We start from the raw sequence: 144,179 nt of genomic DNA on the forward strand, positions 1-144,179 counted from the left end.
CAAATGGCATAAAAGACATCGGGCAATGGCCACTTCGTCTACTCCCTAACGTGCTCCGGACTGGTGGCCGTGCCCTGCTGCACACTTGCAGTGCGCCCGTCTTTTGTGATGCCCAACATGATCTCTTCTCTTCTAATCAAATGAGCTTTTTAGATTTTTAAACCAAAATTCTGAATTCTGTGCTGATTGGCGGCGGATTCACATAGTGTGTGGCTAAACTTTCACGACTTCGTTCTGCCGTATAAACGCTCCATGACGTTCCAATGGCTCAGTCCCTGAACGGCCAAACAAGATGTGAGCCCGGTCCTAATTCTTCACAGCATTTTAGCCTTCTGTGTTAATCCTACCGCTCTGCAAATAGCATGACCTGTAATTTGACTGTCTGCAGCCTCCACCCTTTGGCCTGTTTCACACATCAGTTTTTTGAAATCCGTCAAAATCCGCCGTTGTGCAAAAAAACCGGATCCGCTATTTTGAGTTGCATTACCGGCGGATCTTGAGGGATGGCCATCCGTTCGATCGGTTTTTTTGCGGATCCGTCAAAATTTTGGCGTCCGCCGACATACCTGAACGGACGCCTCTCTCTCTCTCTCACAGCTCACCTCCTCCTCCTTTACAATAACTGATAACTCCTCCCTATATACAGTAGCTAACACTGTATACACCCGCAGGAGCATCAGTTACGAGCAGGGACAGAACATGTTTCATGGCCCATTGGATCAATGTTTTGAATCACAAGAGAAAACAATGCAACAAAGTCATTTGTTGGTGGCCCCTCCATGGTTCTGCAGGTTCCAACAGCTGGCTGTGGTTGTCCACCTCTTCCTCAATGGACAACTTCCCATTACTAACCGCAACGCGTCAGAATGTTTCTTTCACACTCTTTTCACATGTGTAGTTTCACACTAGCGTTTATTCGACGCAGCGCACGGCGCCGCTAAGCCCCGCCCCCTGCCGGTTCCCTGCCCGCCCCATCCGGTCATCGCCGCCTACTATGGCACATGGACACTTGCGATCTGCGCACCCTATCTTTAGCATAGGGTGCGTTGGCCGTGTGCTAGTAGGATTTTGGCGTGCGCTGCGCACTTTTGAAGGTGCGCCTGTGCGCGCCGAATGCAGCATGTTGCATTTCGGCGCGCACGGCGCACCTTCAAAAGTGCGCATCGCACGCAAAAATCCTACTAGCGCACGATCTGCGCACCCTATGCTAAAGATAGGGTGCGCAGATCGCAAGTGTCCATGTGCCATAGTAGGCGGCGATGACCGGATGGGGCGGGCAGGGAGCCGGCAGGGGGCGGGGCTTAGCGGCGCCGTGTCGAATAAACGCTAGTGTGAAACTAGCCTGAGATGAAACTCTGCCATGCTGTTAAGTTACTTTGCATGGTTTAAAAAAAAAAAAAAAAGTGTAATAAGTTCAATCGTGATATCGGAGAAGATAAACGGGCAAAAGGTAAAACCGTAATTCATGAATCAATCTGTCCTAAAAGAGCATATTCCAAATAAGACTGCACTGATGCTTTGTAAAGTGGTCGCATTATACCGCCAGATTACTACACCCAGATCCTTCTCTACAAGTGACTCTCCTAGTTTTACTCGCCATAGAACATATGGTGCCGACAGAGCATTAGCGCCCAGATGCATAGCTTACATTTATCTACAGCGAGCCTCATCTGCCATGTGGATGCCCAAACGCTGTCGTCAGCTGGTAACTAATGAACATCGTCCATAGACTGCGCTGCACTACACGGCTAGGTGTTCTCTGCAAAAATAGGAACAAAACTATTACCGTAGTCGGAGTCCTGTCTTCTATATCAACATTAAATAAGTGCAATTACAGTGGACACCACACTGAACATCGGTCTCTGACTGTACAGAGGGTGCGGAAAGTATTCAGACTTCTTTAAATTTTTCACTCTGTTTCATTGCAGCCATTTGGTAAATTCAAAAAAGTTCATTTTTTTCTCATTAATGTCCACTCTGCACCCCATCTTGTCTGAAAAAAAAACAGAAATGTAGAAATGTTTGCAAATTTATTAAAAAAGAAAAACTGAAATATCACATGGTCCTACAGTTGTGGCCAAAATACTCAGTTTCTTCCTGAAAATGATTGCAAACACAAATTCTTTGGTATTATTATCTTCATTTAATTTTTCTTAAATGAAAAAAACACAAAAGAGAATGAAGCAAAAAGCAAAACATTGATCATTTCACACAAAACTCCAAAAATGGGCCAGACAAAAGTATTGGCACCCTCAGCCTAATACTTGGTTGCACAACCTTTAGCCAAAATAACTGCGACCAACCACTTCCGGTAACCATCAATGAGTTTCTTACAATGCTCTGCTGGAATTTTAGACCATTCTTCTTTGGCAAACTGCTCCAGGTCCCTGATATTTGAAGGGTGCCTTCTCCAAACTGCCATTTTTAGATCTCTCCACAGGTGTTCTATGGGATTCAGGTCTGGACTCATTGCTGGCCACCTTAGAAGTCTCCAGTGCTTTCTCTCAAACCATTTTCTAGTGCTTTTTGAAGTGTGTTTTGGGTCATTGTCCTGCTGGAAGACCCATGACCTCTGAGGGAGACCCAGCTTTCTCACACTGGGCCCTACATTATGCTGCAAAATTTGTTGGTAGTCTTCACACTTCATAATGCCATGCACACGGTCAAGCAGTCCAGTGCCAGAGGCAGCAAAGCAACCCGAAAACATCAGGGAACCTCTGCCATGTTTGACTGTAGGGACCGTGTTTTTTTCTTTGAATGCCTCTTTTTTTCTCCCGTAAACACTATGTTGATGCCTTTGCCCAACAAGCTCTACTTTTGTCTCATCTGATCAGAGAACATTCTTCCAAAACATTTTAGGCTTTTTCAGGTAAGTTTTGGCAAACTCCAGCCTGGCTTTTTTATCTCTCGGGGTAAGAACTGGGGTCTTCCTGGGTCTCCTACCATACTGTCCCTTTTCATTCAGACGCCGACGGATAGTACGGGTTGACACTGTTGTACCCTCAGACTGCAGGGCAGCTTGAACTTGTTTGGATGTTAGTCGAGGTTCTTTATCCAACATCCGCCCAATCTTGCATTGAAATCTCTTGTCAATTTTTCTTTTCCGTCCACATCTAGGGAGGTTAGCCACAGTGCCATGGGCTTTAAACTTCTTGATGACACTGCGCACGGTAGACACAGGAACATTCAGGTCTTTAGAGATGGACTTGTAGCCTTGAGATTGCTCATGCTTCCTCACAATTTGGTTTCTCAAGTCCTCAGACAGTTCTTTGGTCTTCTTTCTTTTCTCCATGCTCAATGTGGTACACACAAGGACACAGGACAGAGGTTGAGTCAACTTTAATCCATGTCAACTGGCTGCAAGTGTGATTCAGTTATTGCCAACACCTGTTAGGTGCCACAGGTAAGTTACAGGTGCTGCTAATTACACAAATTAGAGAAGCATCACATGATTTTTCGAACAGTGCCAATACTTTTGTCCACCCTCTTTTTTATGTTTGGTGTGGAATTATGTCCAATTTGGCTTTAGGACAATTCTTTTTGTGTTTTTTCATTTAAGACAAATTAATTGAAGATAATAATACCAAAGAATTTGTGTTTGCAATCATTTTCAGGAAGAAACTGAGTATTATCTGACAGAATTGCAGGGGTGTCAATACTTTTGGCCACAACTGTAAGTATTCAGACCCTTTGCTCAGACACTCATATTTCAGTCATATGCTGTCCATTTCCTTGTGATCCTCCTTGAGATGGTTCTACTCCTTCATTGGAGTCCAGCTGTGTTTAAGTAAACCGATAGGACTTGATTTGTAAAGGCACACACCTGTCTATATAAGACCTCACAGTGCATGTCACACCAAATGAGAATCATGAGGCCAAAGGAACTGGCCAAGGAGCTCAGAGACAGAATTGTGGCAAGGCACAGATCTGGCCAAGGTTACAAAAGAATTTCTGCAGTACTCAAGATTCCTAAGAGCACAGTGGCCTCCATAATCCTTAAACGGAAGAAGTTTGGGACCACCAGAAGTCTTCCTAGACCTGGCCGTCCAGCCAAACTGACCAATTGTGGGAGAAGAGCCTTGGTGAGAGAGGTAAAGAAGAATCCCAAGATCACTGTGGCTGAGCTCCACAGATGCAGTAGGGAGATGGGAGAAAGTTCCACAAAGTCATCTATCACTGCAGCCCTCCACCAGTCGGGCCTTTATGGCAGAGTGGCCCAACAGAAGCCTCTCCTCAGTGCCAGACATATGAAAGCCTGCATAGAGTTTGCTAGAAAACACATGAAGGACTCCCAGACTATGAGAAATAAGATTCTCTGGTCTGATGAGACGAAGATAGAACGTTTTGGTGATAATTCTAAGCGGTATGTGTGGAGAAAACCAGGCACTGCTCTTCACCTGCCCAATACAATCCCAACAGTGAAACATGGTGGTGGCGTCATCATGCTATGGGGGTGTTTTTCAGCTGCAGTGACAGGATGACTGGTTGTAATTGAAGGAAACATAAATGCGGCCAAGTACAGAGATATCCTGGATGAAAACCTCTTCCAGAGTGCTCTGGACCTCAGACTTGGCCGAAGGTTCACCTTCCAACAAGACAATGACCCTAAGCACACAGCTGAAATAACAAAGGAGTGGCTTCAGGACAACTCTGTGACCATTCCTGACTGGTCCAGCCACAGCCCTGACCTAAACCCAATGGAGCATCTCTGGAGAGACCTGAAAATGGCTGTCCACCAACGTTCACCATCCAACCTGACGGAACCGGAGAGGATCTGCAAGGAAGAATGGCAGAGGATCCCCAAATCCAGGGGTGAAAAACTTGTGGCATCATTCCCAAGAAGACTCATGGCTGTACTAGCTCAAAAGGTGCGTCTACTCAATACTGAGCAAAGGGTCTGAATACTTATGACCATGTGATTTATCAGTTTTTCTTTTTTAATAAATTTGCAAACATTTCTACATCTCTGTTTTTTTTTCAGTCAAGATGGGGTGCAGAGTGGACATTAATGAGAAAAAAAATGAACTTTTTTGAATTTACCAAATGGCTGCAATGAAACAAAGAGTGAAAAATGTAAAGGGGTCTGAACACTTTCTGTACCCTCTGTATGTCACACACATCTGCTGTATTACTTACGGGACATCAATTTGGGGATTTATTCTGATGTCATATTTGTGTTTGGGAAATAATATTTCTAATATTTATAGACTAGATTTTACATCATCATAACATATAGAAAGGATAAATCAATGACCGTCAGGACAAGCGGTGATGAATGTAATATGAGAAATCATTGTGCAATTATTACAACGAAGTCTACATCCAGCAATCGCAGGGTTAATGATCCGAGCTGCCGACGCTTCTGTCTCTGGAGGATTCCCAGGTTCATAACAGAAAGTAAAGGAGCCGTTCTGGGACGTTCTCACCTGTAAGGTGTCATTAAGGCCACGTCGTCTCCCGCCCAAATAATTACAGAGAGAAGTAAAGGAGTAGAGAGTAAACACTGCAGTCACAAGAGAAAAGACAGAGGCGGAGGAAAAGATATCAGTGCCCACAACTACCCGAAAACCAAAAATCACAAGTATTAATAAGATAGATAGATAGCGGGTGCCCAGGTCTCCCCAGCAATTCATCCAATATTTGCCAAAAGTTCATAAAAGGCAAAAAGGAAGGCAGCACTCCAAAAACTTTAAAAAAAATAAAGTGGATTTTATATCCACTTTATTTTTTTGAAAAGTTTTTGGAATGCTGATTTTCTTTTTCCATTTTAGATAGATAGCAATAAAAAAAGCATGGAAGTTAAAATCCTGAAGTGCTAGGAACTACCTGGTCACTTGGCATTATTCCCCTTCTTCTCCCTCATCCACTTCAGTGGGGCATGGTCTGACACTAGCCTGAACGTCCTGTCTAAGAGGTAGTACCTAAGTGTGTCCAAAGCCCAATTGACGGCAAAGCATTCCTTCTCCACTATGGAGTAATTTTTCTCTCAGAATGACAACTTCTGAATCAGATTATGGAATGCTCTTCGCCTCTTGTGATAAGACAGTGCCCTGTCCGACATCTGTCTGGACCACAAACTCCTTGGAGAAATCCGGTGTCACCAGCACAGGCTGTTTACACAGGGCAAACTTCAGTTCCTAGAAGGCTGTCTCAGCTTCTGAAGACAACATAGTCATAGCCAACTTTGTCCCTTTAGGGAGGTCCGTCAGAGAGGCAGCTATCATGGCAGCCCACAATCCCCAGGAAGGGTCTGACCTTCTTTGAGGTGGGTTGTGGCCAACCCTGGATCACCTCAACTTTATTTATTTGGGGCTTTATTTCGCCCCTGCCTACGACATAGCCCATGTATTTAGCTTCCTCCATTCCCATGGCACATTTCTTTGGGTTTATGGAAAACCCCACCTTCTGTAGAGCATCAAGTATCGCCTGGACTGAGATCAGATCGCTTCGCCAATCCTGGCTGAAGATCACGATGTCATCCAGGTAGGCTACTTTAGGATCTGATCCATGGCTCTCTAGAAGGTAGCTGGAGCTCCTTGTAACCCAAACAGCATCCTTGTTTACTGGAAGCATCCATCTGGGGTTGAGAAGGCAGTATTCTCCATGGAATCTTGGGGCATGGGATTTTTCCAATACCCTTTTGTGAGGTCAAGGGTAATAATAATAATAATAATAATAATAATAATAATCTTTATTTATATAGCGCCAACATATTCCGCAGCGCTTTACAGTTTAACAGTTTCAAAACACAAGTCATAAGTAACAACGTTAACAATACAATAATTGAAGCAAAATAAGACGCCCCTGCTCGTGAGAGCTTACAATCTACAATGAGGTGGGGGAGATACAAAGTACCGGTGTGTATTTACAATTGTGTATTTACAATGAAGGTCCAGCCATCTTGAGGGAGTGAAGGATGGATGGAGATAGTGAATGGGCTACACAAGCACACCGGGCCAGCCAAAGCCTCTCAATCAATTCATCGACACAGGGCATTGGGTTCTCATCGAACTTAGAGATGTCATTCAGCTTCCTATAGTCATTGCAAAACCACCATTCTCCACCTGGTTTCGGCACTAAGACTATGGGATTTTTCAATGACTCCCAGATTCAGCATCTGCTTCACCTCATTCAAGATCACCTTTTGTCAGGCTTCGGGTATTCGATATGGCTTCAAGTTTACCTGGACATGAGGCTCTGTCAGAACCTCATGCTCTATGATCTTAGTGCAACCCGGTAGTTCTGAGAACAGTTCTCTGTTCCAATGTAGCAACTCTTGGCACTGTTGCTTTTGGGCATGTGACAGTGTCTCTGCCACTTCAACCTCTTCTATGTCAGCTTCAGACTTAGCTACCAAACGTGAAGCTTCCACGGGCTCCCTATCTCGCTTTGCTTAATGGCTCAATCAGGTTGACGTGGTACACCTTGTCCGGCTTTCTTCTTCCTGATCGGTGGACTTTATAGTTGACGTCTCCATCCATTACAACTATTTCATAGGGGTCCTGCCCCTTGGCCAGAAATTAGCTCTCCATCATAGGTACCTGTTGTGAGTTCATTCTCTGGTTCACCAGTTGTGAGTTCCCCTTCTGGACTTCCTCTGGTGGTGACGGGAGGTGGTGCTGCTGGTTTGATCGGTGGAGATCTGCCACCTGAGAATGAGGATGACGATTGGATCTCAGGATTCTCAGATTGGATTTAAGACAGCCGACGTGCTATTCAGTTGCTGGTGATTCCTTCTGGCTTGTCAGCTCTTGGTTTTCAGTTCTGTTCCAGTCATCTAAAGCTAATAATAATAATAATAATAATCTTTATTTATATAGCGCCAACATATTCCGCAGCGCTTTACAGTTGAACAGTTTCAAACACAACAGTCATAAGTAACAACGTTAACAATACAATAATTAAAGCGAAATAAGACGACCCTGCTCGTGGAGCTTACAATCTACAATGAGGTGGGGGGGATACAAAGCACAGCTTTGTATTTACAATGATGTATTTACAATGACGGTCCAGCCATCTTCAGGGGGTGGGGGTTAGATGGAGATAGTGAATGGGCTACACACACACAAACATGACTTTGATTACTGAATGTGATAGGCCGCTCTGAACAAATGTGTTTTGAGCGAGCGCCTAAAACTATGCAAATTGTGGATGGTCCTAATATTTTGGGGTAGAGCATTCCAGAGGATTGGCGCAGCACGGGAGAAGTCTTGGAGTCGGGAGTGGGAGGTACGGATTAGGGCAGAGGTTAGTCGAAAGTCATTTGCAGAGCGCAGCGGTCGGTTAGGCCGATAGACAGAAATGAGGGAGGAGATGTAAGGGGGTGCCGCACTGTGGAGAGCTTTGTGGGTGAGAACAAGTACTTTGAATTGTACCCTGTAATGAATTGGCAGCCAGTGTAACGACTGGCGAAGAGCGGACGCGTCTGAGAAACGATTAGCCAGATGGACAACCCTGGCTGCTGCATTAAGGATAGACTGGAGAGGGGAGAGTCGAGTGAGAGGGAGGCCAATTAATAGAGCATTACAGTAGTCTAGGCGGGAGTGGATCAGGGCGACAGTGAGAGTTTTTGTTGTTTCCATGGTGAGAAAAGCTAAGTTTTTCTGCTAATGTTCACACTAGATTTTGTTGGTCTATTCAGTTTTTTTGTGTGGTCTGCCAGCCCCGGCTGTGGGCTGAGCTGAATTTCCACTCTTATTTATCAGAATTTTGCCAATTAGCTTTTTGTCTCTTACTAGTTCTGTCTCTTTTTGCGCTGTCTCAGAATATTTCAGAGTGCTGATATAGTGGGAGAATAGAAGGAAATTAAGTTAGTCTGACATGACTTATTAGTTACAAACCCATGCTGACTCTGTTTAATCTCTTCATTCTTATTCAGGTACTGACATACATGTTGTTTAATAATTTGTTCAAAGATCTTTCCTGGTATAGAAGTCAGACTCACCGGCCTATAGTTGCCTGGGTCAACCTTCTTCCCCTTTTTGAAGATAGGAACAGCATTTTCTCTATTCCAATCTTCTGGGACTTCTCCTGTTCTCCAAGAATTTTCAAAGATTATGGAGAGGGGTTCAAAAATTTCTTCTGCTATCTCCTTCAGTACTCTGGGGTGTAATTCATCTGGACCTGGAGACTTGAATTCACTTAGGTTAGCTAAGTGTTTCCTCACTATCTTTCTGATTATAGATATCCTGGATTCTTCTATTCCCTTAATAGGACAGTGAAGAACAGTTGATGTTACATTTCCTTTCTGAGAGAAAACAGATGCAAAATAGGAATTTAAAAGTTCGGCCTTCTCAACATCCTGTCTTACCATTTCATCATTTTCATCCTGTAAAAATCCTATAGCATCTTTAACTTTTCTTTTACTTTTGACATATCCCCAAAATCCTTTATTATTGCTTTTGACATCTCTTGCAAGCCTCAGTTCATTGTCAGCTTTATATAATCTGATTTGTGCCCTTCAGGTTCTGCAGACAGCATTATATTCTTCTTTATAAAATGGAAAGAGGGAGGCATTCAACACTTATTTCATGCGCTGTATGTATACACATGTGGGGAGGAGGACTCCCAGACAGTGAATGGACAGGTACCCGGGGGACCGCCATCAGGGTTCCTGAGGGAACGATACTGGGAGGACAGTAAAAGGAGAGATTTGACTGACGTTGTCAGAGAAACAGGGGGCGGTGCCAACATAAAAGGAGCAAGGGGCGCGCTGACGTGGCAGTTGGCAGGGAGCCTGAGAGGAGACAGGAAGCCATGTGAGAGAAAGAGGACTGAGGCAACTGATGGGGTGTTGAGGAGAGACAGGCAGGGGACTGTGAAAGTAAAACTACGCACTCACCGACAAGTGACACGGGAGAGACTTTCATCGGCGGCCCCTCCCAGCATGCGTTCAGATAAGGCCACGCCCACTGATTCCATCCGTGGTGTGACAGGTCTGGGACCTCAAGCGACCGCTGCGCAGGGACATGAATCTGGTATAGTGGCCAGGACACTGCCCCCCTGCCCTCTGCCACAGCTGTGGCCCTGTCATCACCGGCCTCAGGGGGAGCCACCTCGCTACAGACGGCAGTAGAGGCCCCCACCCCGGTTACTGAGGGGCACTGAGCGGAGTCTGGTAACAGTTATGTTTTTGGACTGCGTCATGACTCTGCTGAGGGACGAGAGCCTCTGAAAGGATGCTTGTGAGATCCACCGTCACAGTTTCTTCAGGGCCTTTTGCGCCCCACCGTCACAGTTTCTTCAGGGCCTGTTGCGCCCCACCGTCACAGTTTCTTCAGGGCCTGTTGCGCCGCACCGTCACAGTTTCTTCAGGGCCTGTTGCGCCCCACCGTCACAGTTTCTTCAGGGCCTGTTGCGCCCAACCGGCACAGTTTCTTCAGGGCCTGTTGCGCCCCACCGGCACAGTTTCTTCAGGGCCTGTCGTGCCCCACCGGCACAGTTCCTTCAGGGCCTGTCGTGCCCCACCTGCACCAATTCTTCAGGGTCGGTCAAGCCCAAATCCTCCCGGGATATCGAGGATTGCGAGGCAGCCACATCAGCGATCCCTGAGCAGTCGCATCTGCGAACCCGAGCGACGCCTTGAAGGTTAAGTGCGCTATAGAAAATAAGGACCCTTAGTTTGGTCATACGTGGCCTTTGTCACCCGGACTAGCCGGGTTGCTCCCAGTTAATATAAAAGCATTGTTTTATTGTTATATTGTTTTGAGTCCCTGCGAGGACACATTGTTGTTATCCGTTTTCTGGTTCAGCATAGCCCAGCGGCTACAAACTATAAAAGTTGATTATACAATTCAATCCCTGTCTCGTGTCTCGTCACTGCATCCTGAGAACCAGCTCGAACCCTACACACATACACACACCTCTATAGATGATAAATCACACATAGCATTTGTAACATACTAAGTGAACAAGGTCCATTACAACACACTTTTATGAATCCCTGTAAAGGCAGCAGAGGAAAGAAAGAGGATAGTAATATAAGTCTAAATCAACAAAATAATATTGAACTTTCAAAAAGATCGTGCAAAAATCCTGCACTGTGTTCCTCTACAGCCCCAGGTTTATATCTATTACTGTCATCTTTAGGGCTCATACTCACTTGTGAGAGACTCGTACGATTCTCCTGCGAGTATCTCGCATGAAAACCTGGCACTGCCACCGGCACTCGGACTGGAGCGTGCGGCTACGTGTATTTCTGTGCCGCCGCACGCTCCAGTGCCAGTGCTGGCGGCAGTGCCAGGTTTTCATGCGAGAGACTCTCACGAGAATGGTGCGAGTCTCTCACAAGTGAGTATGAGCCTTATACTGTATTTTCTGCCGCTAGTAACTTTCTCCCCATCTAATTGTATATTTCCCGATGGACTTACAAGGTGACAAGTTCTAGGAATCCACTTCTATTCACATACTGGGGTCTCTACATTACATTAAGTATGGCCGAAACAGCCTCAATTTGCATGTAACAATGGAGGGAAATTGCTGTAAAAGGTGGGAATAATTTTTCAGGTAACATCAAACTATTAGACTGGTATATTGCATTGGTCATTGCAATACAGTGATTCCAAACTGAGAGTGAATTGCTCCAGCAGTTGTTATAGGGAGCAAGATGTGCAGCTGATCCAATTACTGAGGATGGCGGGGGGAAACCAAACAGCATTGCACTCATGTCATGGGAAGAAGTATGCTCATAAGACATACTGATAGGGAACCTAGATTGTGATTCCCATCGAGGACAGCGATGATAATGTGTGCAAACTGTAAAGCGCTGCGGTATATGTTACCGCTATATAAAAATAAAGATTATTTATTATAAGATGAAATGGTCTTTAAATAGGTCAAAAGTTAAAGATGACATTTCCTTTGTATTTTAGGCAAACAAAAGTTGTCTTTTTTTACATTTTAAAATGACAAAAAGGAAAATTGTTAAATTCAAAAGTTTGGGCACCCTTGGAGCTTTGCGTGCTCAGATAACTTTGACCAAGGTTTCGGACATTAATTAGCCTGTAAGAGTGCTGCTTGCTCACTATCATCATTAGGAAAGGCCAGGTGATGCAGATTTCACAGCTTTATAAAAACCCAGCCTCCTCTAACGTTGTCCCAAAAAAACAGCAGCCGTGGGTTTTTCTAAGCAGCTGCCTAGCACTCTGAAAATGAAAATAGTGGAGCCCCACAAAGCAGGAGGCCACAAGAAGATAACAAAGCGTTTTCAAGTCGCCCTTTCCTCAGTTTGAAATGTAATTAAGAAATGAAAGTTAATATGAGCAGTGGAGGTAAAGATAAGGCCAGGAAGACCAAGCGATATTTGAGTGAGAACTGCTCATAGGGTTGCTGAAGACACTTGCACAAATATGGCCTTCAGGGAGGCGGCTTCCTCAGTGGCTGCTGAAAGCAGGCAGTGAGGAAGCCTGTGCAGCGGCTGTCAGATCGCTGATCTGACACAGCGCTGTTCTAAACGTCAGATCAGCGATCTGACACTTCACAGTAATGTCCCCTCTGGGGAAAAGCAATAAAGTAAAAAAAAAGTGTAAAAATAATTTATAAAAAAAATCCCTAAATAAATTAAAAAAAAAATATTCCCTAATAAATTCATTTTTTGGAAATAAAAAAAAAACAAAAGTACACATAATTAGTATCGTCACGTCTGAAACAACCCGTCCTATAAAACTGTCCCACTAGTTAACCCCCCCAGTGAACCCCTTAAAAAATAAAAATAAATAACAAAGCAAAAAACAATGCTTTATCATCATATCGCCGAACAAAAAGTGCAATAACGCGCAATGAAGAAGCATATAAATAATCATGGAACCGCTGAAAACTTCATCTTGTCCCGCAAAAAATTAGCCGCCATACAGCGTCATCAGCGAAAAAATGAAAAAGTTATAGCTCGCAGAATAAAGTGATGCAAAAATAATTATTTTTTTATATAAAATACTTTTCATTGCATAAAAGCACCAAAACATAAAAAAATGACATAAATGAGGTATCGTTGTAATCGTACTGACCCGAAGAATAAAACCGCTTTATCAATTTTACCACACGCGGAACGGTGTAAATGCTCCCCCCAAAAGAAATTCTTGAAATGCTGGTTTCTGTTCATTCTGCGTCCCAAAAATCGGAATAAAAAGCGATCAAAAAATGTAATGTGCCCGAAAATGGCACCAATAAAAACGTCAACTCGTCCCGCAAAAAATAAGACCTCACATAACTCTGTGGGTCAAAATACGGAAAAATTATAGCCCTCAAAATGTGGTGATGCAAAAACTATTTTTACAATAAACAGTGTCTTTTAGCGTATGACAGCTGCCAAACATAAAAACCGCCATATACAGTAAATCAAACCCCCCGTTATCACCCCCTTAGTTAGGGAAAAATAATAAAATTAAAAAAAAGTATTTATTTCCCTTTTCCTATTAGGGTTAGGGTCTGGGCTAGGTTTGGAGTTAGAGATAGGGTTAGGGTTATGGTTAGGGCTGAGATTAGGGTTAGGGGTGTGTTGGGGTTCGGGTTGGAGTTAGAATTGGGGGGGTTTCCACTGTTTGGGCACATCAGGTGGTCTCAAAATGCAACATGGCGTCTGATCTCAATTGCAGCCAATTCTGTGCTGAAAAAGTCAGCTCTGCCATGCGCCCAAACAGTGGCTTACCCCCACATATGGGGTATCAGCCTACTCAGGACAAATTGCACAACAACTTTTGGGGTCCAATTTCTCCTGTTACCCTTGGGAAAATAAAAATATTGGGGACTAAAATATCATTTTTGTGGAAAAAATTATTTTTTTATTTTCACGCCCGGGCGTTATAAACTTCTGTGAAGCACTTGTTGGTTCAAAGTGCTCACAACACATCAAGATAAGTTCCTTTGGGGGTCTAGTTTCCAAAATGGGGTCACTTGTGGGGGTTTTTAACAGTTTAGGCTTATCAGGGGCTCTCCAAGCGCGACATGACAGCCGCAGACCATTCAATCAAAGCCTGCATTCCAAACATCACTACTTCCCTTTCCGAGCCCCGACATGTGCCCATACAGTGGATTTCTCCCACATATTGGGTATCAGCGTGCTCAGGACAAATTGAACAACAACTTTTGGGGTCTAATTTCTCCTGTTACCCTTGGGAAAATAAAAAAATTGTGGACTAAAAGATCATGTTTGTGGAAAAAATATGATTTTTTTATTTTCACGGCAAGGCGTCATAGACGTCTGTGAAGCCCTTGGGGGTTCAATGTGCTCACCACACATCTAGATAAGTTCCGTGGGGGGTCTAGTTTCCAAAATGGTGTCATTTCTGTGGGGTTTCCACTGGTTAGGCACATCAGGGGCTTTCCAAACGCGACATGGCGTCCAATCTCAATTCCAGCCAAAAAAGTCAAATGGCGCTGCTTACCCTTGGTAAAATTAAAATTGGGAGTGAAAAGATCATTTTTGTGGAAAAAATATGATTTTTTAATTTTACAGCTGTGTCATATAAACTTCTCTGAAGCCCTTGGGGGTTTAAAGTTCTCACCACACATCTAGATAAGTTCCTTGGGGGGGTCTAGTTTCCAAAATGGGTCACTTGTGGGGGTTTCCACTGTTTATGCACACCAGGGGCTCTCCAATCGTGACATGGCGTCTGACCTGAATTCCAGCCAATTTTGCATTGAAAAAGTCCTTCCCTTCTCTGAGCGCTGTCATGCGCCGAAACAGTGGTTTCCCCCCACATATCAGGTATTATCGTACTCAGAACAAATTGCACAATAACGTTTACAGTTCAATTTCCCCTGTTACCTTTGGTAAAATAAAAAAAATTGGACCTGAAGTAATTTTTTTGTGAAAAAAAGTTAAATGTTCAATTTTTTTTAAATATTCAAAAACTTCCTGTGAAGCACTTGAAGGGTTAATAAATTTCTTTAATGTGGTTTTGAGCACCTTGAGGGGTGCAGTTTTTAGAATGGTGTCACTTTTGGGTATTTCTTATCACATAGACCCCTCAAAGTGACTTCAAATGTGATGTGGTCCCTAAAAATAAAATGGTGTAAAAATGAGAAATCGCTGGTCAACTTTTAACCCTTATAACTTCCTAACAAAAAATATTTTGGTTCCAAAATGGTGCTGATGTAAAGTAAACATGTGGCAAATTTTATTTATTAGGTTTTTTGTGTGCCATATCTGTGATTTAAGGGCATACAAATTCAAATTTGGAAAATTGCAACATTTTCAAAATTTTTGCCAAATTTCTGTTTTTTCACAAAAAGACGCAAGTTATATGAATGAAATTTTACCACTAACATGAAGGACAATATGTCACGAGAAAACAGTGTCAGAGTTACCGGGATCCATGGAAGCGTTCCAGAGTTATTACCTCATAAAGAGACAGTGGTCAGAATTGTAAAAATTGGCCCGGTCATTAACGTGCAAACCACCCTTGGGGGTAAAGGGGTTAAGCATGTGAGTGGATCAATCAAGCTGTGGGGTTGTGTTGCAGCCAATGGCATGGGAAAGATTTTACAAGTAAAGGGATGAATGGATTCAATGAAATTTCAACAAATTCTTAATGGAAACATTACACCATCTGTAAAAAGGATGAAGTTAAAAGGGGATGGCTTCTACAAATGGATAATGATCCTAAACACATGTCAAAATCCAAAATAGACGATCTCAAAAGGCAGAAGCTGAAAGGTTTACAATGACCCTCACAGCACTCTGATCTGAACATTATTGAAAATCTGTGGCAAGACCTCAAAATAGCAGTGCATGCAAGACGATCCAGAAATCTCACAAAGCTGGAAGAATTTTCCGAGGAAGAATTTTGTAATTTTTAAAATGTAAATGATGAAAATATATATTTTTTTGCCTAAAATGCAAAGAAAATATGTCATGTGTAACTTTATACCTTTTAGAGATCATTTCCTCTTCAACTTACTTAACTGTTCCCTATAACAGTAATTTTGACCAGGAGTGCCCAAACTTTTATATTCCAGAGTATATGAATTGGGCTATGCTCCAGAACGCTCTCCATAGAAGTGCATTAGACATGTGACATACATGTTGATTGCATGTCAAGAAAGGGTTATATTGTTTTTAAGCACAACACTACTTATACCCTAGTTTACATGGGTGTAATGAAAAGGGATGATCAGCAGCCATGTGTAACGGTAATGACTATACAAAGTAGTCCACTGCTATGTATATTCTGCTGTATTGTAATGATCCATAAAAGAAAGCTCAAATATACATGATATACGCTGACTTCATTAATTTCTTTATTCAAGTTGGATAATGTGGAAGTTTCCATTAGAAGTCAGGACAGTAGTCTTTAATTTGCCCTGATGATGATGGGTCCTTGACTCCTGAAGAGTCGTCCTTTAACAAGAGAGGAAAAACCCCCAGTGGAGGAAACCTCTAGGGAACCAAGGTTAAAGGAATGCCCTTCCCTTGGGCTGTGGATAGGTGAGAACAGAGACCGAGCCCGGAATCTGCCTCTTCTTACAGCCGGCACCTCACCTGTGTCGTGGGTACACTTGGCTGCTGAAAGTCTGGTAAATGTCATATGACTGGATGAGAGCAGTCCAAGCCTGGAATCTGCCTCTTCATGCAGCAAGTAAGTCCCTTGCCCGTGAACACGTCTGACTGTGGAAAGTCCGGTAAGGGTCATATCCATAGGTGAGAGCAGTCCAAGCCTGGAATCTGCCTCTTCATGCAGCAAGTAAGTCCCTTGCCCGTGAACATGTCTGACTGTGGAAAGTCCGGTAAGGGTCATATCCATAGGTGAGAGCAGTCCAAGCCTGGAATCTGCCTCTTCATGCAGCAAGTAAGTCACTTGTCTGCGAACACGTCTGACTGTGGAAAGTCCGGTAAGTGTCATATCAATAGGTGAGAGCAGTCCAAGCCTGGAATCTGCCTCTTAATGTAGCAGGTAAGTCACTTATCTGTGAGCATTCCTGACTGTGGAAAGTCTGGTAAGGGTCATATCAATAGGTGAGAGCAGTCCAAGCCTGGAATCTGCCTCTTCATGCAGCAAGTGAGTCACTTGTCTGTGAACACGTCTGACTGTGGAAAGTCCGGTAAGTGTTATATCCTTAGGTGAGAGCAGTCCAAGCCTGGAATCTGCCTCTTCATGCAGCAAGTGAGTCACTTGTCTGTGAACACGTCTGACTGTGGAAAGTCCGGTAAGTGTTATATCCTTAGGTGAGAGCAGTCCAAGCCTGGAATCTGCCTCTTCATGCAGCAAGTAAGTCACTTGTCTGTGAACACATCTGACTGTGGAAAGTCCGGTAAGTGTTATATCAATAGGTGAGAGCAGTCCAAGCCTGGAATCTGCCTCTTCATGCAGCAAGTAAGTAACTTGTCTGTGAACACATCTGACTGTGGAAAGTCCGGTAAGTGTCATATCAATAGGTGAGAGCAGTCCAAGCCTGGAATCTGCCTCTTCATGCAGCAAGTAAGTCACTTGTCTGTGAACATGTCTGACTGTGGAAAGTCCGGTAAGTGTTATATCCATAGGTGAGAGCAGTCCAAGCCTGGAATCTGCCTCTTCATATAGCAGGAAAGTCACTTATCTGTGAGCATGCCTGACTGTGGAAAGTCCAGTAAATGTCATATCCATAGGTTAGAGCAGTCCAAGCCTGGAATCTGCCTCTTTATGCAGCAGGTAATTCACTTGTCCGTGAACACACCTGACTGCTTAAAGTCCAGTAAAAGTCACATCCATGGGTGAGAGTAGAGACCGATTCCGGAATCTACCCCGTTGTGAAGCAGGTAAGTCTCTTGTCCGTGAACATGTCTGGCTGCAGAAACGCTGGTAAGTGTCATATCCATGGGTGAATGCAGAGACCAATCCTTGAATCTGTGTCTGTTTTGCTTCATCACTGGTTGCCTGATCCTCACATGGTAGCCACCATGTAAAGGAGTTGTAGTGGAGTTGTCCCCTCCTGCTGAATTCCTTTTCAAAATAAAAAAAATAGAATTAAGTACTGTAGATAAAGCACTGAAGAAATTACAAACTCATTTCTTTACTGTATCAAGTGTAATCATCCAAATAATGGGACAGGGCAGCAATAGTTAGATCCTGTGGCCTGCTGGAATACAGCGATGAAGCATTGCACGTCAGCCATTTAACAAGAGACAGTATTTGCAGAACACGTACACTGCACCTTAAATACCATGAAATCTCCCCTATTAGTGGCTGTAATAATTCCTCACCCAAGACCCCAGTCTTTTAATCAATGAACCTATTCCCATCACAATGGTGGGAACATGTTTCGTGGCTTAACAAATGCCGCCGATCATCATGAATGTGACGAGCTGAGGCTGCCACGCCACCCAACCTGCCCAAGCTCTGGCACTTTATCAGAACTGGGCGAAAATGGCGTGAGAATGACAAAAGCCACAATATTTTAGCGCAGCCTGTAGTTTCACCAAAATGTTGTGACATTTCAAAGCTTTTTAATGTCAGAATACTGGGGTAAATGAGTTGATAAATCGGGACCCTAAATCCTTTTGAAATAAATCTAAGATGATCTTCTGATAAACTTTGAGCTGAGATAGTAAAACACTTACTTCTTTTTATAGAATCCTTCTTTGTTTCGGAAATATCTCATTTGACGTCCAGGTTGTGAGGACTCAGAATCATAGATATAAACATATCGATCATCCGATTCTTGAAAGGAAACATTTTTCCCTTTGCTTTTATTTTTCATGGGATTTCTTCCTTTTAGAATAGACGGAGGTGTCTGTCTGTAGCCATCTAAGTCCGGATTAATCTTGGACTCTTTCACCTCCACTATACTGGCCTTGTGCAGCATTGTAATGTCTCCAGATGTGCAGAAAATGTCAGATTCTCCTGTAACGCAAAATATTGAAATTAGATTTAATAAAATACAAAATTCTATGTGATTCAGATTATTAACACTTACAGGTTATTATAACTTCTAAATAGTATATTAGACTGAGAAAAGAGGGACCCGATCCCCAGAGAAAAGCTCCAGCAATTCAGAGAAAGCAAAGCTTAAAGAGCCACCCGGGACTAAAGTGAGACCTGACTGGCCCAACGCTGCTCCCAGTCGGCTTCCCCCTGCGCTGCTGCACTTGCTGGACAGGTCTACTCTAATGAAAGATATGGGAGAGACCTGTCAGTCAAGGAGATGCCAGCTTGGGACAGCACCAGATTTGTCAAGTCTCTCCATGTGGTCACTGGTCAGCTCTGCAAAATATGTTTTCTACAGATATCTGATATTATCACCCCTAGAATGATACATTGAATTATGACAACAGAAGGGCTGAGTCTCTATAGCTATCAATATATTAACGGCTCGTTCACTGACAAGTTCCTATAGAAGACCATTCTTTAATTTATATATTAGGTTGTTTTTCTATTAAATCTATTTCACGAATGCCCTGAGAACTTACTGTCAGAGGAGGTGACCTCATCCTCATCTGGGTTGTTATCGATTATTACATCTGGGGGTCCAGGCACTGAGATCTTGTTGCCTGTGAGGACGTCTCTCTGTTCATTCCCGGGTCCATGAAGCAAATCACTAATGGTAATTGGTTTGTAGTCCTCACGTTTTCCTGTAACACAGAACATAGAAATCAACATTTCTAAAATAAAAGCTTCCATCATGTTTCTCGTGAATGCCCTGAGAACTTACTGTAAGAGGAGGTGACCTCATCCTCATATGGGCTCATATCGATTATTACATCTGGGGGTCCAGGCACTGAGATCTTGTTGCCTGTGAGGACGTCTCTCTGTTTATTCCCGGGTCCATGAAGCAAATCACTAATGGTAATTGGTATGTAGTCCTCACGTTTTCCTGTAACACAAAACATAGAAATCAACATTTCTAAAATAAAAGCTTCCATCATGTTTCTCGTGAATGCTCGGAGAACTTACTGTCAGAGGAGGTGACCTCATCCTCATCTGGGCTGTTATCGATTATTACATCAGGGGGTCCAGGCACTGAGATGTTGTTGCCTGTGAGGACGTCTCTCTGTTCATTCCCGGGTCCATGAAGCAAATCACTAATGGTAATTGGTATGTAGTCCTCACGTTTTCCTGTAACACAAAACATAGAAATCAACATTTCTAAAATAAAAGCTTCCATCATGTTTCTCGTGAATGCCCTGAGAACTTACTGTCAGAGGAGGTGACCTCATCCTCATATGGGCTCATATCGATTATTACATCTGGGGGTCCAGGCACTGAGATCTTGTTGCCTGTGAGGACGTCTCTCTGTTCATTCCCGGGTCCATGAAGCAAATCACTAATGGTAATTGGTTTGTAGTCCTCACGTTTTCCTGTAACACAGAACATAGAAATCAACATTTCTAAAATAAAAGCTTCCATCATGCTTCTCATGAATGTCCTGAGAACTTACTGTCAGAGGAGGTGACCTCATCCTCATATGGGCTCATATCGATTATTACATCAGGGGGTCCAGGCACTGAGATCTTGTTTCCTGTGAGGACGTCTCTCTGTTCATTCCCGGGTCCATGAGGTGAATCACCAATGGTAATTGTGATGTAGTCCTCATGTTTTCCTGTAATACAGAACATAGAAATCAACATTTCTAAAATAAAAGCTTCCATCATGTTTTACTCTATGTCTAGGGCTATCACAATGTCTTTCTTATGTGTGGACTGGAAGCTGGTTTCTCATTATAAGTATATGGAACCTCACACTGAGTCTCATAGGAAACCACTACCACAACCACACATAAGACATTTTGTGAGCCGACAAAACTGAATTGCGGTCATATGGTTCAGAAGACGACTAGAATGGCGCTGGAAAACAGAGTAGTTTGCAGATAGTAAGTATTTTATCACCTGTACAGTAAACTACTGATATCTCTAGAAGGGATTAGACAATACATGTGCAGCTGGAAGCTTCTGGAATGTCCGATTTGCTAAGCTACAACTTAAACTAAAAAAGAACCTCCTAGTATATACAAAACTTTTACCTAAAATTGTTATATAAACCTGTCCTTCAGCACGGGGCCTGTCTACTGGACTATTAAGTGACACTGATTTCCGGTGGAATCCAGTGGAGGGAAAGCTATGTTCTGATCGTTTTGGTCAACTAATGTGAAACCTTTACTCCTGATGAAACCCTTGAAATAGAGGGGGAAACACGTTGGAAGCTACAGTTTATCATGTTCTGAAAAAACATCAGGTATAATGCTTATTTATATGTAGACAGATGATATTATATTATGCTATATATGCACCACTGTGTTTTGATTACTCATCTGCATAAAACCAGTGATCGTTAATCTGAGGTTTAGGGAATATTATCCCTTTGTCTCTCTTTGTGTTTGCATCTGGTGTTAAATGGCCGCCGGACGGGTCCTTGAGGGGAGATATATCTCACTGCGGCTCGTAGTCGCAGTGATGTGATCTCGGAAGCATGCTCCAGCACATATAGTGCTGCCAGAGTTATTAGGCTATTACAGGGCCGGGATTTAGGAGCAGTCATGAGAGATGGGTGGGAATGACCGCTCACATATCCTCATCCCCGGGGTGTGGTTTTGCAGATAAAATGGAGGCCGAGTGTCTCATTCAGTGTCTGGAGCCGGAGATGTGTGGATCTCCTGTTTGTTGGGCTGTGCTAAAGCCTCAATAACCGGACACTCTCCTGAGCGGGCGGACCCGCTACATGATGTGTGGACTTTTTACTTTATGCTTTCACTTTATGCCAGAAGAGGCCGTTCTTTTGCTTTGCTATCCTCAGCGGTTTATGCAGTTTAAATAAACCTGCCCGGACATTTCAGCCATACCGCTTCCTATGCCGACCTCCACCGCAGCCGAGTGAGTACAAACCTCCACACTGGAGACTTACTAATAATGGTTAGGAGTCTGAGGAGCGGATTTACTTCTATTACATCCTAAGTGATGGGGCATGTGACTCCCGGCTTAATATTTAGATTGGAGGTGGGAGTATACGACATCCACTAAATCCTGTGTTCTGCCTGTTTTGTGTCCTGGAATATCCTTTGGTTACAGTGTATTTTGCTGGCTGAATATATCGGATGTATCGGGACCATCTGACCTGATTGAGGTGGTCTATTTGATGTTTGTACCAGATTTACCACTGACATTTAAACTATCTAAAAAAGATGCAGAAAGCCAGTCTGGTGCCGGCGCTCCCGAAAGTTATATCATGTGCTAAAATGGGTTTTTGAAAGTTTTTTTATTCTACATATAACAAGTATAAAAACAACGCGTTTCGGCTTGAAAAGAGCAAAAGCCTTCATCAGGTAAATTATACTTGGTAACAAAAACTTTTTTAATAAGCCATTTTAACCCGTGATATAATTTTCGGGAGCACCGGCACCAGACTGGTTTTCTGCATCTTTTTTACTTTCACCTGCGGACGATTGAGGATCACCTCATGGGCCAGAAGCCGAGCAGCAGACCGAGTCACCAGGACTTTGGTTGGGATTCCTCCAGGGCCAACACGCTGTTCCTTCATCCTAAATCTGGGGAGTGCAGCAGCTTTGCCCTTTTCTTTGTGCTCTTTTGAATATTGCGCTTAGATCCTGCATTGCGCTGTCCCCTTTATAGTCCCAATCCTCAGGGTATTACATAAAAATGTAACTATCTAGTAATATCAGCCGCATTCATCTATATATCGCTGTAACAGTAAGGATTCTAACACCATCTTTTGGGATTATGACCCTTTAGTATTTGTATCTATTGGAGATAACTTGCTCCTCTTTTGTAACCGTGACCAAATGCAAATTTTTTGTGCTGATTCTCAAAAACCATCTTATTAATGGCCTCTTTTTTTGTGACGTGAAAATGACATTGTTGCTGTTTTCATTATTACTGTCACCTCATCACACTTTTCTGGTGCATAATAGGGTCTGGGAGGGAGAGCCGGCAAGGAGCGGGGGCGCCATATCGCAATATTAGGGTGTGAACCTCCGCAGAAAGGTAGGGGCATTTTTTTAGGCTGCTTTAGGGCCAGGCCCACTTCCCTCCTGTGACTCTATTATATCTATAAGTCCTCCCTTTTTATGATAATTTTGAATATAAATGTTATATATAGTAGGAGGGTCTTTTTTAGTGTAAGGTGTTGTAATTTTTTTGGCCCTCTATCCCTCTGATTCAGTTTTGCAGATTTATCCGGCTGTAGTTACCATTTAGATTGGTGTTGTTCTCTCTAAAGTCGGCACAATTTTGACTTTCAACATCTTTCATCGGTTTCTTCTTTTTCAGACAACTATAAAAATGAAAAAATAAAAATCACAATGTAAATTACAAAGTAAAACATGTCTGTATTCTGCAGAATGTAAGAATGAAACCTGTTATCTAGTCCTATCTGTAGAGAGATCACCAGTCAGTCATTGTGGTGTCTAGGACAATCAACAAGTTATTTTAATAAAGTATATCCAAGTTGTAGCAGAGCCAGGTAGGACAGGGTTAAGTCCGAGCTTTGCAGGATTTGATTAGATGCACACACTTAGCTTTTTTTTTTACTACAGCCAGGACCTCTGTTCACTATTTGTGTCTGCTAGATGAAGCAGAGTCGAGTGTACTGGAGCTAGTGAGTGTTCAGCCAACATTTGAGCTATAGCTGAGAGGAAGATGTGCCGGGATCTCTCTGTGAATGGAGACAGCATGGGTCAGCTAGGAAAGCTGAGCAGTCTGTGTGCAGGAGCGGCAGAGAACCGTTCGTCAGCTGCAGCCTGTATAGTATGAACCGGGCCCAGGAGTTGAACACTTCTGTTTGGCACTGGAGGCTGCTGGAACTCGTACTGAAGGGGATACCAAGACTGGTGGGATCGTGCCTCTTCTATGTATGAAGTTTCCTTTTGGAGAAAGGACTGTAATCTGTTCAGGTGAGCTCGCACTGACATAGGGGCCCTGCTACATGAATTATTTGCTGTGACACCTTTGTGCCTAGAAGAGGATGTTTTTGGTTTGGAATCCCTTGGAATTTTGTGAAAGCAATAAAACTGCACCGGTTTGACCCAAACAGCATTGACTATGTGAATGGCACCTAATGCCTATCTGAGAGCGTGAATCCCTACAAAGTCTAATATATGCCCATCAGTTACCCGCAGGGCACAGCTCCAGGGTGACGTGTGTGAGCCACAAGAGGCCTACACTAAAGTATTCCCATTACTGGAGTAACCTGAAGATGTGACATTTCCTCTACAGACTCCTGTGTAGCCCATAAATCATGACTTACTATACTTACCCATAGATGATGGCAATGGGACGCATGAATACTGCGAGGGCGAAGAGAATGGCGGCAGGTATAACCATCCTATAGACGGCATCCTCAGATGGTTCTGGAGGCACGGTGACATTCTCTAAAAAGAGAAAGAACATAAGTGATCAGGTAACCAGAGCTGGAATGTGCTCAGAAGTGGAAACCAAATCCCTGGACCGGGCGGCCTGAGGAGCCAAGTATGACTATTAACAGAGGGGGATTTAGTGTGGAAAATGGTGGATTATTATTATGTCATATCAATATATAATGGACAATACAGAGATCTGTTCCTTTATATTTCTGGAATAGGGAACAAACACATGATGGGAGACGACACCTGTAATTACAAGTAACACATGAAGAATCCTCCATTCCATGTATGATGTGACGTCATCTAACTCTCCAGTCACAGAAGAGAAGTGACAGAACCCCTAATGACCCGGAGCCGGACGCTCATACACCGGGCCCTAATCATGGGTCCTAATAGTGTCTGGGGCCGGAGGTGAAAGGTTCCATGTGAGGGACAGATCTGATTTCTGAGCTGCTGATCGCCGGTCTCTTGTGGGCGCCTTCTGCTACATGTAGTAGTCGGTGCCTCCAGCCCGGAGAGAACAGGATTAATGCTCGGCGTCTCCTCTATGTGACCCTGGAAGCCAAACGGCCTCTTTCCCCAATTTCACATTACATGGTAAAATGAAGAATGTAATTCACAACTACAACTCGTCCCGCAAAAAGATGAACAAGTCCTGATACGGCCATATGAAGGGAAGAAAGTTATGGCTCTTGGAAGAAGGAGAGGAGAAAAAAAAGCCCAAAAACGAAAATTGGCTGCAGAAGGGAAGGGGTTAACTCCGTAGACAGAGTATATCTGGTAATGCACTTACCTTCGCTAATCCTGATCTGCTCTAGTGATCGAGGGTTGCGGATAAAGATGGGAGCACCTTCCGCGGGTGCTAATAGCACGCTGAGAACTAGAAGTAGTCTAAGCAGCATTGGAGCCTGGAGGAATATCGCTTACTGTGTGCGGCACAATCAGCTTCTCCAGACAAAGGGTCTGACTGCAACATCGCTGGTTAGAACCAAGCATTCCGTGACATCACAGCTGGAACCCAATAGTGACATCATGGTGGGCGGGGCTACACATGAGTGACATCATGGGGCGGGGCTACACATGAGTGATGTCACAATTGGGCTCATCCACTAAACGTTCCCAATGTATATAATAAGAATATACAAAAGAAAGAAAAGGAAAGAAGAAAAATAAATAACTCAAAAAGGAAAGAACACTTTTTTTTTCACATACTCACATTTATTATATTTTATGGACTTTTATACAACAGAAATGTGTTCCCATTTGGGAGAATAATCATTCTCACATTCAGTCAGTGACTTTTTTCAACATTCTTTACACACTTTTTCTTGTCATTATTTTGTTTTCCACTTTAATTGCATTTTTAGTCATTTGCACTTACGGTTCATATTCACATAGAAACTTTTCTCCTTTCTACCTTGTTACTAGGTTTTTTCACTATCATTATCACTTACAGTCACATTTTTCCTTTTTTCCACAATATCTTTCTCCCAATTCCCCTTCCCATTAAATATCACTATTCCCCTTTGTTCATAGTCATCAGCAGCCATATTATCACAAAATATCTTCACCAACTCTTTTTCCAATGTTACAGATGGCGCCATGATTGTTGTGCACTGTCCTGACTGGCTAGCTGGTCCCACATCATGAGCCGTGATATTGTTGCACTTCATTGATGCGCTTCTTGCTGCCGGCCGGCAGCAGATGTCATGCCCATGCGCACGCGGCAGCGCTCAATAAGGTGACGTTTTCCCTGATGACCCATTTGCAGCAGCTGTATTCGCACTTTATTAGCCAGCCGATACCCCTCCACCACACGTCCTGTCAAAGCGGAAGCGAAACGCGTGTTGGATTTGTGGCATGCTCACTTGGTCTGTATTATCATATACTCTATCATGTCATTAATTATCAATACAGGAGAAGTGAGGGCCCTGCTCGCAAGCTTACAATCTACAAGGAATTGGGAGGGGCACATAGGTGAGAAGCACTTGTTATTTCAGGTCCAGCCATTATAATAAATAGGGGTTTTCATATAAAGCTGCAAGATCCGGTCATCAACCAGTATGTTTAAATGCAGATATCAAGTGCGGTTTTCGTGTGCATGGTGTCATGATCCATGCTGGATCATGACTGATATAAAGCACAGGTAACCTTTTTTTTCCCCTAGGCTGTGCTTAAGGTGTTTTTGCCCCCGGTGGCCATTAGGATTATTGCACTGTGTGTCGTTTGTTCTAAGTTTCCCCCCCGGTGGTGGTGAGCGTCATTGCACTCTAGTTTCTTTTGTTTAGTGCACATGATTATAATGCAGGTGTGATTGCTGGCTCTGCTATAAAAGAGTCACAGGTGTTGCAATCAGTGTTGGTGACAGTGTTCATTTCAACCATCCTTGGTGGAGGAAGGTGAGCTGTTCTTATTATTTAGGGTCCCATCTTATTTGTAATAACTAGAAAAGGCAAAGCAGACAACTGTGAGCTGAAATTAATAGGATGTGAAGCACCATAGTTATTGGGCCCTTCCCAGCATAATAAGACCAGCTCACTTGCAGTATAAGCCAGTGTAGGCCTGAACTTTTTTGCTGTAAAATGATGGTTGAAAGTGGTTGGGGGTTGCAAAAGGAAGTAAAATTGGGTTAGGAGCAGGACAGCTGCTCTGCAAACAAATGTGGATAGCAATTTCACTTAAAATTACAGAGAATAAAAAAATATAATAATTATCTTAAACCAGGAGGCAGATGCCAAAGTGAAGAGGTGTAGATGGATGTGGCAGTGTAAGTGGAAGAAGCACGGGAGGAGGTATCCAACACTGTTTTTGTGGAGTTTTTGTTTTTTAGGGAAATTGCTTTAAAGTTTTGTTACGGTAATTGCTGGGTTCTGTAGGTGTACTACACAGTGGGTACGGAAATTATTCAGACCACTTTATATTTTTCACTCTTTGTTTCTTTGCAGCCATTTGGCAAATACAAAAAAGTTCATTTTTTTTCTCATTAATGTACACTCTGCACTAGAGTTGAGCGAAACGGGTCGAAAAAATTGAAAAGTTGCCGACTTTCGCCAAAGTCGGGTTTCATGAAACGAAACCCGACCTTAGCGTGAGGTCGGCCACGAGGTCAGCGACTTTAGCGCCAAAGTCACGTTTTAAAAGATGCTTGAGCGCCCTTTTTGCAGCTAATCAGGAAGAACGGACACTGTGGGCAACGTGATGACATAGGCAGCGGTCACCACCATCTTGGAGAAGGGCATGCAAGTGATTGGCTTGCTTTGTGGGGCGTCACAGGGGGTATAAAAGGGCGGGGACGCCGACCGCTATGTTACTCATGCTGATCTCAGAATAGGGAGAGCTGCTGCTGATTCTGTAGGGAGAGCGTTAGGCAGGGAAGAAGATACCAAAAACTGATTCTGCTGCTAGCGATTTTGCCTGTACAACACACCAGTCTCTGTGCAGTGCAAGGGGAGGCTATATTTTGGTGCATCAGCTCTGTTGGTTATTAGGCTGCCTTTTAAGGCTACCTGGTAGCTGCATTGCTGTGTGCACACTGCTGAGCAACCTGCTTTTTTCAAAGCAATCCAGATTTTATTGTTTTGTCCTTGTGAGTTACTGAGCGTTCATTTTTAACACCGTACAGCGGTGTACGCTCCTCACACAGTACCGTGTAACGGCTGTTATCACGGCCACAGTGAAGCTGTGTGTGACTCTGTAAGGATAAGTCGAGGAGTTGTTCCATTCTTACAGACCTCCACCTTATAGTTTTGTCTGTTTTTCAAACAGTTTAGTATATTTGCTGTTTGATCACATTGAAAACTATAGAGAGACAGCGTGTGTCAGTCCGTATACAAAAACACGGAGCTTGACAATTTTACATACACCGGACAGCGGTGTACGTGCACTCTGTGCACTGTTTGCTGAATACCCGCTCATACTCTTGTGTCACCCTGTAAACCCCATTTTTCTGGTATGAGGGTGTAGAGTCAGTTTCCACCTGCAGTTGCTGACACCACTCCTCTGGCTGCTTCACGGAGCCATTGTCCTCCACCTGATCGGATGAGACCAAGGGCTCTGCTGCCTGCAAAGAGTTGTTATTGACAGTGAGCAGCTTAGCAACTGTGGCGTACCGAGGTATTGTGGCTTCCTCTTCCCCACAATTCAAAAGGCGTACAGGTACTCTCCCCTTTCATACGTCAGCCACCCCTCTGGCTGTCAGGACAGCGGGCCTGCTCTCGAAGTATACTGGTTCAACCAATGCCTGGTAATCTCTCCCTCTAAGGCCTATAGCTGCCCGACACCAAACCAACATTTCACATCTGGGGGGTATTGCAATGGGGAAAGCATCACTCAGTCTGACGCTGCCAATCTCTCCGCCAGAGAGTTCCACCTGTTGCCTCTGCATCAGGGCCTTGATCTCCTTCTGCAGGACTCGTTGTTTTCCGGAACCAGCAGTCTCAGCCACCTGTTGCAACAAGACAATAACCTCGGACAGACAGTTTTCAATTACATTTGTACCAAGAGTCATCATGGGATTACACTCACGTCTATCAATATCGACAACTATCAGACCCTGAGATTTCAGCTCTACCCGACCCACTTTGACAGTAATCTCTTTACACCCAAACTGCAGCAAAGACTATCCATTACTAGCAACTACTGTCAGTTCATCAGTTGGGCCACGGGTAAGCTCTGAATCAGCCCAATATCTCTTGTACATAATGTACGGCATCATGGTCACCTGGGAGCCAGTGTCCAGCAAAGCGTTCATAGTGATATCGTCAATCACCACAGGAAGGATTGGACTCCCTTCCACATACTTGGCTCTCCAGTTCCTTGGGCCTGGGGATCCTACTCCTGGGGGTTGGCCCTCTTCCCCAGGGGTTGCTCGTTTAAAGGACAATATATTGCAAGGTGTCCTGCCTTGCGGCAGCGGCGGCAGATGGGACGTCCTTCCTGGTCATAGCGATCATTGGTCCTTCCTCGAAGTGGCGGGATTCTCCTCCTCCGGAGCCACGGGACATCCTCTGGACTGGAAGCAAGCTGGATCTTGTCTTTGGAGGACACCTGCAGGGACTGCACGGTTTTGGTGAGTGCAGCCTTTCCTTTGGTTAACTCCTGGACCTGAAGACGCAGCTCCTCAGTGGGATCTTTATCCAGAGTTTGGGCATCAGCCTCCACAGGGATGGAAGGGAAAGATGGGGCTTCCTGATGGTAGGTGATCGCTAGGCGCCTAGGGGGCGCTGGACGGCTGTCAGTGGATTCCTGCAGTACCCGAATAGCCCTGTCCTTAAATTCAGCAAAGTCCAGATCAGGGTTTTGCAAGGTTATGATACGCAACTGTCCTCTGTGGGTACTGGACAGGAGTCCTTCAATGAACTGCTCCTTCAACAGTTTATCTTCTTCCTTTACGCTGTCAGGATCAACTTGCTTGACTGCTCGCAGCACCTCCTGCAGGTTGAGAGCATAATCCCTGATACTGTCCTGCACCTTCTGTTTACAGCCAAAGAACCTCATCTTGATTTCAGCTGCAGCGCGGGTGTCAAAGGTGCTCTTCAGTTTGGTCAGGACCTTTGCAACAGTCTCTTTAACAGTGTCCTGCCAGGCTTTCACTTCTCTCAGCGCTGCACCCGTTAGCTGTCCAATCAGGATATTTACTTTCTGGCTTTCAGACAGAGGGTAGACTTTGAACAAGCTGCACAGTCTCTCTTTAAATTCACTCAGGGTGTGTGACTCACCCGAGTACTGCGGTAGCCAGGCCGCTCCCGGTATGTAGGGCATGGACAGCGGCATTATGGAGACCGCTGCGGCGGGCGCTCCTCCTGGCAGTACCGCGGGAATAGCAACGGCGCCTGCCGCTGCATCGCCGTTTGGCGCGGACATCTTCTCCCCTCCTAGTTAACGTTAGCCAGGGCCGGGGGTTGTGTGAGCTCACAAGCGGCCGCTTCACAGGCCCGACGCTCCGGGCTGTAGGCCTCAACTCCTCCTCCTCTCGCGCGCTGTCCTCTCTTCCCGCGCGGCACTTCACTTCTTTGCGCTCTGCGGCAGGCTCCGCCCACGAAGGCCTGCCTCTTTCTTCCCGCCCGCCTCAAGCAGCGCGGCAACTGGCGCCAATTACACACAATTCACAATCACAGTCTATGGCACACAGGACCCGGGATACCATGCTCTGTAATCCTGTTCGTGACACCAAATTGGGTCGCCCTCCCAGGGCTGTGGGGTACTCGGTACCGGGCCGGTGTCAGGGGGATATGTCACAGCAGCGGTGACCCGGTCCGTGGCCCTCGGCGCCCAAGTAATGGGGAAATGTAGTTAATGGAATAGAATAGTTCGTGACGCCACCTGTGGTGTTCGGCAAGGGAGATGTTAAGCCGACGCTGCAGACAGCTCCGCTGGGACAGATGGTGTGGTGCAGCAGTGATGGTATAGCCCACCACAGGCAGGGCTAATGTCCCAGGCCAGTGTAGCGGTGGTTGGCACGGTGATGTAGCAGTGCCGTAAGGGTAGGAAGCAGACAAGACACAGCGGGGTGCAATTTCTGTACCTTTACTTGATAACTGCAGTCCAGGGTCCTGATTACAGATGGTACCGGAGCAGGCTAGCCTGGAAGCAACTCAGGGATTCTCTCTCACAGACGGGCTGTGCAGTCTCCTTCCTAGCGCCTTGTGGTGTGAAGCACTCCAGTACTTAGTTACTCTAGAGTTCCTCCTGTCAGATGTTCCCAAGAACCTCACTTGCACGGCAGACAGCTGTAGCCTCTCTCGGGGAATAATGCCCATAGGCATCCAAAATCAAGCTAGGACAGGGCTAAAGACATGGAGCAAGGGTGTGAGGAGCAGCCCCTCGCGTATCGCTTGCTTAATGCAGCTTCGTCAGGGGAAGTGTGCTTGCTGGCCCAAACTCAGCATTTAAATACCATGTAGATAATACCTTAAACGTCATCTCCTCATCATGACGTTTAAGGTATTATTTACATGCTATTTAAATACTGCTCCTCACACCCCTGCTCCATGTCTTTAGCCCTGTCTCAGCTTGATTTTGGATGCCTATGGGCATTATTCCCTTGGCTATCCACAGACTTCATGGGTGCCTGGCCATCCACCAGCACGTCATCTGCCAATATTGAGCTGGCTTTCAGGGTTTTTGCTCATTAGGTGGTTCAGTGAGTATGTAGCTACAACTTCTCTTACATCTTAGCAGCCTTATTTGTTTGCAGGCTCCTGAATTGTGGTCCTGGAAAGTTTGTACATTGGGCTGATATATAGGAATCAATATGGAGACTACATATGTCTCAGAAAAAACTCTGCACACATGGTGTATTGTGATGGCTTTTCATTGTCTGTGCTCTTAATGATACAAAAGGGGCTCTATACCTATTATGGCTGTATGTGATTATTACATGCGGGGGTGTTACATGGACTTCCTTTGTCCTTTCTAATTGTTTTTAACACGTGTGTTGTGTTTTCCAATAAAGCATTTTTCTACAGTTATTATGTGTTATCAGATTTAATTGGTGTGCAGGCCATTCTTTGCTTGGTCTTTTTCCTCTTACATTTTATTGTCTGTAGAAGTCCCCTCTATAATGGAAAGTGCTGCGGAATATGTTGGCACTATAGAAATAAAATTATTAATTATTATTAAAACTATGCAACAAAAAGTTATCAAAATGTTATACGTGACCCAAAATGGTATCAATAAACCTAACATTTTATGAGCAAATAACGCCCCCATACAGCCCCATCCAGGGAAAAACAACAAAATTACAGATCTTATGAAATAGACACAAAACCACATTTTTATTTTTACAAAGTTATGATTTTTTTTTATAAACTATACAAAACAAGTATATGTTTAGCATCTCCATTAATCATACTTGTTCCTATTTTTCAGTACTTTATATGAACAGTGAAAGCTGTGATTCAAAACTGCATTGTGCTGAACAAGAACAAGCCCTCCAAAAAAGTAATGATCTGTAAAAAAAGGGAGGAAAAAGAAACCGTGCAGAAATGAAGGTGTTAAAATAGCTGTGCAGCTCAGATCTCAGACCCCCCAATGTGTGGCTCACAGACTAATGTAGAGTGACAGCTCAGCATTCAGCAGCCCACAGCAGCTGGAGATCTGAGATCATTTGCTGTCTGCAGCTATGAAACCTGTGTGAGGCAGGAAGTGATGTGCAGCTGCAGGGAGGTGTCAGGCTGAGCAGGAAGTGCTGCTGCTGGAGCTGCCATCACCCAGGAGGAGGCACAGTCTGCACAGCCTGGCACTCTGACCATGGGCAGGAAGGTCACACTGGCCACCTGCTCCCTAAACCAATGGGCTCTGGACTTTCAAGGGAATCTCCATAGGATCTTACAGAGTAAGTGACAGGATCAGTGGGCAGCAGTGAAACAGTGATACAATCTTCTGTATTACTGTGCCATAGTAAATATTTGTATAATTGTGTTACAGGATAATTTATACATGACATAAGAAGCAAAAAAGCAACACTGATGCAGAAAGTTTATTAGAAAACTTTTATTACAGAAGAAAAATAATGCAAGAAAAAAAATCTGCAAAATTATTTATATAAAATATTTTAATGGTTCTGATATTTTCACCCATTTCCCAGAAATTCCCTAGTAAAATCAACTTATCGCTTTCATGGAATGTCTGAGGGGTTAATTTTCTAATTCCTACTGGAAGACCCCTCCACACTAAGGAAAACAAAAATTAAAAGGGGCATGTTTATTCGGCAAAAAACCTATCTCACCGAACAACCCCCCCCCCCCATACACGTGAGTGCGGGACCTATCAATGATGTGTTACAAAGGGGAGAGAGGAAAGCTTAGATCCCCTGGAAATAATAGTATCAGGCTCTGAAGTTCCGACTGTCCAGTCCTTTTTCTGACAAAGTCAAAAGACCCCAATACACATGAGGCTATGTGCACACGGTGCGGATTCTGCTGCAGATCCTCAGCGGTTCTGGACCTGCGGGTCCGCAGCAGATTTAGGTGCGTTGTACAGTACCATTGTTTAATGGTAAAGTGGAAAACGCTGTGCACATGCTGCGGATTTTTCCGCAGGTAACAATCCGCAGCATGTCAATTCTTTGTGCGTTTTCCGCAGCGGTTTCACACCTTCTCCATTGTGAGGTGTAAAACCGCAGGCTAATCCGCAGGTAGGATTTACTTGTGGATTTCTGCGGAAAAATCCGCAGCTCTCCAAAATCCGTGTGCACTTACCCTGAAACAGTTGGCCAGTCCTGCCGAGATCGGGGAATGTGGTTGGTTTCCATCTCATGAGCATGGGGGTTTGAATTGCTGTGAAGACGCCACATGATCCCATTATCACCGCTTCTGGACCCCCCACTCCCTCTCAAAAATGTAAAATGGCCTGCCTTAGATACTAAAAGAGCGTTCAGAGTATGGGCAGGATTCATAATTTGCAGGATTATTTTTAAGTCCCTTTTCTTTTTTTTTTTTGCCTCGTTGCATTTGTTGATTTTTTTTTTTTCATTTTTTTTCCCCACCAAATTCTTCAAAACGGCGCAAATGGGTTCATGAATTTTTCACAAGCTCAAAAATGCAATTTTTTGCTTTTAATCTTTATGCAGCTTTTTATTTTTTAAGCAAAAAGTTGTATGTTCTGCCAAAATGATGCATTATGGGCACAAAAAATCATTCCAAAGGGGAGGACTGGGGAACATTTGCACTAAAATGTTGCCACATTTTAAAGAGTCGCAGTTAATAATTAAGCTGAAAATATCCAGAAACCTCAAATCCCGTCCACAATGATGAACATAACAAAAAATCAGTCTGATGCATATGAAATTGAGCAAAAGGCTCAAAATAAAAAAAGAATAAGGTGCAAAGTAAAATCAGGCAAAGAACAGCAAAAGCTAGACAAAAAAAGAAAAAAAAGGCATAAATGCAATAATGACTCCGGCCAATAAAAAGAAAATGGAAACATTTGATTTCTGTTAATGTTTTTAATGGGTAGGAGAAGCTTGGAAATGCACCGTGTATATATATATATATATATATATATATATATATATATATATATATATGAAAAATGGATTTTATACTGTGGCACAAAATGAACACACAGACCAAGAAATGGTTAAAAATCTTTTTTCCGCGTTTTATTTTCCGGAGCTTCCAAATTCTCATTGAATATAGTTGGAAATGCGTTTATTTCCCACGAAATTAATGAACCTGCTGCGTTTTTTTTCCGCGATGCATTTTTTTTTGCAGAAAAAAACGCATCATGTGCACAAAAATTGCGGAATGCATTATAAGAGTGGGAAGCTTAATGCGTTTTTTAAGCGTTTTTACAGGGGAAAAAATGCTTAATAAAACGCGAAAAAAACGCTTACGTGGGCACACAGCCTAAATTGTGCAGAAACGCAGCAGAATTTCCTCAGTGACCCCGCCCGAGGCCTCCTTCATACAGTTTTTTCCTTTATAAGCTTTTTTTGGTGCTTCTAACCCAGCAGCCAATCACAGCGCAGTTCTCATTTTACCAGAGCAGTTTAGAAAATGAAAGCTGAGTTCTGATTGATTGTCTCTGTTGCCCATAGCAATGAGGCCTAGTGTGAGTCAAAAAGCCTCTCCCAGGGTCTGGCCATTGCTATACTGCTTCAGTCCCTTTTATATTTAAGACATTTATTTTTCTATGTTTCAGGTATTAAGATTGCAAAAGAGAAGGGAGCGCGGTATCGCCTGGGGCCGGAGCTTGAAATCTGGTGAGTTTTTTTGGTAAATTAAAGTGACGTTCCACAATGACATTAGATGTGACTATTCATTTCTCATGTGAAGTCACTTTTGCATAATGTTCTTTGTTTTGTTGCCGCAGCCTCTATCTGTCAGATCGGTGCTGTGTTTTCTTCTTTCCCAAAATGGCCGCTGCAGAGGCACGTGAAACGCTGTGGAGAGTCTGGACCCGCCTCACCTGCCTGTCATCTGTTGTGGAATGGACACAACACCGTCCTCCTCTATGGCAAACCGAGTTAGAAATGGTTCAGACTTTCCACAGCTCCCCCCAAGCCTTTGTGGTGGCCATGTTGTCCTCGCCATAGTGAAAGACAAAGGCAGCAGAATGGAGGACATTAGGTGTGGTGACCGTGCATCCGAAATGTATAGTACTGTTTAATATCGTGGGGTAAAGGGACTCTGAGGGAAGTTTGTACTTTGAGTCCCTTCAGCTAAATACACAAACCTGTGCAGTTTTTAGGCTGAAGGTTCAGTATATGGATGTATGGCATTGTGTAACCACGGATACAAAAACCCCTTCCAAACAGAGGGCTGGGCCCGTGCTCAGGAGGCCTGTGTATTATGGACCTGTTTGCCCAGGTATTGGTACACCAAATCAGCCATAACCTTAAAACTACCCTTGTTGTGTATTTTTCCCTTGTGCCGATCGAAGTTTTGACGTCAGAAGACATCTGCAGCGGATCCTTTATATCCTGTGCGTTGCTTGTTGTGGCCTCCATGGATTGGACTTGTCTCTTTAGCACACCCCACAAGATCCGCCGTATACCGAGCACGCACCACAAGACCCGAAATATACCGAGCACAGCCCAAAAGTCCAGCTGTATACTGTGCACACCCCACAAGATCCGCCATATACCGGGAACACCCCACAAGACCCGAAATATACCGGGCACAGCCCAAAAGTCCCGCTGTATACTGTGCACACCCCACATAGCCATCTGTCTACTGGGCACACGCCTCAAGGCCCACTGTATACTGGGCACGTGCCACAAGGCCTGCTGTATGCCCGGCATGTGCCACAAGGCCCGCGCTGTAAGCTGGGCACGCCCCACAAGACTTGCCATATGCCGGGCACAGCCCAAAAAGGCCCGCCGTATGCCGGGCACAGCCCAAAAAGGCCCGCCGTATACCGGGCACAGCCCACAAGGCCCGCCGTATACCGGGCACAGCCCACAAGGCTATGGCTATGTGCGCACGTTGCGTATTTCTTGGCAGCAAAAATGCTGCAGAAAAATATGCTGCTTCTTTGGTGCGTTTTTACATGCATTTTTTTCCTGTGCATTCAATGGGTAAAAAATGCAAAAAGAATTGACATGCTGCAGAAAAAAAACGCACTGCAAATACGGACGGAAATTTACTAATCATGTGCACAGCACTTCAGGATTGTCATTGCATAAGTATTTCATAGCGTTTTTGGACCATTTATGCACGGAAAAAACGCAGCAAAAATGCAGCAAATACACAATGTGCACACACAGCCTTATTCTTTTGAAGTTTACTCGTTATAAAAGTTTGGCTTTTTTCATTTTGCTCACATCCATACAGTTGCCCAATTGTTCTGCATCCAAAACAAACATCTGCTTTAAAAACGAACTTTTCACTTGCTGCTTTATATCTCACCCCTGACAGATGCAATTGTAATGAGATAATAGATGTTGTTCTCTTCACATGTTATGGCTGATCAGTGTACGTTTAAATGTCTGGCATGTATTACTAAATTTCCCCAGTAGAGGTCACTGTGGGAGAAATACAGCCATTGGCAGCTTCTATAAGGCTGGATCCGCAGCAATCACTTGATTGCTGGCCCAACTTCATTCTAAAAACTGATAATGAAAACTAGGACGGGGAAGCCTGATCATCTGGAACAGTGGCTGACCCCTTTTTATACTCCCCTGGATACCTGGGGATAATATATTTAGAATATTCGTTCTTTCCTTACAGTGGGTATGGCTGCTCGGATCATTTTTTTGAGTCTGATACGATATTGCATTCGTTTCAAGTTCTGGCCAAACTCCTGGAGTCTCCGGTGACCGCTGATATCATCTGCGATGTGGGCATGTGAGTATGAAGGATTTAATGCTGAGGTCAGAAAACCGCATGGGAAAGGGGGTCTGGAGACGAGGTCACTACTGAAAGAAGGAGCTGGGGGAAGGGGATGCGATGTGTCTTGTGCTTGGAGATCTCAGGAACAGATCCTTCCCCAGTCATCAGCGGCAGGTCAGCAGTCCCATATACTCACAAGATGGTCAGCTGATCCCAGGCATATTGGCAGACATGACTGTTCTCTCATGAGGTCTCGGCCTAAAGTCCTTCTGACCATGGTGACATTCATTGGAGTACCTTTTGGCATGTGTAACGCAACAGACGCTCCTCCGGGTATGTGTGGGCTTTGCTCCTGTGCTCAGTCCGTACACCCACCCCTGACATACAGGGATAAAGTTATAGGTACCTTTTGATGGGCTTGTCCCATAGCCAACATTTATCCCCATATACACAAGATTGGGGATAAACGTTTGATCACTGAGGGTCCAGCTGCTGAAATGTCCCACCAAACCGGAGACTGGGGTCCCAATGTCCTTGTGGTGAATAGAGCGGTAGTGAGCATGTGCGACCAACGTTGTGTTTACTTTCTATGGGAGTGGTGGCCGCACATGCTCACTACTGCTTCATTCACACTAGGGACTTTGGGACCCCCACTCTCATGATCAGTGGGGTCTCAGTGATCAAATCCCCAGCAATTTATTGTATATCCTGTGGATAAGGTAAGATGCCAGTACTAATGGCTTCCCTCACTTACTGCGTCCAAAAATTTCTAGGAGGCCCTATACTAATGATGTCATATACTATATGTGGGGGAACCCTGGCTTTATATAAAGTGCTATATGTGTGTAATCTGCTTATCAAATCATGAACGTTTCCTGTTTATTACAGGCCGGTGATGCACAAAAATGTGCGTTATAACTGCAGAGTCATATTCCTCAACAGGTAAAACTCTTTTTCCATTACATTTGCCAGTAATAATAAATGGAAATGAGAACTCCTGCATTTTTATGAAGGTCACATCATTTATCATTTTTGCCTGAATCTAAAATGGGATTAATTTAGGTATCACATGACTGCGTGGGTCTGATAAGTGTGTCACATGACTGCGTGGGTCTGATAAGTGTGTCACATGACTGCGTGGGTCTGATAAGTGTGTCACATGACTGCGTGGGTCTGATAAGTGTGTCACATGACTGCGTGGGTCTGATAAGTGTGTCACATGACTGCGTGGGTCTGATAAGTGTGTCACATGACTGCGTGGGTCTGATAAGTGTGTCACATGACTGCGTGGGTCTGATAAGTGTGTCACATGACTGCGTGGGTCTGATAAGTGTGTCACATGACTGCGTGGGTCTGACAAGTGTGTCACATGACTGCGTGGGTCTGACAAGTGTGTCACGTGACTGCGTGGGTCTGACAAGTGTGTCACGTGACTGCGTGGGTCTGACAAGTGTGTCACGTGACTGCGTGGGTCTGACAAGTGTGTCACGTGACTGCGTGGGTCTGACAAGTGTGTCACGTGACTGCGTGGGTCTGACAAGTGTGTCACGTGACTGCGTGGGTCTGACAAGTGTGTCACGTGACTGCGTGGGTCTGACAAGTGTGTCACGTGACTGCGTGGGTCTGACAAGTGTGTCACGTGACTGCGTGGGTCTGACAAGTGTGTCACGTGACTGCGTGGGTCTGACAAGTGTGTCACGTGACTGCGTGGGTCTGACAAGTGTGTCACGTGACTGCGTGGGTCTGACAAGTGTGTCACGTGACTGCGTGGGTCTGACAAGTGTGTCACGTGACTGCGTGGGTCTGACAAGTGTGTCACGTGACTGCGTGGGTCTGACAAGTGTGTCACGTGACTGCGTGGGTCTGACAAGTGTGTCACGTGACTGCGTGGGTCTGACAAGTGTGTCACGTGACTGCGTGGGTCTGACAAGTGTGTCACGTGACTGCGTGGGTCTGACAAGTGTGTCACGTGACTGCGTGGGTCTGACAAGTGTGTCACGTGACTGCGTGGGTCTGACAAGTGTGTCACGTGACTGCGTGGGTCTGACAAGTGTGTCACGTGACTGCGTGGGTCTGACAAGTGTGTCACGTGACTGCGTGGGTCTGACAAGTGTGTCACGTGACTGCGTGGGTCTGACAAGTGTGTCACGTGACTGCGTGGGTCTGACAAGTGTGTCACGTGACTGCGTGGGTCTGACAAGTGTGTCACGTGACTGCGTGGGTCTGACAAGTGTGTCACGTGACTGCGTGGGTCTGACAAGTGTGTCACGTGACTGCGTGGGTCTGACAAGTGTGTCACGTGACTGCGTGGGTCTGACAAGTGTGTCACGTGACTGCGTGGGTCTGACAAGTGTGTCACGTGACTGCGTGGGTCTGACAAGTGTGTCACGTGACTGCGTGGGTCTGACAAGTGTGTCACGTGACTGCGTGGGTCTGACAAGTGTGTCACGTGACTGCGTGGGTCTGATAGGTGCACCACAAGTTGTTTCTACAACTATCAGTCTAATATGTCCAGAAATGGTTGTGATTTTTGTATTATATAACTTGCCTTCCACTCCTTTTCAGTCGATGGTTTCTCTTTCTTAGCATTCTGCCAGCACTATAGTAGCTTGAACTTCTTTAGCCTCTGTTTACAGCATGCTTTGCTCCTGGCATTGTCTACTGAGTTGTTTGCCGTGGCCTGAAAGCCCTGTCTCTCTCTTATACTTGTATGCAGTTTGACTGCCAAGAGAGCAGAATCAGAGAGAGGAAGACCTACACCAGCTTCCCGTAGTGGGAAAAAGACCTGCCCTCTTTTTCTGTAGCAGGAAAAAGACCCACTTCCTTTAGCGGGAAAAAGACCCACCCCCTCTTCCTGTAGAATGAAAAAGACCCGCCTCTCTTGTAGCTGAAAAAAGACCCACCCCCTGTTTATGTAGCGGGCAAAAGACCCACCCCCTGTTTATGTAGCGGGCAAAAGACCCACCCTCTCTTTATGTAGCCAGCGAAAAAAAACGCCCCCTCTTTATGTAGCGGGCAAGAGACCCGCCTCCTCTTTATGTAGCGGGCAAGAGACCCGCCCCCTCTTTCTGTAGCGGGCAGGAAAAAGACCCGGCCCCAAATCTTGTAGAGAGACAAATCCCTGGACCGCTTGACTGTAACCATTTAATATCCTTTATGTATTTTTTTTCTCAGATCACTTTCTACTGAGTTGACTGTATGTTTTCCAGGAAAATACTTTTAATTCGACCAAAAATGGTGTTGGCTAATGCTGGGAATTACCGGGAGCTGCGCTGGTTCACACCATGGAATAAGTCAAGGTAAAGCCTGACAACCATGTTATCAGCATAAGGCCGGGATCACACATGCGAGGAATACGGCCGAGTCTCGCATCTTAATACTCGGCACTGCCGCCGACACTCAGGAGCAGAGCGTGCAGCTTCATGTATTTCTATGTGGCCGCACGCTCCGCTCCTGAGTGCCGGCGGCAGTGCCGAGTATTAAGATGTGAGACTCGGCCGTATTCCTCTCATGTGTGATCCCGGCCTAATCAATTACATAGGAGCTAATTTCCCATTCTGAAATTCTTCTCACTTTTTTGGTGTAGATTTGCCATAACTTTATGATTGTTGGACCTATAGAACCCCCTCCTCTTTGACAAAGAAGGGGCGGTAGATCTGGTGCAGCTCTGCCACTCTCCTGTACAGCAGCGCTCTTAGCCACCTGGCTGTAAAGGGAACTGCAGCTTCGTTCTCGGGCTCAGTGGTGGTCCCGGAGGTCGGATCCCAACAATTGTAAAGTAATGGTGGGTCGCCTTCCCAGGGCCGTGGGGTACTCGGTACCGGGCCGGTGTCGGCAGGATGTGTCAAAGCAGCGGTGTCCCGGTCCGTGGCCCTGGGCGCCCAATTAATAGGGGAAGTTTGAATGGTGGAATGTAATTAATGGAATAGTTCGTGACGCCACCTGTGGTGTTCGGCAAGTGAGATGTTGAGCAGACGCTGCGTGCAGATCCTCTGGGTCTTGTGGTGTGTTGCAGCCAAGATGGTGAAGCTCCCCACAGGTGGAGCTGTAGCCCCAGGGCAGTGTAGATGTAGGGGTAGAGGAGAGGCACAAGCGGTGTAGAAGCTGGTACCCAGATGTAGCGGTGCTGGGTGCGTTGGCGCAAGAATCAGTGGAGGACACCAGGCTTGTAGTTCCAAAGCTTTACTCACAGTCTGTAGTACACACAGGTGCCTGCCTCCGTGCTGTGTCCTCCAGGTCAGGGACTCAATCAACCTCCAGGCTAGATGGAATGCTCCCTTCCAACGCTCCGCCAACATGTGCCTTTCTGAACGTCTCCTCTTATAGCGCCTTTAGGTGTGAAGTACTCCCAGTACTGAGTTACACTGGAGTGCCTCCTGACAGATGTTCCCAAGAACTCTACTTGTACCGCAGACTGCTGTAGACTGCTTCGGGGACTCCTTACTCCTGAGTCCCGGCTCACTATCAAGGTTGCTGTTGTGCCCCCAAGTCTTAGATGGGAGTAGTGCATTTACAGCCCACTACTCCACCGGTGTCTGTAGGACCATTAGTTTCCATACAACCTCGGGGACCGGGCCCCGGCCTTGCGCTTAGAACTTCTAGGCAGGGTTCTTCCTCTAACCCACGTCCTCTGTGTTCCCTTTTACTCCTACGTTCCATACTAGTCTCTCCTTCTTATGGAAGATCAGGTTTCAGTTCAATGTCTTTATCCTTCTTTGCTTTCCCGTGCCAGCAGACCCAGGTCACTGAGATCTGCTGCAGCACCTCCTTCCTCCATCCCTCTCTCAGGAATCTTCTTTCCTCACTCCTCACTGAGTGACTCTCTCTGACTGACTGAAAGACTGACCTCAAATCCTAAACCTTCCCGCTCTTTTATGTATTCTAACTCCACCCGCCTCCCAGCACGTTTCGTGTTCCAAGCAGGGAGCCACCAAAGGTGCTCTGCTACACTCCAAGCAGGGAGCCGCAATGTGGCTTTGCTGAACTACCGTCTTGTGTGGGATGCAGGTGTTGGAGCGTGGTCAGGAACCTCCAACTTACCTGGATGGTGGGGCACCACACCTCAGGAGGAGGTGCAGTACCTCTGTGGCGACTGAGCCTCAGGGGCGCCACATAGGCATGTCCTAGAGATAAGATCTTGTTATAGGGTGTGGATGCCCCTGTAAAAAGCCTTTTCTAGTAATTTGCCTGATACGAGCGTGACTGCATGTGACATACAACAACCTCACACCCGTTTCTTGCCTTTTAGAGAAATTGAGGATCACTTTCTTCCGAGAACTATCCAGAAGATCACAGGACAGGTCTGACTTCTATTTCCTTTTGGCTGCCTTTATTACATAGCTTTTATTGGCTACAGATGAGCAAATCGATTTGTACCTAAATGGGTTCCTTACACATTTTGCCAAAATTTTGAATTCTTTCATATCCAAAATTTGGGGTTTTCAGCTGCCGGAGCTGACTGGTTTTCCACAAGGGTCTTCGGCTCTTTTGGCGATGTAGCCGGTGATTTGGCTTCATGGGCAATTTAGTATTCGTAAAAGGCCCTGTGCAAGAAAAGAAAACATTTTGACATCTGTTAGTAGTGATAGGTAGCAGATGATATGAAGGTAATCGTCTGTCATTATCTTGTAGGACACGGTACCATTTGGTGATGCAGTCTTGGCAACCAAGGACACTTGCCTGGGGTCTGAGATCTGTGAAGAGCTGTGGGCACCTAACAGGTAACTGGCACACAAATAAGAAAGTGCCCCCATATCAGAGTTTAACCCTTTGCAAACGTCTGTGTACATCCTACGTCAGGCGCAGGAATATGGAGGCGGATTCAGTAGCAGAGCCCGATCCATACATGGCAGATGCTGGCTGTGTTATACAGCCATCACCTGTTCTTAGCTTAGGCAGCCTGGGCTAGCCCCGGTCACTGCTGTTTAACCATTTAAATCCCGCCATCAATCTTTGACAGCGACACTTAAGACGCATAGTACAGATGACGTCATTTTGGCACCATTTAGCCCATCAGCTCCCCCTCATAACACGACACGAGAGACCCAGGAAAAATGTTATATTTGGTATTGCTGCATCTGCAAAATTTCATTTTATTAGAACAAAAATAATTAAGCTCCTACAATAAACGCCATGAAGAGAGAAATAAAAAATCCAAACGCCAGAATTGGCCTTTTTTTGGGGCACCATCTTTTAAAAAAATGTGAATAGACATTGTATGTACCCCAAAAGGGTACCGACAAAAAAATCAGCTCATAATAAAAAAAACAGGCCCGTAAATAGAAAAATTGCAAAATTTACTCCGAAAACCCCAATTATTATTTTTTTTTTTTTTTATCAATTTCTGAATTATTTTGTGGTCACTAAAATAACAAAGGAAATATACAAGTTATACTACAGAAATATTGCTGTAATTGTACAGACCTGGAGAATCCTGTCTCCAGGTAATTTTTACCATACAGTACAACAGAATATGGCATTTTTTTTGCCATTTTTCCACACTTGGAATTTTTTTTCCGGTACATTATATGGTGTCATTCAAAACCACAACTTGTCCTGCCAAAAAATAAGTCCAAGAAGAAAAAAATTATAGCTCTTGATAGAAGGGGAGTGAAAAAAAACACCCAAACACACAAAAAAATCACCTAGTGATGAACGGGTTACAGAGGGGCCTGTCATTATGGTACTAGGTTCGGACATATTTTTCCCCCATTCACATCCTTGCCATGACCCTTGGTTCAGTTCTGCATCCACTGATAATGCCGTTCTTCTGGAGAAGAAGCCTTGCCCAATTGGGGATAGGACAAGTCATGGCTGGACCCTCCCGTCAAGGGCCCCACGGCTGCCCTCGGCCATCACGGTGTATGGACCCTGGTCTTCGTAATCATATAGCAATGAGACTCGTCCATCTTTCTTTTTTCCGCAGTCCTCACATTGACATGGGTCTGGACGGTGTGGAGATATTCACTAATGGCTCAGGGAGTCACCATGAGTTGAGGAAAGCCTACCTGAGAGTAGATCTGGTCAAGTCCACAACTACAAAGGTGGGCACCACCCCGATCAGCGGCTCCGTATGTACTGATCTGTGGAGGTCGGAGCTCTCCCACATGAAGCCACAAGTCGCCCGGTGGCATTTCCTGAAGGAGAATTAGTTGCATTATTCCTCACGCCTGTGCAATGCTGGTAGCACTGACCTCCTATGGGGCATGATCTCATTACTTTGTGTTACAGAATGGCGGCATTTACCTTCTCTCCAATCTACGGGGCTGCGACAGCGACCGACTCTACTATGACGGCTGCTCGATGATCTCGATCAATGGAGACATCGTAGCTCAAGGCTCACAGTTTTCTCTTGAAAATGTGGTAAGATAAAGAATATTAATATGGGGTATTCTTATAAGGAGATTTTTAGGGTGACTCTAATTTGAGAGACACAACCAGGAGGACAGGCGGTAGAGCGGCTGAGCCGGTGTTGTGATACCGGAGGCCTTTTAGGAGCGCTGAACAGTTGACTCGGCATCGGGACCAGTTGGGGTTATTTTTTGGTAGGAGACACCTTTTAAAGAGACCATAAACCTATAACCTACTTTTTTAATGAATGGAAGGTGGGCTCTTTTTTGACACCCTCATCTATTAGCCAGAGCACCTACAAAGAGCCTCTTGCTCTGGAGGACTCAACATGTCCGTGCATTATTGGAAGTATGTAATGCCTCATTTCCCCTCTGGGGGCGCTGCATTGGAAAGGATGATCAGACTACAGTTGATTGCAGGGGGACACTTCTAACGAAAAAGGTGTTCTCAAAGTGGACAAGTGTGACTTATATACGACATAGACCACAAACAAATCATTCATACGAACCTTGATGTCGTTTTCACGCAAGTGAAAACTATTTTTTTTTTGCAGGAGTTTAAAGGGGTTTTCCAATTATTAAAAAAAACCATGCAGCAGACTCTTAAAATATATATATATATATATATATATATATATATATATATATATATATAAAAAAAATCTCGCACTCGCCTTAGGCTGGTTTCACATTAGCGTTTTTTAGCGCAGCGCATCGTGCGCTATCGGTCGCACGCGCCATGCGCTCCTATGTTTAACATGGGGGGCGCATGGTCTTGCGTTTGCATGCGTCCGTATGCGTTTTCTTGCGCATGCGTTTTTTTGTCGTGTGCGCCTAGGCACGCCAGACGCAACCTGTTGCATTTTTGGGTCCGCCGAAAGGTGTAAAAAAAATGACGCTTGCACACGGAATGCGACAAAATAACGCATTACAGTCTATGGGAAAGGAGCCGTGCGCATGTACACGCGTTTGTCTGCGTTTTAGTGCGCATGCGTTTTTGGCGTAAAAATGTGTAGACGCTGGTTTTAACCCCTAGAGAACGAATGTGCAGAAAAAACGCAAACGCATGCAAAAACGCATGATGGGTTTTTTGCATGTGTTTCTATTGCGCACGATGCGCTGCGCAAAAAAAAGCGCTAATGTGAAACTGATCACTTCCAATCTCCTTCCAATGCTGCACAGGTCCCCTGCAGTCTCTGTGGCTCGTCTCCTGTCCAGGATGGGCATGCGACTTCTGCAGCCAATCACTAACTGCACGTCACTGCTGAGGCTCCTGATTGGCTGCAGCGGTCACATACGGATTCTGAACCTGGAAGAACTTCATAAATTGCTGGGTGATCTGGGCATTAGGAGAGGAGCATCGGGGATCGTTAAGGTGAATATGAGCCAGATGTAAAAATAAAATAAGAGCGGAAAACCCCTTTAACATTTAATTTAGGATAAGGTGTTAAAATTGACCTAGTGGGGGTCTGACTCCCAGGAATGGGTTGGTGGGCCGACTCCCTGCCCCTGAGCTTCAGTGCGGTATAGCTCAGGAAATCTGCAGCGGTTCCTCCACCTGTGATTTTACTTTTTGGCTTTGGATGCAAAATGTGAACCGTTTTGATGGTTTTTGTCCTTGATCCCACAGGAAGTTCTCACGGCCACGTTAGACTTGGAAGACGTCCGCAGTTACAGGGCTCACACGTCATCTCGCTGCATTTCTGTAAGAGACTTCTCAGTTTGCCTCAAATCTAATATTAATCAAAACATCACCTATTGTTGTCTTGAAGACTAGGAGTTAAATGTTAATATCTCAATATAATAATATATATTTTTACTGTGATACGGGCAGATTTCACATGCTCTATAATTTACTCCATATTTTAGTTGATCCCCCATTCACTTGAATAAGCATGAGCTGCAGTACCAGACACAACCTACAGACAAAAGTGGCGCTGTTTCTGAGCCAAAAAAGTCATTCTTTGTCATATTGTGTAGGCGAGCAGAGTGCCCCCTTTTCACAGAATACATGTTGACTTCTCGCTGTCCTCCTTTGATGATTTACGTACCCTCACTTCTGACCCAATCCAGTGGAAGTACCACACCCCCGCGGAAGAAATAAGGTATCAGGAATTCAACCATTGGAGGAGAGGTGACATTTTGCAATTTTTATTCATTCACAATTGTGGTTGTGATTTCAGCCTTGGACCTGCGTGCTGGCTCTGGGATTATTTACGACGCAGTAAACAGGTAGAGTATATATGGAGGTGCAGTCCGGAGCCCCCCCTGTAGCGGCAGTCCGGAGCCCCCCCTGTAGCGGCAGTCCGGAGCCCCCCCCTGTAGCGGCAGTCCGGAGCCCCCCCTGTAGCGGCAGTCCGGAGCCCCCCCCTGTAGCGGCAGTCCGGAGCCCCCCCCTGTAGCGGCAGTCCGGAGCCCCCCCCCTGTAGCGGCAGTCCGGAGCCCCCCCCCTGTAGCGGCAGTCCGGAGCCCCCCCCCTGTAGCGGCAGTCCGGAGCCCCCCCCCTGTAGCGGCAGTCCGGAGCCCCCCCCCTGTAGCGGCAGTCCGGAGCCCCCCCCCTGTAGCGGCAGTCCGGAGCCCCCCCCCTGTAGCGGCAGTCCGGAGCCCCCCCCCTGTAGCGGCAGTCCGGAGCCCCCCCCCTGTAACGGCAGTCCGGAGCCCCCCCCCCTGTAACGGCAGTCCGGAGCCCCCCCCTGTAACGGCAGTCCGGAGCCCCCCCCTGTAACGGCAGTCCGGAGCGCCCCCCTGTAACGGCAGTCTGGATGAGTGTGTGGCTGAGATGAACCTCCCTTTATTCCATGTAATGCATTTGTAGCCCACCCTGTGACTTCTCTTGCCTTTCAGGGGGGCTTCCTGCTTCCTCTCAGCGGTGGGGTGGACAGCTCGGCAGTGGCCTGCATTGTGTTCTCCATGTGCCGTCTCGTCTGTCAGGCCGTGGCTGCCGGCAGTAAGTCACACGTGGGATATTTTATTACTTTCAATGGTTTTTCTTTAATCTTTTACCCATTTCTGATATTTTTCGAAAGATGACGACGTTCTGTCCGATGTCCGTCAGGTGGTCGGTGACGCCGCGTACAATCCCCGGACACCCCAGGATTTGTGCAGTCGCCTCCTCACCACCTGCTACATGGCCACCGAGAACTCTTCACGTGAGACACGGGAGCGGGCCGGGATGTTGTCCCAACAAATAGGCAGGTACTTTTGGGCTTTCCGAGACCACATTAAAGGGGGATTGTATTCTAGGATATCCCTTTATGACCCCACTTGATGCTTAAAATAAATGGGACCTGTCCTTCAGTTTTCCCTGCGCACTGGGTGTTTTCCGCTAAATGGGGCCACGCTGCAGGGGGCGCAGTGCTCCATCAGTGCCGTGGCCCCTCTATTCTCATTTTCTATGAGGTTAACACTAATCACAAGTCATGTAATGCTGCCTGGTATGTTGGCAGATTTGGGGCGCAGTTTTCGCCATCAGCCCTATAACTTGCCAGCCTTTCTGATTATGTTCGATGCTTTTGTATCTTCAGTTACCACCTGACCCCGAACATTGATGCTGCTGTTAAAGCCGTGATCGGGGTATTCACGATGGTAACCGGCAAAGCTCCACAGTTCCGCGTCCACGGCGGGAGCAGCTCAGAGAATCTGGCACTGCAGAACGTTCAGGTAATGGGTAGAACAATTAATAATCGTCTTATTATCACGTTCCTTCTTTCGGTTACACCCCGTCCTGTCCCGTCTCTCTCCAGGCTCGGATACGGATGGTGGTCGCCTACTTATTCGCTCAGCTCAGTCTTTGGACGCGAGGTTTGCCCGGTGGTCTGCTGGTTCTGGGCTCGGCCAATGTCGATGAAAGGTATAACACACGACTTACGTCTAACGAATCACATAATTGTGGGGGCCCCAACAATCCTGAAAAATTGACCCCAATTTTGGCAATTTTTTTTTTTTTACGCCAATTTTTCGGGCTAGCGCATTGTAATGGCAGCAGCTTTTTTTGCGTTAGCCATGTGACATTAAAGCTCTGCTCCCTTCTGCATCTCGAGGTGAGGTGCCGGATTACCCCTGCAACTTCATCCAGCACGTCAGTCCTACTGCGTACAAAATAAGTACGCTTTTTTTAAAATATCTATGGAGTTTTTGTGCGTTTTATCATATTTTTTTTTTTTTTTTTGTTACTTTAAATAGTATTTTGTTATTTTTATAACAATATATAACTTTTTTAGACTTTTATTTTAAACCCTTTGAAAAGAACTTTGTGGATCCCTGGTATAAAACACAGTATTGCTTCTTTTATTACACCTATTATTGACTCACTGACCGGCATCCTAGTAGAATCCGGTCTAATCGCTTAGATGCCATTGTCGCTATTGACCACAGAATTGGAGGGGATTAAGTGGCCGGGACTGGAGTTATGCCTGATTCTTGCCTATTGCAGTAGAGTGTCAGCTGTGACTTCTGCTGCTGCCGATATGATCGAAATAATGACTGTTTTCATCCAGAAACAGCGCCTCTCTTTTCCATAAGGCTGCACACCCTTCACTCAACAGTTCCAGTTGAGGCCCATAGAAGTGTGTCATATGGCATGTCATTAACCTTTTATTTCTCCTTCGCCTTATTGGGGGACACAGAAGGCGCTCGAGACGAGGTACCCGTTCGCCCCTGATCTCCATAAAAGATGGGCAGAGTCCCCAACGGTAGATCCACCCATGTCACGCTTGGCCTCTAAAACCCTATTATCCATACCTAGTGGTTCCTCTATCAAGGACAAGGATCCCACTGACCGCCTCATAGAGAGCCTGGCTCGCTCAGTGTTTGAGGCATCAGGTTCAGCACTCTCCCCCCTCATTCGCGGCAACTTGGGTAGCAAAGGCCATGATTGCTTAGTCAGAATCATTGAACAGAGCCTTGCAAGGTATGGACCTACCAGCAGAGGTATCAGAGGTCGCAAATCAAATCACTTTGGCCGGATACTAGTTGATCAACGCATCTTTGGATGCAGACAACTGCGTGGCACTCGCTGCTGCAAATGTGATCTCCATTAGGAGGGCTTTATGATTGAGGACATGGCGGGCAGACTCGACCTCCAAAAAATCCCTGACTTCCTTGCCTTATCAGAGCGGGCGCCTATTCGGAGAGAAGTTAGATCAGCTCATCTCTGACTCCACGGGGGGAAAGAGCAGTTTTCTCCCTCAGCAAAGGGTCAAACAACCCTTTCGTCACCAACCTCAGACACGGTTTCAGTCCTTTCGCAACCCCGGGTGGGCTGCAGCGACTAATTCCACCGCTTCAGGTCGTCCCAGCCAGGAAAGGGATCGGCAGGTTTCATATAGAGCCAACCCGTTGGGGAGAATGCGTACCCACCAACCCAGATCAAGGGAACCCAGGTCCCAGAGATCTTCAGCCAAATGACTCGAGGCAATTTCAGGGCGACACCGACAAGGTCGGCGGTCGCCTGCTTTGGTTTCGCCACGCCTGGCTCTCTGTCAAACACGACACATGGGTAAGAGCTGGTGTCCTCGGGGTACAAGGTAGAATTTTGTCAAGTACCCTCCAAGACGGTTTTTTCTTTCCCGTCCTCCCAAGGTTGTTGCCCGGGCAAGGGCTTTACTCAAGGCCATCGAATTGCTCCAGCACAACGGAGTCATTGTTTGCGTACCAGAGAACGAGAAATTTCAGGGATTCTACTCCAACCTGTTCACGGTTCCCAAAATAAACAGAGCCATCAGGCCCATTCTGGACCTAAAGCTCCTAAACAAATTTATCAGGGTCAGACATTTCCGGATGGAGTCTCTCCGTACAGTCATAGTTGCCATGGGGCGGGGACAATACTTGGCCTCTCTCGACATCCAAGACACCTACTTACACATCCCCATTTTTCCCCCGCACCAAAGGTTTCTGCGCTTCGCCATCAACGGCCTACGTTTTCAGTTCACAGCACTGCCCATCGGGCTGGCCACCGCTCCCAGAGTGTTCACAAAGGTCATGGCGGTCGTCATGTCCATCCTGCACTCCCGGGGCATAGTCGTCTTTCCTTATTTAGACGACCTCTTGGTCAAGGGCCCTTCATTTCGGGCATGCGAGGAGAGTGTCAGCATCATGCTAGATACTCTTTCCCGCTTAGGGTGGTTGGTCAATCTGAAGAAATCATCCCCTGTTCCAGCTCAGAGGATTTCCTTCTTAGGAATAAGCTTCGACACTTCCCGAGGGTTGGTAATTCTCCCTCAGGACAAGGCCCTAGCTCTCCGACAGGGAGTCAGGAGACTTCGCCAACCAGTCCCTCATACCATCCGTTTCTGCATGAGGATCCTAGGAAGAATGGTGGCAGCAATGGAAGCGGTTCCGTTTGCCCAGCTCCAACTTCGCCCCCTGCAGCACGCCCTGTTATCAGCCTGGGACAAAATACCTATTCTCTTTCCATCGCCGGTGCCAGTTGTCCGCGTAGGTCAGACAGGCACTCTGGTGGTGGACAACCAGTTCCTCACTTCTCCAGGACAAACCTTTTCCCCCAGACCATTTGCTGGTGGTCACAACCGACGCCAGCCTCCTCGGCTGGGGAGCGGTCTTTTGCCATCACACAGACCAGGGACGGTGGTTGCCACAGTAGGCATGCCTCCCGATCAACCCGTTAGAGATACAGGCGATCTAGCTAGCTCTGCAACAGTTTCATCATCTTCTAGCAGGCCGCCCCGTCCGGATACAATCAGACAACGCCACGGCTGTGGCTTACATAAATCATCAGGGGGGCACCCGCAACAGGGCAGCCATGCGCAAGGTAGGGCATGTCCTTCACTGGGCCGAGAAAAGCCACTTGGCGATATCGGCAGTCCACATCCGGGGTGTAGAGAACTGGGCGGCAGACTTCCTCAGCCGGCAGGGTCTCGCGTCCGGGGAATGGTCACTACACCCCGAGGTCTTCCGGCAAATTTGCCAAAGATGGGGAACGCCGGATGTGGACCTGATGGCCTCCAGGGTGAACGCCAAGGTGCCCGCGTTTGTCGCTCGGTCCCGGGACCCGCAGGCGATTGCCATGGATGCGTTGGTTCTGCTATGAACCAGTTTCGCCTCCCATACCGATTTGCCCTGCTGCCACTACTTCCGAGAGTCATCAAGAAGATCAAGGCAGAAGGGATTCCAGTGATTCTGCTGGCCCCAGATTGGCCTCGTCGGGCGTGGTACACAGACCTGGTCCAGCTACTCGCCGACGTCCCCTGGCACCTGCCAGAGCGCCCAGACCTTCTTTCCCAGGGCCCGATCTACCACCCGAACTCGGGGGCCCTGTGTTTGACGGCTTGGCCGTTGAATCTTGGATTCTAACCCAGGCTGGGTTCGGCCGCAGTGTGGTTTCTACAATGGTTAGCGCCCGGAAGCCTGCCTCGGCACGTATTTACCACCACACCTGGAAGGTGTTCTTCACATGGTGTCGGGACTACGGTTGTTCTCCACTGAGATTTTCTATTCCCAAAATCTTGGCCTTTCTCCAGTGTGGCCTAGACTCAGGTTTGGCCCGAAGTTCCCTTAGGAGACAAATATCCGCCTTATCCATCCTGTTCCAGCGCAGGATTGCTACCAATCTGCAGGTAAAGACTTTTATCTAGGGAGTCTCCCACTTGGTACTTCCCTATAGGGCACCCCTGGACGCCTGGGACCTTAACTTGGTCTTAAGCATTCTGCAGGAAGCTCCATTTGAGCCTCTACAGGATGTCTTTGTCATACCTCTCCTGGAAGGTAGTTTTTCTTGTGGCGATAACATCAATCAGGCGGGTCTCGGAGCTGGCAGCTCTATCCTGCCGAGCCCTGTTTCTGACTTTCCACAAGGATAAGGTGGTGCTCAGACCAGCCCCTCCTTTTCTGCCGAAGGTCGTTTCCTCGTTTCACATTTATGAGGATATTGTCTTGCCCTCTTTTTGTCCAGCACCGGTACACCGTGTGGAAAAGGCTCTTCATACGTTGGACCTGGTAAGAGCTCTCAGGAGGTACAGTGCCTACAAGTAGTATTCAACCCCCTGCAGATTTAGCAGGTTTGATAAGATGCAAATAAGTTAGAGCCTTCAAACTTCACACAAGAGCAGGATTTATTAACAGATGCATAAATCTTACAAACCAAAAAGTAATGTTGCTCAGTTAAATTTTAATAAATTTTAAACATAAAAGTGTGGGTCAATTATTATTCAACCCCTAGGTTTAATATTTTGTGGAATAACCCTTGTTTGCAATTACAGCTAATAATCGTCTTTTATAAGACCTGATCAGGCCGGCACAGGCCTCTGGAGTTATCTTGGCCCACTCCTCCATGCAGATCTTCTCCAAGTTATCTAGGTTCTTTGGGTGTCTTATGTGGACTTTAATCTTGAGCTCCTTCCACAAGTTTTCAATTGGGTTAAGGTCAGGAGACTGACTAGGCCACTCCAACACCTTGATTTTTTGCCTCTTGAACCAGGCTTTGGTTTTCTTGGCTGTGTGCTTTGGGTCGTTGTCTTGTTGGAAGATGAAATGACGACCCATCTTAAGATCCTTGATGGAGGAGCGGAGGTTCTTGGCCAAAATCTCCAGGTTGGCCGTGCTATCCATCTTCCCATGGATGCGGACCAGATGGCCAGGCCCCTTGGCTGAGAAACAGCCCCACAGCATGATGCTGCCACCACCATGCTTGACTGTAGGGATGGTATTCTTGGGGTCGTATGCAGTGCCATCCAGTCTCCAAACGTCACGTGTGTGGTTGGCACCAAAGATCTCGATCTTGGTCTCATCAGACCAGAGAACCTTGAACCAGTCTGTCTCAGAGTCCTCCAAGTGATCATGAGCAAACTGTAGACGAGCCTTGACATGACGCTTTGAAAGTAAAGGTACCTTACGGGCTCGTCTGGAATGGAGACCATTGCGGTGGAGTACGTTACTTATGGTATTGACTGAAACCAATCTCCCCACTGCCATGAGATCTTCCCGGAGCTCCTTCCTTGTTGTCCTTGGGTTAGCCTTGACTCTTCGGACAAGCCTGGCCTCGGCACGGGAGGAAACTTTCAAAGGCTGTCCAGGCCGTGGAAGGCTAACAGTAGTTCCATAAGCCTTCCACTTCTGGATGATGCTCCCAACAGTGGAGACAGGTAGGCCCAACTCCTTGGAAAGGGTTTTGTACCCCTTGCCAGCCTTGTGACCCTCCACGATCTTGTCTCTGATGGCCTTGGAATGCTCCTTCGTCTTTCCCATGTTGACCATGTATGAGTGCTGTTCACAAGTTTGGGGAGGGTCTTAAATAGTCAGAAAAGGCTGGAAAAATAGATAATTAATCCAAACATATGAAGCTCATTGTTCTTTGTGCCTGAAATACTTCTTAATACTTTAGGGGAACCAAACAGAATTCTGGTGGTTTGAGGGGTTGAATAATAAATGACCCTCTGAATAAACTTTTCACAATTTAAAAAAAAATTAAACAAAGAAATAACATTCTTTTTTGCTGCAGTGCATTTCACACTTCCAGGCTGATCTACAGTCCTAATGTCACAATGCCAAGTTAATTCCGAATGTATAAACCTGCTAAATCTGCAGGGGGTTGAATACTACTTGTAGGCACTGTACGTGTCATGGACGGCATCCTTCCGTCAGACAGACACGCTGTTCGTGCTTCCCGAGGGGCGCAGGAAGGGACTCGCTGCCTCAAAATCGACCATAGCCAGGTGGATTCGTTTGACTATTCAGGAGTCTTACCGCATCAGAGGCGCACCAGTTCCGGCAGGGATCAGAGCGCACTGTACTCGGGCAGTGGGCGCCTCTTGGGCTCTTCGGCACCAAGCATCGGCGGAACAGGTTTGCAAGTCAGCAACCTGGTCCAGCCGGCATACATTTGCCAAACATAATATCCATACTCAGGCCTCAGCAGACGTGAGCCGGGGTAGAAGGATTCTACAAGCAGCGGTGGAGCACCTCTAGGACAGGAGGTGCATGTAGCTTGGATCGGTGAGTCGTCTCCCCACCCAGGGACTGCTTTAGGACGTCCCACAGTCCTGTGTCCCCCAATGAGGCGAAGGAGAAATATGGATTTTTGTGATAAACTCACCGTAAGATCCTTTCTCCGAGACGCTCATTGGGGGACACAGCACCCACCCTGGTAGCCAATTGGCTCTTGTTTGTTTTGTTTATTAATATGTATTTATAATACTAGGTGGGTTTTCTAGACATGTTGTTACCTGAATTAAGGTTGATTTTGTCTTTTGGAATCTCCTAATGCTTTTGCACCAATCTGGTTTCGCCTGCAACCGAGGCGAGGGTGTATACTGTGGAGGAGGAGCTAACCTTTTTTTCATTCACTTAGTGTAAGCCTCCAGGTGGCAGTATCATACACCCACAGTCCTGTGTCCCCCAATGAGCGTCTCGGAGCAAAGGATTTTACGGTGAGTTTATCACAAAAATCCATGTTTTAAAAAGGACATTAATACGACCAAAATTCGACCATTATTTCACTTCTGCTTTGAAGTTTAGAGGGGTTCTGTGTTTTAAAAATCCAAAAAATATTAATTAAAAAATAAATAAAATGTTTTATTAAACATTAAAATATTTTTCTTTTTACATTTTTCTTTCCCACGATCTATCAGCAGCAGCAGTGTGAATGTTTTGCTTTTTTTTCTGGTGGCTGCCATGTTTTATATGGACTTCCTGCCATGTGATCTCCACTTCCTGCAGAGTGCAAGTCACATGACTGGAAGTCTTCGCACATAAAGCTGCTGATGCTACAATGGCCACCACAGAGGAAGCTAAACGTTAACATTGCTGCAGTAAATAGGAGAGAAAAGGCAACGATGTCTCATTCCTAAGTCTCTTTGCTTAATATGAGGTACATCCTTTTAAGTGAAGGGAACTCCTTGAAATGATGGCCCTATTAAAGGGGTTTGCATCAGCAACAGGTCTCGTGTGACCCCTTCCATGCTGGGATTGGGGAGCCCATTTAACTATATCAAACTTGTGACCCTCCTTCCATTCTCACCTTCTGCAGCCTCCGGGGATACCTCACGAAGTACGACTGCTCGAGCGCTGATATAAATCCCATCGGTGGGATCAGTAAGAAGGATCTGAGGGGCTTCATCCAATATTGTATAGACGGTTTCCAGCTTACTGCACTGACGAGGTGAGTAGTCACCCGCGCCGTGGCCTCTGACCGTCGGCCGCGCCGTGGCCTCTGACCGTCGGCCGCGCCGTGGCCTCTGACCGTCGGCCGCGCCGTGGCCTCTGACCGTCGGCCGCGCCGTGGCCTCTGACCGTCGGCCGCGCCGTGGCCTCTGACCGTCGGCCGCGCCGTGGCCTCTGACCGTCGGCCGCGCCGTGGCCTCTGACCGTCGGCCGCGCCGTGGCCTCTGACCGTCGGCCGCGCCGTGGCCTCTGACCGTCGGCCGCGCCGTGGCCTCTGACCGTCGGCCATGATTACATTCATCTATGTTGGTGCCCCCCTTCTATTTCAGCATTTTATCTGCGCCCCCCACTGCAGAACTGGAGCCCCTTACAGATGGACAGGTTTCCCAGACCGATGAGGTAACAGTCCAAACTCCCCCGGGGTGTAGTGCTGGGGTTTAGAAGTGACCGTCATTGCCTACAGTGCTGGTGTCCAGTGTCCAAATCCCGGGGTTTGTATGGAACTTACTACCATACTTTTTTTGTTACTTGTGCTTAGTCCAGTTATGCTGGAGGCCTGACTCCCTGGTGGCCCTCCAGGTCCCAGCAGCTTCACCTCCGGCCATGTGCACGATACCGGACGGTCGTCAGAGCCGTCTGTGAAAGGGACTGGACGACTGCTCAACTCAGCAGCTGAGCCAGCCCCCTTCTCTATGAATCGGCAATGAGGGGTGCTCGCTTAGTTCTTGAAAAAGCCAGCCCCCTCCACACACTGCTGTGATGATGTGGAAATACAGGTAAAGCTATTCTGTGTAGTGCACAAGACTGGTGGTGATGCTGCCGGAACCAGAGCGGCTGCAGGACTCTTCAATGAAAGAGCAAACTTTCAATAGTAAGTTTTATAAGCTACTAATATGGTTCAGTGACTCCGAATCCTCCGGTAGACACTGCGGCCACTTCCAATCCTGTGCTCTACACTGAACACGTCTACGTCTGGTGCTGTATCCAATGGGCGCACACTGACAGCTTAATTCAGTAGCTACGCCAGCTCTGTGTATGTATCAGCTGTGACACTGAAGGGGTCTGGCTCAGCTACTGACATGATCATGTTAGCCAGCTCCTTCCACACACAAATCCACTGAAAAGCTGTGCTGAGCACAGGATTAGCCGCTTCACTTTTAGTCCTTTGATCGAAGCAGAACAGCTTTCCCTGTGTCGGCAGGCGACCAGTGTTGATGTGAAGGGGGCTGGCTGACTTCTTTCCATGACTAAGCCAGCTCCCTTCTATAGCTATACATTTACTGTGACATGAGGGGCCTGGCTTAGCTACTGACATGATCTAGTCCACCAGTCCTTTCCACACAATGAAGTGGTCACCTTACGAGATAAGAAAAGCTGTTCTGTATCGAGCACAAGCTGGAAGTCAGACTGCCTGGGCTGTGGACCGGGCGGCGGCTGCCAGGGGACAGGAGGGCATCTACCAGAGGACCGGAGGGTGGGGAATGCCAGGGGATAGGAGGGCGTCTACCAGAGGACTGCAGGGCGGCTGACAGAGGACCGGAGGGCGGCGGCTGCCAGGGGACCGGAGGGCGTCTACCAGAGGAGCGGGGCACCTGGAACAACTGACCTATGTTACTATCTTATACAGTGTCCATTATTGTTTCATGCTGATTTGTTTTTTTCACATATATGAAATAGATACACATACATATATGAATAACATATGTAAATAATATTGTCTTGTGCCCCCTGCAGGATGATATGGGGATGACTTACGACGAGCTGTCTGTGTATGGCAGACTGCGGAAAGTTGTGAAAACCGGACCCTACAGCATGTTCTGTAAACTGCTGCTCATGTGGAAGGAAATGTCTCCAAGAAAAGTAAGTAAAGTGAATATCATGATGTGGCCGGACTACAACTCCCAGCATGGTCACACTGACAATATAGCGCAGATCATCTCGTTCCATGTGAGTGATGAAAGTATCGTGATCCTAGGAAGTGGAGCGGCATCGTGTGACCGCGCTCTACATGGGGATGATGACGTGTTCACAGTCACCCTGGGTTTTCAGGAGTTTCACTGGAATCACTTTCATTAATCTGATGCAATTAACAAAATGAAGCCACTCTGCAAATTATCCTTCCGTTTTGTGTATGCAGCTCTGATGCCGATCTCAGTGCGCTCAGGAAGCTGCTGCTCCAAGGAAACCAGTCCCCATAACTCTGATCCTCTGGACTGTGCGGACCCCGGACTGAACACCTTCCCTGTGTGTGATTCTCCGCAGGTCGCTGAGAAAGTGAAGCATTTCTTTCGCATGTACGCCGTGAATAGACACAAGATGACCACGCTGACCCCGGCCTACCACGCCGAGAGCTACAGCCCGGACGACAACCGCTACGACCTGCGGCCGTTCCTGTACAGCGCAGCTTGGAGCTGGCAGTTCTGCTGTATCGATGAGCAGGTATCGCCACCACATTACTAGTATCTATCTATTATCTATCTATCATCTATCTATTATCTATCTATTTATCTATCATCTGTCTATTATCTATCTAGCTCTTTATGTTCTTTCTTTCTTTCTTTATCACTCTCATATTCTTTGCTTCTCTTCCTCTCACTCTCTTCTCACTTTGTCATTCTGTATTTTTCTGTTTCCCTTTCATTCTTTCTCTTTCTCTGTTTTTCTCTTTATCTCTTTCCTTTTCATTTGCTTTTTCACTCTCTTTCTGTATCTGTTTTGTTCTTTCTCCATTTTCTGTCTTCTTCTTCTTCTTCTTCTTCTTCTTCTTCTTCTTCTTCTTCTTCTTCTTCTTCTTCTTCTTCTTCTTCTTCTTCTTCTTCTTCTTCTTCTTCTTCTTCTTCTTCTTCTTCTTCTTCTTCTTCTTCTTCTTCTTCTTCTTTTTCTCTCTTGTCCTCTTTGTTTCTTTCGTTTTCTTGTCTGTCTCTCCTCTTCCCTCTCTTGTAGATCTCTGCACATATTTGGCAGCAGAGTTTTTTTCCCCCCATTGATTACTTTTTATTCACACGTTGATCTTTGTTGTTTTCCCCTCCAGGTTTCCCATCTGGAGGACTGTCAGAAGGGGGCGCTGTGTGATGAAGTAGATTGAGAGTCGCCTTCTCTCGCCATTTCTACATGTCCTGCATCTTTACTTGTTGCAATTTTACTTGATTTAATAGAATAATTATAAAACTAAGATTATTTCTACGAGTTTAATTGATCGCATTAAATGACTTGAGGGTTTTTTGTTACATAAGTTGTGAGCTGTGTCATTCAGTAATAAGAGTTTGTTGGAAAAGTGGAAATGTATGAAAATGTTCAACTTTTCCCTGGTTATTTTTTTTTTATAAAGCTTCCCCTAGTGGTGGCTGCATGAAACAAAAGCTATAAAATTTGTATCTATTAAATTTATCTAAAAAAAACGTTCCTTTCGTCCGTAGCTGTTGGTCACATGGACTATTTTATTTTATTTTAATGGACATGTATGTCTAACAATGGACATGACATTTTTGAGCAGGCATGGCCTCTGTCCATAAATGTGGTAATGCCAAAACTTGCCACAGCAGGGCAGTATAATAAGAAGAGGTAACATAACAGTACTTGGCATGGATGGACGTGCTCGACCTATGCTCCAGTCTACAGAACCCCAATCTTCAGCTTGGTGGGGGGGTCCAGTGTTCAAATTCCCATCGGTCAGTAACATATCCACCTTTCCTTTAAAGGAGATGAAAACCTCTGGGACCAATATATAGATGTTTTTTTTACTTAAATGCTTATATTTTGAACTAAAATGTTTGCAATAATAATTTTTCATTATTTGGCTTTTACAGCTTTTTTTGTCTCCCTGAGAGACAACGGCTGCAGAATGAAATAACTGAGATCAGTGAGCCCGTTATGATCCAGTGGTGGTCATCTATCAGATGAGACCTCCATCAGTGAGCTCGTTCTGATCCAGTGGTGGTCATCTATCAGATGAGACCTCCTTCAGTGAGCCCGTTATGATCCAGTGGTGGTCATCTATCAGATGAGACCTCCATCAGTGAGCTCGTTCTGATCCAGTGGTGGTCATCTATCAGATGAGACCTCCATCAGTGAGCTTGCTCTGTGCCAGTGGTGGTCATCTATCAGATGAGACCTCCATCAGTGAACCTGTTCTGATCCAGTGGTGGTCATCTATCGGATGAGGCCTCCATCAGTGAGCTTGTTTTGATCCAGTGGTGGTCATCTATCGGATGACACCTCCATCAGTGAGCCCGTTCTGATCCAGTAGTGGTCGTCTATCGGATGAGATCTCCATCAGTGAGCCCGTTCTGATCCAGTGGTGGTCATCTATCGGATGACACCTCCATCAGTGAGCCCGTTCTGATGCAGTGGTGGTCATCTATCGGATGACACCTCCATCAGTGAGCCCGTTCTGATCCAGTGGTGGTCATCTATCGGATGAGACCTCCATCAGTGAGCCCGTTCTGATCCAGTAGTGGTCGTCTATCGGATGAGATCTCCATCAGTGAGCCCGTTCTGATCCAGTGGTGGTCATCTATCGGATGACACCTCCATCAATGAGCCCGTTCTGATGCAGTAGTGGTCATCTATCGGATGAGACCTCCATCAGTGAGCTTGTTTTGATCCAGTGGTGGTCATCTATCGGATGACACCTCCATCAGTGAGCCCGTTCTGATCCAGTAGTGGTCGTCTATCGGATGAGATCTCCATCAGTGAGCCCGTTCTGATCCAGTGGTGGTCATCTATCGGATGACACCTCCATCAGTGAGCCCGTTCTGATGCAGTAGTGGTCATCTATCGGATGAGACCTCCATCAGTGAGCCCGTTCTGATCCAGTGGTGGTCATCTATCGGATGAGACCTCCATCAGTGAGCCCGTTCTGATCCAGTAGTAGTCATCTATCGGATGAGATCTCCATCAGTGAGCCCGTTCTGATCCAGTAGTGGTCATCTATCGGATGAGACCTCCATCAGTGAGCCCGTTCTGATCCAGTAGTGGTCATCTATCGGATGAGATCTCCATCAGTGAGCCCGTTCTGATCCAGTAGTGGTCATCTATCGGATGAGATCTCCATCAGTGAGCCCGTTCTGATCCAGTAGTGGTCATCTATCGGATGAGACCTCCATCAGTGAGCCCGTTCTGACCAAGTAGTGGTCATCTATCGGATGAGACCTCCATCAGTGAGCCCGTTCTGATCCAGTAGTGGTCATCTATCGGATGAGACCTCCATCAGTGAGCCCGTTCTGATCCAGTAGTGGTCATCTATCGGATGAGATCTCCATCAGTGAGCCCGTTCTGATCCAGTAGTGGTCATCTATCGGATGAGATCTCCATCAGTGAGCCCGTTCTGATCCAGTAGTGGTCATCTATCAGATGAGACCTCCATCAGTGAGCCCGTTCTGATCCAGTGGTGGTCATCTATCAGATGAGACCTCCATCAGTGAGCCCGTTATGATCCAGTAGGGGTCGATCATACATCGGCTGAGAGGAGCTCAGAAAAAATTAGAGTGAGCAATACTGTATCAGAATGCGCTCTCTGATGGATGTCTCAGTTTCCTCAATCTGCAGTCAGTAATGAGCAGGGAAAAATAGTCTGGAAAAGTCAAATGGTGTAATATTTATTAACGGAACTCAGTTTTTATTTTTAGTCCCAAATACACTACATGCATTTAGGTAAAAAAAGAAAAAACACCAAAGGTGTCCAGATTCTTTAGGCAGATAAAGTGAATGTAAGGAAAGCAATGCCAAGAGAGGACCAATGAAAAGCAAGCAGGTGCGGGCTCGGGGTGCAACTTTCCACTGCCGGCACCCAATAATAATATGAAAAAGAGCTGTGGTGCCCGCTCTGATCTGAGTGGCTGTTCAGCATGTGTACCTCCATGTCTCCACCCAGGACCGCTCGTCCTCGAGGCTCCAGCCGGAGATCTGCTGTTGGACCCCCAGCGCTCGGCAAGTCATACCCGATCCTGTGGATGGATTCTTACCAAACCAGTCTTGGGCCCCCACAGCAATATTCGGTTAACATGGGTCTTTTTTTATGTAGTGCTGATTTCCCCTGCTACTTACAAGGGGCGTGGCTAATAGGATCCTCAGGGGCGTGGCTCATAAGATCCTCAGAGGGCGTGTCTTTAGCCACGCCTCCTTAGCCAAAACTCACAGTACAGGAAAAGGTCCAAATCTTTGGAACTTCCAGATTTACAAGGAAAAAACAGAAAACTCGGGAACGGCGAAAATAAAATAAGAGCAAAGACTGAACGCTTCTGATTTGGTTGCCGGAGCTTTATAAATGTAGTAATGTTACCGTTACCCGAAATATTGCAGGATACAGAACGAACGATCAAATGACAGTGACCCCCAAAATGGTATCAATAAACCACAGCTCAGGGCGCGAAGGAGAAGACATCGACCGAAAAAAGAAAGGAAAATAACGAAAGCGCAAAAATATGAACTGCCACATCGGAGGATTAATGGCGAACACTCTGTATATAGCTTTAATTACAAGAACTTTATTAAGGGCTAGTGTTTTTTATATATATATATTTTAAACAAAAATGTAAAAAAAAATTTTTTAATAAAGTTTAGCGGATTCACACCCACAATCCTTTGGGAAATGTAGTTCCGAGGACGCTGTAATTCGGGTAGCACTGAGGCGCCGCTAGGAGGTTTGACTACAAGCCCCGGCATGCACCGCGCCGCTCTCCTGTTCCGTGTTACTGACAGGCTGGATGTACACTCGAGGGTTAGTTTTTAGTTTTAAAGATCGGTGATAGTTGGGCGGTCGGGATGGAGTCGGAGCCTCTCCTGGCGTCGGTGGAGAGGAGCTGGTGCGTGGACCCGGACTTCAGCGGCCATGAGAGGCCGCCCCGGAGCGGCTCCTACTCCTCCACTGCACCCTCGGCAGCGGGGCCCCCGGGGCCAGGAGAGGCGAGGGGCCCCGGACTGGAGGAGCCCAATGGTGAGACGTGCGGAGGCTTCCTCTCCGGTAATGTCCCCCTGTCCTGTCATGTGACACCCATAATGATAAGCCCCCCCCGTAATGATAAGCCCCCCCCGTAATGATAAGCCCCCCCCGTAATGATAAGCCCCCCCCGTAATGAGAAGCCCCCCCCGTAATGAGAAGCCCCCCCCCGTAATGAGAAGCCCCCCCCGTAATGAGAAGCCCCCCCCCGTAATGAGAAGCCCCCCCGTAATGAGAAGCCGCCCCCCGTAATGAGAAGCCGCCCCCCGTAATGAGAAGCCGCCCCCCGTAATGAGAAGCCGCCCCCCATAATGAGAAGCCCCCCCACGTAATGAGAAGCCCCCCCCGTAATGAGAAGCCCCCCCCGTAATGAGAAGCCGCCCCCCATAATGAGAAGCCGCCCCCCATAATGAGAAGCCGCCCGTAATGAGAAGCCCCCCCGTAATGAGAAGCCCCCCCGTAATGAGAAGCCCCCCAAAATAAGAAGCCCCCCATAATGAGAAGCCACCCCCCATAATGAGAAGCCCCCCCCGTAATGAGAAGCCCCCCAAAATAAGAAGCCCCCCATAATGAGAAGCCACCCCGTAATGAGAAGCCACCCCCACATAATGAGAAGCCCCCGTAATAAGAAGCCCCCCCGTAATGAGAAGCCCCCCCGTAATGAGAAGCCCCCCGTAATAAGAAGCCCCCCCGTAATAAGAAGCCCCCCCATAATGAGAAGCCCCCCCGTAATGAGAAGCCCCCCGTAATAAGAAGCCCCCCCGTAATAAGAAGCCCCCCCTAATAAGAAGCCCCCCGTAATAAGAAGCCCCCCGTAATGAGAAGCCCCCCCGTAATAAGAAGCCCCCACATAATGAGAAGCCCCCCGTAATAAGAAGCCCCCCCACATAATAAGAAGCCCCCCATAATGAGAAGCCACCCCGTAATAAGAAGCCCCCACATAATGAGAAGCCCCCCGTAATAAGAAGCCCCCCCACATAATAAGAAGCCCCCCGTAATAAGAAGCCCCCCCGTAATGAGAAGCCCCCCAAAATAAGAAGCCCCCCATAATGAGAAGCCACCCCGTAATAAGGAGCCCCCCCACATAATAAGAAGCCCCCCGTAATAAGAAGCGCCCCGTAATAAGAAGCCCCCCCACATAATAAGAAGCCCCCCCGTAATAAGAAGCCCCCCCGTAATAAGAAGCCCCCCGTAATAAGAAGCCCCCCCACATAATAAGAAGCCCCCACATAATAAGAAGCCCCCCGTAATAAGAAGCCCCCCTGTAATAAGAAGCCCCCCGTAATAAGAAGCCCCCCGTAATAAAAAGCGCCCCGTAATAAGAAGCCCCCCCGTAATAAGAAGCCCCCCCGTAATAAGAAGCCCCCCGTAATAAGAAGCCCCCCCACATAATAAGAAGCCCCCCCGTAATAAGAAGCCCCCCTGTAATAAGAAGCCCCCCTGTAATAAGAAGCCCCCCTGTAATAAGAAGCCCCCGTAATAAGAAGCCCCCCGTAATAAGAAGCCCCCCCACATAATAAGAAGCCCCCCGTAATAAGAAGCCCCCCTGTAATAAGAAGCCCCCCTGTAATAAGAAGCCCCCCTGTAATAAGAAGCCCCCCCGTAATAAGAAGCCCCCCTGTAATAAGAAGCCCCCCGTAATAAGAAGCCCCCCCGTAATAAGAAGCCCCCCGTAATAAGCCGCCCCCTCTGGGTCCTTTTTCGCTGACTGCTCTTTTATTGGATTACTTTTCTGTGCTCCTTCCTCTTTTTGTTGTTATCACAGTTCTGATTGGGAAACTTATTTATTTATTTTTTTTACCAAACCTGTTTCCGTGTCGTCATTTTCCGAGGCAGCGCTGGGATGGTTTGCTTTATTCTTTTATTATTTATGTATTTTTTTATTTTATTTTTTGTTTTGGTGGAGAGAGGAGTGCAGAGACTGTGTGTATAGAATTTTTCTTTGTTGAATTCCACTTTCTGGACTCGGCGCCTCTATATTACTATAAGGCAGGGTCGCCGTATACAGCAACACTCACTATATATATAGAAATTTTTTTTTTTTTTTTTTGAAAATGTAAGAATTTCTCCTAAAATTGGAGAAGGAAAAAAATTCCAAAAGCAAAAAAAAAAAGCAGGTTGCACTCCACTATTCTCCCCCATTATTCGGCATCTCCTCTACATGCTCCTCTATATTGTCCGCCCCGACCTTCACACAACGTTAATCTTTCCGCCCGTATCTCCCGGGGCCCATATATATGAGCGGCTCTGACTCTGGGGGGCTGCCTCCCGCTGCAAAGCTTATAATGGGGAGACAAGTCTGTGCCTCCCCTGCAGGCATCACACTGTACAGCTACATGGAGGAGGCTTGAGAATAATCAGACAATCGCATAGATAACAATTCCGCGTTCCGTCCGGTTTCGCGCAGAGAAGCTTCTTGTGAAGCGGTTCTGGGTTTTTCTTTTTGTACCGCTCCCTGTTGCTCCTCGTACACAGATGGTGACTCCGGCCATTGAGGGCCGGTAATGATGGGAGTCCTTGTCTTCTGAGGTTACACCCGGCTTTATTCCTCGCAACGTGACGAGCGACTCGCCCGGCAGCCGTGTAACCAGACCTCAGGAGTCACCAGACCGGTCGTGTGACGCGTCCGTGTGATGCCGGCCGCCCTGCGCTCTCAGCGGACTCCCACCCAGCGCTATTGTCCAGCTGTTGTCAGCCGATCGCTACAATGTATCAGTCCGGATTCCACGATGTCTCAGGATGGAGCCGCCGGATACAATTGTAACAAAGTCTCTGCTGTTAACAAGGGAGTCCGAAACTTTTTCACATTGTAGATGTAGAAACTGTGGAAGCCCCCCGTGTGCCCCTCTGGAGGATTAGATTTCCCGAGGACCCCCTTGTAAAGTGGTAACAATTATTACCCTCCCGAAAAAATGAATAATGCCCCCCAGAGTCCCAATGTTCACAGAAGATGTAAAAAGATAATGCTACACCGGGGTCCGGCACGGTGCGTGGCTGCGCTCCTCATTATGGGGAGCCCCTGCTGCCAAGTATGTAGATCTGTATAATTAGTTTTCTCCGGCAGATGTAAAGCAGCGAATCACCATCCACTGACAGCAAACACAGATCTTACCAACTGTGTAATCACTGCGACATACTGAGCGCTGCTCCGAGCTGCAGGAATGACGCCGACATTGTGCTTCTGTCTCTCCAGGGAACGAAGATGAAAACCTCTATGTGAGTCAGGCTGTTGTGTTCATTGAAGACGCCATCCAGGTAAGAGCGAGATCACTGCAGGGGTGAGGTTCACACAGGTATTTATGCATTGTGAGTGTCTAGCCTTATTATAATCCAGAGCTGCAATCACAGTTCTGCAAGTTTCAGAGCTGAAACGTAAGTAACAGTGACTGCACCAGCAGAATAGTGAGTGCAGCTCTGGAGTATAATACAGGATGTAACTCAGGATCAGTAATGTAATGTATGTACACAGTGACTGCACCAGCAGAATAGTGAGTGCAGCTCTGGAGTATAATACAGGATGTAACTCAGGATCAGTAATGTAATGTATGTACACAGTGACTGCACCAGCAGAATAGTGAGTGCAGCTCTGGAGTATAATACAGGATGTAACTCAGGATCAGTAATGTAATGTATGTACACAGTGACTGCACCAGCAGAATAGTGAGTGCAGCTCTGGAGTATAATACAGGATGTAACTCAGGATCAGTAATGTAATGTATGTACACAGTGACTGCACCAGCAGAATAGTGAGTGCAGCTCTGGAGTATAATACAGGATGTAACTCAGGATCAGTAATGTAATGTATGTACACAGTGACTGCACCAGCAGAATAGTGAGTGCAGCTCTGGAGTATAATACAGGATGTAACTCAGGATCAGTAATGTATGTACACAGTGACTGCACCAGCAGAATAGTGAGTGCAGCTCTGGAGTATAATACAGGATGTAACTCAGGATCAGTAATGTAATGTATGTACACAGTGACTGCACCAGCAGAATAGTGAGTGCAGCTCTGGAGTATAATACAGGATGTAACTCAGGATCAGTAATGTAATGTATGTACACAGTGACTGCACCAGCAGAATAGTGAGTGCAGCTCTGGAGTATAATACAGGATGTAACTCAGGATCAGTAATGTAATGTATGTACACAGTGACTGCACCAGCAGAATAGTGAGTGCAGCTCTGGAGTATAATACAGGATGTAACTCAGGATCAGTAATGTAATGTATGTACACAGTGACTGCACCAGCAGAATAGTGAGTGCAGCTCTGGAGTATAATACAGGATGTAACTCAGGATCAGTAATGTATGTACACAGTGACTGCACCAGCAGAATAGTGAGTGCAGCTCTGGAGTATAATACAGGATGTAACTCAGGATCAGTAATGTAATGTATGTACACAGTGACTGCACCAGCAGAATAGTGAGTGCAGCTCTGGAGTATAATACAGGATGTAACTCAGGATCAGTAATGTAATGTATGTACACAGTGACTGCACCAGCAGAATAGTGAGTGCAGCTCTGGAGTATAATACAGGATGTAACTCAGGATCAGTAATGTAATGTATGTACACAGTGACTGCACCAGCAGAATAGTGAGTGCAGCTCTGGAGTATAATACAGGATGTAACTCAGGATCAGTAATGTAATGTATGTACACAGTGACTGCACCAGCAGAATAGTGAGTGCAGCTCTGGAGTATAATACAGGATGTAACTCAGGATCAGTAATGTATGTACACAGTGACTGCACCAGCAGAATAGTGAGTGCAGCTCTGGAGTATAATACAGGATGTAACTCAGGATCAGTAATGTAATGTATGTACACAGTGACTGCACCAGCAGAATAGTGAGTGTAGCTCTGGAGTATAATACAGGAGGTAACTCAGGATCATAGAATCATAGAATCGTAGAGTTGGAAGGGACCTCCTGGGCCATCTGGTCCAACCCCCTGCTCAAAGCAGGATTCGCTAAATCATCCCAGTTAGATGTCTGTCCAGCCTCTGTTTGAAGACTTCCATTGAAGGAGAACTCGCCACTTCTCGTGGCAGCCTGTTCCACTCATTGATCACTCTAACTGTCAAAAAGTTTTTTCTAATATCTAATCTGTGTCTCCTCCCATTCAGTTTCATCCCATTGCTTCTAGTCTTTCCTTGTGCAAATGAGAATAAAGTTGATCCTTCTACAATGTGACAGCCCTTTAGATATTTGTAGACAGCTATTAAGTCTCCTCTCAGTCTTCTCTTTTGCAAACTAAACATTCCCAAATCCTGCAACCTTTCCTCATAAGACAGGGTTTGCAGACCGGTCACCATTCTGGTCGCTCTTTTCTGAACTTTCTCCAGTTTGTTGATGTCTTTTTTAAAATGTGGTGCCCAAAACTGGACACAATATTCCAGATGAGGTCTGACCAAAGAGGAGTAGAGGGCAATAATGACTTCACGTGATCTAGACTGTATGCTTCTGTTAATACATCCTAGAATTGCATTTGCCTTTTTTGCTGCTGCATCACACTGTTGACTCATATTCAGTCTGTGATCTATTAGTATACCCAAGTCTTTTTCACATGTGCTGTTGCTTAGCCCTATTCCTCCCATTCTGTATATGCTTTTTTCATTTTTATTGCCCAGATGTAGTACTTTGCATTTCTCCCTGTTAAAAATCATTCTGTTAGTTGCTGCCCACTTCTCCAGTTTATTTAAATCTTTTTGAATCCTCTCTCTCTCTTCTCTAGTATTAGCTATCCCTCCTAGCTTTGTGTCATCAGCAAATTTAATCAGTTTACCCTCAATTTCTTCATCTAAATCGTTGATAAAGATGTTGAACAATACAGGGCCCAGGACAGAGCCCTGTGGTACCCCACTTGAGACATTCTTCCAACTGGATGTGCAGCCATTTACGACCACTCTTTGGGTCCGATCACTAAGCCAGTTATGAATCCACCTAACAGTTGCCTTGTCCATTCCATACTTAGTCATTTTTTCAATAAGGATTGTATGAGAGACTTTGTCAAATGCTTTGCTGAAGTCAAGATATACTATATCTACAGCATTTCCTCGATCCACCCAATCAGTGATTCCATCATAGAAGGAAATTAAGTTAGTCTGACATGACTTATTAGTTACAAACCCATGCTGACTCTGTTTAATCACTTCATTCTTATCCAGGTATTGACATACATGTTGTTTAATAATTTGTTCAAAGATCTTTCCTGGTATAGAAGTCAGACTCACCGGCCTATAGTTGCCTGGGTCCACCTTCTTCCCCTTTTTGAAGATAATCAGTAATGTAATGTAATGTATGTACACAGTGACTGCACCAGCAGAATAGTGAGTGCAGCTCTGGGGTATAATACAGGATGTAACTCAGGATCAGTAATGTATGTACACAGTGACTGCACCAGCAGAATAGTGAGTGCAGCTCTGGAGTATAATACAGGAGGTAACTCAGGATCAGTAATATAATGTATGTACACAGTGACTGCACCAGCAGAATAGTGAGTGTAGCTCTGGAGTATAATACAGGAGGTAACTCAGGATCAGTAATGTATGTACACAGTGACTGCACCAGCAGAATAGTGAGTGCAGCTCTGGGGGTATAATACAGGATGTAACTCAGGATCAGTAATGTAATGTATGTACACAGTGACTGCACCAGCAGAATAGTGAGTGCAGCTCTGGGGTATAATACAGGATGTAACTCAGGATCAGTAATGTAATGTATGTACACAGTGACTGCACCAGCAGAATAGTGAGTGCAGCTCTGGAGTATAATACAGGAGGTAACTCAGGATCAGTAATATAATGTATGTACACAGTGACTGCACCAGCAGAATAGTGAGTGTAGCTCTGGAGTATAATACAGGAGGTAACTCAGGATCAGTAATGTATGTACACAGTGACTGCACCAGCAGAATAGTGAGTGCAGCTCTGGGGGTATAATACAGGATGTAACTCAGGATCAGTAATGTAATGTATGTGTACAGTGACTGCACCAGCAGAATAGTGAGTGCAGCTCTGGAGTATAATACAGGATGTAACTCAGGATCAGTAATGTAATGTATGTACACAGTGACTGCACCAGCAGAATAGTGAGTGCAGCTCTGGAGTATAATACAGGATGTAACTCAGGATCAGTAATGTAATGTATGTACACAGTGACTGCACCAGCAGAATAGTGAGTGCAGCTCTGGAGTATAATACAGGATGTAACTCAGGATCAGTAATGTATGTACACAGTGACTGCACCAGCAGAATAGTGAGTGCAGCTCTGGAGTATAATACAGGATGTAACTCAGGATCAGTAATGTAATGTATGTACACAGTGACTGCACCAGCAGAATAGTGAGTGCAGCTCTGGAGTATAATACAGGATGTAACTCAGGATCAGTAATGTATGTACACAGTGACTGCACCAGCAGAATAGTGAGTGCAGCTCTGGGGGTATAATACAGGATGTAACTCAGGATCAGTAATGTAATGTATGTACACAGTGACTGTACCAGCAGAATAGTGAGTGCAGCTCTGGAGTATAATACAGGATGTAACTCAGGATCAGTAATGTAATGTATGTACACAGTGACTGCACCAGCAGAATAGTGAGTGCAGCTCTGGAGTATAATACAGGATGTAACTCAGGATCAGTAATGTATGTACACAGTGACTGCACCAGCAGAATAGTGAGTGCAGCTCTGGGGTTATAATACAGGATGTAACTCAGGATCAGTAATGTAATGTATGTACACAGTGACTGTACCAGCAGAATAGTGAGTGCAGCTCTGGAGTATAATACAGGATGTAACTCAGGATCAGTAATGTATGTACACAGTGACTGCACCAGCAGAATAGTGAGTGCAGCTCTGGGGGTATAATACAGGATGTAACTCAGGATCAGTAATGTAATGTATGTGTACATTGACTGCACCAGCAGAATAGTGAGTGCAGCTCTGGAGTATAATACAGGATGTAACTCAGGATCAGTAATGTATGTACACAGTGACTGCACCAGCAGAATAGTGAGTGCAGCTCTGGAGTATAATACAGGATGTAACTCAGGATCAGTAATGTATGTACACAGTGACTGCACCAGCAGAATAGTGAGTGCAGCTCTGGGGGTATAATACAGGATGTAACTCAGGATCAGTAATGTAATGTATGTACACAGTGACTGTACCAGCAGAATAGTGAGTGCAGCTCTGGAGTATAATACAGGAGGTAACCCAGGATCAGTAATGTATGTACACAGTAACTGCACCAGCAGAATAGTGAGTGCAGCTCTGGAGTATAATACAGGATGTAACTCAGGATCAGTAATGTAATGTATGTACACAGTGACTGCACCAGCAGAATAGTGAGTGCAGCTCTGGGGTATAATACAGGATGTAACTCAGGATCAGTAATGTAATGTATGTACACAGTGACTGCACCAGCAGAATAGTGAGTGCAGCTCTGGGGATATAATACAGGATGTAACTCAGGATCAGTAATGTAATGTATGTACACAGTGACTGCACCAGCAGAATACTGAGTGCAGCTCTGGAGTATAATACAGGAGGTAACTCAGGATCAGTAATGTAATGTATGTACACAGTGACTGCACCAGCAGAATAGTCAGTGTAGCTCTGGAGTATAATACAGGAGGTAACTCAGGATCAGTAATGTATGTACACAGTGACTGCACCAGCAGAATAGTGAGTGCAGCTCTGGGGGTATAATACAGGATGTAACTCAGGATCAGTAATGTAATGTATGTGTATAGTGACTGCACCAGCAGAATAGTGAGTGCAGCTCTGGAGTATAATACAGGATGTAACTCAGGATCAGTAATGTAATGTATGTGTACAGTGACTGCACCAGCAGAATAGTGAGTGCAGCTCTGGAGTATAATACAGGATGTAACTCAGGATCAGTAATGTAATGTATGTACACAGTGACTGCACCAGCAGAATAGTGAGTGCAGCTCTGGAGTATAATACAGGATGTAACTCAGGATCAGTAATGTAATGTATGTACACAGTGACTGCACCAGCAGAATAGTGAGTGCAGCTCTGGAGTATAATACAGGATGTAACTCAGGATCAGTAATTTAATCTATGTACACAGTGACTGCACCAGCAGAATAGTGAGTGCAGCTCTGGGGGTATAATACAGAATGTAACTCAGGATCAGTAATGTAATGTATGTACACAGTGACTGCACCAGCAGAATAGTGAGTGTAGCTCTGGAGTATAATACAGGAGGTAACTCAGGATCAGTAATGTATGTACACAGTGACTGCACCAGCAGAATAGTGAGTGCAGCTCTGGGGGTATAATACAGGATGTAACTCAGGATCAGTAATGTATGTACACAGTAACTGCACCAGCAGAATAGTGAGTTCAGCTCTGGGGATATAATACAGGATGTAACTCAGGATCAGTAATGTAATGTATGTACACAGTGACTGCACCAGCAGAATACTGAGTGCAGCTCTGGAGTATAATACAGGAGGTAACTCAGGATCAGTAATGTAATGTATGTACACAGTGACTGCACCAGCAGAATAGTGAGTGTAGCTCTGGAGTATAATACAGGAGGTAACTCAGGATCAGCAATGTATGTACACAGTGACTGCACCAGCAGAATAGTGAGTGCAGCTCTAGGGGTATAATACAGGATGTAACTCAGGATCAGTAATGTATGTGTACAGTGACTGCACCAGCAGAATAGTGAGTGCAGCTCTGGAGTATAATACAGGATGTAACTCAGGATCAGTAATGTAATGTATGTGTACAGTGACTGCACCAGCAGAATAGTGAGTGCAGCTCTGGAGTATAATACAGGATGTAACTCAGGATCAGTAATGTAATGTATGTACACAGTGACTGCACCAGCAGAATAGTGAGTGCAGCTCTGGAGTATAATACAGGATGTAACTCAGGATCAGTAATGTAATGTATGTACACAGTGACTGCACCAGCAGAATAGTGAGTGCAGCTCTGGAGTATAATACAGGATGTAACTCAGTATCAGTAATGTAATCTATGTACACAGTGACTGCACCAGCAGAATAGTGAGTGCAGCTCTGGGGGTATAATACAGAATGTAACTCAGGATCAGTAATGTAATGTATGTACACAGTGACTGTACCAGCAGAATAGTGAGTGCAGCTCTGGAGTATAATACAGGATGTAACTCAGGATCAGTAATGTATGTACACAGTGACTGCACCAGCAGAATAGTGAGTGCAGCTCTGGGGGTATAATACAGGATGTAACTCAGGATCAGTAATGTAATGTATGTGTACATTGACTGCACCAGCAGAATAGTGAGTGCAGCTCTGGAGTATAATACAGGATGTAACTCAGGATCAGTAATGTATGTACACAGTGACTGCACCAGCAGAATAGTGAGTGCAGCTCTGGAGTATAATACAGGAGGTAACTCAGGATCAGTAATGTATGTACACAGTGACTGCACCAGCAGAATAGTGAGTGCAGCTCTGGGGGTATAATACAGGATGTAACTCAGGATCAGTAATGTAATGTATGTACACAGTGACTGTACCAGCAGAATAGTGAGTGCAGCTCTGGAGTATAATACAGGAGGTAACTCAGGATCAGTAATGTATGTACACAGTGACTGCACCAGCAGAATAGTGAGTGCAGCTCTGGGGTATAATACAGGATGTAACTCAGGATCAGTAATGTAATGTATGTACACAGTGACTGCACCAGCAGAATAGTGAGTGCAGCTCTGGGGATATAATACAGGATGTAACTCAGGATCAGTAATGTAATGTATGTACACAGTGACTGCACCAGCAGAATAGTGAGTGCAGCTCTGGAGTATAATACAGGATGTAACTCAGGATCAGTAATGTAATGTATGTGTACATTGACTGCACCAGCAGAATAGTGAGTGCAGCTCTGGGGTATAATACAGGATGTAACTCAGGATCAGTAATGTATGTACACAGTGACTGAACCAGCAGAATAGTGAGTGCAGCTCTGGGGTATAATACAGGAGGTAACTCAGGATCAGTAATGTATGTACACAGTGACTGCACCAGCAGAATAGTGAGGGCAGCTCTGGAATATAATACAGGAGGTAACTCAGGATCAGTAATGTATGTACACAGTGACTGCACCAGCAGAATAGTGAGGGCAGCTCTGGAGTATAATGTATACGTGGGGAGTGTTGTGGCGTTGAGCTGTGTGTTATTAGTAGAATCTGTCGGGTAGACATGAATCTCCTGATTTTTTTGTCACCTTTGGGCTATGGACATGTTGACGCTTTGTGTGTGATAGTCAGGGAATGATATACAGTCATGGCCAAAAGTTTAGAGAATGACACAAATATTAATTTTTACAAAGTCTACTGCTTCATTTTTTCTAATGGCAATTTGCATATACTTCATAATGTTATAAAGAGTGATCAGCTTAACAGCAATTACTTGCAAAGTCAATATTTGCCTAGAAAATGAACTTTATCCCCCAAAACACATTTCAACATCATTGCAGCCCTGCCTTAAAAGGACCAGCTAACATCGTTTCAGTGATTGCTCCATTAACACAGGTGTGGGTGTTGATGAGGACAGGGCTGGAGATCAATCTGTCATGATTAAGTAAGAATGACACCACTGGACACTTTAAAAGGAGGCTGGTGCTTGGCATCATTGTTTCTCTTCTGTTAACCATGGTTATCTCTAAAGAAACACGTGCAGTCATCATTGCACTACACAAAAATGGCCTAACAGGGAAGAGTATCGCAGCTAGAAAGATTGCACCTCAGTCAACAATCTATCGCATCATCAAGAACTTCAAGGAGAGAGGTTCCCTTGTTGCCAAAAAGGCTCCAGGGCGCCCAAGAAAGACCAGCAAGCGCCAGGACCGTCTCTTAAAAGTGTTTCAGCTGCGGGATCGGGCTACCAGCAGTGCAGAGCTTGCTCAGGAATGGCAGCAGGCAGGTGTGAGTGCATCTGCACGCACTGTGAGGCGGAGACTCTTGGAGCAAGGCCTGGTCTCAAGGAGGGCAGCAAAGAAGCCATTTCTCTCCAGGAAAAACATCATGGACTGATATTCTGCAAGAGGTACAGGGAGTGGACTGCTGAGGACTGGGGTAAAGTCATTTTCTCTGATGAATCCCCTTTTCGATTGTTTGGGACATCTGGAAAACGGCTTATTCGGAGAAGACCAGGTGAGCGCTACCACCAGTCTTGTCTCATGCCAACTGTCAAGCATCCTGAAACCATTCATGTGTGGGGTTGCTTCTCAGCCAAGGGAATGGGCTCTCCCTCAGTCTTGCCTAAAAACACAGCCATGAATAAAGAATGGTACCAGAATGTCCTCCAAGAGCAACTTCTCCCAACCGTCCAAGAGCAGTTTGGCGATCAACAATGCCTTTTTCAACATGATGGAGCACCTTGCCATAAAGCAAAGGTGATAACTAAATGGCTCAGGGAACAAAACATAGAGATTTTGGGACCATGGCCTGGAAACTCCCCAGATCTTAATCCCATTGAGAACTTGTGGTCAATCATCAAGAGACGGGTGGACAAACAAAAACCTTCAAATTCAGACAAAATAAAAGCATTGATTTTGCAAGAATGGACTGCTATCAGTCAGGATTTGATCCAGAAGTTGATTGAGAGCATGCCAGGGAGAATTGCTGAGGTCCTGAAGAAGAAGGGTCAACACTGCAAATATTGACTTGCTGCATTAACTCATTCTGTCAATATAACCTTTTGCTACTCATAATATGATTGCAATTATATTTCTGTATGTGATAAAAACATCTGACAAACGCACATAAAAACCAGAGGCCAGCAGATCATGTGAAAATATAATATTTGTGTCATTCTCAAAACTTTTGGCCATGACTGTAATTCGGGTTTCGCCTCGGGGGATTTTTGTACCACAACCTTCCAGCAGAGCACAGTGGTCACTCGTGGCTGCAGGCTGATGAGGACGGGGTCTTCCCGTCTTTCCCACAGTTTTTGTACAATGAGCTTTTCTTGTGGGTGGATTGTGATGACTGATGAGCTGATGGACATTCTGGCGTCTGCTGCAATGACTCCTAGTCACATTGTTGTACGTGTAGAATATATCTGAGATGGAAAATGAAACAACTTTACAAATGTGTTCTCTTTCCGTTTCGTGTATGCAGCTCTTGTTTAGCCTAATGTATCGCCATGGTTACAGCCTGTAAACTTCACTGTAGTCTGACTCTTCTGTGTTTTCAGTATCGCTCCATAGACCATCGGGTCGACCAGACCTCCCTGCAGTTGTATCGATGGTATTATTCCGACCTGTGCCAATGGTAAGTGTACGTGGTACGTAATGCTGTAAAAGTGGGGTATTACTAGCTCGACCACCTTGCGGGAGCCCTAAAACTGCAAGAGCGCACTTGAGTAGGAAAAGGGAAAGATCGATAATGGCAAAAATTTACTGCACCCTAGATAGCGCTCTATTGTCCTCTGTTATCAGCCATTTGAGGTTGGGCAGGATCTGACTGTAGCAGTCTCCATGGGCGGGTGTGACGGGCAGTGCAGGCACATCCCGGCCCCCATGACTGCCGTGTAGGCACAGATTTGGGTGGGACTGACCTCATCCGGCCGTCGTCTTCTGTAGGATTCTGAATGTGACGATCTTTGTGAATCTGGCGTTGGCCTTCGTGGAGAAGCCGTCATCCCTGACACTGACGTCCGATGTCCGGTATCGCAAAGCTGCCTGGGAGCCTCCGTGTGGCCTCACCGAGAGCGTGGAGCTCGTCACATTCCTGCTGTTTATTGCAGATCTCTCTGTGAAGGTAAAAGCCCCAAAACTGCTGGAGCCCACCCCCACCGCGGTCAGCAGCAAGAGGCTGGGAGGGTGATCCACGGTGATGTTTTCTTCCAGGGTCGAGGTCTCATCTTCCCATTACTTTGGGCACAGGTCCCCTGCCACCTCTTCCTTCCCTTTACCCAGTACTCTGGTCCCTGGCCACCCATTCCTTCCCTTTCCCTGGGGCTCAGGTCCATGGCCACCACTTCCTTCCCTTTACCTATGACTCAGGTCTCTGGCCATTCTTTCCTTCCATCTCCCCGAGGCGCAGGACCTCGTTTCCCTCTTCCTTCCCTTTCCCCGGGGCACAGATCCCCAACCATTCTTTCCTTCCCTCTCCCCGGGACACAGGTGCCCTGCCGCCCCTTCCTGCCCACTCCCTGGGACACAGGTCCCTGACCGCCCCTTCCTTCCCTCTCCTGGGGACTGAGGTCCCTGGCCACCCCTTCCTGCCCTCTCCCCGGGACACAGGTCCCTGGCCACCCCTTCCTGCCCTCTCCCCGGGACACAGGTCCCTGACCACCCCTTCCTGCCCTCTCCCCGGGACACAGGTCCCCGACCACCCCTTCCTGCCCTCTCCCCGGGACTGAGGTCCCCGACCACCCCTTCCTGCCCTCTCCCCGGGACACAGGTCCCTGGCCACCCCTTCCTGCCCTCTCCCCGGGACACAGGTCCCTGACCACCCCTTCCTTCCCTCTCCCCGGGACACAGGTCCCCGACCACCCCTTCCTGCCCTCTCCCCAGGACACAGGTCCCCGACCACCCCTTCCTGCCCTCTCCCCGGGACACAGGTCCCCGACCACCCCTTCCTGCCCTCTCCCCGGGACACAGGTCCCCGACCACCCCTTCCTGCCCTCTCCCCGGGACACAGGTCCCTGACCACCCCTTCCTTCCCTCTCCCCGGGACACAGGTCCCCGACCACCCCTTCCTGCCCTCTCCCCGGGACTGAGGTCCCTGGCCACCCCTTCCTGCCCTCTCCCCGGGACACAGGTCCCTGGCCACCCCTTCCTGCCCTCTCCCCGGGACACAGGTCCCTGGCCACCCCTTCCTGCCCTCTCCCCGGGACACAGGTCCCCGACCACCCCTTCCTGCCCTCTCCCCGGGACACAGGTCCCCGACCACCCCTTCCTGCCCTCTCCCCGGGACACAGGTCCCCGACCACCCCTTCCTGCCCTCTCCCCGGGACTGAGGTCCCCGGCCACCCCTTCCTGCCCTCTCCCCGGGGCACAGGTCCCCGGCCACCCCTTCCTTCCCTTTACCCGGGACTTAGATCCCCGGCCACCCCTTCCTGCCCTCTCCCTGGGACACCGGTCCCCGACCACCCCTTCCTTCCCTTTTCCCGGGGAACAGATCCTTGGCCACCCCTTCCCTGTTGCAGACCAGCCTGTGCTATTCCTTTAGCCTTGCCTTTGGACCTCCTTCCTGACCCTGACCTGTCATTGCGATGGTGATGTGGCTCTCGGAGGGCTCCCAGCGCTGCGTCCATCCATTGCTCCTCTCCTTTATAACCCACTGGAGCCTGGATATAAACAGACGGTGACTGTAACTGCTGCAGTATATTATTGAGAATCATCGGAGGACCCGGGGACCTTGTGTAATGTCCATTAGCGCAAATAATTTTCTGAAGTTGTTTCTTTCTTCCTCAGAGTTATTTGATCGGCTGGACAGAGTTCACCAAGAACAAGTGGCTGCTCGGCTACATCCTGGCGCTCGCCATTTCCCTGGCGGATTGGACGGTGTCCCTGTGCTTCATGTGCCGGGAGGTAAGGTGTCTGTGTGGTGGAGCCGGTGTCTTGGGATGTGGCTCCAGGAACAGACAGACGCTTCATCCTTAAAGGGAGATTGAGTTATGAAATCAAATAGTGAGAATATCACTATAAAGTTCTACTCATCCTTCATCCAAAATGGTGCACGATCCAAAAACAGACTTTAATATGACCCGGGAGGTGATCATTGTTCCCCTTCTTCCCCCCCCCCCCCAGGACTCGAGAGCTTTAGTATGGAGGAGGCGCAGGGCTTCGGCCAGTTTGTCTCCAGTAGTGAGGCCGCTTGTGCCTTGGTTCCCCCCATCATGCTGTCTGCAATGAAAGACTTAACTCCAGACCCCCTTAGTTTGGTTACTGACCCTCTAGTTGGTCCTCACAACACTGATTTTCTTTCCTAAAGGGGGTGCGAATCCGGAGGCTCCTGCGACCGTTCTTTCTTCTCCAGAACTCGTCTCTAATGAAAAAGACTCTAAAATGCATAAAGAGGACGCTGCCGGAGATGGGCAGGTAGGACGGCGTCCGGGGTGTTTGGGGGGCATTTATCCCGTCATCAGACAGAGAAGGATTCCTGCAGAGATTGTCTGCAAGGATGTAGATGCATCGCTTTGCATAGGCGCTGCGTACACAAACCTGAAGATAGTTTTGGATTCCACACCATGTGCAGAACAACTTTATTTTTTATGTTGGATGCATTAATGCTTTTAAGTGTTGCAAAAGTCTGCAAATCCTGAGGACTTGTGTGTGTCTGGGGCTGTGTCTGATCATTGGTTTTCTGTCCTCAGTGTGATGCTGCTCCTGGCGCTGCACCTCTGCCTCTTCACCATGTTCGGCATGCTGCTGTTCGCTCACTCCAAGGTAACTACACTAATAATGAGCCGGACGCGTCAACGTTCTTGCGTGTCTGCAGTAGCCCACTCATCAGCCTGTGGCCCCCAGCAATTGACCTCAGACCACTGTTTTGCTGGATTCTCATGGCCTCGAGTTGAAACAGAAAACCTTAAAACTTATGCTCGCTTTTCATGTGCCCTCCTGATGCCTACCCCGCTGCTACTGCTTTCTGTTCTTCATAGGAACCGGATTTCTGCTTCTTGACTCTGACATCGGTTTATCTCCCCCCGCTGTGTTATTAGTTGTTTAAAAAAAAAAAAAGCAGGGAGGAAGCACAGGGGAAGGTGTGCGGGAGCCGTGCAGTGTCACATGAGACCAGTGAAGGAGCAGGGAGGAAGCACAGGGGAAGGTGTGCGGGAGCCGTGCAGTGTCACATGAGACCAGTGAAGGAGCAGGGAGGAAGCACAGGAGAAGGTGTGCAGGAGCCATGCGGTGTCACATGAGACCAGTGAAGGAGCAGGGAGGAAGCACAGGGGAAGGTGTGCAGGAGCCATGCGGTGTCACATGAGACCAGTGAAGGAGCAGGGAGGAAGCACAGGAGAAGGTGTGCAGGAGCCATGCGGTGTCACATGAGACGTGAAGTAGCAGGGGGTAAGCACAGGGGGAAGGTGTCACAGGAGAGCAGTGAATGAGCAGGGAGGGAGTACAGGGGAAGGTGTGTGGGAGCCATGCGGTGTCACATGAGACCAATGATAGAGCAGGGAGGAAGCACAGGGGAAGGTTTGCAGGAGCCATGCGGTGTCACAGGAGAGCAGTGAAGGAGCAGGGAGGGAGTACAGGGGAAGGTGTGCGGGAGCCATGCAGTGTCACATGAGACCAGTGACAGAGCAGGGAGGAATCACAGGGGAAGGTTTGCAGGAGCCATGCGGTGTCACAGGAGACCAGTGAAGGAGCAGGGAGGAAGCACAGGGGAAGGTGTGCGGGAGCCATGCGGTGTCATATGAGACCAGTGACGGAGCAGGGAGGAAGCACAGGGGAAGGTGTGCAGGAGCCATGCGGTGTCACATGAGACGTGAAGTAGCAGGGAGGAAGCACAGGGGGAAGGTGTCACAGGAGAGCAGTGAATGAGCAGGGAGGGAGTACAGGGGAAGGTGTGCGGGAGCCATGTGGTGTCATATGAGACCAGTGACGGAGCAGGGAGGAAGCACAGGGGAAGGTTTGCAGGAGCCATGCGGTGTCACATGAGACGTGAAGTAGCAGGGAGGAAGCACAGGGGGAAGGTGTCACAGGAGAGCAGTGAATGAGCAGGGAGGGAGTACAGGGGAAGGTGTGCGGGAGCCATGCGGTGTCATATGAGACCAGTGACGGAGCAGGGAGGAAGCACAGGGGAAGGTGTGCAGGAGCCATGCGGTGTCACATGAGACGTGAAGTAGCAGGGAGGAAGCACAGGGGGAAGGTGTCACAGGAGAGCAGTGAATGAGCAGGGAGGGAGTACAGGGGAAGGTGTGCGGGAGCCATGCGGTGTCATATGAGACCAGTGACGGAGCAGGGAGGAAGCACAGGGGAAGGTGTGCAGGAGCCATGCGGTGTCACATGAGACGTGAAGTAGCAGGGAGGAAGCACAGGGGGAAGGTGTCACAGGAGAGCAGTGAATGAGCAGGGAGGGAGTACAGGGGAAGGTGTGCGGGAGCCATGTGGTGTCACATGAGACCAGTGATAGAGCAGGGAGGAAGCACAGGGGAAGGTTTGCAGGAGCCATGCGGTGTCACAGGAGACCAGTGAAGGAGCAGGGAGGAAGCACAGGGGAAGGTGTGCGGGAGCCATGCGGTGTAATATGAGACCAGTGACGGAGCAGGGAGGAAGCACAGGGGAAGGTGTGCAGGAGCCATGCGGTGTCACATGAGACGTGAAGTAGCAGGGAGGAAGCACAGGGGGAAGGTGTCACAGGAGAGCAGTGAATGAGCAGGGAGGGAGTACAGGGGAAGGTGTGCGGGAGCCATGTGGTGTCACAGGAGAGCAGTGAAGGAGCAGGGAGGGAGTACAGGGGAAGGTGTGCGGGAGCCATGCAGTGTCACATGAGACCAGTGACAGAGCAGGGAGGAATCACAGGGGAAGGTTTGCAGGAGCCATGCGGTGTCACATGAGACGTGAAGTAGCAGGGAGGAAGCACAGGGGGAAGGTGTCACAGGAGAGCAGTGAATGAGCAGGGAGGAAGCACAGGGGAAGGTGTGCAGGAGCCATGCGGTGTCACAGGAGAGCAGTGAAGGAGCAGGGAGGGAGTACAGGGGAAGGTGTGCGGGAGCCATGCAGTGTCACATGAGACCAGTGACAGAGCAGGGAGGAATCACAGGGGAAGGTTTGCAGGAGCCATGCGGTGTCACATGAGACGTGAAGTAGCAGGGAGGAAGCACAGGGGGAAGGTGTCACAGGAGAGCAGTGAATGAGCAGGGAGGAAGCACAGGGGAAGGTGTGCCGGAGCCATGCGGTGTCACATGAGAGCAGTGAAGGAGCAGGGAGGAAGCACAGGGGAAGGTGTCACAGGAGAGCAGTGAATGAGCAGGGAGGGAGTACAGGGGAAGGTGTGCGGGAGCCATGCGGTGTCACATGAGAGCAGTGAAGGAGCAGGGAGGAAGCACAGGGGAAGGTGTGCCGGAGCCGTGCGGTGTCACATGAGACCAGTGAAGGAGAAGGGAGGAAGCACAGGAGTCAAATAAGAACGGGAGGAGGAGCTTTTATAGGTTTTGATAGAATGTTGATTTTAATACATGTTTTATCTCCCTAGAGTGCTCCTTTAATGACAGGGGAAACCCTCTTAATAACTTCTGAAAGCGGATTCTGGTGCACAATGTGCCTTCATAGACACGTCGTAGCAGAGACACTTGGTGTCCGGAGCCCAAATCACCTTCTATTTTACCTTTACAAAGTCGGATTAGCAGCTTCTATTAATAAAAGGGAGCGGAAGTTTCTTCTTCTCGGTCATCAATATGAGATGTGTCGGGGTCTGACACCCGGCATCGCCTCCGATCAGCTGTTGTCAGCTTTGGCGGTGGCCAGAAGTAATCGCACAGCAATTATAAAATTAAAGATTAAAAGAACCATAAATCACCTGACGGCTCGCCCCCAATGCTCCGTGATCCCCCGACAATCTGTTTTCATTCTGCAGTGATCACGTACATCCATGTGACGACTGCAGCCAATCGCTGGCCTCAGCAGTTGTCGTACACGCTAGTGATTGGCTGCAGCGTTAGATGACGTTATCCTTCCTGGAAGTTAATGTATCCAGATTGTCTTCTCCTGTTGCACGTTAACATGTAAATGTCACATCCGGCTTCTTCTCTGACTTTGCTCTTGTTTCCGTGTAGGTCGACAACTCTCTGCTTTCCTCTGTTGTCAGGACTAAGCTCTCCTGTATGTAAGCACCAGGTCTTCCCTTCTGTCTCTCCTTGTGACTGTCAGCTCTTGGGCTCGCTCCTCCTTCTCCTTGGCCGTAACGATAATGATGTAGATGCAATGTGTCACTTTTTTTTTTTTTTTTCCTTTGGCGTTTTACATCCTTTTAATTTTTTTCTATCTTGTCTATTTTTCCGCCAGGATTCCAAGGTTGACGTCGAGTGGTCGCGATATTTTCGGAATCTGCCGGACTCGCTGACCTCCCTGCTGGTGCTGCTGACCACTGCTAACAATCCCGATGGTGAGTTCCAATTAAACTGAACTGATGAGGCTGCGCTAACGCAGTGTAACATGGTTGTTTTACACCCCTGTCCTGCGAATCTTGCCTTGTCTAATAAATGAGGCTGCTGACTGACACGGTGCTGTTATTTAGTCTGCAAAGTTCAAGTGCTTCCAGATCCTTCTCTACAAGTGACTCTTCTAGTTCTACCTCTTCTCTGAGAATATATTGTGGCCTACATATTATTATTTTCAGACCCTTCTCTATCAGTGACTCTCCTAATTCCCCCCCACCATAACATATTGTCCCCACAGATTATTAGTTCCCAGGTGTATAACGACATTGTACCTCATCTGCCCGAACACTGTTTGTCCAAGTTCACTTGAATATTTTCTATTGACTACAGTCTACTTGACTGAGTTGATATCATTAAAGAGGACTTGTCACTTGCTGAAAAAGTTAAGTACCTTGTAAATAATCCCTGCTTTCCCCTGATTCTGACGCTTTTTTCCGTTTTGCGCTGCGTCGCTCCATTGCAGAGATATTAAAATTTGTTGCTTTTGAAGCACAGCATGTGAAATCTTCTTGTAGTGCAACTGGGCGTTTCTTCAGAGTTTTCTCTGGGGGGCGTGCTCTGTCACTCCTCCCTCCCAGATGCTGCCAATCGCAGCATGGCAGCTAATCTAGGAGTCTGTCTCAGATGCTGCTGAGCTGTGATTGGCAGCATCAGGGAGGGAGGAGTGACAGAGCACGCAACCAGAGAAGACATTATAGAAACGCCCAGTTGCACTACAAGAAGAGATTTCACATACTGCGCTCCAGAAGGAACAAACGTGAATATCTGTGCAATAGAGAGACGCAGCTCAAAACGGAAAAGTGCGGCAGAATCAGTGGAGCTCGGGGATTTTTACAAGGCATTTCACAATAATTTTTGAGCAAGTGACCGGTCCTCTTTAAACTTCTTTTAATAATGGCACTTTCAAGGGTACAGTTTTGCCTTTTTAGATGTCAATAATGGGTTAAATGAGTGATTTCCAAAGTCTCCATACATGGTAAATGAAAGTCGGCCAAATTTTCCAAATTCACCGGGACGAAACGACAATCTGATGTGTAGAGGTTTTTTTCTTTTCCCCACTGTTGCCCCTTTCCAACAACAGATGATATTGGGGGAGATGAGAATTGGAAAGTTCAATTCCCAATCTATTTATCTGTGAACTCTTTTCTTGGCTCATCTGGTCTTCTAGGGGGTAAAAATATAAATTTGCAAAAAGTTTTAGTTAAACTTTTCTCCATTTCTTAGTTATCCAGTCGTTTCTATATTCTCTGAAACTGAAAAGTACCAGAGGCGAGGGATGAAATAAATAAAAGTGTAACTGGTCATTAAGGCGTTGACACCGTAGTCGAGATACATTCCCGGCTGTCGCTTAATAACCTGATTGTCCTGAATCCTTGTCCCCCGACAGTGATGATTCCGGCGTATTCCTACAACCGGGCGTACTCCCTCTTCTTCATCATATTCACAGTCATAGGTAGGTGACATGCGGGGGTCCGTCCTGATCCCACCGTCCCCCGGCCGTTAATATTACTCCATTACTTACTCTCCTTTGTTCCGCAGGAAGTCTGATCCTGATGAACTTGCTGACCGCCGTCATCTACAACCAGTTCCGCGGCTATTTAATGGTACGTTTATTAGCCCCTACAGTTAAAGGGAATGTCCAGGATTGGGAAGAAAAAAAAAAAATAAAAGTGCAAGAATTGCTGCTTTTTGGTCGCCGCAAACAATGCAATAAAAAAAAAAAGGAAAACTATCAATATGACGCGTATACCCCAAAATGATACCAATGTATCGCCAAACCCTAAACCAGCTCCATCAATGGAGAAATAAATGTACTGGTCCCAGAGAATGGTGTAATGCAAAGTTTATTTTCTTATTTTCATTTTTTTAACTAGTAAAATATAGAAGAAAAGTTAAAAAATAAAATACAAACTTGCTATCGCCATGAATCGCACCGAGCGGGAGGCTGGCGTTGTTGCCGGGTGGTTAGTGAGGACACATTTGGTTTCTTTTTTTTTTTTTCTCCTTTATTTGGTTCTTTTCTGCAGAAATCGGTGCAGGCGTCGCTGCTGAGGAGAAGACTGGGAATTCGAGCGGCTTTTGAAGTTCTCTCCTTCTACCGGGAGGTGACATGCAGCAATCGTGACCAGTAAGTGTGGGACAGTGTTTAGTTATTATTGTAATATTTATTAACTCTTATTTTTTTTAGCACAGTGCCGTAGTTGTTGTTTAGGCAGTGTTTGTTAACCCCTGAGCAGCATCTGCCGCACTTACAGCGGCTCTGCACACGTACTCTGCCTTCCCCATGTCTGCCATGTTATTAATCCAATGAAGCCCAGACTCTCAGTGATGCCGTAGACGGCGGTATTAATCCTCTGTATACCGGGATCCAGCGATTGTGGGTTCAAGAACTTGGACTTTTATGGAATGTTTTTTTGAGACTACTTACTTTCTGGTGGTCCCTCTGTTCCTCACTGCTGTGTAACCCCTCAGATGCCACAGTTGATATTAGCCGTTGAATCTAAGGGGTTGATCAGTCGCAGCGATTACAAGCGGTGGCCCAGTAATTCCTATGCACATTTGACTCTGATTTTTGGGCAATGTCGCTCAGGTGTCACAGTAGTTTGTGTATGATGAGCGTTGTTGGGTCGGTGTGCAGCGGCCATGTTCACTCCTACGAGTCCTTTCCTCTCTCCCAGGGACGGTGTGGACTGTGAGACCTTCACTAAAGTTCTACTGAAAGTCAAGCTGGATGCCTACTGCAAGATGGCGATCATGGAGGTTGGGGCCGCCGAGGTCGCTGCGGTTTGTTTAATGGAATCCTTATATTCCACTTTTATTTATTTTTTTTTTCTTCTTTTTTTGCAGCAAGCGAAATGCTGCCCCGGCAGCGTCATCTCTGCAGAGCTGTTCCAGAAGCTGTTCGATGAGCTGGATAAGGATCCGGTCAGACAGGTAACGTGCGCAGCTCTCGCCTCCAGGTCTGTCCATTGTCATCGGAGGGGGTCGCCCATAGCAGTGTCAGACTGCACACTGGCCGATTTCTGGGGGCTGGATATCGTCCCGCTCCTTTTATGTCCTGTATTCAGCAGTCTGCTGCAGATTGGAGCATCCACTGTGGGTTGTCAGGAGCTGACAACTAACCTGTAGTACTGTGCTGCTCGCACAGCTGAGTTTCTGTTGCATTGTATCACATGCAGAACCTCAATGTTCTCCTATCGACAAACGGCCCTAAAGTACATTGTGACAAACTGCAGCTGTGAGCAGGGAGACGGCCGAGCGTCAGCCTCTGAGGTCACTGAAAGCAGCAGAGAGCCCAGATTAGGGAGAAGTCACATGTCACTATTAGAAAGTTACAGAAGTTTTAATTCGATGATTTGTTGGAGTTGTAGCAAGTTCTATCTTATCGGCATGGGATAACTGGGGGTCTGACCTCTTAGCCCGACCTCCAGTGATCACAAGTTATCACCTATCTAACTGCGTACTTCGGACCTTTGTTTTCACAGCACCCACCGCAGCCCACGTATCAGTCCAGGTTCCTTCAGATTTTGCAGGTCGTCGGCAGCCATCGCAATTTTGACTACCTGGGGAACATGGTGGCTCTGGCTAATCTCCTCTCCATCTGTGTAAGTGATGACTTCTGCGCTGTGTAGTATTTCACACTTACACTCTAGAAAACGAAATCCCGAGCAGATGAGGCTCTCTGCTATATAATCGGGGGTTCTCCCGAGCGAAGAACCCACCCGCCCTAATGTCAATTTACCCTAATAATTCAGGATGTGTCCTAGTGCCAAACATTTTTTAAGGGGGGTTCTACGTGACTGTGATATTGATGTCTTGTCATTCGATAAGTCCATAGAATGTAGTTGACCAGAGACCAACGCGCGCCGTCCTCGTCCGGCCAGCGCGCGCCGTCCTCGTCCGGCCAGCGCGCGCCGTCCTCGTCCGGCCAGCGCGCGCCGTCCTCGTCCGGCCAGCGCGCGCCGTCCTCGTCCGGCCAGCGCGCTCCGTCCTCGTCCGGCCAGCGCGCTCCGTCCTCGTCCGGCCAGCGCGCTCCGTCCTCGTCCGGCCAGCGCGCTCCGTCCTCGTCCGGCCAGCGCGCTCCGTCCTCGTCCGGCCAGCGCGCGCTGTCCTCGTCCGGCCAGCGCGCGCTGTCCTCGTCCGGCCAGCGCGCTCCGTCCTCGTCCGGCCAGCGCGCGCCGTCCTCGTCCGGCCAGCGCGCTCCGTCCTCGTCCGGCCAGCGCGCGCCGTCCTCGTCCGGCCAGCGCGCTCCGTCCTCGTCCGGCCAGCGCGCTCCGTCCTCGTCCGGCCAGCGCGCTCCGTCCTCGTCCGGCCAGCGCGCGCCGTCCTCGTCCGGCCAGCGCGCTCCGTCCTCGTCCGGCCAGCGCGCTCCGTCCTCGTCCGGCCAGCGCGCGCCGTCCTCGTCCGGCCAGCGCGCGCCGTCCTCGTCCGGCCAGCGCGCGCCGTCCTCGTCCTGCCACCCAAGCAGCTGATAAAGAGCACACATTGCTGCTGTAAGTACAGAACTTCTCTTCATTACTTACCAGAAACTACTCCATACGTCTTGTGGTGGCCGAGTCTGGTACTTCAGCTTAGGTGATTTTGTGGCGCTATAAGGATTAGACCCCCCCCAGCGGTCAGACCCCTAGAGAGTACTTCTTGACTACTTTTCTGGCTATGATTTTTATGGTCTTTTGACATCTTGACAGGCTGTCCTGATGATTGATGCGGAGAAATCCGGGAGCGATCGGGATGATTTCTTCTTAGGTGTGAGTATTTTTAATTTAAAATTTGTATGTAGAGGCTGCTGGAAGTAAAGGAATCATATTACATGTTTCTAGGATTATCTGCAGGACAAAAAATGGCTTCTTCCTTTTTTTTTTTTTTTTTTTTTTTACTATGTCTTGAAAATGGCACTGGCAGTATTTTCTCTGGGGAAAATGTCTTCCGTGCCGTTTGCAGGAGGGACTCGGCCCTTGGCTGCAGAGGCTGCTGAAAGTAAAGGGATCACTCACTTGTTTCTCATCATCTGCAGGCCATAAACTGCTTCTTCATCCTCTACTATGTCCTGGAAATGGCCCTGAAGGTTTTCTCCCTGGGGATTAAGAACTATGTCTCCTACAGCAGCAACATATTTGATGGAGTCCTCACATTGATTCTGCTGGTAAATGACCAGAAATTGTCATTAGTCTCTGACTTTAAAGGGGTTTTCCTGTCTGAAGGCAGTATTCTCTCTCATTGTGACCAGTCCTCAGGAGCGCCTTGTCCTTGTCTTGCAGGTTTTGGAGATTGCTACCTTTGCAATATACAAGTTCCCACATCCCGGCTGGTAAGTAATGCGGTATTTTTGGGTCGTGTAGCTGAAGCCTCGTGCAGCCGCTGCTTTTTGGGCAAAATGGGTTCAAAAACTGCAGCCAGATGCGGTGTCACCATAATCCCTTCAAGCCATGATGGGGATTGGGGGCGCTCCACTTACCATTTTTTTTGTTGCAGGAAGCCGGACGTGCAGGGTCTGCTGTCCCTATGGGAAATGGTCCGTCTTGTCAACATGTTTATAGTCTTCAGATTTCTGCGAATCATCCCAAATATGAAGGTGGGTGAGACTCCTACATGGCGAGTCGGCCATACCCCGCTTGGTATGGGATCAAGCTACCACTCCCTTTGAGACTGACTCAAGTGACATCACTCTGGTGTAATAGTTCGTCGGGTACTATTGTGTTGAATGGTCAGGTGCTGCCATTATCCCCGCCGGAGGATGGCTGTAACGCAGAACCGTGTTCCTGCTGCATCTGCCCAGATCAGAGATGTCTCCGATCCCGGCAGTCAGCGCTCTGCACGGTCAATGCTGGTGACCCCCTGCAGCCATGATCACCAGCACTTCAGTTCTGCCTTCAGCCTCCTCTAGGGGGAGCTCAAGAGCTTACTGCATACTGCTCCAAACACTGATCTCAATGATAACTGTATGCTATGAGCTCTCCAGCTCCCCCCAGTGGCGGCTGCAGGTTGAATTTTCAAGCTTTTTCTATACAGTGATTTTTAAAAAAAAAAAATGTTAACGCTGAAGTAACATTATTTTCTCCTTCCCCCATGACGGCACCACGGAGAGGGGATCCGCCCCCCAGTGACAGGAAACCTACAGACAAAAAGGCGGTACCTCTCTCCCGCGTCAGTTGGTTTCCTGTCCCCACAGGGAACCTATGGACTCACCAGTCGTCGTTGATGCCGGGGCCGACCAGTCCGGAGGACGACAGCGGGGGTTCCCTGTCCCGGCTCGGGTGGTGACCCGAGGCGCCACCGCTGGAAGGTCAGCGGGCCTCCAGGGTGTGAGGGAGGGGGGGGAGGGGGTGGTGAGGCGGCAGAAGTATTGCCAAAGTCCGCCTCACCCAGGAGCCCCAGGAGAGAAGCGCTCCAGGGTAGCGTCGGCGGCGGGCGCTGGAAGCCCGGTGGAGTGGGGCTGAGATAGCCGAGTGGGAGCCCGCGCTCACAGGACGGCAGAGAGGCTGCAACAGTCACCACCAGCGGCGTCAGCGGGCGCTGGAAGCCCGGTGGAGTAGGGCCGAGGCAGCGCTGCGAGCGGGAGCCGCGCTCACAGGGCGGTGTGCAGGGGCCTGCGGCCGTCACCACCGCCGCTATGCTTCTCTGGGAAGGATCTCAGAGCGCACACGCGGGGGTCGGAGCTTAGTGATGTCAGCCCGGGCGCACAATGCATCTCTGGGAACCCCGGGAGGCCGGGGAAAGAGGCAGCGGCGGCGCACACCCATATGGAAAAAGCGTGCTTCCCCACATGGCAGGGAGGGGGACGCCGAGGGTATAAAAAAGGGAGTTTGCTGGGAAAATGAGCGAGCCTCCAGAGGAACAGTCACAGCCGGATATGCCCTCAGATACAGGACGCCAGCGGCAATCGTGGCAGTCGCCGCAACGCCGGAAGAAGGATCCCAAGGACCAGACACAGCAGTAGCAGCAGCCGCTCGGAGTCCCGTCGCAGCAAGGAGTCCAGTGGGGCGGTGGCCCCAAAAGACAAGGCTTCGGCAGACCCGGTGGTCCCTCCAGATCTGGTATCCTTCTTCGGCTTGGTGGGTACGTGGACCACATGAACGTACAGTCTGTAACTAGGGTCCCTCTCTTTTAGGGAAAGAAGTGCATGCAGAAGGTTAACCATAAGATCTGCCCACTCTGTAAAGAAGAGCTTCCCACAGGGTGGGGAAAAAGGCTCTGCCAAGCTTGCATTGACCACACGATTTGTAAAGAATCCCTGAGGTTCGCCTCCGATCTGAGGGACCTAATCCAATACCAAGTAGGAAATGCTGTTAAAACCCTTCAGAGAGGAAGCAAAAAACATAAGAAAGCAAAGACCAGAGACCCCGAGTCAGACCTCAGTGAGAGGGAGAGCGAACCCTCATCATCCTCATCCAACTCGGGAAGTTCAGGGTCCGACTCCTCGTCATCCGAAGAAGGGGGTCACAGCTGTTTCTACATTGAAGAAACAGATAACTTAATAAAAGCAATTTGAACGACTATGGGGCTGGTGGACACCAGGCGCAAAAGAACTATCCAAGACGCCATGTTCAGCAGGTTAGAACAAAAGAAGAGAAGGTCGTTCCCTATGAACGAGAAAATACAAGCACTAATACAGAAAGAATGGAAAAGGCCGGGAAAAAAGGGCCTCCTGACTCCCAAAAGGAAGTATCCCTTTGATGACCCAAGCTGCTCTCATTGGGAGAAAGCGCCAAAGGTGGATGTAGCCATAGCGAAAGCATCAAAAAAAATTCGCCCTGCCGTTTGAAGACATGGGAACGTTAAAGGACCCCATGGACAAAAAAGCGGAAACTTTCCTAAAAGGTTCCTGGGAGGCAGCCGGAAGAGGACTGAAACCCGCCATAGCCGCCACTAGAGCCTTGATGGTGTGGCTAGATCAATTGGAGAGCCATCTGAAAAGCAAGACCCCAAGAGGCACGATTTTAGACTCCATCCCATTGATGAGAGGAGCGGCGGCCTTTCTGGCAGACGCATCCGCGGATTCAATCCGTCTGGCAGCCAGGGCAGCTTCGTTCTCAAATGCGGCAAGGAGAGCACTCTGGCTCAAATGCTGGACGGGGGACCTGCAGACGAAATCCAAACTCTGCTCCATTCCCTGTGAAGACGAATTGATGTTCGGCCCTATGTTGGGCGACATCCTTGACAAAGCAGGGGATAAAAAGAAATCCTTCCCCAACCAGTCCAATTTCCCCTTCAAACGTTTTCGGAGCAGGAAATTTATCCAGAGAAAGCCACCTAGAAACCCCCAGGATAAGTGGGAGGACAGGAGAGGAAAAGGGAAGGGGTTCATGTTTGGGAAACCAACGGACAAGAAATAACCCCAATGAAGGTGTCTCCCAGGTAGGAGGAAGATTAGGCCACTTCTTCCCAGCCTGGGAAAAAATATCAAACAGTTCCTGGATCCTAAACATGATAAAAACAGGCCTCAGATTACCCTTTCACACCTCACCCAAACCCTTTTTTGTAGTGACCCTGCAAAGACAGTCAGCGGAAGAGCAGGAAGCAGTCCAACAAGAAATTCAGAACCTGGTGGAGAAATCGGTACTACAAGAAGTCCCCCGCCGGGAAAAAGGAGAAGGCTTCTATTCCCCTATCTTCCAGAGGAGGAAGCCAGACGAGACATTCAGGACGATAATAAACCTGAAAATACTAAACAAGTGTCTGACAATCCATCCGTTCAAAATGGAAGCAATAAAATCCGCAGTAAAAATGCTGTTTCCCGCCTGCTTCATGACAGTACGCGTCTTTTAAGTCGAGCACTATCACGTCCCCATACACACGGACTATCCCCAGGATCTCAGGATTGCAGTTACTATAACAGGAGAAATAAGGCACTACCAGTTCAAGGCTCTCCCATTCGGGCTGGCCATCGCTCCGGGAGTGTTCACAAAAATCATAGCGGAAGTCATGGCACACTTAAGGGAGCAGGATGTACTCATAGTTCCATACCTAGACGACTTTCTAGTGGTAGGCAACTCCCCTTCTCACTGCAGGGATCAGCTGAACAGGACTATAGAAACACTAACCAATCTAGGCTGGCTGCTAAACCTGCCAAAATCTCGGACAACTCAGAGTCAAGTACAGGAGTACCTGGGCATCACCATAGACTCGCTCAGAGAAGAGTGTCACCTCCCAGAAGGGAAAATGACGCACATGAGGCAGATAGCGAAAACGCACACAGCGACAACACTAAGGAAAGCCATGTCCCTGCTCGGCTCAATGACAGCCTGCATCCCGGCTGTACGGTGGGCCCAAGCCCATACAAAGGATCTCCAGTGGTAGATACTAGCCGCAGAGGTTTCCCTTCACGGAAATTTAGAAGGGCGGTTAGACATTACACCCGAAACAGCCCACTCGCTAGAGTGGTGGGAGGAACCATCCAACCTAGCCCGGGGAGTCCCTTGGGTATTGGCGATATCTCGAGTCCTTACCACAGACGCAAGCCCCAGGGGGTGAGGGGCTCACTTGGACAACCAGGTAGCACAAGGGGTTTGGACGAGGGACGAAGAAAGAGCCTCCTCAAATATGAAGGAGCTCTTAGCCGTAAAACTCGCCCTCCGGTACTTTCTGAACTCCCTCAAGCCCTACCACGTAAGGGTATTTTCGAATAACCGCACAGTAGTAGCCTACTTGAACCATCGGGGTGGGACAAGATCCCATGCCCAAAGGGAAGTGACAAAATCAATTTTCCAGTGGGTAGAAGAAAATCTAGGCTCACTGACGGCACTACACATAAAAGGAGCAGACAACGTGACGGCAGACTTCCTAAGTCGCACACAGTTGAGACATGGGGAGTGGGAGTTAAACCAGGCAATTTTTACCCAGATCATGACACTATGGGGAATACCCAGCATAGACCTATTTGCCAACAGCACAGACCGGAAGGTGGAAACCTTCTGCTCCATAGACCCCTCCGGGGACCCGGTAGCCCTGGACGCCCTCATGATTCTCCGGCACTTCCCCCTTTGCCTATGCGTTTCCTCCAATAGTCCTAATTCCATCAGTTCTGAGGAAGATTCGGGAGGACAGGGCAAGGGTAATATTAATAGCCCCGTTCTGGCCGAGAAGGACGTGGTTTTCGTGGTTGAGGAGAATGTCCATCTCCGACCCTTGGGTCCTCCCGGATATCCCGAACTTGCTTTCGCAGGGCCCAGTACTACACCCCCAGGTGGAGAACCTACATATGACGGCCTAGAATTTGAAATGGCGCTATTGACCAACAAGGGCTTCTCCAAAAATGTAGTGTCCACTCTCCTATGGTGTAGGAAACCAGTAACCACCAGACTGCATGGGAGGATCTGGAGGAAATTCCTCTTAGTATCAAATGCCAGCGCATGGGGGGCGGTTCCTCTATCAAAGATCTTAGAGTTCCTACAGAAGGGCTTAGAACAAGGCTTAGCTACCAGTGCACTGAAAGTTCAGGTGGCGGCCCTAGGGGCCCTTTACGACTATGACTTGGCAGGGAACCGGTGGGTTGCCAGGTTCATCAAAGCAGCCGGTAGATCTAGACCAATACTTTCCCTAAATACTCCTCCCTGGGACCTAAACTTGGTACTCTCAGCCCTGACCAAACCTCCCTTTGAACCATTACAAAGAGGCCCATCTAAAACTGATATCGCTCAAGACCGCCCTCTTGGTAGCCCTGACATCGGCCCGCAGAATAAGTGATATTCAAGCCCTGTCAGCCTTCCCTCCGTTTACTCAGATCCTAGTAGAGTGGTACTTAGGACAGACCCAGCCTACCTGCCGAAGGTAGCGTCCCGATTCCACAGAACCCAGGAAATCTCTCTCCCCTCCTTTTGCCTCAATCCCAAAAACAAGGGAGAAGAGACCTTGCACACATTAGATGTCAGGAGATGCCTAATGGAATACTTAGCGGCAACCAGGGAGTGTAGGAAGGATAGGTCTCTTTTTGTCTGCTTCCAGGGGCCAAAGAAAAGGCGGAAGGCATCAAAGAGCACGTTGGCAAGGTGGATAAGGGACGCCATCACCTTGTCGTACTCGTCAGAAGGTGCGGACATCCCAGGCAGAATAACGGCCCATTCCACAAGAGCGGTGTCATCTTCCTGGGCAGAGAGAGCAGGCCTCTCCATTGAGCAGATATGTAGAGCCGCTACTTGGTCCTCTCCTTCAACTTTCTTTAACCACTATCGGCTGGACCTAGCCACCTCCTCAGATCTAACCTTTGATAGAAGGGTGCTGGAGGCAGTGGTCCCCCCCCCCCCTAATAGATGTTCTCTGCAATTCTCTCCGTGGTGCCGTGATGGGGGAAGGAGAAAATCGTAGTTACTTACCGATAACGGTATTTCTCCGATCCCATGATGGCACCCGTATATTCCCTCCCTACACGCGTGGGGTGCGCACTTATTGTAAATACAGTTTAGCCAAATAGTCACGTGGTGTCTCCTCTACGCAGTTTAATGATTATAGAAATATTGTTTTTCTTAAAGTTGTTCATGTTATAGGCCAAAGTTCCGTTAAATGCTCTGTAAAACAACTGACGCGGGAGAGAGGTACCGCCTTTTTGTCTATAGGTTTCCTGTCCCCGTGGGGCGGATCCCCTCTCCGTGGTGCGGATCCCCTCTCCGTGGTGCCGCCATGGGATCGGAGAAATACCGTTATCGGTAACTAACTACGATTTTCCTTCACTTTCAGGTTATGGCACTGGTTGCCGGCACTGTGCTGGATCTAGTAAAGAATTTACGGGCATTCGCTGGCATACTGGTGGTAAGTATCATTTATTTGGGAGTTTTTTGGTCCAAAATGTACTTCATTGCAGTGTTCGCAGACAGCCATAGTTATATAAAACATGTGCATGCCTGCAGCCACCACTAGTGGGAGCTCACTGTGTGCAGATTACATTTTTTGAGCGCAATTGGGGCTCTCCCTAGTGGTGACTGCAGACAGAAACTTATCATGTATCTCTATATACAGGGAGCTCCCCCTAGTGGTGGCTGCAGAGAGGATCTTATCATATATCTTTGTATACAGGGAGCTCCCCCTAGTGGTGGCTGCAGACAGGATCTTATCATGTATCTCTGTATACAGGGAGCTCCCCCTAGTGGTGACTGTAGACAGGATCTTATGTATCTCTGTACACAGGGAGCTCCCCCTATTTGTGGCTGCAGACAGGACCTTATCATGTATCTCTGTATGCAGGGAGCTTCCCCTAGTGGTGGCTGCAGACAGGAACTTATCATCTATCTCTGTATACAGGGAGCTCCCCTAGTGGTGACTGTATACAGGATCTCTTATCATGTATCTCTGTATACAGGGAGCTCCCCCTAGTGGTGACTACAGACAGGACCTTATGTATCTCTGTATACAGGGAGCTCCCCCTAGTGGTGACTAGACAGGACCTTATGTATCTCTGTATACAGGAAGCTCCCCCTAGTGGTGGCTGCAGACAGGATCTTATCATATATCTCTGTATACAGGGAGCTCCTCCTAGTGGTGGCTGCAGACAGGATCTTATCATGTATCTCTGTATACAGGGAGCTCCCCCTAGTGGTGACTGTATACAGGATCTCTTATCATGTATCTCTGTATACAGGGAGCTCCCCCTAGTGGTGACTACAGACAGGACCTTATGTATCTCTGTATACAGGGAGCTCCCCCTAGTGGTGACTACAGACAGGACCTTATGTATCTCTGTATACAGGGAGCTCCCCCTAGTGGTGGCTGCAGACAGGATCTTATCATGTATCTCTGTATACAGGGAGCTCCCCCTAGTGGTGACTGTAGACAGGATCTTATGTATCTCTGTACACAGGGAGCTCCCCCTAGTTGTGGCTGCAGACAGAATCTTATGTATCTCAGTATACAGGGAGCTTCCCCTAGTGGTGGCTGCAGACAGGAACTTATCATGTATCTCTGTATACAGGGAGCTCCCCCTAGTGGTGGCTGCAGACAGGATCTTATCATGTATCTCTGTATACAGGGAGCTCCCCCTAGTGGTGACTGTAGACAGGATCTTATGTATCTCTGTACACAGGGAGCTCCCCCTAGTGGTGGCTGCAGACAGGAACTTATCATGTATCTCTGTATACAGGGAGCTCCCCCTAGTGGTGACTACAGACAGGACCTTATGTATCTCTGTATACAGGGAGCTCCCCCTAGTGGTGACTAGACAGGACCTTATGTATCTCTGTATACAGGAAGCTCCCCCTAGTGGTGGCTGCAGACAGGATCTTATCATATATCTCTGTATACAGGGAGCTCCTCCTAGTGGTGGCTGCAGACAGGATCTTATCATGTATCTCTGTATACAGGGAGCTCCCCCTAGTGGTGACTGTATACAGGATCTCTTATCATGTATCTCTGTATACAGGGAGCTCCCCCTAGTGGTGACTACAGACAGGACCTTATGTATCTCTGTATACAGGGAGCTCCCCCTAGTGGTGGCTGCAGACAGGATCTTATCATATATCTCTGTATACAGGGAGCTCCCCCTAGTGGTGGCTGCAGACAGGATCTTATCATGTATCTCTGTATACAGGGAGCTCCCCCTAGTGGTGACTGTAGACAGGATCTTATGTATCTCTGTACACAGGGAGCTCCCCCTAGTTGTGGTTGCAGACAGAATCTTATGTATCTCAGTATACAGGGAGCTTCCCCTAGTGGTGGCTGCAGACAGGAACTTATCATGTATCTCTGTATACAGGGAGCTCCCCCTAGTGGTGGCTGCAGACATGATCTTATCATATATCTCTGTATACAGGGAGCTCCCCCTAGTGGTGGCTGCAGACAGGATCTTATCATGTATCTCTGTATACAGGGAGCTCCCCCTAGTGGTGACTGTAGACAGGATCTTATGTATCTCTGTACACAGGGAGCTCCCCCTAGTTGTGGCTGCAGACAGAATCTTATGTATCTCTGTATACAGGGAGCTTCCCCTAGTGGTGGCTGCAGACAGGATCATATCATGTATCTCTGTATACAGGGAGCTCCCCCTAGTGGTGACTGTAGACAGGATCTCTTATCATGTATCTCTGTATACAGGGAGCTTCCCCTAGTGGTGGCTGCAGACAGGATCTTATCATGTATCTCTGTATACAGGGAGCTCCGCCTAGTGGTGGCTGCAGATAGGATCTTATCATGTATTTCTGTACACAGGGAGCTCCCCCTAGTGGTGGCTGCAGACAGGATCTTATCATGTATCTCTGTATACAGGGAGCTCCCCCTAGTGGTGACTGTAGACAGGATCTTATGTATCTCTGTACACAGGGAGCTCCCCCTAGTTGTGGCTGCAGACAGAATCTTATGTATCTCTGTATACAGGGAGCTTCCCCTAGTGGTGGCTGCAGACAGGATCTCTTATCATGTATCTCTGTATACAGGGAGCTTCCCCTAGTGGTGGCTGCAGACAGGATCTTATCATGTATCTCTGTACACAGGGAGCTCCGCCTAGTGGTGGCTGCAGACAGGATCTTATCATGTATCTCTGTATGCAGGGAGCTTCCCCTAGTGGTGGCTGCAGACAGGAACTTATCATGTATCTCTGTATACAGGGAGCTCCCCCTAGTGGTGACTACAGACAGGACCTTATGTATCTCTGTATACAGGGAGCTCCCCCTAGTGGTGACTAGACAGGACCTTATGTATCTCTGTATACAGGAAGCTCCCCCTAGTGGTGGCTGCAGACAGGATCTTATCATATATCTCTGTATACAGGGAGCTCCTCCTAGTGGTGGCTGCAGACAGGATCTTATCATGTATCTCTGTATACAGGGAGCTCCCCCTAGTGGTGACTGTATACAGGATCTCTTATCATGTATCTCTGTATACAGGGAGCTCCCCCTAGTGGTGACTACAGACAGGACCTTATGTATCTCTGTATACAGGGAGCTCCCCCTAGTGGTGACTACAGACAGGACCTTATGTATCTCTGTATACAGGGAGCTCCCCCTAGTGGTGGCTGCAGACAGGATCTTATCATATATCTCTGTATACAGGGAGCTCCCCCTAGTGGTGGCTGCAGACAGGATCTTATCATGTATCTCTGTATACAGGGAGCTCCCCCTAGTGGTGACTGTAGACAGGATCTTATGTATCTCTGTACACAGGGAGCTCCCCCTAGTTGTGGCTGCAGACAGAATCTTATGTATCTCAGTATACAGGGAGCTTCCCCTAGTGGTGGCTGCAGACAGGAACTTATCATGTATCTCTGTATACAGGGAGCTCCCCCTAGTGGTGGCTGCAGACATGATCTTATCATATATCTCTGTATACAGGGAGCTCCCCCTAGTGGTGGCTGCAGACAGGATCTTATCATGTATCTCTGTATACAGGGAGCTCCCCCTAGTGGTGACTGTAGACAGGATCTTATGTATCTCTGTACACAGGGAGCTCCCCCTAGTTGTGGCTGCAGACAGAATCTTATGTATCTCTGTATACAGGGAGCTCCCCCTAGTGGTGACTGTAGACAGGATCTCTTATCATGTATCTCTGTATACAGGGAGCTTCCCCTAGTGGTGGCTGCAGACAGGATCTTATCATGTATCTCTGTATACAGGGAGCTCCGCCTAGTGGTGGCTGCAGATAGGATCTTATCATGTATTTCTGTACACAGGGAGCTCCCCCTAGTGGTGGCTGCAGACAGGATCTTATCATGTATCTCTGTATACAGGGAGCTCCCCCTAGTGGTGACTGCAGACAGAATCTTATCATATATCTCTGTATACAGGGAGCTCCCCCTAGTGGTGACTGTAGACAGGATCTTATGTATCTCTGTACACAGGGAGCTCCCCCTAGTTGTGGCTGCAGACAGAATCTTATGTATCTCTGTATACAGGGAGCTTCCCCTAGTGGTGGCTGCAGACAGGATCTTATCATGTATCTCTGTATACAGGGAGCTCCCCCTAGTGGTGACTGTAGACAGGATCTCTTATCATGTATCTCTGTATACAGGGAGCTTCCCCTAGTGGTGGCTGCAGACAGGATCTTATCATGTATCTCTATATACAGGGAGCTCCGCCTAGTGGTGGCTGCAGATAGGATCTTATCATGTATTTCTGTACACAGGGAGCTCCCCCTAGTGGTGGCTGCAGACAGGATCTTATCATGTATCTCTGTATACAGGGAGCTCCCCCTAGTGGTGACTGCAGACAGAATCTTATCATATATCTCTGTATACAGGGAGCTCCCCCTAGTGGTGACTGTAGACAGGATCTCTTATCATGTATCTCTGTATACAGGGAGCTTCCCCTAGTGGTGGCTGCAGACAGGATCTTATCATGTATCTCTGTATACAGGGAGCTCCCCCTAGTGGTGACTGCAGACAGAATCTTATCATATATCTCTCTATACAGGGAGCTCCCCCTAGTGGTGACTGTAGACAGGATCTCTTATCATGTATCTCTGTATACAGGGAGCTTCCCCTAGTGGTGGCTGCAGACAGGATCTTATCATGTATCTCTGTATACAGGGAGCTCCGCCTAGTGGTGGCTGCAGATAGGATCTTATCATGTATTTCTGTACACAGGGAGCTCCCCCTAGTGGTGGCTGCAGACAGGATCTTATCATATATCTCTCTATACAGGGAGCTCCCCCTAGTGGTGACTGTAGACAGGATCTCTTATCATGTATCTCTGTATACAGGGAGCTTCCCCTAGTGGTGGCTGCAGACAGGATCTTATCATGTATCTCTGTATACAGGGAGCTCCCCCAAGTGGTGACTGCAGACAGAATTTTATCATGTATCTCTGTATACAGGGAGCTCCCCCTAGTGGTGGCGGCAGACAGGATCTTATCATGCATCTCTATGCAGGGAGCTCCCCCTAGTGGTGTCAGAGAGCAGTTATCATTCTTTCTCTATATCAGAGCTTTGCAAGGGCTGTCCACTTGCGAGGCCCTCACTTTAAGTCTTGCTGCAAATAAATGGAGTGCGTGTAGTAAGGACTCCTTTATTTTGATCATTTGCAGGTTTCGCAGATCTGATGTCAGTTTCTCTCTATTTTAGGTGGTGTACTACGTATTCGCTATCATCGGTATTGATCTGTTTAAAGGCGCCATTACTAATCCTAGAAACATAAGGTATGCGGTGGTGCGGCCGGATTATGATCATGTGATACAGGAGTCTTAAAGGGATGTTCCCGTCTCCTAGACTGGGGGTATATCTTGTATTGGTGTATATATTGGGAGGCATTTTGTTGTCTTTTTGGTATGTTAATGAGTCTCCCGGGGTTGGGGGCCCCGTCTGGGTCATCCGCACCACGTGTCCGTTTGTTAATCTTTTCCATCATTCTATAATTTCAGCTCCTCCGATGAAGCCCCCGAGAACGAGACGTTGCAGTGCGGGTCCTTCGAGCAGCTGGAGTATTGGCCCAATAACTTTGATGACTTTGCGGTGAGCCCTGCGTCTCCTCCTCGCCACGGCTTTGAGTCTCCAGAATGGTGGCATTTACAGGTTGTTCCCTTTGTATGCGGCAGGCGGCCCTGGTGACCTTGTGGGACGTGATGGTGGTGAATAACTGGCAGGTGTTCCTGGAGGCGTACTCGCGATACTCCAGTCCGTGAGTGATGTGCCCATAAAATAACAGGGAATTATAGCTGCATAGCGCCACTCTTGTCTGGTGGCAGGGTGCGGCATTGCAGCTAGTCTACATTAAATAGATTGTGGCTGAACTGCAGTACCGGACGCAGCCTGTAGTTAAAAGTGGCGCTGTATGTGTGTGTATGTATATACAGGGGTTGGACAAAATAATGGAAACACCTGGAAACATCAACAAAAGTTAGTTTAATATGGTGTAGGTCCACCTTTTGCGGCGATTACAGCCTCGATTCTCCGAGGTATGGATTCATACAAGGTGTGAATTGTAGCCCATTCTTCAGGTAAAACGCCCTCCAGTTCTTTGAGCGACGATGGCGGCGGAAATCGACGTCTAACTTGAATCTCTAAAATCGGCCATAAATGCTCAATAATGTTGAGGTCTGGGGACTGTGGGGGCCAGATGAGATGCTCAACTTCATTACAATGATCCTCGTGCCATGCTTTAACGATTCTACCTGTATGAATTGGTGCATTATCATCCTGAAAGATGGCGTTCCCCTCCGGGAACAGTGCTTGAACCATAGGATGCACTTGGTCGCCCAAAATGCCTAAATAATCGCAGCTGTTAATTCTAACATGAAGGGATATCATTGGCCCGGCGGATCTCCACGAAATAGCTCCCCAGATCATCTCAGAACCTCCGCCATGTTTTACGGTTGGGAGAAGGCAGACTGGATGGAATGCTTCTTTCGGCTGTCTCCAAACGTACACTCGGCCGGAGGTCGGAAATAGGGTAAACGATGATTCGGTCTACTTCGACTTTCGTCCGGACCTGTGCTTTGCTGCGGACGTTTTTCCTTCTCTTTCAAACGCAGTCATTACTTTGGAGACAGTACCTCTTGACACGCCAAGCATTCGGGCACTTTCTGTTACACTAGCGCCTGCCATACGACCACCAGCAATTTGGCCTCTTTGAAAATCCGAGCGGTCTGCCATTGGTATCAGGTTCTCATCAATGTTCTTACAATTCTGCAAAACAAACAGTTAATTTACATACACATATCGCATAACACAAATAATCAACTACAAAACATCACCATATGTCACGGTTTGCATGTTTATAACATATTAGTAGATTATGATGCCAATACGTTAGGTGTTTCCATTATTTTGTCCGACCCCTGTATGTATTTCCTCCTGGAAATGGCGGAATAAACTGTGTTCTGTGGGGCCGTCCCATAGATAAAATCGGTGTAATATTGTCCTGTCTCTTCTTTCTTCCCAGATGGTCGAAGTTGTACTTCGTGGCCTGGTGGCTCGTCTCTTCAGTGGTTTGGGTGAATCTGTTTGTAGCCTTGATTCTTGAGGTAAGAAAGACCCTGCAGGAGCGCAAACAGAGCCGGTCACCCCCACCAGGGATGACCTAAGGATTTGGGTCATCAGTGTCTGATCGGTCCGGCACCCAGCTGATCAGCTGTCATTGGTGGTGGCCACGGACTGAGCTGGCCTCTTCTGATCGTGGCCACGGCCGGCAAGTCTGCCTTCTTTTCAAATCAATAGGTGATGGATGTGCAGATCCCGGCCGCGGCCACTATCAGGAGAGGCCAACTCAGTCCGCGGCCGCCACAGATAACAGCTGATGTGCTGGGTGCCGGACTGATTAGACACTGATGACCTGTCCTTAGGTAGAAGTAGTGGACAACCTCTTTAATGTATTAAATATGCAACAATGTATAGAAAAAAAATATCAAGAAAGTACAAATAAATAGAAACTGTAGAGAAGAAGTAATACCGTATTTTTCGGACTATAAGACGCACCCTGGTGGAAAATAAAAAAAAGATGGGGGTCCGTCTTATCGTCTGAATTTAAGGGTTACCTGAGGGCCGGCGGTGGTAGAGTGGGGTCCCTTCCTCAGGAGCCCGGCTGCAGTCCCGGGGTATTCCATCAGTGCGATGCTGCGGGTCCGATGTCGGCGGTGGGGCAGAGCAGAGTGCATTGCATGGAGTAGGGTCCCTTCCTCAGGATTTCGGCGGCAGAAATGTGGCGATGCTGCGGCCCGGTGTCCACGGTGAGTAGAGCCAAGTGAGTGCATCATTGGTTTATCGGCGGCTATTTTCCTGAAGTCGAGGGCCACCGAGATCTCAATCTGCACATGCACGGCCTCCGGCGGCTACTTTCCTGAATCCCACAGCCTCAAGAAAATGAAGCGCGAGAGGCCCAGCCGAGACCTCAAACCGCCCACGGCTTCAGGAAGATGGCCGCAGGGAAACCAATTGTTCACCACCGACACCGAGCTTCAGCATCACCACACTTCTGCCGCCACCGGGCCCCTGAGGAAGGGACCCTGCTACACCACTGCCGCAACTCCCCCGGTAAGCCTGCGTTCTGACTATAAGATGCATCCCTCCATTTCTCACCCAAATTTTCTGGGGAATAGGTGCATCTTATAGTCTGAAAAATACGGTAAAAAGTTCAAAAAAGTATTTAAAAAAAAATTGAAAATGAATAAAAATTGTAGAAACACCGAGTGACGATGTGTTCGGTATCCATAACTGAAAAGTGGGAAGTATGGACTGAAAAACGGAAGAAAACGCCAAACACGTTTCTCCTCTGCGTCGGTGCCCACCAGAAAGTTCCCAGAAATAATAGAATTACAGGAGGGGAAAAAACTGAAACCCATTTAGGCTGCTGAAATGCAGAAAAACAGGAACAGGGGGAAAAAATGTTAGTAAGGGGATGGTGCAGGCACAGAACTGATCATGGGGGCTGCAGTACGAGGCACCGTCTGTGCTGCGCCACCACTTACGTTTTTCTATATATTTATTTTTTTATTTTTTAGAACTTTATCCATAAGTGGGATCGCAGCTACCGTCACTCGGCGGCGCTGTCTCCGTCCCAGCAGGTGGAATATCACATGACGGTCCAGCTCATGTTCAGGTAACTATCAGTGTATGTACCCGACCGGGGCCGCGGCTACAGAAAAACCATGGGGCCCATTGCAAAAAGAGCAATACCGCTGAGTTACTTGTGTTTTACGGTTCCCCTCTGTATAGAAAACTGGTGACTTATGGCCTATGGTGACATTAAAGTTCACCCCCATGCGCCCATGACCACCCCTTTCTGCTGGAACGACCCTCTGGCGATTGGCTGATCACAAAATATTCCTCTGTAGCGAGTGTTCAGTTTCCTGCAGCACCTCCAAAGGCAAAGGGAGGTATTACACTGGTGCAGATTGAAATCAATAGGACAGGAAAGTCCTCCAGAACAGAGGTCACCCCGGGCAATTCGGAGACTGCAAAACGAAGCGGTCACATTCCTAAATCTGATTTTTTTTTTTTTTTTTTTTTCCCCCACACAGGGAAGACTTGGAGGAGCCGACGGACGAGGAGCTGTTGGAGCGGTTGCATCACCACCCGCACCTCCACCTCTCCAGATGACACTTGCTGCGCACAGGTCCCTTTAAATAAGTGGATCTGGAGAAGAACAATCAGGGAATGAATCACTCAGAGCTGCCAAACCGAACCCGAGACTGAGAAGCGCCCCTCCACTCTATTTCCACATAATACAAGGCCCCCCGAGATGCCCCATCGCGGTCCCTCGCCCACAGCACTGATTCCGGGGCGGATAATTTTATTACTTCTATTACAGTTGTGATCTTGATTTTTATAGTGATTCCGGTGACTTTCAGTCTTCGTGTATGAAGGGGCCGGTAACACATGATGATTTCCTACAGAAACTGTGCCACACTAGTCTACAGGTTGTGTGTGGTATTGCAATACAGTTCTGTAGAGTTGAGTTGCAATACCATGCACCACCTGTAGACAGGGGTGGCGCTGTTTTTCTTGGACTATCCCTTTAACTGCCACTCTGTTGGGCCCAGTGCAGGGTCTAAGAAGACAGACACTGACACAGGGTCTTGGAGTATTGGGGTCATTCTTTGCCCCATCAGACAGGCAGGAAGTTTTGATTGGCAGTGCCCTCCCCCAATCATGGCGATATCTATAGTTGCATATTTTTGTATAAGTCGTTTCCCCGCTAATTATAAATATGTATATAATTTTTTTTTTTATTATATTCTAAAAATAAATTTTGCATTAAGTATTTTGTACGATTTGGATTTTACAGGCTTTTTCATTTTTTCCCCCACACTTTGCTGGCTGCAGAATGAGTTAGCTGAGAATCGATCAGTGAGCGCATTCTGACCGGAGCGTTTGGAACTCTTTTTGTTTTCTCTTTTTCTGATCTCCTCGCTGTTGATTTATGACTACATCAAAGTTGAGTTGAACTTCGATTTGGTCATAATTCAGCTGCGAGGAGCGCAGGGAGAAAAAAAAAAGTTACAAACTTTCCCATCAGATGGAGCTCACTGATGGGATCTCTGTGAACTCTTTCCACAACCAGTAATGTGCAAACAACCTGTAAAAGCCAAAAGGTGCAATATGTGTAATGAAGAGCAGAAATAATTCATGAAAAATAAGAGAAAAAAAAAAAGAAAAGCCCTTTAAAGTGACCCTTGAATGAAGAAGGCGCTTGCTACATCTTCATACTTCGGAGATGTCCGTCGCCACCTTGCAGTAAAGTGACGCCTGTGATCTAAACTTTCTACAGAGAAGTCAGAAGAAGATGCGTTTCCCTCAATTCTGAGTTTACAAAATCCACGAGTGTCAGAATTCCGCTGGTTTTCTATGGCGGGGCTCCTGGGTCAGACATTCATTTATTTCTGTGATTCTAGATAATCTTAGAGAATAGGAAAACATGGCTGCTATATTCCAAAACAGCGCCACTATTATCCACAGGTCGTGTGTGTTATTGCACCTCAGCTACATTCACTTTAATGGTGCAATCCCAGAGACAACCTGAATACGGGGGTGGCGCTATATATTTTTTCTAATACTAAATAACCCCTTTTAAATTATTTTTTTCCTGACTTTATGCACTGGATTCAGTCCGGGTTGAATTTGCTGCAGTTCACTTTTTTCCTGAAACTTGTGGTTTGTTTGTTTGTTTTTTTTTATCAGCTTCTGTTTCCAGATGATGTATGATCCCCTAGATTTTATATTTTGATATTTCTTCCATTATTAATTCACTTTCCCAAAGTGAACATAAAGAATCTTCTGTAGGGTGCAGGGTCGGAAGGACCGGCGCCTGAAAATCGGATTTAAAGAACCCCAAAAAGAAAAGATCTTTTCCCCTTCAAACCCGGCAGGAGGCTTGCTTTTGGCAGAAATGTTCTATATATACTGTATATTAAGCACTTTCTCTATCTTTATCCCTCTTCCTATGATTTGAGGACATCATGGAGGCTAAAGACAGAGGAGGTTGCATTAGACATTTGGCGGCTGTTATGGTCTTAAAGACGACCTGTCACTTGCCAAAAATATGTAATCTTTTTCTTTGGTCTAAATGCCGCTGTTCTCCTGAATCCGGCGATGTTTTTCTTTTCTTCCTGCGCCTCTCCAATCCTGAGATATGGCCATTTCTCCTTGTTAGTAAGGCGAATATTTTTAGCCAACTGGGTGTGACCCTCCACTTCTCTATGTGGGTGTGTCCTTTAGGACTGCGCCTACTTGGATAACAAAACTAGATTTATATATAGGGAAGAGGAGGCCGTATCTCAGGAACTGGGAGGCGCAGGAAGAAAAGAAAAACATCGCCGGCTTCGGGAGAACAGCGGGATTTAAACAAGGTAAAAAATGTTTGTGTTTAGATAGAGAAATAAAATATAGATATATAATTTTTTAATCCGGCGATGCTTTTATTTTTTTCCTGCGCCTCTCCCTTCCTGAGATACGGCCTCCACTTCTCCATATATAAATCTAGTTTTGTTACAAGTGGGCATGGTCTTAAAGGACACACCCATACAGAAACATTGAGGGGTTACACCCAGTTGGCTAAAAAGACTAGATTTAAAAACAAGGATAAGAGGCCGTATCTCGGTAACAGAGAGGAGCGGCAAGAAAAAGACACATCGCCAGATTTAGGAGAACGGCGGCGTTTACATCTGCAACGAAAAAATACAGTATATATAATAATCTATAGAGTGTCAGGTCCTCTTTCATTAATAAATAACATACAGTTACAAATACACTTGGTAATATTCCTTACATTTTTGGTTATTACTGTATCTGGGATCTAGTGATCGGCCGGCAGAAAGGGTTCATGTTCCCTGCAGCGCCCCCACAGGTTGAAAAGATGCATTAGGGCTCTTGCACACGTCCTGATATTTCCGGTACATTTAGCGCTGTTCACTGGCATCAGGTGCTGAAGAAAGCTCATATTCTTTCCTGATTGCGTCAGCGCTAGCAGGGGAGCATGTTAAGAGTTGTATTCAGATGATAAAAGCGAGCGCAGGTGTCAGCTGCTGCCTGCGCTATAAATACAAGAAAAAAAAATTCCCCTGTATTTCTGATAACCAGCCAGGAAAAACTCTCAGCTGTGGGCTGTAACCTCAGTTGTGAGCTTTAGCAAGGCTGGTTATCAAGAAGAGAGGGGTCCCCACCCGTATTTTAAATTATTTAAATAAATCATTAAAAAAAAAAAGTGTTGTCCCTCCCCCATTTTTGACAACCAGGCAAGCTAAAGCAGACAGCTGGAGGCTGGTATTCAGGCTGGTAAGGGGCCATGGCTATAGCCCCACCCCATCCTAAAAATAACAGCCTCAGAAAAGGCACATCCAGGTTGTGAGGTAATATTTGAGGAGTTGATGTCACCTTTGTATTGTCACATGACCGCAAGCTCACGTCTTAGTAATGGAGAGGCGTCTACAAGACACTTATCCATTATTAATCCTATAATTGTATGGTAAACACCCAGCCAGAATAAAGTTGTTTTTTTTATCAGAAATAAAGCAAACATCCTAAAATGGGGGGGACCCCACGATGGATTTTTAAATTATTTAAATGATTAAAAATACAGCGTGTGGACCCCTCTATTCTTGATAACCAGCCTTGCTGAAGCAGACAGTTAAGGGTTACAGCCAGCAGCTGTCAGTTTTGCCTGGCTGGTTATCAAAATTACAGGGGACCACCAACAAATACTCTCATCAACTTCTGACTGCTCTCGCTGTTATTGGCTGACAACAACTCTCAACATTGTTCCCTGCCCTGGGTACTACTCCCGTGGGAGACGTGGAATCAATTATAGGACTCGCCCCCCCCCCCCGGGACCCGATTTGGTATTTTACATTGGACCAATGAGAATCTTCACGTTTGAGGGACAAGAATACAGAAGATGAGTTGGGCGGACATGTCTACGCTACCACATGAGCGCGTCTCATAGAGGTGGCCGGAGGACATGCTTTCAGACTGAACTCTCATTACTCCGTGTAGGTCTTCGGTGACCTAAGAGTACCTGTTGGGTGCAGCTCCTCTCCCCCGGCCTCTGCCTTCACCCGTACAGCTGCCGTGTTCATTAATGGTATTATTCCGCCATAGAAGTAATTGATTCTTAACTGCAATACCACGACTGGTCCTGTGAACAGTGGTGGTGCTGTTTTGGAAAGAAAATGGACTTTTTAAACTCTGGACCTTTCCATTGATCCTGTTTAAAATGCAAGCCTTAAGTCATTAAAGGGGTTGTCCCAACCACCCAGTATATGGGATAACTTGCTTATCGTAGGGGGTCTGTCCTCTGAGCCCCCACCAATACAAAGAACTAGGCCTCGCAATGCAGCATGCCTGTCGGAGATAATGCTCCATTGCACTGCGGCATTTCAGAGGGTCCCAGTGGTGGGACCCCCAGCGGTCATCAAGCTATGGCCTATCCTGTGGGTTTGGTGAAAACTTGCTGAATTGGGAAAACTCCATTAATGACATGTCTTGGGTCTGTAAACGGGAGGTTTGTCGAGAATTTGGAGAACAGCCTCCAAAAACAGCGCCACACCTGCCCTCAGTTCATGTGCGGTATTGCACTTGAGCGTCAATTCAATGGCGGTGTAATGCCAGCTCCGAACTATCGCAGGTGTGGCGCTGTTTTAACCTCTCCCCCATGTCCCGGGGTTTCTTCCCTGTCCAATAGCGCCCCCCATACAGTATCTGGTAATGTTCCCGGATACCCCTTTCTGCCTCTTGTGTGCCGCCAGCGCTGGGCGGCCGGTGTCCTGTGTCCCTCCTACTGTAACTGCTATTTTTCCCCATGAAAAGCTCGAGACAAAGACCCGAGGGAAGAAAGCTGGGAACAAAGCTTCAAGGTGTTCGGGCGGCGCAAGAAAAGGCCAAGATCAAAGCAGAGGAGAGAAAGCCGAAAAAAGCCGACTGTCCTGGAAACTTCAGCACCCGGAGCGACGGGAGCCATTAAGTTCTCCAGCAGCCGACGTGAAAAATGGAGACGGACAATCGCCATGTAACTCTATCAACGCCGCCACCTGCTCGCTGCAATAACACGTTACAATGCAACGAGTTACCGGCCGGCTCTGGGGAGACCCCTGTCGTTATAGCTGGGGGGGGGGAGATATATCAATTCTGGGTCAACTTTTGCACCGGCGGCGGCGTCATCCATTCGACACAAAGTCACTGAAACGTCGGACGCAACGCTAAATACTGTACATCTGTTCTTTTAGATTTTCAATAAGTTTTTCAAAAGGGTCTAAAAAAAATCCCCCGGGTCAATAATATTCCGACGCCGAAAAGGTAAAGACGCAACAAACTTACAGAAACGAACACTTTAGTAAGAACTTAGCAAAAATCTTGACATCTAACGTCTCCATTTTAATCGCTGTAAATCATAAACTATATTTTATTTTTGTGCAATTTTGTATTTTTGGAAATTTTTATTTTCCATCTTATTTGAGGTGAAGGAGCGCAATGCAAAGAGGGCATGAACACACATGACCACCAGGGGTCAGCAGAGCCCTGATGAGTGCAGGCTCCGAGGTCGCTCGTCACGCGGTCTGCCAGTGCGGCGAGGTATGGCAGGTGGCCGATTGTAAGGCGCCAACAGCAGAGGGAGGGACACAGGATATGTCCACCTCCGACCAAACGGACGAGAAAAGGATGTGCCCCCCACATCCACCTCCGGGGGCTTCTCTGTCCTCATCTACATCCATAGACATTAATATGGAGAAAGTATGTGCCCCCCACATCCACCTCCGGGGGCTTCTCTGTCCTCATCTACATCCATAGACATTAATATGGAGAAAGTATGTGCACCCCACATCCACCTCCGGGGGCTTCTCTGTCCTCATCTACATCCATAGACATTAATATGGAGAAAGTATGTGCCCCCCACATCCACCTCCAGGGGCTTCTCTGTCCTCATCTACATCCATAGACATTAATATGGAGGAAAGTATGTGCCCCCCACATCCACCTCCGGGGGCTTCACTGTCCTCATCTACATCCATAGACATTAATATGGAGAAAGTATGTGCCCCCCACATCCACCTCCGGGGGCTTCACTGTCCTCATCTACATCCATAGACATTAATATGGAGGAAAGTATGTGCCCCCCACATCCACCTCCGGGGGCTTCTCTGTCCTCATCTACATCCATAGACATTAATATGGAGAAAGTATGTGCCCCCCACATCCACCTCCGGGGGCTTCACTGTCCTCATCTACATCCATAGACATTAATATGGAGAAAGTATGTGCCCCCCACATCCACCTCCGGGGGCTTCACTGTCCTCATCTACATCCATAGACATTAATATGGAGAAAGTATGTGCCCCCCACATCCACCTCCGGGGGGCTTCACTGTCCTCATCTACATCCATAGACATTAATATGGAGAAAGTATGTGCCCCCCACATCCACCTCCAGGGGGCTTCACTGTCCTCATCTATATCCATAGACATTAATATGGAGAAAGTATGTGCCCCCCACATCCACCTCCGGGGGCTTCACTGTCCTCATCTACATCCATAGACATTAATATGGAGAAAGTATGTGCCCCCCACATCCACCTCCGGGGGCTTCACTGTCCTCATCTACATCCATAGACATTAATATGGAGAAAGTATGTGCCCCCCACATCCACCTCCAGGGGGCTTCACTGTCCTCATCTACATCCATAGACATTAATATGGAGAAAGTATGTGCCCCCCACATCCACCTCCGGGGGCTTCACTGTCCTCATCTACATCCATAGACATTAATATGGAGAAAGTATGTGCACCCCACATCCACCTCCGGGGGCTTCTCTGACCTCATCTACATCCATAGACATTAATATGGAGAAAGTATGTGCCCCCCACATCCACCTCCGGGGGGCTTCACTGTCCTCATCTACATCCATAGACATTAATATGGAGAAAGTATGTGCCCCCCACATCCACCTCCGGGGGCTTCACTGTCCTCATCTACATCCATAGACATTAATATGGAGAAAGTATGTGCCCCCCCACATCCACCTCCGGGGGCTTCACTGTCCTCATCTACATCCATAGACATTAATATGGAGAAAGTATGTGCCCCCCACATCCACCTCCAGGGGCTTCACTGTCCTCATCTACATCCATAGACATTAATATGGAGAAAGTATGTGCCCCCCACATCCACCTCCGGGGGCTTCACTGTCCTCATCTACATCCATAGACATTAATATAGAGAAAGTATGTGCACCCCACATCCACCTCCAGGGGCTTCACTGTCCTCATCTACATCCATAGACATTAATATGGAGAAAGTATGTGCCCCCCACATCCACCACCGGGGGCTTCTCTGTCCTCATCTACATCCATAGACATTAATATGGAGAAAGTATGTGCCCCCCAACATCCACCTCCAGGGGCTTCTCTGTCCTCATCTACATCCATAGACATTAATATGGAGAAAGTATGTGCCCCCCACATCCACCTCCAGGGGCTTCACTGTCCTCATCTACATCCATAGACATTAATATGGAGAAAGTATGTGCCCCCCACATCCACCTCCAGGGGCTTCTCTGTCCTCATCTACATCCATAGACATTAATATGGAGAAAGTATGTGCCCCCCACATCCACCTCCAGGGGCTTCTCTGTCCTCATCTACATCCATAGACATTAATATGGAGAAAGTATGTGCCCCCCAACATCCACCTCCAGGGGCTTCTCTGTCCTCATCTACATCCATAGACATTAATATGGAGAAAGTATGTGCCCCCCACATCCACCTCCAGGGGCTTCACTGTCCTCATCTACATCCATAGACATTAATATGGAGAAAGTATGTGCCCCCCCACATCCACCTCCAGGGGCTTCACTGTCCTCATCTACATCCATAGACATTAATATGGAGAAAGTATGTGCCCCCCACATCCACCTCCAGGGGCTTCACTGTCCTCATCTACATCCATAGACATTAATATGGAGAAAGTATGTGCCCCCCACATCCACCTCCAGGGGCTTCACTGTCCTCATCTACATCCATAGACATTAATATGGAGAAAGTATGTGCCCCCCACATCCACCTCCAGGGGCTTCTCTGTCCTCATCTACATCCATAGACATTAATATGGAGAAAGTATGTGCCCCCCAACATCCACCTCCAGGGGCTTCTCTGTCCTCATCTACATCCATAGACATTAATATGGAGAAAGTATGTGCCCCCCACATCCACCTCCAGGGGCTTCACTGTCCTCATCTACATCCATAGACATTAATATGGAGAAAGTATGTGCCCCCCACATCCACCTCCAGGGGCTTCTCTGTCCTCATCTACATCCATAGACATTAATATGGAGAAAGTATGTGCCCCCCACATCCACCTCCAGGGGCTTCTCTGTCCTCATCTACATCCATAGACATTAATATAGAGAAAGTATGTGCCCCCCAACATCCACCTCCAGGGGCTTCTCTGTCCTCATCTACATCCATAGACATTAATATGGAGAAAGTATGTGCCCCCCACATCCACCTCCAGGGGCTTCACTGTCCTCATCTACATCCATAGACATTAATATGGAGAAAGTATGTGCCCCCCACATCCACCTCCAGGGGCTTCTCTGTCCTCATCTACATCCATAGACATTAATATGGAGAAAGTATGTGCCCCCCACATCCACCTCCAGGGGCTTCACTGTCCTCATCTACATCCATAGACATTAATATGGAGAAAGTATGTGCCCCCCCACATCCACCTCCGGGGGCTTCTCTGTCCTCATCTACATCCATAGACATTAATATGGAGAAAGTATGTGCCCCCCACATCCACCTCCGGGGGCTTCACTGTCCTCATCTACATCCATAGACATTAATATGGAGAAAGTATGTGCCCCCCACATCCACCTCCAGGGGCTTCTCTGTCCTCATCTACATCCATAGACATTAATATGGAGAAAGTATGTGCCCCCCACATCCACCTCCAGGGGCTTCACTGTCCTCATCTACATCCATAGACATTAATATGGAGAAAGTATGTGCCCCCCCACATCCACCTCCGGGGGCTTCTCTGTCCTCATCTACATCCATAGACATTAATATGGAGAAAGTATGTGCCCCCCACATCCACCTCCAGGGGCTTCACTGTCCTCATCTACATCCATAGACATTAATATGGAGAAAGTATGTGCCCCCCACATCCACCTCCGGGGGGCTTCACTGTCCTCATCTACATCCATAGACATTAATATGGAGAAAGTATGTGCCCCCCACATCCACCTCCGGGGGCTTCACTGTCCTCATCTACATCCATAGACATTAATATGGAGAAAGTATGTGCCCCCCCACATCCACCTCCGGGGGGCTTCACTGTCCTCATCTACATCCATAGACATTAATATGGAGAAAGTATGTGCCCCCCACATCCACCTCCGGGGGCTTCACTGTCCTCATCTACATCCATAGACATTAATATGGAGAAAGTATGTGTCCCCCACATCCACCTCCGGGGGCTTCTCTGTCCTCATCTACATCCATAGACATTAATATGGAGAAAGTATGTGCCCCCCACATCCACCTCCGGGGGCTTCACTGTCCTCATCTACATCCATAGACATTAATATGGAGAAAGTATGTGCCCCCCACATCCACCTCCGGGGGCTTCACTGTCCTCATCTACATCCATAGACATTAATATGGAGAAAGTATCTGCCCCCCACATCCACCTCCGGGGGCTTCACTGTCCTCATCTACATCCATAGACATTAATATGGAGAAAGTATGTGCCCCCCACATCCACCTCCTGGGGCTTCACTGTCCTCATCTACATCCATAGACATTAATATGGAGAAAGTATGTGCCCCCCACATCCACCTCCGGGGGCTTCACTGTCCTCATCTACATCCATAGACATTAATATGGAGAAAGTATGTGCCCCCCTAACATCCACCTCCGGGGGCTTCACTGTCCTCATCTACATCCATAGACATTAATATGGAGAAAGTATGTGCCCCCCATATCCACCTCCGGGGGGCTTCTCTGTCCTCATCTACATCCATAGACATTAATATGGAGAAAGTATGTGCCCCCCACATCCACCTCCGGGGGCTTCACTGTCCTCATCTACATCCATAGACATTAATATGGAGAAAGTATGTGCCCCCCACATCCACCTCCGGGGGCTTCACTGTCCTCATCTACATCCATAGACATTAATATGGAGAAAGTATGTGCCCCCCATATCCACCTCCGGGGGCTTCTCTGTCCTCATCTACATCCATAGACATTAATATGGAGAAAGTATGTGCCCCCCACATCCACCTCCGGGGGCTTCTCTGTCCTCATCTACATCCATAGACATTAATATGGAGAAAGTATGTGCCCCCCACATCCACCTCCGGGGGCTTCTCTGTCCTCATCTACATCCATAGACATTAATATGGAGAAAGTATGTGCCCCCCACATCCACCTCCGGGGGCTTCTCTGTCCTCATCTACATCCATAGACATTAATATGGAGAAAGTATGTGCACCCCACATCCACCTCCAGGGGCTTCTCTGTCCTCATCTACATCCATAGACATTAATATGGAGAAAGTATGTGCACCCCACATCCACCTCCGGGGGCTTCTCTGTCCTCATCTACATCCATAGACATTAATATGGAGAAAGTATGTGCACCCCACATCCACCTCCGGGGGCTTCTCTGTCCTCCTCTACATCCATAGACATTAATATGGAGAAAGTATGTGCACCCCACATCCACCTCCGGGGGCTTCTCTGTCCTCATCTACATCCATAGACATTAATATGGAGAAAGTATGTGCACCCCACATCCACCTCCGGGGGCTTCTCTGTCCTCCTCTACATCCATAGACATTAATATGGAGAAAGTATGTGCACCCCACATCCACCTCCGGGGGCTTCTCTGTCCTCATCTACATCCATAGACATTAATATGGAGGAAAGTATGTGCCCCCCACATCCATCTCCGGGGGCTTCTCTGTCCTCATCTACATCCATAGACATTAATATGGAGAAAGTATGTGCCCCCCATACACTTTTTGTTTGGCGGTATGATAATAAATCATTATTTTTTGCTTCGTTTTTTATTTTTATTTTTTAAGGGGTTTGCTACAGGGGTTAACTAATGGGACAGTTTTATAGGGCGGGTCGTTACGGACGCGGCGATACCTAATATGTGTACTTTTATTGTTTTGGTTTTTTTTTATTTTCAAAAAATGAATTTATTGGGGAATATTTTTTTTTTTTTTTTACTAATTTATTTGGCGATTTTTTATTTTTACACTTTTTTTTTAATTTTTTTTTTACTTTATTACATAGTCCCAGGTGGGACATCACTGTCCTGTGACAGATCGCTGATCTGTCACATCACAGATCACTGTGACAGATCAGCGATCTGTCACAGGCATCGAAGAAGACTTCCTCTTGCCTGCGCTTTGCAGGCACTGAGGAAGCCAGCTTCCTCCAGGCCCCCGAAGGCCCCCGTCGCCATCTTGGATTCGGGGGCCTGGAGGAAAGGAGCCCCCCGCAGCAGCGCTGCACATTGCGCTGCCGTGGGGGGCTCAGGGAAGCACGGAGGGAGCCCCCTCCCTGCCGATGCTTCCCTTTAACTCCCGGTACACTGCGATCATGTTTGATCGCGGTGTGCAAGGGGTTAAAGTGTCGGGGGCGGTCCGTGACACATAGTGCCGGGTGTCAGCTGTGATAATCAGCTGACACCCGGCCGCGATCAGCGGCGCTCACCACGTGGGCGCCGCTGATCGCGCCCGACGTACTATCCCGTCCATGGGCATAGGGGCCCGGGTCCCATGGACGGGATAGTACGTCGGATGTCAGGAAGGGGTTAATATGAAGAAAGGACAGTTCCTCGCGAAAGTATTCACCCCCTGGATATTTTCAACCTTTTCCCACATATCATCCTTCAAACATAAAGATACCAAATGTAAATCTTTGATGAAGAATCAACAACAAGTGGGACACAATTGTGAAGATGAACAAAATTTATTGGTCATTTTAAATTTTTGTGGAAAGGCAAAAACTGAAAAGTGGGGCGTGCAATATTATTCGGCCCCTTTACTTTCAGTGCAGCAAACTCACTCCAGAAGTTCATTGTGGATCTCTGAATGATCCAATGTTGTCCTAAATGACTAATGATGATAAATATAATCCACCTGTGTGTAATCAAGTCTCCGTATAAATGCACCTGCTCTGTGATAGTCTCAGGGTTCTGTTTGAAGCACAGAGAGCATCATGAAGACCAAGGAACACCACAGGCAGGTCCGTGATACTGTTGTGGAGAAATTTAAAGCTGGATTTGGATACAAAATTATTTCCAAACCTTTAAACATCCCAAGGAGCACTGTGCAAGCGATCATATTGAAATGGAAGGAGAATCATACCACTGCAAATCTACCAAGACCCGGCCGTCCCTCTAAACTTTCATCTCAAACAAGGAGAAGACTGATCAGAGATGCAGCCAAGAGGCCCATGATCACTCTGGATGAACTGCAGAGATCTACAGCTGAGGTGGGACCGTCAGTCCATAGGACAACAATCAATCGTACACTGCACAAATCTGGCCTTTATGAAAGAGAGGCAAGAAGAAAACCATTTCTCAAAGATATTCATAAAAAGTGTTGTTTAAGGTTTTCAACAAGCCACCTGGGAGACACCAAACATGTGGAAGAAGGTGCTCTGGTCAGATGAAACCAAAATCGAACTTTTTGGCAACAATGCCAAACGATATGTTTGGCGTAAAGGCAACACAGCTCATCACCCTGAACACACCATCCCCACTGTCAAACAAGGTGGTGGCAGCATCATGGTTTGGGCCTGCTTTTCTTCAGCAGGGACAGGGAAGATGGTTAAAATTGATGAAGAGGAGCCAAATACAGGACCATTCTTGAAGAAAACCTGTTGGAGTCTGCAAAAGACCTGAGACTGAGACCTGAGACTGTCTTCCAACAAGAAAATGATCCCAAACATAAAGCAAAATCTACAATGGAATGGTTCACAAATAAACGTCTCCAGGTGTTAGAATGGCCAAGTCACAGTCCAGACCTGAATCCAATCGAGAATCTGTGGAAAGAGCTGAAAATGTTCACAAACAATCTCCATCCAACCTCACTGAGCTCGAGCTGTTTGCCAAGGAAGAATGGGCAAGAATTTCAGTCTCTCAATGTACAAAACTGATGGAGACATACCCCAAGCGACTGCAGCTGTAATCGCAGCAAAAGGTGGCACAACAAAGTACTACGTTACAGGGGCCGAATAATATTGCACGCCCCACTTTTCAGTTTTTGAATTTCCACAAAAATTTAAAATAACCAATAAATTTCATTTAACTTCGCAATTGTGTCCCACTTGTTGTTGATTCTTCACCAAAAATTTACATTTGGTATCTTTATGTTTGAAGCCTGATATGTGGGAAAAGTTCCAGGGGGCCGAATACTTTTGCAAGGCACTGTATCTGCCCCCCACATCCACCTCCGGGGGCTTCACTGTCCTCATCTACATCCATAGACATCAATATGGAGGAAAGTATGTGCCCCCCACATCCACCTCCGGGGGCTTCACTGTCCTCATCTACATCCATAGACATTAATATGGAGAAAGTATGTGCCCCCCACATCCACCTCTGGGGGCTTCTCTGTCCTCATCTATATCCATAGACATTAATATGGAGAAAGTATGTGCCCCCCACATCCACCTCTGGGGGCTTCTCTGTCCTCATCTATATCCATAGACATTAATATGGAGAAAGTATCTGCCCCCCACATCCACCTCCGGGGGCTTCTCTGTCCTCATCTATATCCATAGACATTAATATGGAGAAAGTATGTGCCCCCCACATCCACCTCCGGGGGGCTTCACTGTCCTCATCTATATCCATAGACATTAATATGGAGAAAGTATCTGCCCCCCACATCCACCTCCGGGGGCTTCTCTGTCCTCATCTACATCCATAGACATTAATATGGAGAAAGTATGTGCACCCCACATCCACCTCTGGGGGCTTCACTGTCCTCATCTATATCCATAGACATTAATATGGAGAAAGTATCTGCCCCCCACATCCACCTCCGGGGGCTTCACTGTCCTCATCTATATCCATAGACATTAATATGGAGAAAGTATCTGCCCCCCACATCCACCTCCGGGGGCTTCACTGTCCTCATCTATATCCATAGACATTAATATGGAGAAAGTATCTGCCCCCCACATCCACCTCCGGGGGCTTCACTGTCCTCATCTATATCCATAGACATTAATATGGAGAAAGTATCTGCCCCCCACATCCACCTCTGGGGGCTTCTCTGTCCTCATCTATATCCATAGACATTAATATGGAGAAAGTATCTGCCCCCCAGATCCACCTCCGGGTGCTTCTCTGTCCTCATCTACATCCATAGACATTAATATGGAAGGAAAGTATGTGCCCCCCACATCCACCTCCGGGGGCTTCACTGTCCTCATCTACATCCATAGACATTAATATGGAGAAAAGTATGTGCCCCCCACATCCACCTCCGGGGGCTTCACTGTCCTCATCTACATCCATAGACATTAATATGGAGAAAAGTATGTGCCCCCAACATCCACCTCCGGGGGCTTCACTGCCCTCATCTACATCCATAGACATTAATATGGAGAAAGTATGTGCCCCCACATCCACCTCCAGGGGCTTCTCTGTCCTCATCTACATCCATAGACATTAATATGGAGAAAGTATGTGCCCCCCACATCCACCTCCGGGGGCTTCTCTGTCCTCATCTACATCCATAGACATTAATATGGAGAAAGTATGTGCCCCCCACATCCACCTCCGGGGGCTTCTCTGTCTTCATCTACATCCACAGACATTAATATGGAGAAAGTATGTGCCCCCCACATCCACCTCCAGGGGCTTCTCTGTCCTCATCTACATCCATAGACATTAATATGGAGAAAAGTATGTGCCCCCCACATCCACCTCCGGGGGCTTCTCTGTCCTCATCTACATCCATAGACATTAATATGGAGGAAAGTATGTGCCCCCCACATCCACCTCCGGGGGCTTCACTGTCCGCATCTACATCCATAGACATTAATATGGAGAAAAGTATGTGCCCCCCACATCCACCTCCGGGGGCTTCTCTGCCCTCATCTACATCCATAGACATTAATATGGAGAAAAGTATGTGCCCCCCACATCCACCTCCGGGGGCTTCTCTGTCCTCATCTACATCCATAGACATTAATATGGAGAAAGTATGTGCCCCCCACATCCACCTCCGGGGGCTTCACTGTCCTCATCTACATCCATAGACATTAATATGGAGAAAGTATGTGCCCCCCACATCCACCTCCGGGGGCTTCACTGTCCTCATCTACATCCATAGACATTAATATGGAGAAAGTATGTGCCCCCCACATCCACCTCCGGGGGCTTCTCTGTCCTCATCTACATCCATAGACATTAATATGGAGGAAAGTATGTGCCCCCCACATCCACCACTGGGGGCTTCTCTGTCCTCATCTACATCCATAGACATTAATATGGAGGAAAGTATGTTCCCCCCACATCCACCTCCGGGGGCTTCACTGTCCGCATCTACATCCATAGACATTAATAAGGAGAAAAGTATGTGCCCCCCACATCCACCTCCGGGGGCTTCACTGTCCTCATCTACATCCATAGACATTAATATGGAGAAAGTATGTGCCCCCCACATCCACCTGCGGGGGCTTCACTGTCATCATCTACATCCATAGACATTAATATGGAGAAAGTATGTGCCCCCACATCAACCTCCGGGGGCTTCACTGTCCTCACCTACATCCATAGACATTAATATGGAGAAAGTATGTGCCCCCCACATCAACCTCCGAGGGCTTCAATGTCCTCATCTACATCCATAGACATTAATATGGAGAAAGTATGTGCCCCCCACATCCACCTCCGGGGGCTTCTCTGTCCTCATCTACATCCATAGACATTAATATGGAGAAAGTATGTGCCCCCCACATCAACCTCCGGGGACTTCACTGTCCTCATCTACATCCATAGACATTAATATGGAGAAAGTATGTGCCCCCCACATCAACCTCCGGGGGCTTCACTGTCCTCACCTACATCCATAGTTTGTAATATGGAGAAAGTATGTGCCCCCCACATCCACCTCCGGGGGCTTCACTGTCCTCATCTACATCCATAGACATTAATATGGAGGAAAGTATGTGCCCCCCACATCCACCTCCGGGGGCTTCACTGTCCTCATCTACATCCATAGACATTAATATGGAGAAAGTATGTGCCCCCCACATCAACCTCCGGGGGCTTCACTGTCCTCACCTACATCCATAGTTTGTAATATGGAGAAAGTATGTGCCCCCCACATCCTCCTCCGGGGGTTTCACTGTCCTCATCTACATCCATAGACATTAATATGGAGGAAAGTATGTGCCACCCACATACACCTCCGGGGGCTTCACTGTCCTCATCTACATCCATAGACATTAATATGGAGAAAGTATGTGCCCCCCACATCCACCTCCGGGGGCTTCTCTGTCCTCATCTACATCCATAGACATTAATATGGAGAAAGTATGTGCCCCCCACATCCACCTCCGGGGGCTTCTCTGTCCTCATCTATATCCATAGACATTAATATGGAGGAAAGTATGTGCCCCTACATCCACCTCCGGGGGCTTCTCTGTCCTCATCTACATCCATAGACATTAATATGGAGAAAGTATGTGCCCCCCACATCCACCTCCGGGGGCTTCTCTGTCCTCATCTACATCCATAGACATTAATATGGAGAAAGTATGTGCCCCCCACATCCACCTCCGGGGGCTTCTCTGTCTTCATCTACATCCACAGACATTAATATGGAGAAAGTATGTGCCCCCCACATCCACCTCCAGGGGCTTCTCTGTCCTCATCTACATCCATAGACATTAATATGGAGGAAAGTATGTGCCCCCCACATCCACCTCCGGGGGCTTCTCTGTCCTCATCTACATCCATAGACATTAATATGGAGGAAAGTATGTGCCCCCCACATCCACCTCCGGGGGCTTCACTGTCCACATCTACATCCATAGACATTAATATGGAGAAAAGTATGTGCCCCCCACATCCACCTCCGGGGGCTTCACTGCCCTCATCTACATCCATAGACATTAATATGGAGAAAGTATGTGCCCCCCACATCAACCTCCGGGGGCTTCACTGTCCTCACCTACATCCATAGACATTAATTTGGAGAAAGCATGTGCCCCCCACATCAACCTCCGGGGGCTTCAATGTCCTCATCTACATCCATAGACATTAATATGGAGAAAGTATGTGCCCCCCACATCCACCTCCGGGGGCTTCTCTGTCCTCTTCTACATCCATAGACATTAATATGGAGAAAAGTATGTGCCCCCCACATCCTCCTCAGGGGGCTTCACTGTCCTCATCTACATCCATAGACATTAATATGGAGAAAGTATGTTCCCCCCACATCCACCTCCGGGGGCTTCTCTGTCCTCATCTACATCCATAGACATTAATATGGAGAAAGTATGTTCCCCCCACATCCACCTCCGGTGGATTCTCTGTCCTCATCTACATCCATAGACATTAATATGGAGGAAAGTATGTGCCCCCCACATCCACCTCCGGGGGCTTCTCTGTCCTCATCTACATCCATAGACATTAATATGGAGGAAAGTATCTGCCCCCCCACATCCACCTCCGGGGGCTTCACTGTCCTCATCTACATCCATAGACATTAATATGGAGAAAGTATGTGCCCCCCACATCCACCTCCGGGGGCTTCACTGTCCTCATCTACATCCATAGACATTAATATGGAGAAAGTATGTGCCCCCCACATCCACCTCCGGGGGCTTCACTGTCCTCATCTACATCCATAGACATTAATATGGAGAAAGTATGTGCCCCCCACATCAACCTCCGGGGGCTTCACTGTCCTCATCTACATCCATAGACATTAATATGGAGAAAGTATGTGCCCCCCACATCAACCTCCGGGGGCTTCACTGTCCTCACCTACATCCATAGTTTGTAATATGGAGAAAGTATGTGCCCCCCACATCCTCCTCCGGGGGCTTCACTGTCCTCATCTACATCCATAGACATTAATATGGAGGAAAGTATGTGCCCCCCACATCCACCTCCGGGGGCTTCACTGTCCTCATCTACATCAATAGACATTAATATGGAGGAAAGTATGTGCCCCCCACATCCACCTCCGGGGGCTTCACTGTCCTCATCTACATCCATAGACATTAATATGGAGAAAGTATGTGCCCCCCACATCCACCTCCGGGGGCTTCTCTGTCCTCATCTACATCCATAGACATTAATATGGAGAAAGTATGTGCCCCCCACATCCACCTCCGGGGGCTTCTCTGTCCTCATCTATATCCATAGACATTAATATGGAGGAAAGTATGTGCCCCCACATCCACCTCCGGGGGCTTCTCTGTCCTAATCTACATCCATAGACATTAATATGGAGAAAGTATGTGCCCCCCACATCCACCTCCGGGGGCTTCTCTGTCCTCATCTACATCCATAGACATTAATATGGAGAAAAGTATGTGCCCCCCACATCCACCTCTGGGGGCTTCTCTGTCCTCATCTACATCCATAGACATTAATATGGAGAAAAGTATGTGCCCCCCACATCCTCCTCCGGGGGCTTCACTGTCCTCATCTACATCCATAGACATTAATATGGAGAAAGTATGTGCCCCCCACATTCACCTCCGGGGGATTCTCTGTCCTCATCTACATCCATAGACATTAATATGGAGGAAAGTATGTGCCCCCCACATCCACCTCCGGGGGCTTCGCTGTCCTCATCTACATCCATAGACATTAATATGGAGGAAAGTATCTGCCCCCTCACATCCACCTCCGGGGGCTTCACTGTCCTCATCTACATCTATAGACATTAATATGGAGAAAGTATGTGCCCCCCACATCCACCTCCGGGGGCTTCACTGTCCTCATCTACATCTATAGACATTAATATGGAGAAAGTATGTGCCCCCCACATCAACCTCCGGGGGCTTCACTGTCCTCATCTACATCCATAGACATTAATATGGAGAAAGTATGTCCCCCCACATCAACCTCCGGGGGCTTCACTGTCCTCACCTACATCCATAGTTTGTAATATGGAGAAAGTATGTGCCCCCCACATCCTCCTCCGGGGGCTTCACTGTCCTCATCTACATCCATAGACATTAATATGGAGGAAAGTATGTGCCCCCCACATCCACCTCCGGGGGCTTCACTGTCCTCATCTACATCCATAGACATTAATATGGAGAAAGTATGTGCCCTCTACATCCACCTCCGGGGGCTTCTCTGTCCTCATCTACATCCATAGACATTAATATGGAGAAAGTATGTGCCCCCCACATCCACCTCCGGGGGCTTCTCTGTCCTCATCTATATCCATAGACATTAATATGGAGGAAAGAATGTGCCCCCACATCCATCTCCGAGGGCTTCTCTGTCCTCATCTACATCCATAGACATTAATATGGAGAAAGTATGTGCCCCCCACATCCACCTCCGGGGGCTTCTCTGTCCTCATCTACATCCATAAACATTAATATGGAGAAAGTATGTGCCCCCCACATCCACCTCCGGGGGCTTCTCTGTCTTCATCTACATCCACAGACATTAATATGGAGAAAGTATGTGCCCCCCACATCAACCTCCGGGGGCTTCACTGTCCTCACCTACATCCATAGTTTGTAATATGGAGAAAGTATGTGCCCCCCACATCCTCCTCCGGGGGCTTCACTGTCCTCATCTACATCCATAGACATTAATATGGAGAAAGTATGTGCCCCCCACATCCTCCTCCGGGGGCTTCACTGTCCTCATCTACATCCATAGACATTAATATGGAGAAAGTATGTGCCCCCCACATCCTCCTCCGGGGGCTTCTCTGTCCTCATCTACATCCATAGACATTAATATGGAGAAAGTATGTGCCCCCCACATCCACCTCCGGGGGCTTCTCTGTCCTCATCTATATCCATAGACATTAATATGGAGGAAAGTATGTGCCCCCCACATCCACCTCCGGGGGCTTCTCTGTCTTCATCTACATCCACAGACATTAATATGGAGAAAGTATGTGCCCCCCACATCCACCTCCAGGGGCTTGTCTGTCCTCATCTACATCCATAGACATTAATATGGAGGAAAGTATGTGCCCCCCACATCCACCTCCGGGGGCTTCTCTGTCCTCATCTATATCCATAGACATTAATATGGAGGAAAGTTTGTGCCCTCCACATCCACCTCCGGGGGCTTCACTGTCCGCATCTACATCCATAGACATTAATATGGAGAAAAGTATGTGCCCCCCACATCCACCTCCGGGGGCTTCACTGCCCTCATCTACATCCATAGACATTAATATGGAGAAAATATGTGCCCCCCACATCCACCTCCGGGGGCTTCACTGTCCTCATCTACATCCATAGACATTAATATGGAGAAAGTATGTTCCCCCCACATCCACCTCCGGAGGCTTCTCTGTCCTCATCTACATCCATAGACATTAATATGGAGAAAGTATGTGCCCCCCACATCAACCTCCGGGGGCTTTAATGTCCTCATCTACATCCATAGACATTAATATGGAGAAAGTATGTGCCCCCCACATCAACCTCCGGGGGCTTCACTGTCCTCACCTACATCCATAGACATTAATATGGAGAAAGTATGTGCACCCCACATCAACCTCCGGGGGCTTTAATGTCCTCATCTACATCCATAGACATTAATATGGAGAAAGTATGTGCCCCCCACATCCTCCTCCGGGGGCTTCTCTGTCCTCTTCTACATCCATAGACATTAATATGGAGAAAAGTATGTGCCCCCCACATCCTCCTCCGGGGGCTTCACTGTCCTCATCTACATCCATAGACATTAATATGGAGAAAGTATGTGCCCCCCACATTCACCTCCGGGGGATTCTCTGTCCTCATCTACATCCATAGACATTAATATGGAGGAAAGTATGTGCCCCCCACATCCACCTCCGGGGGCTTCTCTGTCCTCATCTACATCCATAGACATTAATATGGAGGAAAGTATCTGCCCCCCCACATCCACCTCCGGGGGCTTCACTGTCCTCATCTACATCCATAGACATTAATATGGAGAAAGTATGTGCCCCCCACATCCACCTCCGGGGGCTTCTTTGTCCTCATCTACATCCATAGACATTAATATGGAGGAAAGTATGTGCCCCCCACATCCACCTCCGGGGGCTTCTCTGTCCTCATCTACATCCATAGACATTAATATGGAGGAAAGTATCTGCCCCCCCACATCCACCTCCGGGGCTTCACTGTCCTCGTCTACATCCATAGACATTAATATGGAGGAAAGTATCTGCCCCCCCACATCCACCTCCGGGGGCTTCACTGTCCTCATCTACATCCATAGACATTAATATGGAGGAAAGTATGTGCCCCCCACATCCACCTCCGGGGGCTTCACTGTCCTCATCTACATCCATAGACATTAATATCGAGAAAGTATGTGTCCCCCACATCCACCTCCGGGGGCTTCACTGTCCTCATCTACATCCATAGACATTAATATGGAGAAAGTATGTGCCCCCCACATCCACCTCCGGGGGCTTCACTGTCCGCATCTACATCCATAGACATTAATATGGAGAAAAGTATGTGCCCACCACATCCACCTCCGGGGGCTTCACTGCCCTCATCTACATCCATAGACATTAATATGGAGAAAGTATGTGCCCCCCACATCCACCTCCGGGGGCTTCTCTGTCCTCATCTACATCCATAGACATTAATATGGAGGAAAGTATGTGCCCCCCACATCCACCTCCGGGGGCTTCACTGTCCACATCTACATCCATAGACATTAATATGGAGAAAAGTATGTGCCCCCCACATCCACCTCCGGGGGCTTCACTGCCCTCATCTACATCCATAGACATTAATATGGAGAAAGTATGTGCCCCCCACATCAACCTCCGGGGGCTTCACTGTCCTCACCTACATCCATAGACATTAATTTGGAGAAAGCATGTGCCCCCCACATCAACCTCCGGGGGCTTCAATGTCCTCATCTACATCCATAGACATTAATATGGAGAAAGTATGTGCCCCCCACATCCACCTCCGGGGGCTTCTCTGTCCTCTTCTACATCCATAGACATTAATATGGAGAAAAGTATGTGCCCCCCACATCCACCTCCGGGGGCTTCACTGTCCTCATTTACATCCATAGACAGTAATATGGAGAAAGTATGTGCCCCCCACATCCACCTCCGGGGGCTTCTCTGTCCTCATCTACATCCATAGACATTAATATGGAGAAAGTATGTGCCCCCCACATCCACCTCTGGGGGCTTCTCTGTCCTCATCTACATCCATAGGCATTAATATGGAGAAAGTATGTGCCCCCCATATCCACCTCCGGGGGCTTCTCTGTCCTCATCTACATCCATAGACATTAATATGGAGAAAGTATGTGCCCCCCACATCCACTTCCGGGGGCTTCTCTGTCCTCATCTACATCCATAGACATTAATATGGAGTCGCTCCTTTGCACATATAATGGCTCTCGCTCTTCTGTATTCCTACAAGAGGCGTCTGTGGGAATTATTGCCCATTAGTGGGGTGAGACCCGGATATTGAGGGGAGGTCGGGCTCACGATCTCCATTATTGGGGTTAGATGGGACTGGGGTCCGGGCTCTGTGCGGCCGCTCATGTCTACCCCCTCCATGTCTGTATGGAGCTTGTGCACTGTGCACAGTCATGGGGAACAGATAAGGGTCTTCCCCAAACCGTTCCCACAAAGCTGGAAACTGCTCTAGAGTCCAGTGGTAGCGGCTTCCATCAGACACTCAGCATTGTGCTTGGTGATGTACGGCTGTGTGCAGCTGCTCAGCCATGAAACTCCTGGGGAATATAAGATAGATAAACAGACCCTCTATGGACCTGGGGAGGTTGTTAGGACTCACCCTGGATTTGCGCCGCTCTCACTTCCTGATTTCTGATATTACATAAAAGGGTATCTCGCGGTGATTAATGCTCCGGAGCTGCACTTTGTGCGCTGCAGAATGCAAAAGATTCAGCCTCTGGGTTGATCTCAGTCATTTCTCGCAGAATTCGGTCATTACTTGTGGAAATGGTATTTGACTTATAGAAATAAAAAAAAAAAATGTCTTAAAATATTTTTGTCAATGCAGAGAAATGTTTCAACCAGACAAGCAATGTTCATAAATATGTGCCCCCCCTGAGCGGAGCATTCAGGCCAGTATGAAAACAAGTTCTCCATACTAGTGATAGAAGAGGCTGATCTGTACAGCATAGGACATGGTCAGCGGGGAGAGGGAGAAAACCCACCTGCCCTGTGCATTATGGGGGCTCAGAAATGCTCTCAGTGGTATGTCTACAAGATTGTCGGTATTTTCAATAGCAACTAGTAGAATAGTGAGTGCAGCTCTGGGGTATAATACAGGATGTAACTCAGGATCAGTAATGTAATGTATGTACACAGTGACTGCACCAGCAGAATAGTGAGTGCAGCTCTGGGGTATAATACAGGATGTAACTCAGGATCAGTAATGTAATGTATGTACACAGTGACTGCACCAGCAGAATAGTGAGTGCAGCTCTGGAGTATAATACAGGATGTAACTCAGGATCAGTAATGTAATGTATGTACACAGTGACTGCACCAGCAGAATAGTGAGTGCAGCTCTGGGGTATAATACAGGATGTAACTCGGGATCAGTAATGTAATGTATGTACACAGTGACTGCACCAGCAGAACAGCGAGTGCAGCTCTGGAGTATAATACAGGATGTAACTCAGGATCAGTAATGTAATGTATGTACACAGTGACTGCACCAGCAGAATAGTGAGTGCAGCTCTGGGGTATAATACAGGATATAACTCAGGATCAGTAATGTAATGTATGTACACAGTGACTGCACCAGCAGAACAGCGAGTGCAGCTCTGGAGTATAATACAGGATGTAACTCAGGATCAGTAATGTAATGTATGTACACAGTGACTGCACCAGCAGAACAGCGAGTGCAGCTCTGGAGTATAATACAGGATGTAACTCAGGATCAGTAATGTAATGTATGTACACAGTGACTGCACCAGCAGAATAGTGAGTGCAGATCTGGAGTATAATACAGGATGTAACTCAGGATCAGTAATGTAATGTATGTACACAGTGACTGCACCAGCAGAATAGTGAGTGCAGCTCTGGAGTATAATACAGGAGGTAACTCAGGATCAGTAATGTAATGTAATGTACACAGTGACTGCACCAGCAGAATAGTGAGTGCAGCTCTGGAGTATAATACAGGAGGTAACTCAGGATCAGTAATGTAATGTATGTACACAGTGACTGCACCACCAGAACAGTGAGTGCAGCTCTGGGGTATAATACAGGATGTACAGTGGCATGCAAAAGCTTAGGCACCCCTGGTCAAAATTGCTGTTATTGTGAACAGTTAAGCAAGTTGAAGATAAAATGATCTCTAAAAGGCCTAAAGTTAAAGATCACACATTTGTTTTGTATTTTAGGCTAAAAAGTAATACACATTGTAATTTTTTCACATTTTAAAAATTACAAAAAGAAACATGGTCCGATGCTAAAGTTTGGGCACCTTTGGAGATTTGTGTGCTCAGATAACTTTGACCAAGGTTTCAGACCTTAATTAGCCTGTAAGGGATATGGCTTGTTCACCCTCAATGTTAGGAAAGGCCAGCTGATGCAGATTCCACAGGTTTAGAAACACATAGCCTCCTCTAACCTTGTGCGAAAAAACAGCCACCATGGGTTCTTTTAAGCAGCTGCCTAGCACTCTGAAAATGAAAATGGTGGAGGCCCACAAAGCAGGAGAAGGCTATAAGAAGGTAGCAAAGCGTTTTCAAGTTGTCCTTTCCTCAGTTCAATATGTAATTCAGAAATAGCAGTTTACAGGAACAGTGAAGGTCAAGATAAGGTCTGGAAGGCCAAGCAAAATTTCAGAGAGAGCTGCTTGTAGGATTGCTAGAAAGACATATCAGAACCCCCTCTTGACTGCAAAAGACCTACAGAAAGATTTAGCAGATTCTGGAGTTGTGGTAATTGTTCTACTGTTCAGAGACACCTTATCAAAGATGGCCTTCATGGAAGAGTCATCAGAAGAAAACCTCTCCTGCACCCTCACCATAAAATTTAGCAAAGAACATCTAAACAAGCCCAATGCATTTTAGAAACAAGTCCTGTGAATCGGTGAAGTTAAAATAAAACGCTTTGGTCGCAATGATCAAAGGTACGTGCAGAGAAAAAATTGCATAGGATTTCAGGAAAAGAACATCTCTCCAACCATTAAGCATGGGGATGGATCAATCATGCTTTGGAGTTGTGTTGCAGACAATGGCACAGGGAACATTTCACAGGTAGAGGGAAGAATGGATTCAATGAAATTTCAACAAATTCTTGTTTCAAACATAACACCATGTGTAAAAATAGCTGAATTTGAAAACAGGATGGCTTCTACAAATGGATAATGATCACACACATCAAAATCCACAATAGACTACCTCAAAAGGCGATAGCTAGAGGTTTTTCAATGGCCCTCACAGTCCCCCGATTCGATCATCATTGAAAATCTGTGGCTAGTCCTCAAAATAGTGCATGCAAGACGACCCAGGAATCTCACAGAAATGGAAGAATTTTCTAAGGAAGAATGGATGAAAATCCATCAAACAAGAATTGAAAGACTCTTGGCTGGCTACTAAAAGCGTTTACAAGCTGTGATATTTTAAAAGGGAGTGCTACTAGGTACTAACTATGCAGGGTGCCCAAACTTTTGCATTGGCCTATTTTCCTTATTGCAATTTTTAAAATGTATAAAATAACAATATATAATTTTTTTGGCCTAAAATACAGAGAAAATATATCATCTTTAACGTTAGCCCTTTTAGAGATCATTCCATCTTCAACTTGCTTAACTGGACACAATAACAGTAATTTTGACCAGGGGTGCCCAAACTTTTAAATGCCACTGTAACTCAGGATCAGTAATGTAATGTATGTACACAGTGACTGCACCAGCAGAATAGTGAGTGCAGCTCTGGAGTATAATACAGGATGTAACTCAGGATCAGTAATGTCTGTACACAGTGACTGCACCAGCAGAATAGTGAGTGCAGCTCTGGGGTATAATACAGGATGTAACTCAGGATCAGTAATGTAATGTACAGTATGTACACAGTGACTGCACCAGCAGAATAGTGAGTGCAGCTCTGGAGTATAATAAAGGATGTAACTCAGGATCAGTAATGTAATGTATGTACACAGTGACTGCACCAGCAGAATAGGGAGTGCAGCTCTGGGGTATAATACAGGATGTAACTCAGGATCAGTAATGTAATGTATGTACACAGTGACTGCACCAGCAGAATAGTGAGTGCAGCTCTGGAGTATAATACAGGATGTAACTCAGGATCAGTAATGTATGTACACAGTGACTCCACCAGCAGAATAGTGAGTGCAGCTCTGGAGATATACTGTAAAGATGAACGACTAATGGAAGTGTCTTTCTGATTGTAGGATCTCTGCTGTCACACGGGGGACACGTGTTTATAGAAAGGGAGAACACTGACATCGTAGATCGGGGCACCTCCAGCTTTTAAGGCCAGAATGACAAAACCGTATTCTGCTTGATTCTTTGGGGACATTGGGCACTGATATTTGTCAGCTGTGTGATATGGGCACTATATGGCGGCACATACAGGGACGCGCGTCGGGGCACCGTGGATAACAATGTTTCTAAGGTCCGTTGGATAAACACTGGACTCCACATGACGGAGTGACCCAACCTGGAAGCTTTTACTCCATGACCTATATTGTAATTCTCATTTTAAGGAAATGTTTGAGCATTAAACATTTTCCCACAGCGCTGAGACAATATCTTCACCCTCTGCCAAAAAATGCCTTCGCATTGATCTCTCCGGTGTCAGCATTTGCAGGTACGCCAATGGAGGAGAAGGAAAGTCTTCACCCTGTGCCAGGTGTCTCCTCGCAATGTTATCACCTAAGGAAACCGCTGCCTTATAAGACCTGGAGGTGTCACCCAAAGCTGCACCCTGAGCCTGGCGGAGTCAGGGAGTCTGGGGGAGACCGGCAAGAAAAGGTTAATCCTCTGCAAATACCAAATATTGTCTGAAGTGACATCGCAGCTGCTCTATAAAGGGGAAGCGCACAGTTTTCTCATAGCACTGTTCATTATTTCCACCTCGAACCAAAGTTTTATTCTATTCACTAAGTGTCAGAATCTGCAGATTTCACCAAAGGCTGAGAAATATCATCACCACCCGAGAGGTAAAATGTCATTAACTGTGGAGCATCATCATTAGGTTTAAAGCTTAAAGAGCAGATTCACAGAAATACAGACGTCATCTCCAACATATAACATCTATTTATTATAAAAAGTTACATTACTCATACTGTATTATACCTCAGAGCTGCACTCACTATTCTGCTGGTGCAGTCACTGTGTACATACATTACATTACTGATCCTGAGTTACATCCTGTATTATACCTCAGAGCTGCACTCACTATTCTGCTGGTGCAGTCACTGTGTACATACATTACATTACTGATCCTGAGTTACATCCTGTATTATACTCCAGAGCTGCACTCACTATTCTGCTGGTGCAGTCACTGTGTACATACATTACATTACTGATCCTGAGTTACATACTGTATTATACCTCAGAGCTGCACTCACTATTCTGCTGGTGCAGTCACTGAGTACATACATTACATTACTGATCCTGAGTTACATCCTGTATTATACTCCAGAGCTGCACTCACTATTCTGCAGGTGCAGTCACTGTGTACATACATTACATTACTGATCCTGAGTTACATCCTGTATTATACTCCAGAGCTGCACTCACTATTCTGCTGGTGCAGTCACTGTGTACATACATTACATTACTGATCCTGAGTTACCTCCTGTATTATACTCCAGAGCTGCACTCACTATTCTGCTGGTGCAGTCACTGTGTACATACATTACTGATCCTGAGTTACATCCTGTATTATACTCCAGAGCTGCACTCACTATTCTGCAGGTGCAGTCACTGAGTACATACATTACATTACTGATCCTGAGTTACATCATGTATCATACCCCAGAGCTGCACTCACTATTCTCCTGGTGCAGTCACTGAGTACATACATTACATTACTGATCCTGAGTTACCTCCTGGATTATACTCCAGAGCTGCACTCACTATTCTGCTGGTGCAGTCACTGTGTACATACATTACATTACTGATCCTGAATTACATCCTGTATTATACTCCAGAGCTGCACTCACTATTCTGCTGGTGCAGTCACTGTGTACATACATTACATTACTGATCCTGAGTTACATCCTGTATTATACTCCAGAGCTGCACTCACTATTCTGCTGGTGCAGTCACTGTGTACATACATTACATTGCTGATCCTGAGTTACATCCTGTATTATACGCCAGAGCTGCACTCACTATTCTGCTGGTGCAGTCACTGTGTACATACATTACTTTACTGATCCTGAGTTACATCCTGTATTATACTCCAGAGCTGCACTCACTATTCTGCTGGTGCAGTCAGTGTACATACATTACATTACTGATCCTGAGTTACATCCTGTATTATACTCCAGAGCTGCACTCACTATTCTGCTGGTGCAGTCACTGTGTACATACATTACATTACTGATCCTGAGTTACATCCTGTATTATACGCCAGAGCTGCACTCACTATTCTGCTGGTGCAGTCACTGTGTACATACATTACATTACTGATCCTGAGTTACATCCTGTATTATACTCCAGAGCTGCACTCACTATTCTGCAGGTGCAGTCACTGTGTACATACATTACATTACTGATCCTGAGTTACATCCTGTATTATACTCCAGAGCTGCACTCACTATTCTGCTGGTGCAGTCACTGTGTAAGTACATTACATTACTGATCCTGAGTTACCTCCTGTATTATACTCCAGAGCTGCACTCACTATTCTGCTGGTGCAGTCACTGTGTACATACATTACTGATCGTGAGTTACATCCTGTATTATACTCCAGAGCTGCACTCACTATTCTGCAGGTGCAGTCACTGAGTACATACATTACATTACTGATCCTGAGTTACATCATGTATTATACCCCAGAGCTGCACTCACTATTCTCCTGGTGCAGTCACTGAGTACATACATTACATTACTGATCCTGAGTTACCTCCTGGATTTTACTCCAGAGCTGCACTCACTATTCTGCTGGTGCAGTCACTGTGTACATACATTACATTACTGATCCTGAATTACATCCTGTATTATACTCCAGAGCTGCACTCACTATTCTGCTGGTGCAGTCACTGTGTACATACATTACATTACTGATCCTGAGTTACATCCTGTATTATACTCCAGAGCTGCACTCACTATTCTGCTGGTGCAGTCACTGTGTACATACATTACATTACTGATCCTGAGTTACATCCTGTATTATACGCCAGAGCTGCACTCACTATTCTGCTGGTGCAGTCACTGTGTACATACATTACATTACTGATCCTGAGTTACATCCTGTATTATACCCCAGAGCTGCACTCACTATTCTGCTGGTGCAGTCACTGTGTACATACATTACTGATCCTGAGTTACATCATGTATTATACGCCAGAGCTGCACTCACTATTCTGCTGGTGCAGTCACTGTGTACATACATTACATTACTGATCCTGAGTTATATCCTGTATTATACCCCAGAGCTGCACTCACTATTCTGCTGGTGCAGTCACTGGGTACATACATTACTGATCCTGAGTTACATCCTGTATTATACCCCAGAGCTGCACTCACTATTCTACTGGTGCAGTCACTGTGTACATACATTACATTACTGATCCCGAGTTACATCCTGTATTATACTCCAGAGCTGCACTCACTATTCTGCTGGTGCAGTCTCTGTGTACATACATTACATTACTGATCCTGAGTTATATCCTGTATTATACCCCAGAGCTGCACTCACTATTCTGCTGGTGCAGTCACTGTGTACATACATTACATTACTGATCCTGAGTTACATCATGTATTATACGCCAGAGCTGCACTCACTATTCTGCTGGTGCAGTCACTGTGTACATACATTACATTACTGATCCTGAGTTATATCCTGTATTATACCCCAGAGCTGCACTCACTATTCTGCTGGTGCAGTCACTGGGTACATACATTACTGATCCTGAGTTACATCCTGTATTATACCCCAGAGCTGCACTCACTATTCTGCTGGTGCAGTCACTGTGTACATACATTACATTACTGATCCCGAGTTACATCCTGTATTATACTCCAGAGCTGCACTCACTATTCTGCTGGTGCAGTCACTGTGTACATACATTACATTACTGATCCTGAGTTACATCCTGTATTATACTCCAGAGCTGCACTCACTATTCTGCTGGTACAGTCACTGTGTACATACATTACATTACTGATCCTGAGTTACATCCTGTATTATACCCCCAGAGCTGCACTCACTATTCTGCTGGTGCAGTCACTGTGTACATACATTACTGATCCTGAGTTACATCCTGTATTATACTCCAGAGCTGCACTCACTATTCTGCTGGTGCAGTCACTGTGTACATACATTACATTACTGATCCTGAGTTACATCCTGTATTATACTCCAGAGCTGCACTCACTATTCTGCTGGTGCAGTCACTGTGTACATACATTACTGATCCTGAGTTACATCCTGTATTATACTCCAGAGCTGCACTCACTATTCTGCTGGTGCAGTCACTGTGTACATACATTACATTACTGATCCTGAGTTACATCCTGTATTATACTCCAGAGCTGCACTCACTATTCTGCTGGTGCAGTCACTGTGTACATACATTACATTACTGATCCTGAGTTACATCCTGTATTATACTCCAGAGCTGCACTCACTATTCTGCTGGTGCAGTCACTGTACACATACATTACATTACTGATCCTGAGTTACATCCTGTATTATACCCCCAGAGCTGCACTCACTATTCTGCTGGTGCAGTCACTGTGTACATACATTACTGATCCTGAGTTACCTCCTGTATTATACTCCAGAGCTACACTCACTATTCTGCTGGTGCAGTCACTGTGTACATACATTATATTACTGATCCTGAGTTACCTCCTGTATTATACTCCAGAGCTGCACTCACTATTCTGCTGGTGCAGTCACTGTGTACATACATTACATTACTGATCCTGAGTTACATCCTGTATTATACCCCAGAGCTGCACTCACTATTCTGCTGGTGCAGTCACTGTGTACATACATTACATTACTGATCCTGAGTTACATCCTGTATTATACTCCAGAGCTGCACTCACTATTCTGCTGGTGCAGTTACTGTGTACATACATTACTGATCCTGGGTTACCTCCTGTATTATACTCCAGAGCTGCACTCACTATTCTGCTGGTACAGTCACTGTGTACATACATTACATTACTGATCCTGAGTTACATCCTGTATTATACCCCCAGAGCTGCACTCACTATTCTGCTGGTGCAGTCACTGTGTACATACATTACTGATCCTGAGTTACATCCTGTATTATACTCCAGAGCTGCACTCACTATTCTGCTGGTGCAGTCACTGTGTACATACATTACTGATCCTGAGTTACATCCTGTATTATACTCCAGAGCTGCACTGACTATTCTGCTGGTGCAGTCAATGTACACATACATTACATTACTGATCCTGAGTTACATCCTGTATTATACTCCAGAGCTGCACTCACTATTCTGCTGGTGCAGTCACTGTGTACATACATTACTGATCCTGAGTTACATCCTGTATTATACTCCAGAGCTGCACTCACTATTCTGCTGGTACAGTCACTGTGTACATACATTACATTACTGATCCTGAGTTACATCCTGTATTATAACCCCAGAGCTGCACTCACTATTCTGCTGGTGCAGTCACTGTGTACATACATTACTGATCCTGAGTTACATCCTGTATTATACTCCAGAGCTGCACTCACTATTCTGCTGGTGCAGTCACTGTGTACATACATTACATTACTGATCCTGAGTTACATCCTGTATTATACTCCAGAGCTGCACTCACTATTCTGCTGGTGCAGTCACTGTGTACATACATTACTGATCCTGAGTTACATCCTGTATTATACTCCAGAGCTGCACTCACTATTCTGCTGGTGCAGTCACTGTGTACATACATTACATTACTGATCCTGAGTTACATCCTGTATTATACTCCAGAGCTGCACTCACTATTCTGCTGGTGCAGTCACTGTGTACATACATTACATTACTGATCCTGAGTTACATCCTGTATTATACTCCAGAGCTGCACTCACTATTCTGCTGGTGCAGTCACTGTACACATACATTACATTACTGATCCTGAGTTACATCCTGTATTATACTCCCAGAGCTGCACTCACTATTCTGCTGGTGCAGTCACTGTGTACATACATTACTGATCCTGAGTTACCTCCTGTATTATACTCCAGAGCTACACTCACTATTCTGCTGGTGCAGTCACTGTGTACATACATTATATTACTGATCCTGAGTTACCTCCTGTATTATACTCCAGAGCTGCACTCACTATTCTGCTGGTGCAGTCACTGTGTACATACATTACATTACTGATCCTGAGTTACATCCTGTATTATACCCCAGAGCTGCACTCACTATTCTGCTGGTGCAGTCACTGTGTACATACATTACATTACTGATCCTGAGTTACATCCTGTATTATACTCCAGAGCTGCACTCACTATTCTGCTGGTGCAGTTACTGTGTACATACATTACTGATCCTGGGTTACCTCCTGTATTATACTCCAGAGCTGCACTCACTATTCTGCTGGTACAGTCACTGTGTACATACTTTACATTACTGATCCTGAGTTACATCCTGTATTATACTCCAGAGCTGCACTCACTATTCTGCTGGTGCAGTTACTGTGTACATACATTACTGATCCTGGGTTACCTCCTGTATTATACTCCAGAGCTGCACTCACTATTCTGCTGGTGCAGTCACGGTGTACATACATTACATTACTGATCCTGAGTTACCTCCTGTATTATACTCCAGAGCTGCACTCACTATTCTGCTGGTGCAGTCACTGTGGGCATACATTTAATTACTGAGAGCTCCGGTCCCGAGTGCTGGCGGCAGTGCTGGGTATTGAGACGCGAGACTCGTGTGAGTTCCTCGCCAGTGTGACCTCGGCCTAAGCAGTTTAACAGCGCTGAGCTGACAATGTCTGTAGTCACTGAGCACAATCCTGCTGACAGGTTCCCTTTGACTTAATCTCTGTGTTGCCTTTTGCTTACAGTTAACATGAATGTACAGAATTATTTCCATCCCACTACTCTCCTTTGACTCGTTTTATTGTTATTTTTTTCAACAAACTAGTTGATTATTAAATACAACTACCGGCAGAACTGTGAGTGCTGCTCTGGAGTATCACACCGGCTGCCACTCTTTGTCCATTGGTAGTTTCTAGTACTGTAATGTCATTGACGTGAGAGGGGCTGAGCTGTAATACCACACACAACCTGTGGACAGGGGAGGCGCTGGTCCTGGAAGTCAGCACCTAGGTTATTACATAATATACAAATTTGTAACAATCCCATTAATGCAGAGGATTGTCTGCAGCCTCCGCTTCTTTTATCTCTGCCCTGCTGTACATTACATTTCACCACCTCACACTATGAAACTTAGTTTACTAAAAGTTTTAACCAACCACTAGGGGGTGCCTCATCCCTGGGCGCAGGCACACAGGTCTGGGGGGCGCAGGCACACAGGTCTGGGGGGCGCAGGCACACAGGTCTGGGGGGCGCAGGCACACAGGTCTGGGGGGCACAAGCACACAGGTCTGGGGTGGCGAGGCACACAGGTCTGGGGGGCGCAGGCACACAGGTCTGGGGGGCGCAGGCACACAGGTCAGGGGGGCGCAGGCACACAGGTCAGGGGGGAGCAGGCACACAGGTCTGGGGGGCGCAGGCACACGGGTCTGGGGGGGCGCAGTTTCTCACTGGGCTCCCCATACTCCAGAACCCAACAATGTAAGTAACGGAGGTCAGAGCCGTCATCTGACCGCCACGCTGCAGTATAGGAGCATTCATAGGAAAAGCGACAAGTTCCCTCCTGTACCCCTTTAAATTAGGGACCCTGCCATGGCGTCCTATCTGTGGTACCATGTTATAGACCAGGAGGAGCGGAGGAGGCCGACGTATAGATCTGTGGGAAAAGATTCAGTATCAGTTCTATTATATTCGAAAGCAAGTTCATAATCATTTACAAACAATACTAAAGTTTTAACTCAGGAAGAGTTCAGAAATCAATATTCTATGGAATACCCATGATTGTTAATCCCAGCTTTCCTGCGTCTTGGCTGCTTTCCACCAGTCTCTCACACTGCTTTTGGGTGACCTTATGCCGCTCCTGGTACAAAAATGTAAGCAGTTCTTCTTTGTCTGATGGCTTGTGACTATCCATCTTCCTCTTGATTACATTCCAGAGGTTTTCAGTGGGGTTCAGGTCTGGAGATTGGGCTGGCCATGACAGGGATTTGATGTGGTGGTCCTTCATCCACACATTCTGACTGACCTAGCTGTAGGGCATGGTGCATTGTCCTGCTGGAAAAACCAGTCCTCAGAGTTGGGGAACATTGCCTGAGCAGAAGGAATCGGCTGTTTTTCCAGGATAACCTTTTATGCGGCTTGATTCATACGTCCTTCGCAAAGATTAACCTGCCTAATTCCAGCCTTGCTGAAGCATCCCCAGATCATCACCGATGCTCCACCAAATTTCACAGTGGGTGCAAGACACTGCGGCTTGTACACCTCTCCAGGTCTCCGTCTAACCATTAGATGACCAGGAGTTGGGCAAAGCTGAAAATTAGACTCCTGAGAGAAGATTACCTTACTCCAGTCCTCTATGGTCCAATCCTTATGGTCTTTGGCAAACTTCAGCCTGGCTCTCCTTTGCTTCTCATTGATGAAAGGTTTTTCTAGCTTTACATGACTTGAGCCCTGCCTCTAGGAGCGTGTTACGAACTGTTCTTGCCGTGCACTTCACTCCAGCTGCCATTCCTTTTGTAGGTCACTTGATGTCATCCTGCGGTTGCTGAGTGACATTCAAATAAGATGACGGTCATCCCGGTCAGTGGAGAGTCATTTTTGCCCTCTGCCGGTCTGTAGCTTTGTTGTCCCCAAAGTCTGCTGCTTGACCTTGTTGTAATGGACTGCAGTCTTAGAAATTTTAAGGATGGAGGCAACATGACGCTCAATGTATCCCTCTGCTAGTAAAGCCAGAATTGAGCCCTCCTTTTCCTCACTCAAGACTTTTCTTTTCCTCCTTTGGCATGGCTAAAAAGTTATTTTTTTCATTCCTATTACTTTTGGGATATTACTAGCACTTGTTTTGCCATCCAGCTTGTCCGATTGCAAGATGATTGTGAACACCACAGCAGGGTTTTTATACTTTCCTTCATTAATAAGATTTGGTTCAGGTGATCACCTAATCAGAAGCACATTAAGTAGAATGAGGTGAACTCTGGATGGAATTCACCTGATACTGGAATGGAATGGCTGTCAGACATGGAGAGAAGCTGATTTTTATAAAACTGTGCAGTGGTCTCTTAATTTTTGCCAGAGCTGTATATTGCTCTGAACCTCTGCTCTTTAAGAGTCCAGTGGGTGGTCCTAATTACTGGTTGACAGCTGCTTCTCCAGGGACAGATTGGAATGGATAAGGACCTCCCACTTGACTCCTAATCACTGATTGACAAGAGCAAACTCAATCATTAAGTTGGACCGCCCACTGGACTCCTATTCCCGTAATGAGAAGATGTTCAGATTAATATATTAAAAGACGTAAAAAATATTTTCCTATCAATCCACTCCGCTCAGTAACCCGCTATACGACACGTATGACGGGGCAGGATACCTTCAATATTACACGATCTTTTGCTCGACACCAGAACAGAGGAGAGATGTAATGGAGAACGGTGACAGGACACAGGTCTGACATAGGACATACATTTGCATAGGAGCTGCGTACACAAAACGGTGGTTGTATATATATATACACACACACATATATATACACACACATTTATCTGTGTATTTTTATATGAACAAGAAAATACTGGAGAGAAACTGATACAAAAGAAGAGAAAAAAATACAAATGTGCGCCGATCCCACTGGGACCAGTATGGATTCCAGGATGCAGACTGGTCCGGGCACTGACTGATAGACGGCCCTGTAATTGTGCCACCCGGCCTTTTACTATTGGCTTTGATGCCCATGCCAAGTATCAGGGCGGTGAGGGGGCACCGCCATGTCTGTGCCAAGCACGATGTGAGCAGTGATGGGCGCTTTGTTTCCCGAGACGTGTGCCATGCCAGTCTGTAATTGGGACGGCCGGACCCAGCGCTTTGTGTGCAGCGCTGGGCATGGGGGCGACTTCTGGAAGTGAGAGTGATATCGGATCGGGGCGAGATGTCAGCTACGCGTCCGTCATTGATCATTAGCTCTGATCTTATTAATTATTATTATCCTTCGGCATTTGTGCGGAGCGTCGCTCATACGACGTCAGACAAGTGACGAGGCGCGATTCCAAACATCACCGTCAATCATGGTGACAGCGCGGCTGCAGGAAACACAGGCGTAGATTCGGCGTTATCATTTCCATCATCATCAAATCGTTACTTTCGATCAGTAATGCCAATCACAATAATTATCATCAGCAATGACTTTCATCATCATTAATCATCTTCATTATTTTTAACAGCTCCATGGATCATCCATGTCATTATCATCATCACTATCATCAATCATTATAACATTCATCATTATCATCAATAGCGCCAATCACCAAATGATCAGTCATTATCATCATCCTCATCAATTATTGCCATCATTGTCATTAATTATCCTCCTAATTATCTTCATGAGCACCATTACTCATCTGTGTCGTCAACTTAATCATCATCATCATCATCAATCATAACCTTCAGCATTAGTATCATCGATCACCATTATCGTCATCACGATCTTACATGATCATCGATTGAGACTTTCATCATCATCATCATCATCATCATCAGTCATTACCATTATTAAGATCATTGTTATCAACAAAAGCACCATCATGAATCACCACCGTCATCGTCATCAATCATTACCATCAACATCATGATTAATAATCATCATCTTGACTTTCTGTCATTAAATGTCATCATCTTCATCATTATCATACATCAGGAAACTTGTCATCAATAATCTTTCTCAATCATCCTAACCCTGAAAGAAATTGATTTTTTATTCTCATAAATCTACCAAAACCCAATGCATCCTGCTGTCTGACATTTTTCTATTTTCAGCTTTGCAGTACAGAATAGGGCAGAGTCAGCAGGGTCATCTCTTGTCAATCAGTGGGCGTAAGGATTTAATGAACAGCTGCATTGTTCGGCTGGACGCCTAGATGACACTGCATAGTAACACTGAACACTATACCCACAGATAAGACTGTATGCAGCTCCCCTGCCGTTCCTGGGTCTCCGGATGGAGGAGCTGAACACCAGAGACTGTAAATATTTATAGATTTCAGCCCTCATAAAGCAGAATACATGCGGCTGATCATTTCATGTTTATGGAGGATCTCACGCTCTGCCCCCTGGTGGCAGATATGGTGATATAGATACTGATCGGGCATGTCGGACTGCAACATGCCCAATCCTTTGATTTCGCGGGTAAGAGCCATCACCAGTCAGAACACATAAAAAAAGGCCAAGTCGATCTTCCATTTGGAGTATACTCCATTTGTGGTCCAATAGCTAAAGTTTTTGGAAAAAAAAAAAGTTTGTCAACTTTTTGTAAAACTTTCTTAAAGTGATTTTTTTTTTTTTTGGGGGGGAAATTACAAAGCTTTTCTTCCCCCCCCCCCCCCAATTCCACACTTCATTATGCCCCTCCACAAGCTGCTCACGGTCTCAGATCTCGCTTTTGTGCCAAGACTCACACAGTGAGTTTCTGCCACAACCAACAAGCTGTCACCATTTTCTTAGCTGCGAGCTTTGTGCCATTGTTTCCCTGGGCCTGCACGAGCCTTGCAGCTGGTGTTAGAAGCCACTGGAGCAGCCTGTGATCAATCGTCTGTGAAATTCCCCCTGAACAGCCATGTATTCCTCATTTCTCATCCCTAATGACGCCCGGATTCCAATCTATTCACTGGCAGTAAAACTTTACAAGGCCTGTGTGCTTGGGGCACACTGAGTCTACAAGAATAGCAGGACTAATGGCTTAAAAAGCAACTGTGAACGTTAAAAATTATGTCACGCATGGGGTCCCCCGCATAGGCTCCTTTTACATTCCCGGATAAAGCTGATTTGATTATTTTAATACAAATGCAATGGTGACAATGAGAGAACAGTTGTTAAATATAACAATCCAATAGAGCCCTGTATTTTCATGTTGAAAGTGATTCTTGGCTTTTTCTTTCCTCCCCCATGAGGCCTTCAGATACAATGTAACCTACATTTGGTGGAGGATGCGGGCAGGCAAGTTCAAGAAAGTAGCAGAGATGTACAGCAGAGGGGCTGAAACACTTGTGGGAGCTGGTGGTAGAGAAGGGGGGACAGGACAGAAGGAATGGGAATTGGAAACAGTGTAGCTTTTGGAACACCATGAGAAGTTGTAGATGGAGACCTTTTTATTACACCCTCTAGGAGTTGGGTTACATAGGACGTTCCCTTCCTTGGTCATATATTACAACAACCTTCACCTGTTTCTGAAGTTTTTAACCTTTTTTGCAAGTTTATCTAGTTGATGGGGTAGTTCAGTTAAAAAGTTTTGGTGAGCATGACCAGACAGTAAACTTGGTGCCAGTTTTTAGAATCATAGAATCGTAGAGTTGGAAGGGACCTCCTGGGCCATCTGGTCCAACCCCCTGCTCAAAGCAGGATTCGCTAAATCAAATTTTTGGATCCTCAAAGACCATTATGAGTAGATTTTAAGCAATACGGACAGGTAGCACTGGTACAGAAGGACAACTGAGTCATGGTGAAGTGCTGTTGAAAAAGTTACAGGCCGTAGAGGAGAAACACACCGAACTGGTGTAGCAGAGCTGGAACAGAAATGACTAATGTAGCAAAGATAGGACAGCAATAATTAATGGAGCAGAGCTGGAACATTATTAACTAATCTAACAAAGCTGGAACACCAATGACAGATGTAACAGAGATGGAAATGTATTGATCGATGCAGCAGAGCTGGAACAATGACGTAGCAGATTTGTAGCATCAGAGACTAAGTTCCAGCGCTGGAACACCAAAATAGCAGAGTTGTAGCTGCAGAATCTGAGTACCAGAGCTGGAACAATGATGTGCTAGAGTTGCAGCAGTAGAGTCTATGCAGCAGTGTCGGGGTCCTCTTAGCAGAGGAATTCCAGCAATAAGTAGTGGCAGCACACAAACTACCTGAATACTCATGCAGCGTCCTGCCACCTGACAGGGTGATGTCACCCAGCATGCAGAAGAACAGACAAGACAGGTTGAAGAGATGGAACGCAGTGCTCGGATAACGCCATCACTCAGGTTTCACACGAGATGAAAATTTGGACCTGACATTGAGCACACAACATGGCTAGGTGACTGATGGGAGGTGATCAGCACATTTTACAAGTCAGTTGCAGGGTAGGTGCAAACCAGCTCTCCCCCAGAAGAAACATGCCTCTCAAATGCCCCCTATCGGTAACTGCCTGGTAAGTCAATGTCATGGCTCAAAGCTCGTTAGGGAGTCTGACCTTGACTTTCAGGATAGATACTTGTAGGCGGCACTAGAAGGACCGTTTTCTTTCGTCTGCAGAACTATCTTAGGTAGCTTTTTCACGGGATCATTAATTGTCCTGTAAGCTTCAACTTGTCGTCTCTCCACGAGAAATAACATCCTCAAGAGTTGAGAGTTTTTTGGAGCCACACACAGAATCCAACACAAGATGAACATCATGAATAGCTAGATGAGCAGAAATAGACTGTGACCCTCAGCCAACGTCCCAGGAGTTACTTGGGTCCCTTCTACTTGAAGGAGGCTGGCTGACCGGCTCATCTCTGAAGATAAGGAGGCCCCTTCTCTGGTACAGAGGCGTTAAAGACTATGTAAAGGAGCAGGCAGCTCCCTACATACACAGCACTGGTCATGGGTCCAACACCGTGAAAGCCACACTTGGAAATATCGCTGTCAGGACCTGGGACCAGGTTTCAATTTAGCCAAGCCCTTGGTCATTGCTTGGACATGCTCCTCAAAAGTGTACTCAGATGACTACATGTCATGTCCAGCTAAAAGAAATGAAATGAGTGCTCAGAAAGGCAACAAAAGCGTAAAAAGAAACAAACATAAACTTGCCATGAAAGATTTGCAGTCATAAAGTCTCCAAAGTTGGTTGTAAATCTTCTCTCTGAAGTCTTGGTGCTACCAAACGTTCTCACCTTGAAGAGTGAAGAACGTCTCAAGGTGGCAGGTGATATCAGACACGTGTTGGCTCTTTAATGCTCCGTGCCCTAATCATTTTCCAGTGCACCGTGGGAGTTGGCATCAAGTGGAGGAACGCG

At 47.0% G+C, this 144,179-nt stretch overlaps 2 protein-coding genes across 4 annotated transcripts; both read left to right on the plus strand.

The window, feature by feature from the left end:
- Positions 1-32,384: 32,384 nt before the first annotated feature.
- On the plus strand, positions 32,385-58,754 carry NADSYN1 (NAD synthetase 1). Of its 2 annotated transcripts, XM_073541700.1 has the most exons (21): positions 32,386-32,617; positions 34,927-34,987; positions 36,957-37,073; positions 37,947-38,000; positions 40,268-40,357; positions 42,307-42,358; positions 42,690-42,778; positions 43,984-44,101; positions 44,289-44,420; positions 46,038-46,112; positions 46,388-46,512; positions 46,591-46,639; positions 47,252-47,354; positions 47,434-47,602; positions 47,932-48,067; positions 48,151-48,257; positions 55,389-55,520; positions 55,852-55,921; positions 57,257-57,382; positions 57,785-57,961; positions 58,554-58,754. In XM_073541700.1, the coding sequence occupies exons 1-21, from the start codon at positions 32,533-32,535 to the stop codon at positions 58,605-58,607; spliced, it is 2,121 nt and encodes a 706-aa protein (XP_073397801.1). In that variant the 5' UTR covers positions 32,386-32,532; the 3' UTR covers positions 58,608-58,754. The 2 variants fall into 2 exon arrangements, with proteins under 2 accessions (XP_073397802.1, XP_073397801.1); XM_073541701.1 differs by lacking the exon at positions 40,268-40,357 and having other exon boundaries at positions 32,385-32,617.
- A 3,492-nt stretch (positions 58,755-62,246) lies between these two features.
- TPCN2 (two pore segment channel 2) lies at positions 62,247-106,193 on the plus strand. 2 transcript variants are annotated; one of them, XM_073541736.1, is made up of 25 exons: positions 62,247-62,483; positions 65,653-65,714; positions 75,681-75,757; positions 76,069-76,246; positions 77,908-78,024; positions 78,428-78,534; positions 78,810-78,882; positions 82,447-82,546; positions 83,989-84,054; positions 84,141-84,205; positions 84,629-84,729; positions 85,280-85,361; positions 85,449-85,535; positions 86,087-86,206; positions 87,290-87,349; positions 87,616-87,744; positions 87,860-87,909; positions 88,074-88,173; positions 94,272-94,343; positions 99,577-99,650; positions 99,873-99,963; positions 100,047-100,129; positions 101,393-101,474; positions 102,948-103,045; positions 103,467-106,193. In XM_073541736.1, the coding sequence occupies exons 1-25, from the start codon at positions 62,285-62,287 to the stop codon at positions 103,543-103,545; spliced, it is 2,352 nt and encodes a 783-aa protein (XP_073397837.1). In that variant the 5' UTR covers positions 62,247-62,284; the 3' UTR covers positions 103,546-106,193. The 2 variants fall into 2 exon arrangements, with proteins under 2 accessions (XP_073397837.1, XP_073397838.1); XM_073541737.1 differs by having other exon boundaries at positions 62,247-62,456.
- The last annotated feature ends 37,986 nt before the right edge of the window (positions 106,194-144,179 follow it).

The sequence above is a fragment of the Dendrobates tinctorius genome, unplaced genomic scaffold, assembly GCF_039654945.1.
Source record: "Dendrobates tinctorius isolate UK_male_01 unplaced genomic scaffold, ASM3965494v1 ptg000124l, whole genome shotgun sequence".
Classification (NCBI taxonomy): Eukaryota; Metazoa; Chordata; class Amphibia; order Anura; family Dendrobatidae; genus Dendrobates; species Dendrobates tinctorius.

Coding starts and splice junctions, on each gene's coding strand:
- NADSYN1 (XM_073541700.1), top strand. CDS start 32,533: ATGGGCAGGAAGGTCACACTGGCCACCTGCTCCCTAAACCAATGGGCT. Junction 32,618..34,926: donor TCTCCATAGGATCTTACAGA/GTAAGTGACAGG, acceptor TCTATGTTTCAG/GTATTAAGATTGCAAAAGAG. Junction 48,258..55,388: donor TCGGCCAATGTCGATGAAAG/GTATAACACACG, acceptor CACCTTCTGCAG/CCTCCGGGGATACCTCACGA.
- TPCN2 (XM_073541736.1), top strand. CDS start 62,285: ATGGAGTCGGAGCCTCTCCTGGCGTCGGTGGAGAGGAGCTGGTGCGTG. Junction 75,758..76,068: donor TATTCCGACCTGTGCCAATG/GTAAGTGTACGT, acceptor CGTCTTCTGTAG/GATTCTGAATGTGACGATCT. Junction 84,206..84,628: donor AGTTCCGCGGCTATTTAATG/GTACGTTTATTA, acceptor TCTTTTCTGCAG/AAATCGGTGCAGGCGTCGCT.